The 144,179-nt window shown below is 41.7% G+C and overlaps 1 protein-coding gene across 2 annotated transcripts; it reads left to right on the forward strand.

The window, feature by feature from the left end:
* Positions 1–28,158: 28,158 nt before the first annotated feature.
* phf14 (PHD finger protein 14) lies at positions 28,159–119,029 on the forward strand. 2 transcript variants are annotated; one of them, XM_079176225.1, is made up of 18 exons: positions 28,159–28,230; positions 30,570–30,680; positions 31,956–32,719; positions 33,912–34,044; positions 42,433–42,592; positions 43,408–43,519; positions 44,327–44,464; positions 45,939–46,085; positions 46,323–46,593; positions 47,515–47,621; positions 50,084–50,179; positions 60,261–60,367; positions 60,605–60,736; positions 63,633–63,783; positions 71,082–71,144; positions 72,504–72,625; positions 94,621–94,738; positions 118,161–119,029. In XM_079176225.1, coding segments are annotated over exons 1-18 (2,817 nt in total). In that variant the 5' UTR covers positions 28,159–28,229; the 3' UTR covers positions 118,245–119,029. The 2 variants fall into 2 exon arrangements, with proteins under 2 accessions (XP_079032351.1, XP_079032352.1); XM_079176226.1 differs by lacking the exons at positions 94,621–94,738; positions 118,161–119,029 and adding an exon at positions 74,510–77,210.
* The last annotated feature ends 25,150 nt before the right edge of the window (positions 119,030–144,179 follow it).

Here is a 144,179-nt window from a genome sequence, read left to right on the forward strand (position 1 = left end):
GCTATATGGTGTCAACTGTATTTAGTGCCAAGTGATAGCAATCATAAAGTATAATAGGCCATGAATTAGTCATAAGCTCACATGATGCAATACATCTTGTCAGCATCTGGGCATGTACCCAGTGAACGTATATTAGTTGCCTTTATCACCGTAATTGAGTTCTGCAAGAGAGAGACACTTTCAAGGCATTCAAAATTATTGAATAGTCATTTGTCTTGCTGCAAAAGTGTTTTCCCTGTGATGCTGACAAGGTAATCTTCTACTAGGTGCTCTGAAAGCAAGTGGAGCAGCCTCAAAAGCGGGGTGTTTTTTTCCAACTCTGACGCTACCCATAATCCTCGCTGCCTGCTCCTCTCACATCATTTTGGCAGTGCGTCACCTGGAGACTGATGGTCCTGACAACGTCACCTGTCCTCATCTGTAACACTAATGTCCCTGTCAGGTGATGCCAACAGAAAACATAAATCAGCCCTTCTGCCGGGCAACTAATGGGACAACTCCTAATGTATGTATATCCCCCCTCAGATTCATTCTGTATGCTGGGAACATATGCTAATCATGCCTCGGTGTCTGTGAGGCATGAGTCTTCAAAGTCAGCCACAAATCTAAAATTAAGATATTTTCGAGTATTCTTTTTTCTTTTCTTTTTGCATTTTATATTTAAAGAGGATTCTGGGTGCCGAAGCTGCTCTCACACTCAAACATATAGTATAATGTAGCTGTTAAGTTCCCTGTATCTTTGGAATGAGCAGAGAAAAGAGGGCGATACGCTATGTTGTCCCCAGACAATATCTTCATTCCTGTGAATGTCATACATAATGATCATGCTATCATCTTTTGAAAATTCACATTTTATCCTTTTGACACAAAATATGTACTTTCATAACTTCCTGTTTCCTGCAAACCACCAGAAAAGAAAATCATTTGCAGCAGTTAGTGCAATTTTACTATGATGTTAAATGTAAACCTTTTCAATGTAAGTATAATAAAGCCACAAGCACCAATCATCATTTCCATTATTACTGTGTCAGGAATATCCTACGTTCTCAAATAAAAGCTGTTTTTAAATAATAGCTGGTTGCTAGCAAAAATAAATGAAGGCATGTCTCTAATAAAGGCTGCATTAAAGCATTGTGGAGGGCTAGACCTGCCTTCTATAGCTCACATTGTGAGTCTGTGTGTGGATCATCATGGTAAACGTGGTGCTGGAGAGAAGAGGATCTGAGTACGTTGCCAGGTGTCTATATTTCTGTCTGTCCGTCTGTGGACCGATTTGTTTTCTGCAATGACATCACGATTGAGCAACATGCAGTCACGAAACTTCACAGATGTGGAGGTGAGATCAAGCTGAATTTGGAGTTTTAGGATACTTTAGGATTTAAGTGTAGTCTGAGCCTTTTTGTCTTAGTTTTCCTGGTCTACTTTTGCTTCAGTCTGATGTTGTGTCCGATACATACTGCTGGTCACACGCATGGAATGTTACTGTCAATTAAACTACACAAATAGAAAGCCAAATGTTTTTCGTATGTTAATACTTATTATTTGTTTCCTCCGATCTTTCTGGAGCTGTCCCGCCATCACTCACAATACATTTCTCTCATGTTGTAGTTATTCAAGTTTACTGCCAATATTTCTAAGATGAACGAACTAATATATCATATGCCTTGCATAGATAGGGTATAAGTGTCTTTTGTTTTGTTTTCCCCAATCAGTAACATTTTTGCAGCGTACTCTCTGCTGTCTAGGTGCACATTCCCTGCCCTGCTTTAAAGTGACAGCCATGCCTGATGTATATCTATGGCCTGCTGAGGATAGCCCTTGCATTTGCAGTATTATGAACTTGGTGTCTGTGTCCACATTCCTAGGAAAATGTGCAAGCGGTGACAGTTAAAGGAGCGTTTCCATCACTCAACAATGGCAGAGATGGTAGGCGGAGCTAAGGCCACAGACCTGCTCTCTGGGGTGTGAAGCAGCCTGTGGGGTTTTTCCGGTCTCTGCTAGTGTTGCGAGTAAGCGGTTACTATGCACACGCTTACAAAGAAAAGAGCTACAGATGATGAAACTTCAAAAATCGCAGGTGCCAACTGACCGTCGTCACAGAAATGGTAAATTAACTTGTACGGCACTTTTCTAGTCTCTCGACCACTCTTTTGATGTTATGGCCTATATAACCTCATTTCAAGCCAAAGCATTACATTTTACAAACAATGTCATTTTGAACGAGGTTGTCTCACATAACAGAATAAGGAAATTCCAGTATCCCTTTAGCTTTATATTTTGGCCAACACATGAGTCAAACCCAGACGCCAACCTCCAGAAGTGGTTTAAACTTGCAGTCTAATAGCCAGCAGGGGGCGACTCCTCCGGTTGCAAATAAAGACTGTTTGTAGAAGTCTATGAGAAAATGACTCTACTTCTCAATCTCTAGTTTCAAGTCTTCTTCAATACAGCATGATGTTCATTTCATGATTAATAAGGGCGTGGATATTCTTTGATTGACAGGTCGCTACCAGTCGTCCGTGTATTTTCTGTTCATGAAAGTTAGTTGTAACATTTTGGTCACCTACAAATGTCTTATTCAGGGTTTGGGTTTTGAGCAGGGTTTGTACTTAACTCCACCCTTTTGTGTCACTTCTGGTTGCAGATTGCGAATGCCGAAAAACAAGATAATGCCGAACTTTAGGCTTGACAACCTCAGTCCACACGTCAATGGGTGATGTCTTGGTGACTATGTCCACTTCTTATATAGAGTTCATGGTCAAACCATATTACAAACACAAAGATATTTTGCTGGTATTCTTCTTCACAATTCCTCATAATGTTATTCAGAACCTTGCTTACAATCCATGCAGAGCTTTCTCTGCTGTGATCTCACAGGTCACTCACTCACCTGTAAGTGCTTTGACATTTCTATTTGCCGCTTACCTCAAAAAGGGGTCTTTAACCGAATGGACTGCTTTTGATCCTCTCAGACGTCTCCACAGTAAAGTGTGACATGCAAGCATTACGGCTCCCACAGTGCTGCCTCATTTATTCACGAGGGAGTTGTTAGTCACCAAATGAGCTGAACTTCATTCGGTTAGACTTGGAAAATTCCCTCGGCTAACCCCTGCTGAGAAATTGTAAGAACTCAAAAGCAGATTGTTTAGGACATAATGTTCGTATTCAGAGACACTAGAACATCTTTGCTGAGCATGACTTCACGACAAAATGAAAGCTTGTCGACAGAAAGATCCACCCATTAAAGTTATTTTCTATGGAGGTACAGTACGTGCATAGCAATGAAAGGATGAAGACAGTTCCTGGCAATTTTTTTTCTCTAATTGGAATGAAATTAAGTGGAAGGAATTGCGAGACAATTAACTGTGCTTTTTTATCAGGGTTGCACAGTCTGAAGGAGGTTCACTGGTGGCCCGCCTGCGCTGCCAGCCACAATCTTTCCCTCTGCTTTTCACAGCCTTTGTTTATCTCATTTTTCAATTAACCTCCACGATTTAACTCCCTTCATAAAGCCGGGTGCATGTTTGCTCCAAAGAACAAATAAAATGGTCTCTTTCTCCCTCCCTCTCTCTCTCTCCCTCCCACACGCTATCTTTTCTTTTTTCCGTTCCTCTATCCCTCTGACTCCCCTCTCTCTTTGGCTGCGGTGTTCTTTCAGCCCAGGATGCTGAGCTTCACAGCGCCTTGCAGGGTTTTAGAAGGCATGAGGCTGTATGTGTCAGATTAAAGAGGGAAAATCTGTGGCGTGCAGGGAGAGCTTTGTAGATATGGCAATTTGGTGATAACTTCCTCCTCCCCGCACCCTTTCCCTCCCACCTCCTCCCCACCACCCTCCTACCCCGTGCCTTCCATTTGGAAGAGACCACTGGCGGGCGGGGAGGGGGAGGAGGGAGGGCCGCTGCAGCTGCTGCTGGAAAGCTCGGACAATCTTTTTTCCCAGATCTGGTCTGCCCTGCCAGTTATCAGAGGGATTGGAAGACATGTTTATTCCATTCCGACCGTTTCCGTCTTTGCTTTCTAACGCCGATGATCTTGTAGTTTAAATTTTAATTAAAAACTCACCGTAGACAATCTGTTCACGGAACATGGTTTAGAGCTAATTTAGTAACGTCTTGCCTTCCACACCTGAGAAATTAGTTGATCCCTTTAATTGAGCATATTGATTTAAAACGCTGCAGAAATGTGGACCCTAACCCGAGAGAGTAGACTCCAACATTGGTTAAAAGTAAGAGACTGAACCCCAAGACACATGTATGCTACTCCGTGATTAATCATTACTAATGAGAGAGGAGGCCCAGGAAATACACAGCAAATCAAAATGAATTAATTGCCTGCAGAACATAGAGTAGAAGAGTAATTGCATTACTTGTTTTCCGTGTCACAGGGGTGCCGTTGCCTTTCACTATCAAAGGCCAGTTTGAGAATCAAATACAGTAGCATCTTGAGACTGCTCTGCTTCTGACAAGGCTGATTGAATGAATGTATTACCCAGAGCCCAAGGAAATGCACATTGTTTGCCAAAGTCCCCCCTTTCTTCCCCTCCACTGTAGGGAGAATACTTATCAGTGCCGCAGTTCCATGGTTATGGATGATCCGGGCGCGACACAGCATAGGTTGTCCCACCTCGAGGAGCCGGAGCGCTGCTTATTTCAGCAGAAAGCTTCAGTGGAGAGCAGGCGTTTAGCAAGCATAAGCACAGGACATGGTGAATGTGATGTCAACAGAGGGCCTCTAATGGATCAATCTGACCCTCCCAGATAAATCTGGGGTTTTATGATCTTGAACAGTGTACTGGTTCTGCTTCCACTCAGCAAATCAGAGATTCTGGGGGAAATTGCTTCAAGAATATGACTGACTAAACCTTAGTGTGTTATGATATGGACAATCAATCACTCTCAACATGTTATTCATCTCGCTTTCTTTTAATAAATATTCTGCAACGTTTTCCCCCAAAATGTCTGTAATATCTTAAATATATATCATATTGATGAAAATCCTGTGTTCAGTCTGGTGGGTTCAGTCTCCAGTGTGGCAGCAGAGCAGGTTCAGCCCTCAGTACAAAAGTAAAACGGCCATGTGAAGTGTTTTCTTTTTCAAATATGGAAAATATAATCACATCTGCTTCCTGTGTGTTGACATTAAAAGTGACACTACGGTTGGTTTCATGTCTCTGTCAATATTTTCTCTCCATTCCGTTATAAATACACAATCTATAAAATTGTTTATTGTATATTATTGATTCAAAATATAGTAAAAGACAGATGTACTAATTTTCCAAAATTGAGGAGATGTTCACTGAAATCAAATGTCTTCCTCTTGAACTCAAAGCCTGATTTTAGGCCTCTTCTCGAAAACTGTAACCCATACTAAAGAGACTATAATTCTGTAACTACAAGGTCTATTTTAAAAATGTTGATGGTTTAATAACACTAGGGATTGTGAAATTTTACGAGATGAGTAAATATTGTGTATATGTTCCTGGTTAATAGTAGCTGAAGACAGAACACAGCAAACAGGGGAAATTCCCAGGTTCGCCTGAAGAAAAAGCACTGTCATTTTTTTAATGAGGCCCTGGCTAGCCTAGAAACATTCCCAATTCATAGCAAACACGGTGCAGGTGCCTCACAAAAAGATTCGGTGGAAATAAAGTGAAGCAAACCCCAGTTATGGAAGTTTATGTTCGAAAAAACACGCCAAATTCTCATTTTCGAACCAGGAGTTGCAGCTGTTCCATTGTACTTTTATATACTATTTAACTATATATTTCACTATATTTCACTTTGTTTATCACTCATATTGTACAATCTATCATAACAGAGCTGTTTGGCATCATTTTGAGCCATTTTGACCTCACTGGGGGTCATCATATCTCTCCTCCATGCAATTTCCTCGTCTCTGTCTGTGTGTATGGAGCCCTTGATAAGCCTATGGTGGGCGGATCTTAGCATGTGACCAGTCGTTCAAACCGGGTGGTTATTTCAAACACACCCGTATGTTCCATGAAGTGATTGACAGAATTTTCAGCCACTAAAACTGCAAAACCGTGCCGCTCAACCCCCCCAAGCCCCAAGCCCCAAGTCCCTATATGATTCGCCGGCCAGCAGATTGACCACCATTTTGGCTCAGATGAACGGAAAATCAACCTTTATAGGTTCCGGACACTCACAGTGAGCTAAAGAACACATCTCTCATATGGATTTATTTCGGATTTCTCAGTTTTCGCCCTGAAAACCTTCTTCAATGTATGATGCAGTTCTAATCTTGGCAGTGTTGGCGTTGTGCTTTGTGGTGGCTTCTTCGATGTAACTTTTGAAAGCTTTGACGGAGAGAAATTTGGATGTTATCGCTGGAAACTGTGTTGAATTCTCATGCTTCTTGGTGTGTTATTTGTCCGGGGGGGATGCAATGGCCGCATTTCGGAAGCATTTTCCGAGTTCTTAGATCGCCGGTGGCAGCGTAAAATACATGATATTGTGGCGGATCTTCTTAGTTCGTTAGTATAATAGTTTATAATGGTGTTTGCAGTGTGTTCTTTTATTTATTTATGAACTTTGATTTCTACGACGCTCTCTTCGATTAAATGTCTCGCTCTGAACCCCAAATGGGGCTCGCTTGGGTCCAAGCATTTGAATGACGGGTAATAATAGATTATGACAGATTTTTTGTAACGCTGTAAAAAAGGCTTTCCCTCGAGAAAGCCTCACACTAGTCTGTGCTCAGTTCTCATGAGAGGATGTAGTTCTGCACTGAGGCTTGTCAGCCATGTTGAAGGTACAGCGTCTGTGCACATATTGCTACTTTGTTTTTTGGGTGAACTGGCAGAAAAGAGAAAACGACCCATATTTTCATTTTGTCCTTGCTGCTGCCAGGAGACTTTTTACGCAAGAAGTAGAGCAGCCGGTTACAACAAGAAAGATCATAGGCTTTAAAATAAAGGGCTTTGCCTCTTGGGACCATGAATATGCAAAATGTATATGAATCTGCACACTGTATTATGAGATTGACCATTTTTCCCGATGGGAGCACGAGGGGAAAACTTAAGTATGTTCCAACATCGAATTAAAGCTCTGAGGAACATGATTGTATGTAAATAGGATTAGTCTTCTGGGGACCATTAAGATCCACAATTCATTTTATAGCCAATATATCCTCTGTATTTTTTCTGGGAATTTGGGGGTTTTAGCAATCTTGAATGCTGTAAAATAATGTCAAGGCAATCCATAAACGATAACGGTTGAGATATTTCAGTCAGGAGAACAGTGGTGGCCTGACCCGCTAACAGAGCGACAACATGTGGAGAGGGACTAAACATTAATGGTGGGAAATAAAGTGGTTAAGCAACATTTACAGTAAAGAGGTTTTCTGAAAAGTCTATGCAATATTGTAGCACTTATAGGGAAATAGAGAGCTCTGAGACTTCAGTTGTAGTTTAGGTAGTTTGGTTGAATTTATAAGCAGTTTTTGATTTTCAGAGTATTTCCCTGAAAAATCCTAAAAGATATCTTCTTCTGGACCAAAGTGATGGACGGATCGATGGAAAAGACCTCATGTGTTTTAGGCCTGGGGCATTAGCAGGGTTACAAAAATATAGAAGACGAGAACAGTAAATAATTACCAACCTCATTTTGGTATATTTAGTATCATTAACGTAATCAAATATACAACATGAAAGACGATGGGGTGTCTGGTCTTAAATGTTTCAGCTTACTTGCTCTGCATCTAAACAGGAACAGCTAACATCACATTAGAGCTGAAGTTGCCGTGTAACAACGACTGGTTAAGTGTACCAGTGTTGGCCTTTCCACTCTGTTCACACCAATTCTGTTCACGCAAAACCAGAGGAGAAAAAAAAAAGCAGCGAGAGAATAATTACCACTCAGACATAATCCGTTTTCTCTGATCTCCCCCGATTTTGGTTTAATATATATATATAACAAGAAAGAATTATTCAAATAAAACTGCTCAGTGGAAGTCTGATCTGTACCTGCAGGCGTTTGGAGGGAGGAAAGGGAGGAGAGACGAGGGAGATAAATTGGAGGAAAGTATTGAAATGGCCTCCAAGGTTTCTCTCCCTAATATTTTCCCTCTCACTCTCTTCCCGCTCAGCTCTCTCTCTCAGCCTTTCTGTTTCCCATATGTTGGTGGACATTTTAGCGACTTTAGCTTGTATCCGAGCTAAGCTTGGTAATTGACTCTGGGCTGTTTGGGTTGATCTCCTAAATCAGACAGTGGAGCAGAGACCTTCAGCCCGCCGAGCTCACACTCCGGCTTTGAAGTAATAACTGATGGGGCTGATAGTCGGTCAGCGTGGGTTAGCATTCATTTGTGGGAGCATCAGACCAACATCAACATGGGTCAGGACTCGGGCATGTCAACAGAGATAAGTAGCTGCTGCTAAACATGCAGGTATGTGTATTATATGAGGAGTCTGCTCTGAAAGGGATACGTGCTAGTTTATTGTGTTACCACTAACATATACGCCCTAGAAGAAATATGCAATCTAACCCATTCCTTATGTATCCTAGTCAAAGATCTATATAATCCCTGCATGAGCACGCTAAAAAAGCGTTCATTAAACTCTCTCATTTATTGGTTGAACTGAACGTATCCCTTTGCAACTAATGAGCGTAGCAACGCGTTGTGTTTTCTGGCACCTGGCATGCCGGCATTGCTCGTGCAACGAAAGGAGCGAAGACATCTCTATTCCATCCTTACCTCCAAAGTCTCAAAAGTCAACTTGCTGGGCGAGCGGTTGGGAGCACTTGGTGGAGGATCGAGGATGCATGTCATGGCCCCTGTATCCCACGCGAGATTGTGGCTCAAATCACAACCGGATGATGACTTTTAGAAAGTTCTAAAAAGAACATAAGGACAACTCCTCGACCGGACAATGCCGTGGTAGCAACCTGTCAATCACTGTGTAGCCCCGCCTTAAAGCATCCCCTGCTTTATGGTCTGTTTGACTCTAAATGGACCATCATTTACTAAATGAACATCATGCTGTATTGAAGAAGACTTGAAACTAGAGATTGAGACCATAAACTCATGTTTACAATGTTTACTGAGGTAATAAATCAAGAGAGAAGTAAAGTCATTTTCTCATAGACTTATACAACCAGAGGAGCTGCTGGCCGTTATTGTATGGCAGGTTCAAGGCACTTCTGCATTGGTTTACCTTTTGATAACTGCAGATTGCAGCCTGGTATAAACCAACAGTACCATATGCACACATTGCTGCTGCACTGTTCTCTTCAAAGCTATATACAGTCTAAGTTAAAAACAGCACTCTGATGAACCTGGTGGAATGTTGCTGCTGCTGCTGCTGGGTGCATGATGAGGATGCTGGCAGTCAGGTACAGTACAGTGATGGTACAGCTGGAGAGTCCTGCATAATCCCTCAGAATGAAAAGCCATGCCACTGGCAGCTCATTTTGCTTCTGTGGTATCAGTTTGTGCTGCAGCCTAAATCAAAAACTGTCCTTCCAAAGCTGCTTATACAGGTTAAGCAAGTGACAACACATCCAGACCTGGCCAGGATCTAGCTAACGGCATGTGAATGCTACAATCTTTTACATATTTGTATGTTATTTAACCAAAAAGTAACAACAAAGTATCTGACAGGTAAGCTGGTGAGCAGGTCTCAACCTTCTGCATTCTTTTAGTAGTTTGTGGGGAGAGTGGTGCATTGTTTATGTAATATCACTTGAGATTATCTCCATGTTTCATTATGGAATGAGTTTTTCACACCTGTATCTATCTTTTAACTTCAACACTCCCAGTGGTAGTAATCATGGTAGAAAGCATTGTATTCAGCTTTGAATAAAGGAATTTGTCTTTTGTAATAGAGAGGGGGGCCCATGTCTGGATTTAATCAGAGGCTGTTTTTCTTTTGGGGGGGGTGTCTCTGGTGTAGTGGAGGTCTGTAACTGTGATTGGCAGAAGGACATGAATGCAGGTGTATTCGTAAAATCTGTCTCTCAGCCTTTATCAGATGTGCAGGAACACAGGTCAGTCATTCTGTTGTTCGTTTCATGAATAGTTCATGAAACTAAGCATTTCCCTTGAAAGAAAATGGAAAAGAAATGGGAAAAACCAATCTAAACCCATATAATTATTTATTGATTGTTAATGTAGTAGTGTATGCTTGCCTTCAGACACATTTCACCTTTCTTCATGTTCGGCTGACCTGCCTTTAAGAGTGTCCAGGTTACACTTGCAATTAACTGGAAATGATGAACTGAAGTTTAATTGTTTGTTTTCCCAATTACATACATACACAGTTCATTCCAGGAAATCGTATTTTTATTATGTATTCTATATGTACTGAGGCCCAACCTGCAGCACTATTCCAATGCATTGCATCACAATAAACTGTGATGAAACTACAGATAGTTTGAGTGATTTTTGTATCATGAGCCTTTGTTTTCTCTTCCAAATAGATTGTGGGTGGACCAACCTAGAGGCTTGCCAAAGTTATCGGCGGGACACCTGTCTGTTCCTCTGACCGCTTGTGTTTCTTGTCCCGTCACACCTTCGCTCTTCAAAGACGTGTTGGGATATAGAAAGCACAGCTGCAGCTGATAAAAGTCATCCTGGATAGGATTGATTGAGGGAAGCTAATGAGCAGGCATTAACAATAGTCCGTATTGTTTGGCAGTGCTTGTTAAACTGGCACTTGTTAATGAAATCTTCCCATTGTTGGTTTCATTAGCTGCAGCTTTAATCATGGACACATTTTTTTTTCCCCCACACCACCATCTCAACTGTATCTCAACCCCAGATAACTGTTCATTCAGCGTGCTAATTACACTGGTTATTAATAACACTGCCAGCCACCATCTCGAGCTGTCGCACAAGTGGCAACCATGAGAATTATTCCTGTCACCACTTTTCACAGTGTATGACATGAACGTAGTACAATGGTGCTCTCATGTGTCACATCACCTGGGAAGGTGGAGACTGTCATGTGACTATTGAAGGATGTGGATGGAAAGATGTAATTCACTAAAGTAATTGCTGCGATTTTAGAAGAAATACAACGAAAACAGAAGGGAGTATGTTGCTTCCCGGGCGTTAGTCAGTGCTGAGAAACCAGGGAATGAAATTCTTTTGCAAGAGCTGTCTAGCGGTCAACAAATAAAGAGAGAAAACAAAGCTGAGGCTCAGGCTACATCCACACTACTACAACACTTACACATAAAGGTTTACTAGATTATGGGTCCATAAATGTGGTCCACACATGTCTCTCACTCGTTCCATCTCGGATTCGTTGTTGTCTGTCCTCACTCGTAGCTCTGCTGGTGGCTTAACTATCGTTCCTACTGGAGAGCAATTACTGCTTTTGTTCCTTTACATTTTATCTGCGGAAAAAATAAGCATTAATAAGAAAAAGAAAGTCCTCTGTTTTGTGTCCGTCCTCCTCAAAACCGCTAACCGTGACTTCAAACGGCCGCTCCGTAGGTCTGATAACGCCGCTGGACACGCCGCTCGCTAATCGCTCCAATAACAGCTGCTTCCTCCATAATAATGCAGACTTTAACTAAACAACAGCTGCTAGTAAAGACAACAAGGCCAGCAACGCCTGTAATCAGTTAATCATGTTAAATTAACCTGGTAGTCGATCGGTAATCAATGTTGTTGTTTATGATTTCCGTGAAACGGTCACGTGATAGGAGTGTGACGAATCAGGGAAGGACACGTCGTGACTGCTAAGAACCAATCAAGTAGTGAACACGGGTGTGGGCGTCATCGTTTCTAAACGTATCTGTTTTCGCCCGTCCACACGAACCCAGAGTTTTTAAACGTATCCGTCCTCGGGAGCGTTTTCAAACTCCTCTGCTTTCGGTGCTCGAAAATGCTGGCGTAGTGTGGACGCTCAGCTGGATTGTGGGCGAGTGATCAGCAGGACCAGGCACCAAGACCACTTCCACCTCTTCCATGTCAGAAGTGGCTCAATTGTCTGTCTCAGTGGCGGGCCGTGCATTTTATACCTGGCCTTCTGTGCTGTCCTCCTACACTTGAGCCATCTCCTAATAAGCTCATTATGACGCCACAGCTACGGTTATTATTTGTTTCTAGGGGTGTAATAATACACATATTCGTATTAAACCGTTAGGTACGAGGCTTACGAACCGAACAATATGTTTGAATAATACTAGTGCATTTGGAAAATGCAGAAGCAGTAAAGCCCAAACCAGCCCCATTTGGGGTTCGCTCGGTTCAGAGCGAACGCATTTAGATAGTCCTGATGGGCAGGTGGCACCTTGCATGGTGGCCCCGGCCATCAGTGTATGAATGGGTGTGAATGGGTGAACAAGACAGCAAGTTGTGGAGTATGAACAGTACAGAGATCTGATCGCTCTGAAGTCACATACTGTAGGCAGTGTAAGGGACCTAAAAAGACTTGTTGACAGAAATATGAATGTTACCTTGTGCATGAGAGAAGCTATCAAGGCCACAGATCACAGGGAGAATGACTTGGTATGGAATTGTCCGTTTGCATGTGTTTGCATGTTATTACAGTAGGAGTTTGCTTTTTATTTGCTCTGGCTTACATCAGCCTTTGTGTCTGCAGTTAGTTTTACTGCCCTCTGCAGGGCATCTGTGCAGGGCACCACACACACACACACACACACACACACACACACACACACACACACACACACAACCAACATGTACCCTTTGCCCTTTTTGCAGTGTACATGCACATCCTCTGCAGGGTATTTGCAGTTGGATGACAGATTAAATACTTTCAATCACCTGCATTAATATTTGGTGACACACTGCCTATGCTCTATGCTCTTACTGGCATGGATTAATAAACCAATCAACACAAGAAGCATTCCCGTTAACTTCACTCACAATACAAGAAAACACTTTTCCTCTCTTAGATAGTCTCGTTTAAAGTTCTTCACAGAGCCATGACAATTAATCACACAATGCAACATAACGCACCCTGCATGGTGTTTCTTGGGCCTCTAAATGGGGTAAATAACCTCAGCACTCACCGAGGAGGGAGACATTTCGTCAAACAAATATGATCAAAACAAAACTAATGACGTGTAAATTGTTTATGATGTATTCTGAAACGAGCGAGCCCGGCGCGCTGTCTGGGAGTAATCATAGCCACGAGAAAGACATAATCAGGAGGAAATGAATATGAACATAGCTGGAGCGCACTTTGACACTCGCCGCGGTGTGTTGGAGTGGTCTTAAGGTGTGTGATGCAAATGTGTGCTCTCCTGGCAGCGGCAAAACATGTGGAGAGAAAATGACTGACACAGATATGGAAAGTGTTCCTCCATTTCATAAAAGAGCAATCACAATGCTGAGTGAAGTGTTATTTGTAAGAGAGGGGAGCTCTATTGAATTTCCTCAACTGGCTGCTATCGAACAGTGATTCACTAAATGAACTCAGAGGGCATCATTACACTACATTTCAATTAGCCAAGAACGGCAGCTACAAATGTGTACATTATAGTTACAGGCATGCGTGAAACAACTACTATATATCAAATGCATAATAATGTGTTTATTAAAGGAGCAATATATACGACATTCAGAACATTATTATGGGAACAAACAACTTGTGTTATGTAAAGATATTATGCAGTCGTATTAACTTGAGAATGAAGTTGCTCTCTTTCTGTGTGTGTTGTAATCCGAGCTTCTCTGTTCTTTGTTCTGGTAGCCAGGCCGGCTGCGCGTGCACGTGAGTGCACGTGAGTGCATGTGAGTCCTTCCATTTGAAACTGTTGGCCCTCCCCGTTTCTTGTCCCGTTGGCTAACTAATTGCTGCCGCTCTGCAATGCACACTTCCTGGGTCAGGCATGTGCGGGGGAGCAGTGCTCAAACGGCAGCGCTCATACGGGCGGTTACCGCTGATAAAGCCACCGTGGGTCGGGGCGGCTTCTTTGCATGAGCCAGGTCGCCCTGGTGAGTGTCAGCTATCCCCCATTAACACGGTTAGCTCTGTCAGCACTGTTGTCGATTTTAACGCTGTTAGCACCGTAAGATAGGCAATCACGGCCTCGACTCTGAATTTAATTTATAGCTCCTTTAAACAATAATACATATTATATAATAATATACATATAACGATAATAAAAGGTAAATTATTGCCTGACTTCTTAATAAAAAAAATGCTTTGCTGCCCCAAGTACTCTGGGATATTTGTTGCTACCACCAGTAAATAGGGATCAACCAGGACTGACATCTCAAGGATTGCCACATTAAAAGTATCCACTGCTTTTCATCTAAAACCACTTTCACTAACTAGATCAATATACATAGTTGAATGTTGCGTGGTTGATTCCCAGTAGATGGCTCTGTCCACATGAATGCTGTTTCACCAAGTTCCTTAACATACTGTACTGTAAATGCTGAGAAGAAGATAAGAAGGGACAAAGATACTGTAGATCACGATAATCCAATATCGTATATGTCAGCTATTTCCTTCTTCGGGAACTTTTCAAGGCCCAATACATCAGCCGCACTTAACTACTCCCCTGCCCAACCTGCCCAAACATCAACCATGATTTAACATTAGCTCCATCCAACCTGCATCAACATCATCTCTGCTATTTGTGTCAAATAATGCATCAATAATCACTCGTGACTGCAGTTTAATTATAAGACTAAACACAAGTCTTATAATCTTTATGAACCCATAGTGAAAGCATACATATACAACACAAAAATCTTGTCACCAAAAGGTACATTGCAGACCGATAGCCATCGTTCTCACACATAATGCACGCATATGTGCACTTACACAGACACACACAGATGAAAGCGAGCCCTTTGCAATAAAGTGCCAAAACGTCTGAATGGCCACAATGAAAGGGAGCACTCCTACTTTTAAAACATCTTCCTCCTGGTTAGAGCGTGAAGGTTTAGGGCTCCAACAATGTCCAGTGACATCGATGTCAAGTGGCTGAGTCTTTCTTGTGTTATTGTAGAGCAGCGCTCTTTTATCCCTGTACATTTTATTTTATTTTTTCTTTCCCTCTAAACCTTGATAGCCCCTTTTACGCGGTCGATCCCGGGGCTTGAGTGCTGGTAAGCCTGTGCATTAAATCGGTGGTGGACTTGGTCACTAGTGGTAGTGGTCAAGGCCATAGCCAGGAGTCCACAACAACCAAGTGCAACCTGACCCCGAGGAAGGTTTGACCAGTAACCAAAAATAGTCAGTACATTTTCCAAAATGTACTGTAATTTTTTATATCATTTTAAACATTAAGATATATTTGTGTAAATTCCAAACCTTCCCCACAGTGCCAGGAATATGTGGGCCTAAAACAAGCATTTTAACTCAAAAGAATTATCAAATTGTATTTTGGATGCAATTGTAGGATGTAGAATGTAGAAGCAGAGGTCGCCGGGGCCCCTTGCAAACAATTTAACAGAGTTGTATTGCTTGGCTTAAAGTAAGTACGTAAACTACGTTGAATGTGTTAACATATCCTAAAGTAACTTCACATTAACAGCGCTTTGGGACATGATTGAAGAACCTGTGTTTTTTGACCCATCTCCACTCTTTATACTACGTCACTAGCTCTGTTTGGAAGCATTTTTTTCTGTCCCGTAGTGAGGCACAATCCAGCACACGATATGCTTTCATTGTCTTCTTGTCATTGCCTGCCTATCTTTACAAGGTAAAGAATCGCACTGTGTTGCTAAGCAGTTCTCAGAAAAAAACATTTACTCCAACCCAACATCTTTCTATTAAATGATATTTGTAGGATGAACCTGTTTCCTTTTTCAGCACTGTACTATGAACATCCTCCTTATTTCACAGGAAATATATCACGTGCAGCGTTGCCAGGAGTTAATTTACCATAGCACAGATATCCCGCACTGCTCTACCTGTTTTGATATCGATGTAAATGGATGTGTTTGAGGGCTTGAGGAAACATGATTTCTCCATACAATCTCTGGGTGTAACAGATGGATTTTCCCCTCCAGGAGCTGAATGAAGAAAAAGAACATTCAATATGTAATTACCTTCCATAGACATCGTCACGGTGTTGTCAGGAATTCAATATGCACCCATGACACTGGCGCTGTATCGCAAAGGAAATAAATGTTTGTTTGGCTTTGTGGAGGAGGGGCATGGGCCGCCTCGGCTGTTCATCATGAGAAGCAGCTCCAACCCCCGTCTGATCCTGAGAGATGTCTCACCATGCCAAAGAGTTCCTGTCAGAAAACACCACACACACAGACACACACATACCTACCAGCTACGTCTATGTAGTCTTTGTAATGGTTGTGTGAGACTCCACCGCAATATGTTTTTTGACTGCAAGGGGTGCAATTTATTTTCCTCTCAGGCGATGGAGGTGGTTGGGAGTGAGGCTAACTCTGGTCAGAGCTGATAAGCTGCTGCTCACACACACGGCCTGCTGGAGGGAGCAGATTTACCAGGAAGACAATGTCCACGAGGTCAGACGCACACATGCACAAAAACACACGCACATACACACTCATTTGTATATTTATACTTGTGAGGACATTAGCTATACATTTCTACCACAACCCCGAACCTTTCCTTTAAATAGAATAGGAGAACTTGGAGGAACATGAGTGAGTGAAGGAAACAGAAGAGATCTTAATATTATCAAACTGGGATGAATTACAGATGAAGCCCAGTTATTTAGATTTTCTCCTTTTTTGAATTGTATTATTATTATTTTACATCCGTACAACTTTGAAATAGCAGTTTGGAACCGATGAGGTAAAACAAATGATTCAGGAAAATGATTGAAAGAAATACAGATGTAAATAAGCATTTGGCCAAACTTTCTTTTGAGAAAATGTAGTTTTGATTCTATTAGTTGGGGAAATGTAGAAGGTTATGCCCCTTAAGGCCTTTACAAACCAGGGGCATGATGAATAAACAACACGCATACGAATATTTAGCATCAAAACTATTCATAACGGCTAGTTGCAGCACTTTTTAAATAAAAAGAAACTGTTTGGAAACGAGCAAGCACTTTCAAAAAATACTTGGCAGGGGATTGGATGAACCATCTGTTAATCAAACTCCTAACAAAGTGATTTGGGAAAAGAGCGAAAGAGAAGAGCTGTGGACAAAATGACCAGAATGCATCTCTCTCCAACCAGACTGTACGGACCCAGTATAGGTGAAATGCTGCCCCCTATATCTTGGAGCAGTTGGCCAGATCCTACACATTGCATCTTTAAGGTAGAGGAAAGAGGAAAGACGCAGAACCTCACATATATAATGTAGAAAAACATAACACTCAAATATTTAATATATTTTATTAGCCTTAAAATAATAATACATTGAGTGGAAGAGGTGGATATTAATTTACATTTGTGATAAATAATTTTCATTCTGCGGTAGTTGGGACCGGTCATGTGATGCAGAGAAGACGTATAGCTTCAGTATACTTCAGTGTGAGCTGTCTACTGGTAATTGCACACCTTATCGTTACTTTGGCAAGCAGTATGTACATACTGATTGAGTATGTAGTGTGCAGTATATTAGTACGCGATTTCCAACACAACCTATGTAACTTTTACTGACTAGTGGCTACTGTGGCCCCCAAGCGGCCAAAAGTTCAAAAGGTACGGAGTCTCACCTTACAGACTCAAAACAGGTGCTAGCCTTGCTCTGTCAAAAAAAAGATTTAAGACTATATTGTCTTTATTGTCATACTTTATTTTGTCATTTGGATTGTCTCTACTGTGCTATTATTATTCTGTCCACACATCTATTGCATGTCTGTTAGTCCAGAAAGAAGAATCCCTCCTCAGTTGCTCTTCCTGAGGTTTCTTCCATTTTTCCCTGTTAAGGATTGTTTTTCGGGAGTTATTATTTATCTGAATCGAGTGACAGAGGGTGTTGTATGCTGTACAGATTGTAAAGCCCCTTGAGAAAAATGTGTGATTTGTGATATTGGTGTGATGACTCGCATGAACTCTAGTTCATTTCACTTCCTGTTTTATTTTAGTATTCACGTACCCATGCTTCCTAGCTTGCATTACTTCCTGCCTTTGTTTAGTTTCCCGCCTGTTTTGTTCCTCACCTGTTTCATCAGACCTCCCAGTACTCCAGCTGTTCACTGTCCATGAGCCAGATTGTCTCAGTTCTTTCACTCGACTAGCTCTCCAGCTCTCCAGACTGTTTCTTTGTTTGACTTTTGTTTATGCCTTTTTTGTATGCAGCGTGACAATTCCGCTTACTGCCTGTTTTGCCTTTTGTGAACCTAAGTTCAGTAAACTTTTTGGATTTTTGCACTTCACTCCATTCTCATGTGACCCTTGCATTTCAGTTGCCTGATCATTGGGCTGTACAAATAAAATGTACTTGACATCTGACAAGGGACAGCAGATGGAAATTAACTTAAATCTAAATCTGAAAAAAGGCTCCTCTTGCAAATATAAAAAAAGGCATTAGAGTGAGCCTATTTGCTAACCAGTGGCTAATGTGGCCACAAGTTGCAATTACGGTAATGAAGTGTAACAATAGCACAAGTTGAGTGGAGTCAATATTGTCTGCCAAATGACTCAGTTACACAAATAGCATTAGCAAACTTTTGATAGATATTTCAAGCATTAGTAAGTTTGAGATACTGGTTACATCACAACAAGTAAAGCTTTAAAACCTCTGAATTAACTGAATTGTGTTTTGTTTCTTATGAGTTCATCTTTTCAATTTGGAAGAATGTGTTAATCATGTTTCTTTCAAAAGTCACATAGTCTCACTTTAAATGTGTGTGTGCGATATGAACATGCATACACACTCCTACATGTGGTTAAAACCTGGTACCAAACCACAATAAAGAACATAAAGTGCTCTCTGAAGGGCATAGAATGGGCTGCGTGAGGAAAGCCTACTGATGGCCCGGGTGCACCAGTATCCCTTTCAGACTGTGAGTGTGGTGTGTGGAATCTTTAATAACACTCTTTAATTTCACAGCTAGTGTGATTCATATCGGAGATTATTGGTTGTGATTAAGGATAGTCGCACTTACGGGGCTTCCTTTTGTGCTATGTATTCACATGTTGTATCTTGTTTGAATTTGTTTTTCAAGATAAAATTGACCCATTTCATAGAAGTCATACATTCAGGATTAATAAAGATTTGGTAAAGGATGAGTCCGGGTCATCCAGGTTCTATATGCATACCAACAGTAGGTGGTTATTATCCCCCCTGTTTGCAATATGATCAAAATGCATCCCCCTTGTTAACCTGCATCCCCCCCTCTCCATGCCCCAGTAGCAGAGAGAGTGCACATGGTTGTTTAATTGAATATCTTAGTCTAATCCACCTGACATTGATCCTTTATCTGACTGAGGTTTGTGCAAGTTAGAAGCCTCCACCAAATCGCCTTTTGCCCACACCTAACCAAACCTTAACGGTGCTAAAGACTATAGATCTAACATGCACTTAAAGGTCACGTGAGGCCATTCTCTGATCATGTGGACGTTACTCCACTATATCTTTACATAGCAAACAGTCGTGTGCTGCTATATTAATGCCCTGATTTTCGAATTTATCCCTTTTGATGAATACACAGCTGTAAAATAGTGGTGTCCCTAAAAGTACAAGGAACTTGCGTCACCTCCTGAGCAGTGTCCAAATGAAATTCCAGGAATTCTATGAATAGTTGAGACAAAAGAAAAACCTGTCAATAACAGATACATGTTGTGTTTTTACGTTACTGCAGTGGAAAAGTTCTATCGGCTGGTGGAGTGTGTACTGGTGGAGAGTATATGTGGTAAGGACATTAGTGGGTGTGACATTGAAAAATACCTTCTGATAGGATGGACAAAGCCTTCTACAGATGAGATGCAAAGTAATGTATTTGTTGTTGCTTTTTACAGTTTGAGACGGCTGTCAAGACCTCATTTAATTCCATTTGCTTGCACACTAACATACAACATGTGCATGCATATCGCTCCTGTGACATGATAAATGATAAATGGACTGTACTTGTATATCTCTTTTCTGGTCTTCCGACCACTCAAAGTATTTAACACTACATGTCATCATTCACCGTTTCACAGCCATTCATACACTGATGGCAGGGGCTACCATGTAAGGAGCCACCTGTCCATCAGGACTATCTAGTCATTCATACCCATTCATACACCGCAGGAGCAGCCTACGGGAGCAATTTGGGGTTAAGTGTCTTGCCCAAGGACACATCGACCTGGACTAGCGGAGTCGGGGAATGGACTAGCGGACCCGGGGATTATCATGAGCATGGAGGTGATTAACAATTCCGATGAAGTAGTGAGTGATGATGATGACCTTACATGGCATATGAGCTCCATCACCAGAGCTCAACCCTCCCAAAGTCATAATTATTCAGTTCTGCTGCTTGTTTGTTTACTTGAGGAGGCCCGGAAAGAGCGGCGTTACGATAAGGGAGAAAAACTACAGCTCACAGTGCACAGTCAGGAGCAGAGGCACGTCTATAAAGTGAAAGAAGCACTGCACTGTCGGAATATGACAGCCAATCCATCAGGGAAATGGAGGCTGTGTCTAAAACGCCAAGGAGAGAGTGCCTGGAAGTTTTATAAATAGTTACGCCTTTTAAAGGAAATTGGAAGTTGTCAGACACATGCCATCTGCATTTGTTTGAGAATATCTCCAATAGAGGCACTCTTTAAACATGACTGAAGCATCATAACATATAAAGTGGCAGAGCTGAAAGCCTATATGGGAACGATTGGATCTCCCGCTGCACTGAGAGCGGCCTATTCATGGCTCAGTAACACAACGTCAAGGGCTAATGAATAGACTTTCCATGACATCTATTAACCTTGCTTATACTTATGCTGTGTATGTGTTTTTGTGACTGAGTGTGTGTGTGTTACTGTGTTTTGTGAACATCTAACTTTATGAGGACAGCTGACGAAAATCCTTCTTCTTGGAAGGGTACCAGTTAACCTCGTGGCTGAACACGAGGTCTGTAGGTCTTTCACATAGTTTGTAGAGTCTAATGAGCCTTTTCAAGAGCTCCCTGGGACTGGGGATGATACATGGTAAATGGTAAATGGACTTTCTAGTCTTCCGACCACTCAAAGCGCATTCACACATTCACACCCATTCATATGCTGATGGCAGGGGCTACCATGCAAGGTGCCACCTCTATCTACCCACTCATACCCATTCATAGCAATTTGGGGTTGAGTGTCTTGTCCAAGTCCACCGACATGGACTAGCAAAGCAGGGGATCAAACCGCAGATCCTCTAATTGAAGGACGACACTGCTCTACCACTGAGCCACAGTCGATAAGCAGATGAAACTTAAACATGACATCTGGAAAGACTCCAGACACCAACTGACAATTGTGATACAAGCACAAAAAGCTTCCACATCTTGATTGAGTTTCCTAATGCCTAAGTGGCCAGCTAATTGTATTCCATGTGCCAAACGTAGCACTAACGATAACACTGAGGCAGAAATATCTGCTCATGGACACCCCATTCATCAATGGCAGGTTGATCTGTGTGTCTCCACTTTCTCAAAAGGTAAAACAAAACCTCAGCCACATTTGCGATCTCCTCAAAAGTAACCTCTCTCTCCCTAAGAGGGCTCAGAGTGGGGTCCTGTTTCTGCTCCGTGATGTCTCAACACTGGCAACTGATCCACACCATTTGGCAAAAATCGTGTCTGTGAAGTTAACTGGGGGACGGTCCTCCAATCTAGACACTTCTACAGTCTGTGCTTCTGCTTCCACATCATCCTCAGCATTAGTAGTGGGATCTGTAAGGGCTTTAGTCTGAGAACAGGTGACTACACAGACTGGGAAGGCTTCAGGATATTCCTCCTCCAAGACGTTGGTCTCTACAACCTCACTTTCTGTGAGATTACAAGCAGTTTAGCGACTTCTGCTCTTGGTGTCTCCCCTCTCTGTAGGGCTGGACAACTAGTTTACATTTGACTGGGTCTACTAAAGTAATCACAGACAATGTCTCCTGGGAAAGGAGAAGGCTTGTGTTGTCACCTACCATTCTGGGAGTTCATAGGTTCACCGCCATATGCTTATCACTGTGGTGTTTGTCCATACCCCCTGTCTTTTTAACCTGCTGGGTTTTTTTCAGGAGTCTTTATGACTCAGGTCTAAAGCAGCATAAGCTTCTAGGGCCTTCACTGTTAGGAAACCCTGTATGAGGCTCACCCACTCCTCTTGACACCAGTATCGCTACACAGCAATCTTCTCTACATTTCAAAGAATAACTCAAACTGCTCAGGATCAAACATTGGCACCAAAAAAGACGTTTCTCGCTGTTCCTGATGCCAGTGATCGAAAGCAACCTTAGATTTTCAAACTTAAGTTCCATTTTCTCGTGCTCCGTCTATTTCTCTCATTCCTGTCACTCATGTCAGGATTACAGCTAACCAATATACTCTGCATGAAGTTTGGCTTTTTAGTATCCTCAGGGGTCTCTGACTCCAAATCCCTCACCAGTTTCCATAATATGTTTTTTTAATCTTTTTAAATTTAGCTTGGAACACACACAAAAATGGCGATAATGCAAGGTACAAACCTACCAAATAATAACAACAATGAGGACTCCGAGAGATCGACCGTCAGTTAGCCGATAGTTGTATTACGTTGAATTCAGCCAAGAAAAACCCACCGGGGGTCCGATTCCTTGGGACTGCCTCGACTCCCTGCTGGATCAGGAAAAATGTCTAATGCTACCTTAACACGGTTTTACCAGCCGGCTGTGACTCCCGGCCCTGGGGTTTGTGCTGGCTCAATTTAGAATTGCTACAGCTAACTGCTAACTGAAGGTCTGTCTACCGGAGCCGCTGCCCACTCTCCTTCCATCACAGTGGGCTCCTGGTGGTGGAAAGGATAAAACAAAAATAGTATTTTTCTTTTTTCTGCCACTATGGATTTAATCCAATAACAAACTATCAAAACATACAGTGACTCACTATCACTCCTGGAGGCAGGACAGGCCGGGGCTAGCTTGTTAGCATGCTCAGCTCAGTAGATATCTCTGCAATACAATACACTGATGTCTTTGACAAAAACACTGTAGCCTCTTCACATTCTGTTGATAATGTTTGCTCATTTTTTGAATGTTTCAAACTAAAATATTGACCAGATTTAACATATTGCACCCTTTAACATCATATTTAGTATGAACAGTATGTTAGTGTGAGATTTTGAACACAGCCCAGTCTTGTTTTAATCTAGGCAAAAAATCCCCCAAAAAGAGTCCCAGCTAACTTTAAGATTCTAACATTTTCAAGTCAATGATCCTACAATCACTTGAACTAATGCTAATTGTCCTATCCATTGGAATCCTCGTCCACAAGGACCCCTGAAGGCCCCTGACGGAGCCATAGCAACCATGATCAACCACTGTATTAAATAGAAACAAATAAAAACATTTATTTTTATGTTCATCAAATTGCATGAACAGATTTATTTTACTGAAAGCTAGAAAATGACACTTCTTTAAATAATTTGTTCAGCACGCCTCAGAAGTAATTGCGTACCAGTCAACATTTTTATTGCAACACATCAGCAGGCACTGTCAGCCGGTATAGTAATACGATTCACTTTCTCCAGATCTAGAATGGAATGTAAAGGCAGTCTCGTGAAAGATAGATGAAGAATATTGTGTCACATGAAATACACCATATGAATGGATAGATATTCCAATTTAAATGCAAACTCTTGAAGTGGAGGGAGGCTGTACGTGTAGATCAATACAGACATTTTGGTACATTTCACCGAAGGATTCATAAATAACATCCAATGCAATTACTCCTCTTCAAATGAGGTTTTAAACCTTACTTGTCATGGTGCGTCCTTATAGTAATGTTTTTATTTCCTAAACCATGTGTTATTCTTGCTCTCGATGTAATTGCTTCTGTCCTCTGGCTCATCAAGCTGACTGATATCTGTGGTAGGGCACTTTCTCAGCTCTCTGCACTGAGCCTGCACAGCCTTTCCTACCGCTCCTCTAAAGTTGCAACCATCTAGTTTTATCGTCTGCCGTATTTCATTCTACCCCTCGGCATAATGGGTTGAGGGTAATTTTCAATGTGTACAGTATGTTTGTGCACCTCATTTGTCTTGTTTAAATGACTCAAGCCTCTCTGTGCTTTCAAATCACAATATACAAAGGATATGATTTTTCAATTCATACCCCTAAAGACCTCATTAAAACATTATCATATTGGCACATCTTCAACTCCTGCACAACTCCACCAGTCTGTTATTTCTAAAGCAGTGCGTGTACAGCTTCATGGACACTGTTTCCTTTTGATATTTTATTACCACCAATGAAACTATCATCCATTTGACAGGATTTCAGTTCCTCAAAAATGGTATTGTTTGGCTTGTCCGTCCAAGTACAAAGTCACTAGGGCTGAAGAGAGCATGCACTGCTTTTCTCCCAGAAATGGCATTTATATGCAAACAAACTTGATGCAAATACATATTTGCTGTCTGTGTTGTGTTCACTGGACAAAAATGTTATCAGACTAGTTAGGGTTTTGAGAGTACAGCACATAATATATAAAGAGGTGTACAAAGAGCAAGATTCTGACACTGCAGTCTGGGGTTCACATACTGTGTTCCACCTGTGGTGAGGTTCAGGCTTCCAACACATTTTGGTAGGTTTGGGGGAAATTATTGGTAGGTTAAAGTTTGGAAAATGTTTTGGTTTTGATCAATATTGAAAACAGATTTGTCCAATTACTAAAAACACAATAAGAGCTGACTGTATGTTTTTTTCGCTCGCATATTCAAGTGTCCAGACCACATTGACTTATAACTCACAGGCTGTGCAGTGAAGTGAAAGCAGCACACTATGGCAACAGCAGTTGCTTCAGTCCTCCACCAGTATCTACAGAGGATGCATTCAGGCGCAGTTTTGACTGTAGGTTACGTGAGTTTTGGCAGCACTCTGAGTCTAAGGCACAACTACTGTAGTTACACACGTAAAACAGAAGAAAATTGAGAGGAAGCCTAAAGATGTGTCGGCTCTCCTCAGGGCAGTTTGGTGGCGTTTGGTCTGGCAAGTCTGGCTGGTTGGTCGGCCGTGGGCGGTGATCGTCTCAAAGACCACTGCACTTAATCCTCACGCTACCTTTTCAGATGTTGATGAATGTATTCTGTCATATGCCATTGGTGTTCCAGTAATAAACATAAAAAAATCAAATCAAGACAATAAGCTGCAGCAGAATTCATAGGAGCTATCGGCCGCAGCATGTACATGGCTGCTGTTATTGACACAGAGCCTGAACAAATATTTATAAAGAGAAAAAACTGTGCTGCATCTTTAACATGCAATTATCGATATTCATATTCGCTCAGCCATGCCCTTCTCTCTCAAAATTGATGGCTCCATCGTCACCCCCTACACCCAGGTCCGCAACCTCGGTATCATCCTCCACCCCACCCTCTCTTTCCTACCCCACGCCAACCACATCACCAAAACTGCCTTCTTTCACCTCAGGAACATCGCACGCCTCCGGCCCTCCATGTCCTCTGCCACCACCGAAATTCTCATCCATGCCCTCATAACCTCCAGACTCGACTACTGCAACAGCACCTCTGGCTCTCCCAACAAAATCCTCAATAAACTCCAATATGTTCAGAACTCTGCCGCTAGACTGCTCACCTCCACCCGCCGCTATGAGCACATCACCCCGGTCCTTCGCAACCTCCACTGGCTCCCGGTCAAATACAGAATAGACTTTAAAATATTACTCACCAACTAGAAAGCCCTAAACAAGCTGGCCCCTCCCTACCTTTCAGACCTCCTCCCCCTCCACGCCCCAACCCGTTACCTCAGGTCCGCCGGTGCAAACGCTCTGAAGACCATCAGGACCAAGCACCGGACCTGGGGTGACAGGGCCTTCTCAGCTGCTGCACCACCCCCCCCTCTGGAACGCTCTCCCCATCCACATCCGTGAGGCTCCCTCCCTATCATCATTCAAACAAACCCTCAAAACCCACCTCTTCAAACTTGCCTTCACCTGCTAACCCCTGCACCCTGCCCTCCACTACATGACCCATTCCGCACAGCTTCTCCAGTTTTATTTTTTACCAAAATGTTCTGTTTGTTTGCTTTGTTTGCTCCTCTCTCTTTTTTTCTTTTTCTTTTTTGTTTGCTCTGTTTGTCTCTGCGCTATGTAAAGCGTCTTTGGGTATTTAGAAAAGCGCTATATAAAATGAAAGTATTATTATTATTATTATATTCTAACTCAGTTCAATGCTTGGCCAAGTGGAGGTCAGAAACATATCTTGTGGAATTCAATGTGTCATCTGACCTAATATTTAGGACTTTACTTTACAGCTCTATATCCATTTGTATACTCAGGAATTATATAAACTGGGATCTACTTGGTAAAACACTGTAATTCAGTGAGTGGAATTTTGTTAAAGTTACACCTGGCCTCACTAACATTATCACATTGACCAACGTAATATCAGACACATCACTTGTCTCCTTCCCTCCAACATCTGGCTGCATCACAGGTTCTATGTTGATCAAATCAGTGCAGGAGAGAAAATGATGAAAATGATGATAGTGATGATGACAATGATGGCCACTGTGATATCCCCAAAGTGTTTTGATACAAGCTGATAAAAAACGACCTCTTTCCAGCACAATGCAGAGCCATTTGTCATCAGGCAAGGACAGTTGTAATCATCCCTTTTGCTTTCCTACACCATCAGTCTTCCCCTTTCCATGTATCAGGATCAATCTAAGCTCATTTATTTTAATCGTCTCTTATTTGCTAAACTGGCAAAGTCAGTGAAGGACAATAGAAACAAAGCTCATTTTTGAAAATGAGCCAAAGTAGAGTTTTTTTATGCAAAAGCATCCTTTGAAAGGAAATGTTCAGTTTCTTCATGAATCCCAAAGAAAGTCTGAATACAGTGAGAGCATGACTTTTCACAAGAAAAAAAAATGTTTTCAAGAAGGAAAAATAGAAATTTAAATAAGGAAAATTAAACGGTAATTTTCAGCACTCAGGCAAATCCAATTCAGGCAATTTGAGTACAAAGCTGTTCCAAACATTTAAACAGAATGAAAAGGTCTGTTGTGTTCTAATAACTGTTATACAACTGCAACAATAACAATACACAATATTTTCATATTTATATATTTTGTAACAGATGTTATAATATAAAATCTAAATAAATGTAGATAAATTTATATAAATAAATATATACCCCCATCCTCAAAACACCAAGTGAGGGACTATCTTTTGGAATAATGCAGTTCAATCCTTCCAGGAGACTTTTACACACTTTGGAAAACTATGACAAGGAAAACTAAACCTTTTCTGGAGGCTCCAGGTGGAATAACACCTTACTGAGACACTTACAGTGTAACTTCACGCCCAAGTCTGAGCCTAACTCTATCCACTGCTTATTTGCACACAAAAAAGAAATAAAAAAGAAAAGAGAGGATGTGAGTGAAGTAGGAAGCATTGATATAATTTTTTTCTAATATGAATTTCATAATGTAGATTACTCCTAAACGGTCAACTGCAGGTTCAGGGCTGATTTACAGTAGATAACACAACAGTAGAAAATGGCAATATTAACACTAGAATTGTGTTTCATCAAAGTACAGTTATATTATTCAACTCAAAAAACATATTTTTGTGTGCGGTACCTTAATAGAGTTTCCCTTTAATTGATCACTGGTTGTGTTTTACTGTCCACCATAACGTTAACAAACATGAAAGAGATGTTCTTATAATGTCTACAGTTTTTTGGGGGCCAAAATGTCTTGGTTCTTTTTGTCATTGTTTTTAATAGGTTTCTTTGGAATGCTTTATAATTTGTCTTAATTTGAGGTGATGCTTAGAAATCTGCAATAATGTGAGTCTCAGCAGCTGGCAACACTGTTCTGTATTCAGCTCCCAGTCTTCCACAGTAATGACGGCTGTCTTTGTACATGCTTATGCTGTACATACGTGCTTCCAAAAATAGAATGTGTATATATTCCAATGCAGCATTTGATTTATCAAATTATGTAAACTCAGTTATTAAATAATGTGATTGTTATTTATTTACTCCTCATTCTTGTTTATTAATTTCTCTGTAATGTAACCATCCTCCTCATCTTTCCCATATGTGTCCCCATGGCAACATCCTCCAGCCGTGGCTACGTCACTGCTGCTGTGTGTTCCATTGTCCACACAACATGCTGCTAACAGGAGACCTGCCTTGTTCCTTGTAGTAAATACGAACTACAAAGTGAGTGCTGCTTTCCACCTTGTCATTTCCCTCGAACATTCAGCACGGGTTTTGTTCAGTTTGATTTGCCAGCGCTCCGATTTATCAACGTTATGTGTTGCCTTCAACTCCCAATTATCAGCTAGTCGGCTAAGCTAGCCCAGCTGTGCTTTGTGACTAGCACTAGGTGTTGCTAATAATGCTAATGCTAATATTGTGCCGTTTGGCACTTTTCTCGGTCTTTTATTGTTCGGCTAACCGGAATATTCAATGCTTTTTGCATACTTGTATCTGTGTGAAGCCGACGGGAGTGGTTTGCATAACAATGCCGTAATTTGACGCGAATGACCACAGCTAGCCTAGCCACATTTAGCTACGTTGCTTGTCAGACGAGGACGTGGGGTGGTGATACAACTTGCGATAAATGTGTCACTGAAGTTGTTTGGCGGAATTGCTGTGCACGCACTAACCTGTTGGGCGAAAAATAATCTGTGTGATTCACTATCGGCTCTAATAGCACGACTTTCCCGCAGCGGTCTGCAGCTTTTTTGGTAGTGGTGCTCTTTGTTTGCTAACGCTTTGCTAACGGCTAACGCCGTGTGCACGTGAGGTTCATGAATCTCATATTTGTCCGAATTTCAGCGCCAGAGTTGTCTATAATTAAAGCTGTTGTGCTAATTCCGATTCAACTTGCGTGCCGCGTATCTGTGTTCACTGCTGTATTTAGTCACCGTGGTCCGTTTACAGTTTAGCAAAATGTAAACAAACATCTGTCGTGGGGCCTTATCCTCCAATAAGGAACACAACCAGAACCCCTCACATGGAACCATGGCTGATCCAAACAGAGCTCCTCTGTGCAGTTCAGCTGACCTGCTTCCTGGACGGGCAGAACAGCTGCACGTGTTGCTATAAAGACAACCATATAGGTGGCGTTTTATCCAACATGGAACTAAGTATAGTGCTGCTCAAGTTGCTATTTTGTTTTTCAAAGAGCTTTTGGAGTTTATTGTAATGGTAAACCTAAAGACGAAGACAATTAGAGTGCCACTCTTTTTTTGCTGTCATACATGGATTCTTAGTAGTTGGTGTGCCGCTGCTGTTCCATTGACATATTAGAAACAATCAAGTATTTCACTCATGCTCCACTGGCACATACTGCTTCTTACTGATATTTATTAGGATACTGCTCTCACCGCCTTGTACTGATGATGTGTCTCTCTTGTTTTAGCGTGTGCAGCTTTGACACATGTTGTGCTGCTGCTCGTGTTCTGTCCTACACGTTTCCCATGCTGGTAGGGATTGTTGATGGAGCAAACAATGTCGAGGAAGTTGGAGAAAGACTAATGAGATAATGCAAGGGCTCTTACACACTTTTAAGAGTGGTTGCCAGGCTGGCACCCAGGCATCAGCTTTTAGTTGCTGAAACTGAAAATGTGTTTTTTTTAGTCACCTTCAATAAAACCGTGTATTTCTCGCATGCGTCCACAATGAATTAATAATCAAAAAACTGAGAAAAGTCTTGATGAATTGATGTAAATAGAGGCAGCGTTTTACAACATCAAAACTATATAAAAACATTTGTTTTCAAACTGTCACACTATATTCTCAAACTGTTCAGTATATCCAAGTCTCATTTATCCAGTGGCATGCTCACTACTTCCCAAACACATGCATCTTCACTAACACCGTACTATATGAAACACGTCGCCGGGGCAAGGAGCTCACCTGTGCAAGAGTGAGACTGTAAAAATATTTAAATATCACTAATCTAACTAAGATTACAACTCTTTTATTTTGGGGTGCACATGTTGCTGTCCCTATTTTTTGTATGTTCAAAAACCAAAGGCCAAGAAGGCAAAAAAAAAGTAACCTGTCCGTCATCGCTCTGTGTTACAAAGTACAACGGGGATTATAATTAAAGCACGATACAGCCTGATGGGACATATTTCTAGAGTTGTGGGGTGCCATCAGTGGGTGGAATCCAACGTGCGTTTCAAAAATGAATCTAAGAATAAATGACAAAGTTTTGAAATGATTTACATCTAAATGGATCATCACAAAACATGCTGGCCAACTTCAGCACTAATGCTTTTAGTTATATTTGGACCGATCCGATTTTGATAAGGCTCTGTATATATATATTTATAGAGGACAGAACTGATATTCCTTTGATTAATCTCACTTTGATGGTGTTTTTATATTATCATTCATTTGGTGCTGTATCTCCTCATGTGTGGGAGTAATCATCTTTAGGCAACACTTTAATAACAGGTTTCATGTGGTTGCGATTGCTCCAATTACCTGCTCACTCAAACTGGTTTTCCTTGTGTTTCCTCCTCTGCCGCTGTCCTTCTTTTTAGTGGACCGCAGCTTAAAGCGCCGGCAGGTGAAGCCCCTCGCTGCCTCCCTCTTAGATGTCTTGGATTATGACAGCTCGGACGACAGTGACTTTGAAGTGGGAGATGCTTCAGGTAAGCACAGTCTTTTTCATAATTAAAGAGCTAAATAAGAATAATTGAAAAGGGTAGCATTTGTTACAAGCCTACTGAAGCTTCCATGATTATATATATATATATATACATACACACACTACCGTTCAAAAGTTTGGGGTCACTTAGAAATGTCCTTATTTCTCAAAGAAAAGCACTGTTTCTTTCAATGAAGATAACATTAAATTAATCAGAAATACACTCTATACATTATTAATGTGGTTAATGACTATTCTAGGTGGAAACATCTGGTTTTTAATGAAATATCTACATCGGTGTATAGAGGCCCATTTCCAGCAACTATCACTCCAGTGTTCTAATCGCCTTAGAAGACTAACTGATGATTAGAAAACCCTTGAAAACAGTTATGCTGGTGAGAGAAGCTATAAAACTGGCCTTCCTTTGAGCTAGTTGAGTATCTGGAGCATCACATTTGTGGGTTCGATTATACTCTCAACATGGCCAGAAAAAGAGAACTTTCATGTGAAACTCGCCAGTCTATTCTTGTTCTTAGAAATGAAGCTATTCCATGCGAGAAATTGCGAAGAAACTGAAAATTGACACGAAATTGTCTGGGTGACCCCAAACTTTTGAACGGTAGTGTGTGTATATATATATATATATACACACACACACTCACCGGACACTTTATTAGGCACACCTGTTCAATTGCTTGTTAACACAAATAGATAATCAGCCAATCACATGGCAGCAACTCAATGCATTTAGGCATCTAGACGAGGTGAAGACGACTTGCTGAAGATTAAAGCGAGCATCAGAATCGGGAAGTGACTCTGAACGTGACATGGTTGTTGGTGCCAGACGGGCTGGTCTGAGTATTTCACAAACTGCTGATCTACTGGGATTTTCACACACAACCATCTCTAGGGTTTACAGAGAGCGGTCCGAAAAAGAGAAAATATCCAGTGAACGGCAGTTGTGTGGACGAAAATGCCTTGTTGATGTCAGAGGTCAGAGGTAACAAATGGCCATCACGATTTGACCTCTTCAAATGAAGTGACCTCTTCAAATGTCTTGTGATGTCCGACCCTCAGTCCAAAACCTAAAGATATTCATTTAACTATAATATGAGAACAGGAATGGCTGCTAGTTCTCACTAATGAGGAACCAGAGAATGTTCTGAGAGCAAAGGGAAGAGAGGAGGAAAATGTTCTGATTTTGCTGCTTCAAAATGAAAGCCTCCCTTGTCATTGTTCACTCTTTTGATTCTGTTGTCATTGTTTTGTGTTCTGACAGGATCGGACGGCACGGGCAACAACAGTGAAGAGGAAGGGTCCAAAGCGAGCGCTGCGGGTTCAGGAAGCGACTCGGACAACGACGCTGGTTCTGCAGATGATGCCATAGATGAAGAGGAGGCCAAAGACCTTGCTGCTGAGGACAACCTAACAGAAGACGAAGAGAAGACCAAACAGCAGGCATCGTCGGACAGCTCCACCAAAGACACCCCTGCTGTCACCCCACCCAAAGGCCGACGCAAGAGCAAGAAGACGTCAGAGCCCGAGCCCGCTGCAGGGGCTGGCACTGAATCTACCTCCACGTCCGGGTCTGCCAGCGCCAACACAGAGGAGTCTCAGGCCGAGCCCAAGAAATGGAATTTCCGCAGGAACCGCCCCCAGCTGGACTTCACCACGATGGAGGAACTGAACGAGATGGATGACTACGACAGCGAGGACGACAACGACTGGAGGCCCTCGGCAGGGAAGAAGAAAGGCAAAGCAGCTGCTCAGAAAGGAGGCACTGAGGAGGAGGACGGGGGCAGCGCTAGTGAGGACGACGAGGATGACGATAACGACGAAGACGAGGACGACGGCGAGGACGACGACGATGAAGACGACGAGAAGGAGGACGGTGATGACAACAACAACACTACCAACAACACCAACAACACTAGCAGTGACAGTGACAAAGATGGGAAGAAACCCAAGAAGAAGACTAAGAGCACCAACGCTTTTGATGAAGAGCTGACTAACGACAGCATGTCCCAGGGAAAGGGCAACGAGGTGACAAATTATTATGGATTTTATTGTCAATTTTCAAATGATATCTTATACTATTGCACTGTTTATTGTACTCACCTAGCCACACTCGTTGTATGTGTAACGCACTTGGCAATAAGATAAACAGTTTCTGAATTACGTAACAAATTAGTTGCAGACAGTAATCAAATCATATTATTTTAAAGAATTTGAATTAACGTCACAAGTAAATTGGCTATTCTATCGTGTCATGTCAGGAGGTTTTTGGGATTCCACACCATAAATAGAACATTTGAGGAAAAGCTGAGGCTGTTTTTTGACTTTGTAAAATGCAACTGCCTTATTATACTATCTGTAGAATTAGATTCTAGAATTGTCTTATTATTGGCCGAAATGTATTGGAAAAGTATTATTATTATTCAGTGTATTGAAAGACGTAATCATTTTCATGCATGTTTTTGTCTCAAAATATTTTGGCGTTGAGCTTTTCAAAAATAAAAAATTGAAAGAGAGAAAGTGGATTTAATTTAATGGTCCAATTAAATTTAATCTGATGAATCACTTTTCTCAAATTGAGGATGTTGTTGATTTTGAGGGTTATGTCATAAAATCTGACAACAGCTTTATTAAAAAAACCTCCATGGAGGCTTTGAATGCGGAAACAGACTTTCGGTACATCCCTAAGAATTTAGTTGGAAAGTGTTTGTAGTTGCTAAATTATAGTTGTTGCATGTTGTAGTTGTTAAGGTAAGATAGTGTGATTTAAGTCATAATTGTGTTATGTACACATGGTTGTGGACAAGTTCTTGTGAACCCGACTTTGTGCTCGGAGTCAAAAGGCTGAGTGAGAGTGCTGCTACACCACTGAGCTACGGAGCATTGAAGCAAATGCAGTCCTCCGCCTCATGCTGGCTATGTGACCACTGCAGGAGTTAGGTATTTGGCCTGCACATTGGCTACTCTCTTTGTATGGTACTCCATAATACCAAACAACAATATGAGTCACTAAGTCACCATATAATCCAATGAGAGCTTTAGATGGTATCAGCGTGATTCCAGGAGAATCTTTGCATCTGTTGTAATCGACTTAGCACAGTGTCCATGAGCATTGTATAAGAGATTTACTAACAGTCAGTTGCTGGATCTATGGTCAGATCAGAGGAGGAGGGGACGTGGATAAGTGGCTTTACTGTGTCTCTGTTTCCTGATCCCCCAGGATGCCTTGCTGGACCGGTCCCAAACCTGGAGCACGCAGCACATCCTCATCTGCTGCGTCTGTCTGGGAGACAACAGCGAGGACGCAGATGAGATCATCCAGTGTGACAACTGTGGGGTGACTGTGCACGAAGGTAGGCTGCTGACTTTTGACCAATATAGTGTCGAGGTATCTGTCCCGATCAATGACTCTGTGGGTCATCTCTTTTGGATTGGTGCTGTCCCAGACATCCATAGTGAAAGCTGACCATGCGAGGTGGATCAATGTGACACCATTCATTTTCAATTACTTCATTTATTACTTTATTTCCCCTTGTTGTACTAATCGAAAAGCACAAGTCAAAGTAAGGCAGACTGAGAAGAGCAGCTGCTTTTAATTTGGACAGCAAATGTTTATAGTACATATTCCCTACTCTAGCTCCGTGACTTCAGATTCAGCTCATACATGTTTAGGGGCTCGCCCTATTTCACAGTGGAGCATGTAAAACACCAGTGAGAGTGAGCCTTGCCATAGAAAACAACATGGACATGTTAGTGTTTGTTACCCGTTGCACTGCACCTTGCATCACAATCATCCATATTGTCCAGAGCAAACGTACGCACTTCTGTTGACTCCCCATTCATTGGTTTTCCCGCTGACATAGTTTAAATAATAAAAGCTAATATGATTTTATCAAAAAGCTCATTTCATACGAAGTGGCAGCTGAAAGTGCTTTACAAATGTAATGATAAAGGAACACGGTAATATTGAGCACTGAATACAGACTTTCATTGGGTTAAATATCAGCCCACGTTCACATGTCTGTAATCTCATCTCACATAAAATACACAACGTCACACTAACTCACAGCTTGCACACAGTCCACCATCACTGTGACCGGCTGAGCTGTATCAGGGTTCAGCCGTGAAGCAGCGAACACCTTTGCGAGCAGGACTTGTTGGATTATCTCAGACAGTCTAACTCACTCTTATGACATGCACGCACACATGCACGCACACATGCACGCACACGCACAGGCGCTGGTGGGAGGGAACCGGCCTAATCACCAATTCTCCATAGGCAGACAGGAGATATTAGGAGCAGGTCTTAACTTTATCTTGTTCGTTCGGTTGCTTGATATTTTCTTCCTCTGAGACACGTTTAATCTCCCTGAAAAAGACACAGAAGGGAGACTAAGTGGTTTGCAGCAGAGGCTTGAGAGCGAGGAGGCCGTGGCAGCACTCCTATCTCCCTATCCAAGGACATGAATGGTCTGGGGCAGTAAAATATGGAACTTTATTCTGGCAATCCGTTTTTGAGTTCATGTGTATGCGTGCCAGCAGTGGATAGATCTATTGTTTAACTCAGTAGCTCAGCTGTTTTTTGTCAAGACATATGATCTTATCCTTGAGATTTACAGCACAGAATCTAGCAACTTAGCGATCTGCCGATTACTCTGGACATTTTACGAGAGAAGATGTTCATCCATGACGCTCAATATCTGTAGAGCGTTTTCTTTTATCTCTAACGTTGGATGGCTGTGTGTCAAGCTTTCACAAATGTTTCCCCTCTCCATCTGTTCCGTGCAAAACAGACTATATTAGGTGCATATATTTAATGTTACGTTATCAGGATCCCTATTAGCATTGGGTTTAAATCTGAAATATTGCCAAATAGGCACTTTTTCTTTTCGCTTTGACACCAAACTTTCCACCATGGTCTAGTCGGTCAACTGTCCTTCCCCTCGTGATGTGATGAGTGAAGTCTGTCTCCTGCTACTCTGTGCTGTGCGGAGCAGATATTCACTACAGTTTTTTTACTTGATGAACGTGCGAGCTGATACGTGAAAATGAACTAAATTGGTAATTTCTATAAATAAATGTAAATGATGGTGGGCAAAGTAATTTAACCTGTGTATGCCATAACACTGGTAACACCGAATACCGTGGTAAGCCTACTACTGGTGGAGTCACCCAAGGAAACGTTTCTGATGGGGGTAAGAGTACTTATAGAATAGGTTACAAGTGGTGGAAAACAGAGAACAAGACAAAGTAGATTTAAGGAGGGTTCTGTTTACTCACCATCACTATAAACTATTCATTGTGTAGTACTGATAATGCTCTCTTAGGGTAACTAATGACTTACTCATGAACGTCAGTGGTGGTATGGGCTCTGTTTTACTACATGTATGTGAAAATAGGACTCCATCAACTCATGAAAATTGTATCAAAACCACAATATGTCTAGGAGGCGCAAAATATGGCCAACACATAGTATTCTTTGTGTGTTTCAGATCCCTGCACAATATGCAATCACACCATAATCATGTTTTTTCAATGAAAATGAGAATATGATGTAAAAATGTTCATTCTCTCCAATATCGCAAATCATATCTTTCAAAATCGCTAGTCCTAGAAAATAGACAAGTCTGTTTCTAAAGGAAATCATCTTTATTTATGGTTAAAATGTTGTTTGGATTACTTCAAGGGTAACTTTTGGGCCCTATTTTATTTTTGCTGTGTATGCCTCCACTGGGCAATAGTAATGTATTCACTGCAATCGGATAGTCTGTAGAGTAAATAAGTAATGGATCTGGAATTGTTCAAATAATCCTGACCTACTTGTAAGTATCAGCTTTATTTTGTAGCTGGAGATGAAGGTGTGCTCATAACAGGTTAGCTCATTTCTAGAGGTCACAAAGTACTTTGTTGAAGGTTAAGACAAGGTCAAACAAGGAAGGACTTTCAGGCAGTGATGAGAGACGAACTGTCGGTATCCTGAGCTCATACGAGCCGGTCTTGCTGCTCGACTTCCCTGCTTCTCTTTGTTCTTGCGCCGCACCACTGTCCAGACACCATCACTGCCTCTCAGACGAGAAGAGAGGCTGACATGAAAGGTAGGCGCACACGGACAGGGTGAGAGATCAAAAGCTGGAATGAGCCGAAGTCCACAAAGCGAGCGTCTACACAGAGCACATAGAGGAGTCCTGTTCCTGCCAGCCTGCCTTTTGATTCTCACTCTTTCACAGTCATACAGGCGGACATCATTACCATACCAGAAGATCTCCCTTTTCTTTTACTGTAAATGCCAAAGCAGGCCCTTTCGTCACATATTCATGTGTTAAGCTTCTGGTTTTCTTTTTATTCGGTAGTCTGAACATCCAGAACCTTTATTTTGTCATTTAAGGACATTTCTCTTATCTATGATAGGTTACTGTAGAAGAGGTAAATGTTAATAATACATCACCATCAAGCTGTCTTCCTTTTCTGATCCAGTGAAAGTGATGTTGACTTTTATACTCGTATGGAAGTTCAATGTACTGTAAATATAGTTATTGCCACAAATGTCACCTTATTTGTTTAGTTTAATACTGAGAAAAAGTAGGTTGGATGTCCTATATTTTTGTCATTGTCAACAAATCCCATGGAAAAATGCAAAGCAACAACGTGATGGTCTGTCTCTTAATACTCTCTGACTTCCCTAACAGATGGATAGTTTCCTTTAGCAAAGAGGAATGACGTATATCAGGCGTTGTATACACAGACAATACTTTTCTGCAAAAATATAGAATATCCTTAGCCTTATGGGGATGCTATAAATGACACCAACTACACAAATTATTTTGAATATACTTGAATTGTCTCTTTGGCGCTGAGGGATAAAATACTCCAACTTAACTGAATATGATTTTGAGATGATATATTTTCATGAGGGTTGTTGACGATTCAAAAAGTAAAACATGTTATCATTTACATGGAAACTAATTTTTAACAAATATATTTTTTCATCAACCTTTTGTAATATTTTACTATGACAACGATTGGTGAAAATAAGAAATTTTGACAAATCAATATATCTTGCCAAAATAATTAGTACATGCTCAAATATCCCAATGGCTGCTTTTTACATAGTGCTCATGACATTTTTACACAGCTTGATTCATAGAAATGAACTTCCATGGTCATTTAGTACAAAAATAAATGCCGATTATTGCTGTAGTGACAACCATGTCAGTGGGTTCATGATGTGTTTTTGCAGCTCACCAGAAAGAGAGTGGACGCAGCTCTGGAGACGGATGGCTGGCTAGTTAACTAGGTAGTTAACTAGGTAACTAGCCTGTCCTTCCCTAGAGGGACGGGAAGTGAGGTGGAGTGGCCACAAGCCCACTGTTTGGCTCATTGTTTTGTAACCAGTGTAGCATGACAGAATTAGCAAGCTGGCTAACTAGCCAGCTGTCGACTAGTTAGCTAGCTAGCTTGTTCTTTGCACAATACTTGCTACACTGGTTACAGAAAATGAGCCGAACAAAGTTGTCACTTATCAGGTGATAGCAATGTGCTTTCCCACTCTGTGACAAGTGTGTGGAAGTATTAATTTGTTACATTTTACTCATGAGCTTAAGAAACAGTTTTAACAATCACATTTTTTCTTTAAAACCGCATAACCTCTTTTACTCCACCTCTGTTCAACGTAGACCCATTTTTGGATAATAGGGATAGTTAGGGGGAGATAGCACGCCAGCACTATTTGCCACATAGAAGTGGTGCACATCATCTGGAAACAAGAAATCATTGCATTTATCTGTGATTGGATGGCGAAGACTTCTGCTCTGGAACCTGCCCAGAAACCCTTTTATTGTCAATATAACTAGGAAAACAATACATCCTCTGACTGCCCTATAGGTCTCCAGTTTATGGTTTATCATCCCACATAAATACAATTGGGCTCATTGGATCAGCTTTCCAGTCGTACCCAATTAATGCAATTCCAAGACCACAGTATGCAGAAAACTTTTTTAAGAATAGGTTAAAATAACACATTTATAGTGCTAGATATGCTTGTTTTTTGCCCCAAACTGCATTGGATTAGAATGTAAAGGTCATATCTGTAATGGGAAGACCTATTAGTGCCCATAGAACCCATTTTCATTCCCATATCTTGAGGTGAGGGTCAAGGGACGCCTGTGAATTTGTCCATGTCAGTTTTTCCCTTGGAACTTTGGAGCGTTATTTAGCCTCCTTCCTGACAAGCTAGCATGGCATGGTTGGTACCAATGAATTCCTTTTCGTTTAATATGCTAACAGTACCTTTCCTCTAGCTCTAACAATGAGCCTGCTACAACCTCTGCATGACAGTAAAGGCGGCCTACGTTGGTGTTGTTGCCTCCAGAGCAGCTTCAGTGCTCCTCATAGACTCCTAGAGGGAGAATGGGGGAGGATAAAAAAGATATTCCCTCATTTAGTGTTTTGATGATGGTGGTGGTGGAGAGTTCTGTTAAACATTTTGCACCAAAATGTCCCCTCGGTTGGTAGGGAACTGGTGACGATGAAGGTTGTATCATAGGAAGCACATCATTTCAGTGACGATTGTGCCCTGTAAGGAAACATCTGCATTCACTATCTTTCTCCACTCATTCATTCACTTTCTCTTGATTGGTAACTCATTTTGCCATGTGCTGTCCGAATAGCATTTGGCGTTTTCATTTATGTGAGGTCCTTGTCCTTATTACATCCCATGGAAAAACAACCCATGGGAAGGTGCCGACATTGCGTTTACTCTGCCTTTATACTCATTCTCACTGCTGGATGCATCCACACCATGGTGGCTTTTGTCGAAGGCAAGCAAACAGTTCTTTCTATTAAATCTCAATACAGTTTCTTGGTTCTTGGTTCAGTCAACTCTACCTTACCCCCTTTTTTTTCCTGCCAAGCTCGTCATTCCTGACAAGGATAATCTTTCCTTCAGGGATTATGAAGATATCCTGTAGTCATCACTTTTTGTCAGCTTAGCTCATATTAGCCAGCAACCCGTGGCTTAACGGTCTGAGCTTTGTATCTCAGTTCAAAAGGAACACCGAAGATTTGTGCCACGGTTCAGCCATAAGTCGGTTAAACCAGCATGGTGGTCGTTCACAACCCCCAGTTCCACGGTTCAAAGCCCAATCAGTAAGGATGAAGCACCCAACTGTTGCCAAAGTTACTCCAGTAATACCTCTTCCTTTAAGAAAATAAACGTTGAGTGGAGATATATTGGACCTAGCAGGATTTAGCCTTCAGTCCTTGCCGCCTGCTGTGCAGGAAAATGGAGGAAGAAAAATAGGCAGTAGTTACGTTCACATCTTGGGTAGTTAGATTCTAAGTAGTTTGCCCGTTTTGAAGGTCAGGACAAATTCCAGCTGTGACTTAATTGCACCAATCAGAAGCTTGACTGGTGTATCCTGCTTCTGAGTTTAAAAACACACTGGCATGTAAAAACTTAAGATATACCCCACCAGCCTCTGAAGAGCAGAATTCAAAATTAGTGATTCAACGTGACACACAGCAAAGGTCTCGCAATCAGAAAAGGACATGGACCCACCAAACAAAGTGTAGAGCTGAATAAACAACTCCATCCGCCCCAGTGTTTGCTTTCGATGGGCGCCCGACTCCCCAGTGTGGCACACAGTGACGGGCATGCAGAACATTGAGCTTTTGATTTGTGAGTCTTTCCCATTGCTCAAAAAGCCCGAAGGCTGGTTGACTGAATTAGGAGTTAGAGTGTTATCTCCCCAGCGGAGGCAGAGTACTGATTGCTGCCCTCATTGGTAGTGAAGAGCACGTCTGCCTGGTGTAATAGCTGCCATAGAAACCACATCAGCCAAGTAATTGTTTAGGCAACCTCAGAAAATTAAGAGGACGACATTAAAATTCGTTCGCTTGCCTTCTTCATGCTTCTCTGGGGCACTTTTTATATCAAATGTTCAATTTGTGGTGCTGCAGTGTCCGAGTAGATTGACAGCTTTGAAACCAGAGCAAACCAGGTCTAGTTTGTACTTTATGTCTTCTACTTCGTTCCCAGAGTGGTACAATAGCAAACTACAGGGATACATGTACTATACAATGCAGTCAACAATATTGACACTGTTGTACAGTGTCCAATAATTTGAATCAATTGACGACAGGACATACAGTATAGCTAAATTAGCTACATTTTGTAGCAGCTGGCTAAGAAAAGATCTCAGAGCAGCAAACGGCAACAGCATTCCTTTTGTACTTTTGGTTTTCAACACAAAGGTGGAGGCAAATGATTGTCCAACAGAGACTATTTCTACCTTCCATTGCTTTGTGTTGTCAGTGAAGGGCAAATCTAACCTATGGCAGAGCAAGAGGCAGGTCCATGTTATCTCTTTCCATTTAGGTTTGATGATTGATGGATTATGCCATTCAATTGACGAATGACAACACTCGACAACGCAGAGGGTTTCTTGAATGTTTATCTTCCAGACAGAGGAAACCTGCAGTTGAACAGTAATAGTTTCTTGCTGTGACAAATAATCTTCTTGCTACATGCAAATTGTAATAAACAAAATGACATGTTTTTTGTACTTTCTCCAATATTTCTTGCACTTACATATTTATTATTTGAATTCCAGTTTATTACCACCTAGCTCTTATTTTTGTAGGTTGGTCATCATTTCTGGTTATTACTTTGTTCTCACCATTTGAATTGCTGCGAGCTAAGATATAGAATGTGGCCACATTGTTAAAATGAACTCTGTTTATGTTTTTTCCATGTCAGTCAGACGGGTGCAGAGGTTGTAAAGGTTTATAGCCTTACGGTTATGTTATTTGGAAGACACAACGAATGTTGACAGTTAAATGATTACTCATGTTTATTCACTTTTTAGACCCACTAACTATTTTATCTTTGCCCTACTTTCCTTTCTGTCATTGTGCACCCTTTATTGTAGCATGAGGGGTTATTACCAACAACTCAGGTGCACTCATTGTCCGTTTTACCTCAGAATAAAGTGGTTTTCATATTCTAGATAAACCCTTAGCTTGTCTACAACCCTCCTTCCCTGTACAACTTCATTTTACCATATCATTACGTTCACAAATCTCAGCAATGAACCTGGTGAGCAGAATGATGTCAAAAGCCATACAAAATGGCCAAATACCAAATATATGACAATCAGGGGTCCTGGGTTGTGCACGGTACTTCTAAAACAGACAAGGCCTATAATATAATATAATATGATATATATATATATATATAATCTTTTGAGCTATTTTCAACCATTGTAATTTGTGTACTTTGATGTGTTAATGTCATTTAATTTGTAGCTTAAAAAACAGGTTTAATTGGGCAGTTACTCTTTAATATATAAACTTGTCTACTCATCCAGTGAAAACAGTTGTTTAATGTCTTCTGTTCTATCCAGTCTAAGAAAATAACCCTTATGTTGTCATAGTGATGATCAGACTTCCCTCTATTTGGGACAATAAAGCGCTGCAGGAACCAAGTATGTTTGTCGGCCAACCTGGAACTTAGCATCGCACTGGTTTCCTCAACAAAAAGCCAGTGGGATTTTTCCATTGAATTTTGGATTATTGCAGAAAATAATCTCTGTGGAAAACAAACATTTTTGATAATCTTCACAAATGAACACCACTTTTCCAATGAACAGTCAGCTCATAGGCCCGTATTTCCTCTGCTTCTTGGTGAATGTAATAGCAATATAATCGATAATGCCATACCGGCCATCCTTTTCTGTTTCCAGGATGTTACGGTGTGGACGGCGAGAGCGACTCGATTATGAGCTCTGCCTCAGAGAACTCAACAGAGCCTTGGTTCTGTGACGCCTGCAAGAACGGAGTGACTCCGAGCTGTGAGCTGTGCCCCAACCAGGACGGCATCTTCAAAGAGACGGATGCTGGGAGGTGGGATACAATAACACATTGACCCGGTGGTCAGTTGCCATTTACGAGAGGCAGCGAGTGGAACATGTTCAGAAACAAATAATGCCCAATGACCTCCGCTGGTTGAAATGCTGAAGGCAATATGTGTACAATCTAAATTGTACATACAGTATATTCAGCATTGGAGAGAAAGGGAAGTTGGATTAAGGAGGCGAGAGAGAGAACTGGCAGAGGAACGAGAGAAGAGGATGGAGGGAAGAGAAGAGATAGAGAATGAAGAGGAGTGAGAGAAAAGAGTGTGTTATGTGAAGCGTGGAGACTTCAGCCACGTTATCGCTGATAGTGCTCCTCAGCTAGGCTGCACCCGAATTTACTACTTCACTAGAGCATGAAAAACACAGCAAATTAAACTGTGAAGCGGTTGCTTGCTAGAGATGGATATCTTTATATTGGACTCCGGATTCTCTTCCCTAAAGTCCGCATTTGAAATTCTGTCACACCAAACCACGGCTAGAGTCTGGGGCTCCATAAATCTATGAATCCATTTCTTTTTGAAGTGTCTGAGCAACTCATTGCAGCCATTTTCATGATGTGAAGTTTGTTATTGTCTGCGGTAATCCTCTATGCTAAATGCAAAAATAACCACAGCCATAGATTTTAATCAATTTGATGGCGTTGCTTGAAATCACTGACCAGAAATCAATACATTTTAAATGTCACCTTTTTCAAACTAGGGCAGGGCAAGGTTTTAAAGCTAATGTGTTGTAGTTTTTTTCTCTTGATCTACAACAAACCAGTTCATCAACCTGCTTGGTTTTCTTCCTCTTCATTCTTAGATGGGTGCATGTGGTCTGTGCACTTTACGTTCCCGGCGTAGCATTTGGAGACATCGATAAACTACGACCAGTGACGCTCACTGAGATGAATTACTCAAAATATGGGGCCAAGGCAAGTACTCTTTTTACACATTTATGCAGGTGGGATTATAAATTCATGTTCATGTCACATGTTTCACATCCTGCAGGGGCCACCGTTTCTATATTCTATTTGATTAGTGTGTCATGAATGTACATCAAACTTTCAAAGTTACTAGTTCATTTGAGATACTAAGTCATTATTCTGAGATACTAAGTCATTATTCTGAGATACTAAGTCATTATTCTGAGATACTAAGTCATTATTCTGAGATACTAAGTCATTATTCTGAGATACTAAGTCATTATTCTGAGATACTAAGTCATTATTCTCAGAAAGTGTATCATTATAATGACTTACAGGATCCATTTCTTTTCATCACATTGACAGAAATTGGCTTCCATACTCAGGTGAAGCGGAAGTGCTAAAAACACTTCAAATCACTAAACGCAGTTGAACTCTTGTTTGAAGAATGAGATGAAGTTGAACTGTCAGGTGAAGAGTAAAAGATGAAAGCAGTTGAAATGTCAGTTTATCTCTAAGCAATGAAAACTGTCATTTTGCCCTTGAAATGTCGGTTGAAGTGGAAGTGCTGGAGATAGTTGTTTGCATTTCAAGTGTCAAAAATAGTTGGAAGTGAAATCAAAAGCAGCTAAAATGGGATTCAGCCATCATTGATTTCATTCATTTCCACCTGTCCAGTCAAAATGTCTTCTGTGGAAAAGGCCAATAGATAAACGTAGTAACAGTAAAGCAACATATGTGGTGATGGGCTAAAAGAAACCAGTGTTCGTTGCAGCTACAACTTGACGTCTCCCTGTTGTATTCTGTTGCATTCAGGAGTGCAGTTTCTGTGAGGACGCCCGCTTCGCCCGGACCGGTGTGTGCATCAGCTGTGATGCAGGAATGTGTCGATCCTATTTCCATGTCACCTGTGCACAGAGGGAAGGGCTCCTGTCTGAGGCCGCAGCAGAGGAGGTGAGGACTTTTCTAAAGAGTGAAGAAACTAATTCTACATTCCAGATAACATGCTCTAGGCAACTGTTTAAATGACAAACCAGATTGAAGCAATATTCAAAGAGTTATGGTTTTATGATGTAGGCAAAAAACACCAAACACAACTAAAGACCAGCCCAGTGAGTCTTGTCCCTGAGCTTATGTGTCCTTATCACATGGGACGGTCAAAGTTAGGTACTTTAATTACCATATTTACAATTGACTTTCAGGTTGACAACACTAGAAAGATGTTATTTGTCCTTGTATAATCAATGAAGCACAGAGACAGTGAGCACATTTAGACTAAGACCTGGTATTTCTGCACAGTTGCAGATCAAGATCTGGCTACACTGATGTTATTAGTATTATACTATTTGTAGAATTAGATTCCAGTCGTGGATGCATAGGATTGTTTTCTTCTTGTGTGATCTGAACTTATCCAATCATTTCTTTTTTCCTTTTTATCTAACAGAAACTTTTGCCTCAATCCATGTTTGTTGGCATTTAGCCTTTCAAAAACATTTTCACTGTGGCCAACAAACAGTTTATATAACCGCAATAGAAGCTTTGAATGTAAAGAGATGACATTCTGTTCAGCCCTAAAGTGTGAGTTTATCAGTTGTGATATTGATTCATGGATTTTAGCTGCAAACAGGAAAAAGCTAACAGAAGCATTTTGAGTTCCAGCAGTTTCATTGATAATCAAGACTCTCTATATAGAGAATACATATAGAGAGTATATATTGGGGTTGTCTGTCCATACTTCCGTCCGTCTGTCCGTGCCGCTCTCATGAACAGGATAACTAAGAAACGCCTTGAGGGAGTTTCAATACATCGGGCACAAACATCTACTTCAACCGAAGGAGGAAGTGATTAGAATTTGGAGGTCAACGCTCACTCTGACCTCACAAAACACATTTTTAGCCATAACTCAATGATTCGTATGCTAATTATGACAATTTCACACAGATGTCTAATAGGATAAGTTGATGACGTGATGATATTTTGGACAGACGTAAACTGCCACTTGACTGGTTGGCGGAGGCATATAACTGTGAGCCGGTAATTCTAGTTTTAATAAAGTATTTCAACATGAACTGGGTTTTAACACTCTCTGTCCATTTTGCTGAGCAGTTCATGTAAGCACCAGACATCGTCTATTTCTGCACAATAAGCATCCAGAAAAGTGCCGACCCGCTGCAAACCACTTAATCCATTCAATCGCACTAAAAGGCTTCTATCAACACGCTGATGTCATCCACAGCAACTAGTTAGGGTTAAATGGTTCCAGAAGGCCAGCAGCTAGAAAAAACGCTTCTGCTTTTCCTTTGTGTGTGAGGAACGAAGGGGCCTGGGTTTTAAAATGTCAGTGTAGTAAAAGCTGTAAACAACAAAGTTCCCATTCTTTACCTATTATTACGACTGTTAATGCATGCGTGTGTTTCTGCTTCCTCAGGATATTGCCGATCCGTTTTTTGCGTACTGCAAACAGCACGCTGACCGCTTTGACAGGAAGTGGAAAAGGAAGAATTATCTGGCCTTACAGTCGTACTGCAAAGTCTCTCTGCAGGAGAGAGAGAAACAGCTCACTCCGGAAGCCCAGGTGATGTTCATTCATTCATGTCAGAAGAACTTTTAAACATCTGCATGTGTGTTTGTACCTCTATTTAAACGTGCTCATATGACTCAACAAGGAGAAAAAGATGAGGTGAATAGGACGTTTACTTCCTCAGTGGTGAGGTAAAGACTAGGTCTGGATTATGGTTAGGGTTAGGGCTGGAATATTATGAGTTTAGCGGCACATACAGTTGTGTGTAAAGATGTGTGTATCCTACCGCAGGCCCGCATCACTACCCGCCTGCAGCAGTACAGGGCAAAAGCAGAGCTGTCCAGGAACACCCGGCCTCAGGCGTGGGTGCCCCGGGAGAAGCTGCCGCGACCCCTGACCTCTAGTGCCTCGGCCATCAGGAAGCTGATGAGGAAAGCTGAGCTGATGGGCATCAGCACCGACATTTTCCCCGTGGACACGTCCGATGCTAGCGCCAGCTTGGATGGACGCAGGAAGCACAAGCAGCCCGCCCTCACAGCAGACTTCGTCAACTACTACCTGGGTGAGGAAACTCGTATTCTGCTCCAGTCACTGCGAGGGTGTTGTGTAAAAAAATGACTAATAACACTAGTGGAGAGTATTTCCAGATACTAATTATCTGATATGACTTTTAGAGTCACTTGAGAAGCTTTAACCATTTCCCTGCCATTCTTTCTTCACCAATGACTCTGGTGAAAGGTTTTGTAGGAGGGCTGCATGATGTATTGCTTCGACATTGGGATGTGCGCAAGCACAGTAGTCAAATCGCCTGTATTCAAGAAGCCGCAGCGACACTAGCAGCACAACAACATCCTTTTCTTTTCCTCCTCCGTTCTCCTTCAGAGCTGCCCGAGGAAGAGCTTAAAACGTGATGCTTATCTGTAAGCTCGCTGACAGTCCCTCTTATGGCTGTCCCGTGCTCCGTGCACTTGAATTTATGGATATGCATTTAGAGCATCAATTACATTTCAAAGTAAGAAACTTCTAATCGTTTTATAATCTCTTATTTTTTGATCTAAAGTGCAAAATGAAGTTCGGTGTCACGATTGTAATTTGATCAAAGCTGAAGGGGTTTTGTATTTACCTCCATACTATATATATAAAAGGTGGTTGAAGGGATAGTTTGGATGTTTTGAAGGGAGGTTGTGTCAGGTACTTGTACATAGTCAGTGTATTACTGACAATAGGCAGCGGTCGGCACACCTCCAGTTTGGATAAACGGGCAGGACTAGTGCGTTTCTCGAAATTGGGGGCGTCCCGTCTACTGTAGGTAATACAAAAAAATCCCCAAATAAATGATTGTGATGCCAGATGTGTGAGATGCCACGCCAGTAACCTTGAGAGCATACTCCATTAGCCTGCAGCAGAGGGCCTATCTGCCATCAGTTTTCCTGTATATATAGATTGTGATCGTGCTATTGATTTTTGTCCCATTGATATTCAGAGCGGAACATGCGAATGATCCAGATCCAGGACAACATCTCTGAACAGAAGAACTTAAAAGACAAGCTGGAGAGTGAGCAAGAAAAACTGCACGTGGAGTACAACAAGGTGAGCAACACCACCCAATCCCCAGAGCATGGTCATTTCAACTCACTTCATATTGCACTAAAAATAGGTTATTTATATTTGTTTACATTGTTTACCAGTAATAATTGTCGAAAGTCAAATCTGATTAAAAGACATAATATAATGCAAAAATTCATGGTGAAAATAGAATTCCAGCAAGAATCTACAGCCATGCCAGCAGTTCTTGTGTTGATGTTGAGGTTTAGCAGGTATACTGTTCACCATCTTAGTGTGTTAGCATGCTAACACTTGCTAATTAGTACTAAATTTGGTATTTGGTCATAAAACATAGTATTGGCCAAATTCAAATGTTGACCTGATGATAGTGCTGGAGGATTATTTAGGGGATCGCTAAAGTTGTGACATCCTGAGGGGAACACATATGTCTCTACCAAATTGACTCTTTGCTAAGCCCCGCCCCTTCACTGCGACTTCTTCAAGCTGTTGGAGCTGCCATGGAGCTGTGGGCTCCATCACCTGCCTGCATCAATAGTATCTGCATTAAGCGATGCACAGCACAACTGTCATTGCCAGTTTCAGGCCGACGCAGTTGTCAGTGTCTCGCTCAGCACCCAAATGTACTTGCGGCCATCTATGCGGCCATCGTTGGTCTTAAAAGGAGGTGTGGTCAGGCTCATTGTTGGCAAACAAATACCTGATCGAAGGTCAATGGTGCAGTATTTTGCTGCTTTTTTGGCATTATTCGTATACAAAGATGCACCTAAAGAAACTAGTTAAACACGTTCGTAAATGCTTCATGCACTTTAGACCATTCACCATCGGTTGTTTAAACTGGGCCCTGAGTCTTTAACAGTGTTGTTACCTGTAGTTCTGCTGGTCTCTGCAGTGCAACAGCGTCAGCATCAGCAGTGCTGCTCTATGTGTTCAGTTGAAAGTGCAATATTAAGTGAGAGAATGTGTCAAATAGAACACAATCAATTTGTGAATTTCCAGCGGCATTTGGTAATTTTTTTATCTCATATATTAAGTAGGTGGCCATCTTACCTCGGTTTCTTATGAACGAGGCTTAGCTTAGCTTGTGCAAGTATCACCACATCAGATATGGCCTCAGTATGCTGCGTTCTCTCATCGCCCCTCAAAGATGTGACCTCTGAAGAGGCTGCCGCTCCATCTGTCAACATGAGGAAGGGAACACAGCAGCGAAGTAAAAGTCACAAGAGTTAATGTTGCGTTCAGTCGTCTGCCGTGCGTGTTAAGCGTTATTAATGGAGTGTGTGTTGCTAATTGCACTGCCTGAGTTGCTCTTACATGACTGTGGCCTTGGAGAGAATGCCAGTGGAGGAACGTCATTACAAGTCTGGCTTTGACTGATATGTAGTGGTACAGCCCAGTACAAGGTTGACTTTGTGACACAAGGCTCAACTCTTTCAGATCATTTTCATTAAACTGTTACGTTGACTGTCAAATGTGTTTAAAGGTTCACCTGCAACATAAATGGTGCAACTGTGCACATTCTAACATGTATAAGGCTACTGTTCTACCCAGACGGCAACCTCCGGGTCTGCTAAGTGAAGCCAATATAGAAGTGTCTTGAACCTGCATTCTCTCTAATGTCCACCAGGGGGCGACTCCTCTGTTTGTATAGAAGTCTATGAGAAAATGACTCTACTTCTCTCTTGATTTATTCCCTCAGTAAACATTGTAAACATGAGTTTATGGTCTCAATCTCTAGTTTCAAGTCTTCTTCAATACAGCATGATGTTCTTTAGTAAATTATGGTCCATTTAGACTCAAACAGACCATAAAGCTGGGTATGCTTTAGGGCGTGGCTACACAGTGATTGACAGGTCACTGCTGCTACCAGAGCCCTATAAGGCGTCAATCCAAGATGACGACGGCGAAATCGCAGAATTCGAGGATTCAAAACATCAGTCCACAAACCAATGGGTGACGTCCCCATGACTACGTCCCCTTCTTATACACAGTCTATGGTTCTACCCCTGTTGCTGTGAGCCAGTTGATTGCACTACGGAGTAGCCTAATATCAGATAGGCTTTTGATTGTTTTCCAGATGAAAGAGAACCTCATTTAAAATCACACTGACATTTCTTCTAGTTACGGGTAAAAGTATACAGAAATGATGGTAGGTGTTTGGTACAGTGGCTTGATTCATTGAGAACAGACAATAGTGCAAGTCTCAAAGATCTACTGTTCGCATATTCTTACTGAATATCTGATGTTGTCGACTGGAAACTCTGGTTAACTGTTTTTATTATTAAAGGTAAGGAACATTTCAAACACTAAATGCACCAGGTCACAATAGGCTATAAAACTGAAATGAAATGTCATAGCATATGAGATATACAGTTTGCCTACATATATGCGGTTTGACTTTATATTTAATGCTCTGTTTTCATATGCTTAATAAAATGTGAGTGTGTGATTGTGTGGGGCCTCACCTTGTCTTCTCTCCCCTCCTGCAGCTCTGCGAGTCCCTGAAGGAGCTGCTCAATGTGAACGGAGAGCTGCGGAGTGAAGGCCAGGCCATGTGGACTCTGCTGGGGGGCATCCTGGGCCAGGTACCACCACCATCACTGCCTCTTCACACACCATCCCACACTTCTTCTGTCCTGTTCTCCACACACATATTAGCTGTTGAGAAAGTTTACTGAGCACTAGCAATGGTGGTGAGTTAATCATATTGGGACTAGCAACCCGCATGGCCAACAGTGGTGTGACACTGCAGTCTGTAATAACCCTGCTTTTTATACAAATCCGTTCACTTTGCACTAACTGATTGACCTGTCATTTGCCATGAAGTCAGACCTGACTGTGGGGAAGTAAAAGCCGTCTCCCGCTTCTCGTTCCTATGGTAACCAATTGCAAAGATGTGCCACTATGGCTGATGGGTTTTTTAATGAATGTGAACTGCAATCTACAAAAATAGACTGAGAGCTTTTGGGGGGGGGGGGGGGCTACAACTTGAGTTTACCCACAGCGTTCCTGTGACTCCTGCAGCATTCAGGTGTATATGATGATAACACAGCACTCCTTTCTTTGAACTAAATCTTTTATTTCACACTTCATGGCACACAAATATGGAGTGATGTGTTGTTGAGAAATGTATCGCATACACTGCCGTTTGGGGTCACTTAGAAATGTCGTTGTTTTCCCTGAAAACATACATGAAATGAGTTTAAAGAGGAAGAAATGTCATTGACAAATTTAGAAATAATGATTTTTAATTGAAATAATACTTTCATCAAAGAATCCTCCATTTGCAGCAGTTACATCCTTGCAGACCTGTTGAATTCTAGCTGTCAATTTGTTAAAGTGATGTGAAGAGATTTCTCCCCATGCCTCCTGAAGCACCTTCCACAAGTCGGATTGGCTTGATGGGCTTCTTGCCATCTTCTTGTGTCCCATTCGGTCGAGCTGCTCCCACAACAACTCAATTGGGCTGAGATCCGCTGACTGTGCTGCTCCATGATAGACAGACTACTAGCTGACTGCTTCTTTACTAAATAGTTCTTACATAGTTTGGAGCTGTGCTTTGGCTCATTGTCCTGTTGTAGGAGGAAATTGGTTCTTTGTTTCTGGCCATTTTGAGCCTGCAATGGAACCCACAACTGCTGATGCTCTAAATACTCAACTAGTCCAAAGAAGGCCAGATTTAAGGGTTTTCTGATGATCTGTTATTCTCTTGAAATGATCAACTTGCATTAGCAAACACAGCTTGTCATTGGACGACAGGACGAATGGTTGCTGAGAATGGGCCTCTGTACGCCTATGTAGCTATTTCATTAAAAAACAACTTTTTACAGCTACAGTAGTTATTTACAACACTAACAATGTCTACACAATATTTCTGATCAATTTGATGTTATTTTAATGGACAAAATATGTGCTTTTCTTTCAAAAACAAGGGAATTTCTAAGTGACCACAAACTTTTGAACGGCAGTGTATATCTTCCAGCCAAGTGAAGTAGATCGCATGAACGGTTACAGACAGACAGACCACTAATCTTCTAGAAGGATGTGAAATCAGAGTGTAATTATTGACTCTGTGTTTCACATTTAACATTTAGAAAACTTCATCTAATCGTGCAACTTAAAAACAAAAACCTCTCTTTCTAAGGTCTTTTATGAGGTCTGGACAGTTTCAGGAGAAGAAAACCATGGATCATGACTTTGTTATTGTGACTTCCTTTGTCTCATCTCAATCTCAAATGACTTTGCGAAAGATGCAGCTCAGAGGAGTACAACAGGCACCGGGGAGAGGAGAGGGAAGGGCTAGTTCCTCAGCTTCAGTGTATGTATTTGAAATAAATGAAATCCCCCACCGAGAGAGGTAAAAGGTCATTGTAATACAAGAGTTTGAGATCCCTGTTCTAAGTTAAACATTTGTTTTCAAAAAGCATTACTATAAAACACCAGGACTGAAGGAAAATGTCCATATATACATTAGGATTATTTCACCATATTGTCTCACAGCTCCCTCACAGTGGTCAGTTCATGATTTACGTACAGCTTACAATAGTATCTATGTAGTACCACGCAGTCTGCCCAGCCTCTATAAAGATCCAATGAATTTAGTCACAGTGGGAATTTCCCATACTTTTTATACAAACCAATTAACCAAGTGAAAACCAGCTTAAAACTGCTATAAAAAGACTGTCGTCCCTGCTGATCTTTTACTTCGGGTCCCCGTTGCAGAGGGCAGTCTGACGGCAAAGTAAAGCTGTGAAAAAATTCTAAATAGAGCGTACACTTCAAGTGATATAGATCTTTTAAGGTGTCTTGTCGTTTGTGATTCAGATAATTTCAGTCGTTTAGACATGTATTTGTCCTCACATTGTTTGTTTTGGTTTTCCTCAATGACAGGTACAGTTTGATAGACACATTCCTCAGCTTTATTGTGCTTACAGAAAGCGTAACCCAGTGAGACTGCAGTTACTGCTATTGGTTACTCCGAGATTTGGGCCCACATTTCACCTCCCTTGCAATTGCCATGTTCACCTATATGGATGCGTCGGCGCTGCTACAGGTAGCTCCATTCTTAGCTCTGTTATCAATGTCTGTTATTTTTGACCACTCATTTGCTGCCTGTCCCCCACATGTTAGCCCATTCTCCAACATGGATTCCTCGTAATGTTCCCCCAGCCAAAAAGACTCACAAGAGCTGCCTGGCAACATTGTACTTCAGTGAGTGCAGATCTAGCCAAGGTGATCAAAGTCAGATCAGCAGAGTCAAAGTTCAACATCTGCATTGACAGGTGTCAATGCAGACTGTGCTGTACCAATGCAAGCCATGTGTACATCAACAACACAGCCATGTCCTTTCCAGCAAGTCACTCTTCAACATCACATATCTAAGCTGCTTTTAATGCAAAACAGGTTGACCCAGCCAACCACCCCACAGACACAGTCCCTTGAACTGATGCCCCACTCATAAAACCCAAAACCAATATTACCTTTAATTGTTCATGATTATTTAAATTATTATTGGAACCCATATAATAACACTTTCTAAAATGATCAATGTCATAAAAACAAAAACAGGATTGTTATTCCTATTTCCACTTTTATTTGAATGCAAGTACAAATTTGCTATTTTTAGAGTTCCCCCTACATTTTTCAAATGAGACTTTCTGGGTCAAATTTGACAGGATCAGCAACAAACTCATTATTCAGCAACAACAACCACCATGCATATAGTAACGTAGTGGATCAGATGACTGTTCATGTAGGCAAAGACTTTACCAGCTGAAACTGTCGAAACTCCAACTCTACCAACCTATGGTGCTACTTAATCACTCGCTCACTCACACACAGAGACTTTGATGTTCATAGGGTCTTCCGCTTTGCATCGGTCCAGCCAGGAATAATACATGACGTGGATGATACCTATAGCTTTATATGCATTTTTGGTTGTCCATAACATTTTTTAGGCAGTATTTTCTAGTTAGTGTCTTGACCTCTATAATCAGAGGAAGTTGTTAACTCTGACCCTTTTAACTAAAACTATTATTCATTATTTCCACTTTGGTGCCTGATACTCCTTCTGGGTTTTTATGTATATAAGTACCAGCTAAAGCCATAAAAAGCCTTATTAAAAGTATGGTCGTTGAGAGTATGAGCCGTGTGGATAAATGGTCGAATAATGCTAATGCGGTGGCGAGGCAGCAGAATGGACAGGAACTAGAAGGAGACTGGCAGTGAATCTGCAACGACCACCATAAATCACCTAATTATGAACACGTACGATTTAAGTAGCTACATCAGTCACAGCACTGCATGCTTTTGTGTCATCTATCTGACACATTTTCATCTCCTATTTGTCATCCTGCCTGTGCATTTGCAGAAATTATTGATGTCCCTGACCAGGACTCTCATCCCTCTTTCAGTTCACAGTCAGAGCTTTTGTTCCTGATGCTCCTGGCAACTTCACAAGAGAACACTCATAAGACATTTTCCACCAGCCACTTTAAAATGCCACGAGGGACAAACAGCTACTGGGCAGCAGATATTATAACAGGGATAAGTGTTACAGTGTAGTGCAGTTTAGTGTCCATAAACAGAAAAATAATTGCCAACTTGACCTGCAAGCAGATATGCATGGTCTATTAGCATCTGGCGCAATTCAGCACTGAAGATGCTTTTAATTAAATTTCAATTCAATTTATTTGTATAGCCCAATATCACAAATTCTCCTCGGAGGGCTTTACAATCTGTACACAAACGACATCCTCTGTCCCGGGATCCTCAAATCGGAACAGGAAAAACTCCCCCAAAAAAAGACCTCAGAGAGAGCAACAGAGGAGGATCCTCTATCAGGATGGACAGAAGTGTGATAGATGTCATGTGTACAGAATGAACAACATAATAAAGACCATATGAGAGAAGTGATGCATAGAATGACAGTAGTAACAACAGTAGTAGTACTAATAATAGCAGAATAATAATAGAAAAATGAAGACAACTAATAATAACATTAGCAGTGGATATAATATAATGATAATAAAAGCATTAATGGTATCAGTAATAGTAATGTGACTATAATAATGGTAGTAGCAGTGGGTGTCAGCAGGACCATGGCGGGAGGAAGGACCAGGGTCCAGGTATTACCCTGATCCATGGAAACCTGTGAGGAGAGAAAGCACAAAGACTCTGAGGAAAAGGCAAAATTAGTAATGAGCATTAATGGAACATGAATTCATACAGAAGGAGAAGAGGAGAGAAGAGCTCAGTGTATCCTAGGAAGTCCCCCAGCAGTATCAATCTATAGCAGCTTATCTAGGGGCTGGTCCAAGGCAAGCCTGACCCAGCCCTAACTGTAAACCTGAGCCAGTCCTAACTGTAAACGTGAGCCAGCCCTAACTGTAAACCTGAGCCAGCCCTAACTGTAAACGTGAGCCAGTCCTAACTGTAAACGTGAGCCAGTCCTAACTGTAAACATGAGCCAGCTCTAACTATAAACCTGAGCCAGTCCTAACTGTAAACGTGAGCCAGCTCTAACTATAAACATGAGCCAGTCCTAACTGTAAACATGAGCCAACCCTAACTGTAAACATGAGCCAACCCTAACTATCAACCTGAGCCAGCCCTAACTGTAAACCTGAGCCAGCCCTAACTGTAAACATGAGCCAGCCCTAACTGTAAACCTGAGCCAGCCCTAACTGTAAACCTGAGCCAGCCCTAACTGTAAACATGAGCCAGCCCTAACTGTAAACCTGAGCCAGCCCTAACTGTAAACCTGAGCCAGCCCTAACTGTAAACCTGAGCCAGCCCTAACTGTAAACATGAGCCAGCCCTAACTGTAAACATGAGCCAACCCTAACTATCAACCTGAGCCAGTCCTAACTGTAAACCTGAGCCAGCCCTAACTGTAAACCTGAGCCAGCCCTAACTGTAAACCTGAGCCAGCCCTAACTGTAAACCTGAGCCAGCCCTAACTGTAAACCTGAGCCAGTCCTAACTGTAAACATGAGCCAGCCCTAACTATAAACCTGAGCCAGCCCTAACTGTAAACCTGAGCCAGTCCTAACTGTACACCTGAGCCAGTCCTAACTGTAAACCTGAGCCAGTCCTAACTGTAAACCTGAGCCAGTCCTAACTGTAAACCTGAGCCAGCCCTAACTGTAAACCTGAGCCAGTCCTAACTGTAAACCTGAGCCAGTCCTAACTGTAAACGTGAGCCAGCCCTAACTGTAAACCTGAGCCAGTCCTAACTGTAAACCTGAGCCAGTCCTAACTGTAAACCTGAGCCAGTCCTAACTGTAAACCTGAGCCAGCCCTAACTATAAACCTGAGCCAGTCCTAACTGTAAACATGAGCCAGCCCTAACTATAAACCTGAGCCAGTCCTAACTGTAAACATGAGCCAGTCCTAACTGTAAACATGAGCCAGCCCTAACTATAAACCTGAGCCAGTCCTAACTGTAAACATGAGCCAGCCCTAACTGTAAACCTGAGCCAGTCCTAACTGTAAACATGAGCCAGCCCTAACTATAAACCTGAGCCAGCCCTAACTGTAAACCTGAGCCAGTCCTAACTGTACACCTGAGCCAGTCCTAACTGTAAACCTGAGCCAGTCCTAACTGTAAACCTGAGCCAGTCCTAACTGTAAACCTGAGCCAGTCCTAACTGTAAACCTGAGCCAGCCCTAACTGTAAACCTGAGCCAGTCCTAACTGTAAACCTGAGCCAGTCCTAACTGTAAACCTGAGCCAGTCCTAACTGTAAACCTGAGCCAGCCCTAACTGTAAACCTGAGCCAGCTCTAACTATAAACCTGAGCCAGTCCTAACTGTAAACCTGAGCCAGTCCTAACTGTAAACCTGAGCCAGCCCTAACTATAAACCTGAGCCAGCCCTAACTGTAAACCTGAGCCAGTCCTAACTGTAAACCTGAGCCAGCCCTAACTATAAGAGTTATCAAATTTAGAAAGTCTAAAATCTACTCTTAATTGTGGTGAGTGTGTCTGCCCCCCGGACTGAAACTGGAAGCTGGTTCCACAGGGCACTGACGGTGACCAAGAGGCCCAGACTGTCACTGACTCAGGCTAAAATAGTGGATTTGTCTGCTTGTACAGGCCAACACTTTTTCCCGTAGTGCCCACTACCACTATTTTTACCAGCATTGAACCTTTGGAGGCCTTGGTCTTGGAGTGCATAGCTGCACTAAAACAATTCTCAATAAATCATTTTACACTGGTGTCACGAGAGCTGAAGTGTCTATTAGTTTAGGTAGCGCACTCTGCTATAAGCTTGAAACCAAAAAGGCCAAATAAAGAGAGAGAATGAAACAAGTTCATTTTCAGGTTCACTGATGCTGTAGAAAAGAAACTCCTGAACCAAACACAGCACGATGTACCAGAACAGTTATTATCTCCAAACTACAATAATATATTATAGTGTGCGGAATGAAATGTGATTTATGAAACAATATGAACAGGAATTACACAAAAGTCACAAGCACAGTATTGCATGAAATTAAATGAATTTGCTGAGTGTTAGCAAAAGATAATGTTTTCATTATAACTAACCAGAAATATGGTGGATCATTAAAATAATCTAATCTAATCGTTCTCAGCTAACAGACAGAATAATGCACAGTTCAGTTGACATCAGAATTGAATGTTTTGCAAAAAAAAAAAACTCACCGGGTGCAGGTAACGATTATTTTTAATGTTGAATCATCTGCTTAATTTGTCATCTTACGAAACCTAAATATGTTCAATTTATTATTATGTATTATTTATAATGACAGAAAACAGGGAAAAGCAGCAAACTCTCGTAGTTTAAAAAACTGAAATTAGCAAAACAGAATGATGTTAGTTGGAGACTTGAAAGGTTGCAAATGTGCGCTTAATGTCACGGCAGCTAGGACTGGGCAGTATGTCGATGTTATGTCAAAATGATAGTATGAGACTAGATATCCTCTTAGATTTTAGCTATCGTAATATTATAATATGGCTTCAGTGCTGTCCTGGTTTTAAAGGCTGTGTTAAAGTAAAGTGAACTGATTTCTCTTTACTCACTAAGTCATTATATCCGCATTACCGATGATTATTTATCAACAATCTCACCTGACAATATAGTCCCGATATTGATATTGAGTTATTTGGTGGAAAATGTTTTCTCTGTGTCGTCCAGCACTAACAGCAGCACTGTAGACGGACTTCCTTTACTGGTTGTTGAACGTATCTCGGGCAAAGGTGGAGGCTCAACAAAGGGGGTTTACTGAGCACAAACATCATGATTGAGGAATTGAGTCAGCTGGCTGTTGGTCGCTGAGAGTAAGTTTGACATTTTTGAGAGTGGCTTCCATTATTGTGAAGGATGTTCTAACCAGGGATGCAGCGATTTGTCTTTTTCAGTTCCAATAGCTGGGCTTTTGGTAAACCTGTGTTTAATTGATGAGCTGTACGCCTCACTGTGTGGAAGAGACTGGGATCAATCTGTAATGTGTTGGGCAACATCAGGCTTGACCTAAACATTGCTTTCCTAACTTTGTAGAACCAAATTTAACAAACGTATACATAGATATCACCTAAAGATCATTTTTTTATCAATTGATATAAAGATCTTTTTTTTTTGCTTAATCTAACGACTAATTGATCGATTATTCTATACATTGTTTTTAAAATTCCAGAATAATATCAAAATGGATGTACCTAAAATTAATATAAAAATCGTGTCTGATTAATATTTCAATGTTATTCAATCATCTTTTCTGAAAAACGATAGAATGATAAACCCTCGATCAATAGTCAATCGATCAATAATACCAACCCCAAAATTCCAAATGATTGCTGTGACACAGATGAATTTAATCGCTGTCATAGCAACCCTTAGCTTACTTTTAATATTTTTACTGAAGTACTTGACTTGAAAGTTAAAATGTTTGTGATGTGGATGAATGTCATCACTGGAGTGATCTGCAGTGAAGATCATCACTGGCATGTATGTTTGGGTCATTGTAAAAGAAAAAAGTTCAAACTGTTTACAAATTGGATCAACAGCCTGACTGCTGTTTGTGATTTTACTGTCTTTAATATTGAATCTGCTCAGCAACAGAACGTGTTCCAGTGTGCTCCTGCTCTGTAATGTTTCCAGTCTTTCCTGAGGACACAGCGGACACAGCCTAAAGCCTGTCTGTGTGCTTTATAATCTGGACCTTTTTAAACGTCTCCATCTGTCTGATAAAGCCTGTTAACAATGTTGAAACTGCTCCATATCAGCAGTAGAGACACTGCCTCGTGGTCGGACGTGGACAAACTGCAGTCCAGGTTGAGGAGATAGCCCCGGCAGCCCCTTGTGCTTTGGTCACCCTGCCCCCCCATCTATCAGGCCTCCCTGCGGGGAAGCTCCCTCGGCGCTGCAGGCAGAGCGAGCGCGCCCAGATTAGAGCTTCCTCGGGGGAAACCTTGTCTGTTTAGTGACAAACTCGGTCCCTACGAGATAAGTTTTCTAATTAACCTGCGTGGCAGCAATGCACCTGAGATCCAGGGGAGAATAAACCGTCTGTCTGCTGCTGCTTTTCACCTGCCTCATACAAGAGGTTCCCTTCGTTCTCCTCACTACTCTGCTGTGAGGGAACTTTCACAGCTCTGCTTTGGCGAGCACTTTATTTCTACAGTCTAAACTCTCAGCCAACACAAAGCAGGTGATCAATAAAGTGTCACTTGTCAGTAATACAACTGTGACCAGACTACAATTTAACTTTTCATTCTAAGTAGAATGGTATAATCTGCAACTAGGCTGCACATTAGATGATAAACAGATTTCTCATCAACAACATGAACTCTTCCTAAAACTGATTGGACAAACAGACCCTTACTTGGCGAGTATGTAACCATTATTATTAATTTATTTAGAAACCTTATTTAGAAACCATAAACCCGTCATTTTGTCAAAAAACTGCTTAAGTGACAGAATTTAACATTATATTAAATTTAGGAAGCCATCCAGTTTTGGAATAATAAGGAAAACATTTGATATTAATCGATTAAATCTCAATCTCAGGGTTGCTACAGAGTACTTGTAATGGTGTACAGTGACTGCATGTGCCTTTTAAGTAAATGATGAGAATAAGTCTTCCACCACTTAGTATCTGTGGCTGCTCCTTATGCCAAGTGCACGCAGGTGATGGAAGTGTTGCACACTTGGACACAAGAAGGGACTTCCAGGCGTGCGTAAGTTTGAAAGAACGTCTCTGAAAGCACAGAAATACAAACGTAGCCACATACTGCAGGCTGTTTGGTCTACTGAATAAGTATCATTCCACTTTAATCTAACTTCATTCACGCTGGCGACATTCTGCACAGCCACACAGCTGTCCTGCTCACAGGCTACAGGTGGTTACTATACTGGCTTTCTTGTCCCCCGACACGTTATTACATTCAACTCGCAAAACTTCAATACAAACATTGAGTTTATTTGTATTCCTCATTATCACCTTTTCTAACTTTATTCTGAAAGATCCACCAACTTCAGTGTTTTTCTCCACAAAGTAGCAGTCTGTGTGTAAACAGCGTGTTCTGTGGGTTACCCAGAGGAAAGGGGACGGGTAAAGCTAGGGACAGGGTCTCTGTTTTGGGAAGACATGTTGCTGCTCATAGCTGTAACATGAAAACACTTGTGCATCTTCTTTTGGCAGAAACTGAACACCCCAGCTGTTCTGAAAGCCCCAAAAGAGAGGAAGCCCAGCAAGAAGGAGGGAGGATCCCCGGGGAAATCATCCAGCCTGCCAGCAATCCTCTACAGGTGAACACACTGTCCTGAGAGACGCTAAGCAACACATAGGAAGGATTAAAGATGAAGGTTAAATGATCAAGTAAACATAGGGAAACCAGGGTGCTTTTGTTTTAAATATCTTATCAATATATAAATACCTTTATATAAGGCTGCTCAGTCACACAGTTTCTCAAACACTACTTTTTTCTGCTAAATAAGCAGTAACCAGCCTTTTCCCCACACATCGTTTCACATGTTTTTCTGCAGTTGTGGCATCTGTAAGAAGAACCAGGACCAGCATCTGCTGGTGCTGTGTGACACCTGCAAGCTCTACTACCACCTAGGCTGCCTGGAGCCACCACTCACACGCATGCCCAAGAAGACCAAGAACAGCTACTGGTGAGAGACACGAGGGGGTTAGGGAGCCGTACACGGGACGGACACATCCTGAACGTTAGGGACCTGAAAACCATGGAGACTGAATTACTGTCAGTGGCTGAGAAGTTCCATGTGTTACATGTGTATTGTTTGGATCACTGTCAGCTTGAAGAACCAGGCACACACCCGGGTTGATGGAGAGCCTTTAGTGAAGGTCACACAGTTCAAGCTGCTGCTCCGTCAGTCCTCACCTCCGCTGGCTGCAGAGCTTCCACTGTACATGCCGCTGTGCTTCATGACACGGTTCAACATGGTGGTGAACGATGGTGCAGGGAATGTGAGAGGAACCACTGTAGGGACCACTGTATGTGGGCAGTTTTTTGTGCACATATGAGGCTGCAACACATTAAAGTACAATAATATGGAATAAGATGCATTATCTTTGTGATTATGAATTATCTGAACAAGTTCACACGTAGGCCACGTCATACAAAAACTCACAGGTCTAATCTAGAGATGCACCAATTGCAATGTTCTCTGCCAATTATGATTTGTGATTTTTTTTTAAACATCTGGCCAATTAAGAAGTTTGCCAAATCTGATATTTTTGCTCTGAACCATATATTGACAAAACTCCAGACGAACTTCTTTCACCACAATCCCCAATAATAACTTCAACCATACTGAAGTCACAGTATATCTAAATGTTATTCTTTCATCTTTACTTGTTATTAGCATAAAACAAATATATAACCGTATTTTAATTAAATATTTGCTTTGATTAAAAAAAAATATTTTCATTAGTAGCTTTCTGTTCTGTATTATAAGCTGCTTAGAGCTAGTGTTGTAGTGTGTTTAACTCTATCCATTTTATATTGCTGTGAAAACATCTCCTTCATTTGATCACATAGCGTTATAATTCACCCTCGCCCAATATTATGTTTTACTGACCAGTTTAGTCTATGTATCATCTGTTAAGCTCTGTTAGGGAGACAGAGCCGGTCACTGTTATTAATCCAGCAGCCTGCATGGGAATGAATAACATTGTAATGTGTGTGGTAAAGTGAGTTGTTCCTAATGTTTTTAATGTTGTTCCTCCAGCACTTATTGTGGACTTTCAGTTGTGACAAATTGCGAGTTGAAGAACTTCCACACAGACAACGTGTGTGCGTGTGTGCGTGTGTGCGTGTGTGCGTGTGTGCGCGTGTGCGCGTGTGCGCGTGTGCGCGTGTGCGCGTGTGCGCGTGTGCGCGTGTGCGCGTGTGCGTGTGTGCGTGTGTGTGTGCGTGCGTGCGTGCGTGCGTGCGCAGATTGTCTCTGGTGCTGTGTGCCGTCGGTAAATAGTCAGGCACATCATAAGAACTTTGTAATTGGCCTGTTTTTCTGAATGAACCAGATTATTATCTCAGAATTCTGAAGTTGGTCATCTTGTTTTACCTTAATGAATGCGTTACTAATGGGCCAACATCAAGTATCATTTCACAGCCACACATCGATCTACTCCACTACTCACTAACACAAACCAAATTGCTTTACTACATCGTACCAGCAGGATATTAGGATATTGTATTGTTATAGTTCAAGAAACATCTCTACTTTTGATAACCCTAACATCATAAAACATTGTCTTTGTGTAACTATGAGCAGGGGAGTGCTTTACATATTCATTCTCAACACATTGGGATGTTCACTCCTCTTAGTTGTGACATTTGAGGGCAGTCGGTGGCAGCGGGATTATCAGATGACGGATGCTGAGATGGTGGAAATGTCAGTCTCCTCTCTCAGCTGCTGCACTTCCTTATCTAGACAGGAGATTTAGTGCATCTCTTTCCCCACATCAGATAGCGCTGAGATATTCTGTTGTTAGTGAAGTACTTCTTCCTCTGTCGGTGAGAAAGAGACAACCTCTCTGCTGAATTATCAAAATGAGGCAATGCAGCTGGTGTTACCATACAGGACGTGTTTGTGTTTGTCTGTGACATTTAGCGTTCATTTGACTGAAAATAAGAAAGCATTTTAATGATATGAGTCATAACTAATTTCACTACAGGCTACTGTGCTCTTCTGTACAACAAACAGAGGAGGCGCCTTGTTTCGGGGGAAGTGTATCCATTCCTAACGCTGACTGGCTGCAGTAAATATCAGTATTATCTCATGGGGTTGTGTATTGGCAAGGACATCTGATAAGGTTAGTGTGTAGACTTTAGCAGAGGCTGCACCAGGCCCTGCTGCTGAGGACGTTTCCCTCCATTTCTCTTAGCTTTGTGGGTGAAATACTGAGTGTGGTACTTCTCAGAAATGTCCATGTGTGAGATCCATCATCAGCACCACAACACACGCCACTCACACACTACTTCAGGCTGTTTACGTTGACTGAGTGTCCAGTGTATGATGTGCCCCTGGAATGCATGTTTTTATGCTTTATTATTTAGTACAGACATGGACGTAAACTGCAACCTGAAAAACTTGAAAACATTGTGGAAACATTATTAACTTGAACTTGAGTTCCTGGTTCAGCTCGTTGGACGAGTTCCACTAGATACCATTATGACCATTATATTTTCAGCAACTTTTTTTAAATAATGAAGTCCCAAATAACAACAGCATCAACACAACAAACTACACATGATGTCTCAACAGCTTTCTGCTGCTAACAGTGGTGTTCGAGGAAAGGTCAGAGGGTCACCTAAGTCATCAGGGTCTGAGCCGAATTCGATTCACGTCCACCCACTGTGGGTCAAGATATTTCAGTCTGCACCAAGAACATATTTGCATATCCATCTTCTTTCTTTCTCTCAGCTCTTTCCCTCTTTTGGTGAGAAGAAGCTGTTTGTTTGTGTTTTACAGTAAAGATTTGTGTGTGTGATAACACAAATCAATACAGTTCAGTGAGAGGAGTTCTCTTCCTTCTCCTCAGGCAATGCTCCGAGTGTGACCAGGCCAGCAGCGACGAGGCCGACATCGCTATGGAGACACTACCAGACGGCACCAAGAGGTCCAGGAGGCAGATCAAAGGCCCGATCAAGTTCATCCCTCAGGAGATGTCGCCAGAGCCCAAGAAACATCAAGTGAGAGGCACACCGGGAATTTCAAATGTGATCGGTAGTAATTAAGAGGGCGGCCGATTGATCGATCTGCATTGATTACAAATAATTACCTTGAGCTCTCGTTGGCCTCACGCTGTCCTTAATGTTATCAGGACGTTGCAGACGGTGATAGTGATGTTCCCATGAGGATATTCATCTGTAACTTTTGTTCCAGAATACGTCAGTGGAAACAGACGTGGATTTGTTCTTGTTTGAACCGAGGCAGAATGAATCCACTCGAACTGACAAAAACTATGTTGTCACTTCATTTGATTACAAGAGCAGAAAGGCAAGGGCCTGATGGGAAATAATTGAAACAAATGTTTAAAATCATTCTGTGCTGTCACACGTTCAACACTTAATAAAGCACTTTAAAACTTCTTGGTTTTTAAGGTGTTTTAAAAGTATAGAAAAAAGAAATACGAGGAAGAAACTCAACAAGCCTCCACAAAATGACAGCACTGAGTGATGTGGAGTGTTTTATGAAAACTAAAGTCTTATGATTTGTTCACTTAACAGTCATTAAGATCAAATCTCTACAAGATTGAGCACAAATACACTTAAATGTTAGTCCAAACTTCACAAGAAACTCTCTGTCACTCACAAAGGGGGGGGGGGGGGGCTGTTTTTTGTCTTCAGATTTACGTCAAACGTCTCCAGCGCTGTAAAACATGCAAATTCAAATTCTACTGTTTCACACACACACACACACACTGATATTAACTGCCATCAGCACGGCATAAGTCCTCGCGCACCAATTCAGCGACAGACTCTTGTACAGGCAGCTGCGAGCGAGATACACAGTGAATTGCAAAGAATGGCTGCTGTGTGTATAGAGCTAAGCAGTGAGCGGACAGAGCACATGGACTGCCGTATGACGCCACTATGCGTCAGTGCGTCCGCCATATTGGAGTGGGCAAGATCCGCTGGTGAACAAATGCTAAATGTATGAAGCAGCCTTCTCTATAAGTGAACTGTAACTCGCCTCATTGAATATGATAGGCGTACTGATTACTTATTGGAAATAAATCCAGTTGGTCAGTTCTATGCCAAAACATGAAGCTGAATAACCAGAACTCGCTCTGGGAGGCTCTGATCTATGAAGAGGAGACATCAAGTGTAAATGACTGACAATTTAAGCTTACGTGAACATTTCAAAAAGTGTAGATTTCTACATCTATTACATTGTTATAAAGCTGCATGGATGCTCGTTTTCTTTATCTCCGCCAGTAGGATCATGCGATCGGCCGCGTATGTGCTGGCGTCCATGCGTCTCTGAGTGAGTGTGCACCTCGATGTCTGTTCGTGGCTAATCTCGGGTTCTTCTGCCGTAAACTGCTTAATATTTTGGGTGGCCAGTTACGGCTGCATGCTCTAGGACCCCGTTTGGTTGCAGTGACTCACCCTTTCTCAAACACCTTCTTATTGCCTGTTTGATACTGCCATTGACCGGCTGAGTGCATCGTTGAACCCCAGCCGGCGACTCTGCACCTAATTGCTGCCCCTATTTGTTGGGAGCAAGTGTCCAGGAATCACACACCATCACCCATCTTGATGATTTTTTTCCCAACATGCCTTCAAGATTTGGCCAAACCCCCAAATGAAGTCTTCATAAAACACGATGATGATGAGGCAACTGATAAATAATGGATATTATTCCAGTAACACCCAAGATTAATGTTCAAATGATAAGCACACTTGTTTCATGTTACCTTCTAGCTGTTTTTCACGACGGCTTTTTTCTTCTGGCCATAAAAACAGCGACGGTATGTGGACTGTGTCAGCGTGTGGTGTAGCATTTGATGTCAGCAGTGAGAGGAACAGGAGCCTCCCTCCATCCCTCACTGGATCCCACTTATCTATACCGACCATGCTCTCTGATCCTGCGATACAGAGCAGCTTCCCCGCTCCCTCAAGAAACACACCAGATTGATATCTGACAGCTCGGTGGTGGTGGGGGGGGGGGGCGCGGTTGTCTTTCCCTTCCCTTTGTGTTTTTCCACTGTCAATGTGTGACCCAGTGCCTCTCACTTGGGACTTGAGGGAACTTTCCTCTTGTGACCGCGGTCGCTCACAGCAGAGTCGATTCCACCGAAAGCCGCTCCCGACTTCAGTCTCCGTTACAAATATAGGAACGAACAAAGGAAGCGCCTCAGCCACTCCTCCACTCTCTGCACTCTATCTGTCTTAGAGGGGAAAACAGCGGAGTGTGTTGGAGCACAGTGGCAGTCTGGGTTAATGTGTTCCTCTGTTCAGGTTTGGAAACCCCGGGCCCAGACATGTGCCGAGGACCCTGCTGGAGCTCTCGGGGATTAAGCAGCTTTCTGATTTATTTCCCTCGCAGCCACGGCCGCTCGGGCGAGGCACTTCAGTGCAGCATTTATCTTCAAATGCAAGGCGCGCAATGGCAGACGCTAAAAGGGCCCCGCTTTGCATTTTTAATGCTTTTACCAGGGCGCCCGAGCACTGGCACTACTCTAAAGCCACGTTTGTATATATCAGGACTGGCTAATCAACCTCCCGCTGGCCTCCGAGGCTGGTGTGTGTGTGTGTGTGTGTGTGTGTGTGTGTGTGTGTGTGTGTGTGTGTGTGTGTGTGTGTGTGCGTGTGCGTGTGTGTGCGTGCGTGCGTGCGTGCGTGCGTGTGTGTGCACACGTGTGTTGGGGAGTTTTCAGGTCAGGAAAGAGTGGCGTGTGCACACATTTACTTTTGGCCAAAAGAGCGAACGTGGCCCGGCGCCACCTTGATGGAGCGGAGGGTCTTGTGGCTGTTATTCATGGCCTGTAGTAAAACCTTTAAAGTCAACCTGTGAGCTCCATTTGATTCAGCATGTGTGTAATGTCGCAGCTGTAAAATGAATGCTCCATGATTCGACACAGCTCTGCTAAAGATAGACTACCTGGAACACTCCTATCCAGATTGAGCTTCATGCAAGGACGAGTCATTAGCACACATTTGTTCTTCGCTGTAAAAGAAACGCAGCCAGGGTTTTGTCCGACTCGTGGATCCAATTTTAAGACATTTCTCACTGTCAGCAGCTTTCAGTCCCCCGCCCCTGATGCTCTAATTAAGGGAAGGTGTTTTTGAGAGATAGTCAGTTGAAGCACAAGTAGATCACTCCGAAAATGAAAGAACTTTGAACAGCAGAACACGCTTGGTAACGCTGTCTCTGAGGTTGGAATAACACACAGTAAAGACACCCGAAGGTTGTGTTAACACTGACCTTGTGTGCAGACCAGTGTTACCCAGTAACAAGTAGTGTGAGGGATGACTATTTCATATTTACAATTACATTACAGTTATTAATCCAAGTCCTGTTACGTTACTGTGCTACCAGCACGCTGTTAGCTGTTTATATTCCGATGACGGTACATGGCAGCATGTGAAGGTGAATGTGGCCTCAGCAGACGGCCACTCGCCTGCATTCAGGCATGTGTGACTGTTCCCTACGCAGAGGAGAGGCAACCTTTCAACTGTGGAAGTATTGTCCTTATTTTGAGTTTGTCTCAGTCAAGGATGCAAAGAACATTACATTGTCTGTTGTATACTTTACTTTACTGTTACTATATTACTTTAAAAGTAATATACCAAGTAAAATGTAAAGTAATACTACTTTACTTAAAGAAGTAATAAGTAAAACGTTTCCAGACTGGTTGGTTGCCACATAAGTTTTGACAGAGAATGATTTCTAAGTGCTTTAGATTTGTTCATGATTAACACATCTTTCACTTTGGCTAATTTCCAAGGTGTGTGTGCGTGCGTCTGTCCGTCCGTCCGTCCTTCCTTCCTTCCTTCCTTCCTTCCTTCCTTCCTTCCTTCCTTCCTTCCTTCCTTCGCATATCTCTGGAACAGTTCATGTGATCCACTTCCCACTTGGCGGGTGTACTGCTGGGGACTGAAGGACGTGCAGTGTTGAAGTCGATGTTCAATTTCAGTCAACTTTGAGTGAAGAAGCGAGCGCTGTGTAGCAGCACGAGCAGTTCGCCCGCAGCGAACCGGCTGCTGTTCACTTTTGTTGCTGGATGTAAGAACGTTACAACCGAACACTTCTTCACTTCTCTGGAGTCAACAAACGCTGCAGTTTGTATCATTTACAAATCATCAGCTTCTTTTACAGTTTTGACTGCATCAGTGTTTCACCCAGGGTTCTGTGTGACATGGTAGGTGGGCCTTGGACTCTCTAGGGCAGGGGGATTCAATTACATTTCCAAAAGGTCCAGATTGATAAAATCTCCTCGTGCACATCAATTATATTTTAACAATTATTATTCTCAGTTTCCAAATGTAACTGGATGGATTATAAATAATACATAGAAATACATAAATAAATGTTCTTCTCATTTCAAGGAAAATAATGTCTGGATTAAAGAATAACTTACATAACAGAAAGCTTTTGAAAAACGTGCATCTTAAAATAAATAATTCATTTTAGAAAAATCTATTTCACTGATTTGTCCTGCAGCTTTAAACTCAGTTCATTCAGGGTGAAGTGATGTCAATCAAAAAAGCCACAATATTATATTTGTCTCATCTTCTAATAAGATAAACTAGTGAGCATGGACTTTGTCTGGTTATTAAACCACTTGTTTCAGCTCTATTCTCTCTGTTAACATCAATGCTGGGCAGTGATTTAAAGTGTTAGGATTCTGATCATATTGGGCTCTTAGCTTTATTTTCTGTGAATTCATTTCAGATGTGAGTGGGTACGTTTCACCTAAACGAGTCTGTCCATTCTTAATGAAAGACTGGTCTCTCAGAACACTTCTCTCTTTTTGGAGATCGTCTTGTGAGATGACATCACCGGCTCATGTAACAATGTCCCTGCTCAGCCCCGTGTGTCACGGTGTGTGAACACCTCACTCGAGTCAGGAAACTTGTCAGAATACTCATATTTGATTGGCTGAGCTGCATCACGTGATGTGTTAATTACAACGCATTGGTCGGTGTGTTTCCTGCACCGCTGAACAAGTAACAAGCTGTAAATGCTGGAATAGATCCGCCGGTTAAAATAGAAGCGCTCCTTCAAAATGTAATAATTCTCAGTTATCTATCGGTTTTAGGTCCTGGGTCCGGATACACCTGCATCTGGGTCCGGATCCGGACCGCGGCCCGCCAATTGGTGACCCCTGCTCTAGGGGTCGTGGCCCCCTGGAAGACAAATTAGTACATTTCAAAGTAGAAATGCATCAATCTGGTGCACTTTGAGAGAGAAATGAAGAGGATAGAACTATGTAAACAAGTTGTGCTCTAGCAGGTAACAAAGTATTTAGGCTGCTCAAGGACTGCACTAAAGTACAATTTTGAGGTGCTTGTACCTTACTTGACGGTATCTCTGGCCATAGAGTCCCTCTCCATTGTTGGTATAAATCTACTGTGAAATCATATGAAATATTATAACCTCATAATCATCCTTGTTGATTATGGGGTGACCTTTGGTGGCGTTATTAGCCTTCCACTGCAGTGGGTCAATGTGTACAGTAGGTATTTGAGCCAAAACGAGGCCCAAATGGAAATACGTTTGAAGAAGTTAAGGTCTTCTTCTACTCAAGCACTAGACTGTTGCGTGTTCACAACTTCAGATGTTCTTTTTAAACAGAGAGCACTGGTGAAACACCAGCTCCTGCAGAGAGTAGTGCATTATGGGTCATTTGTAGCCGCATTTAAAAAAAAATATTTGCTATGCTAATTAAGATCAAGGTGTCAGGGGTTGTTTTCACCGTGCCATTTAGAATTATTTCATTCTGTCAAAAAACCTTCCACTGTAATTACATGTTCTTAAAAAATAAGATGCTCTGCGTTCATTTGATCTAATGGTAATTAAGGGGAAGTTTAAAGAGGAATTCAGGGTTCCAGAGGCTAACTGGAGGTGGCAATAAAATGCTCCTCCTAATAGGACATGATTTACTGCTGCCTGCTACCAGCGCAGTGCTAACATTAAAAGCTCCAATATGAACATATGCCATTAATCAGTTGTAAATTATAAGAATTAAGTTAATATATCTAGTAACTACCACTGCCTATGCTCTGTTAATTTCTCTAATCCTGTGTGAAATGATTCATGCTTGTTAAAGACGCACTGATGTACTTAATTAAAAGATTGATTTTGCCTGGGACTTATAAACTGCCTGCCGTTTTAATTTCCTCACCTGAGCAGAGCCTGAGATTAGCCGTGCTGTGTGGCTGAGCGTTCTTTCCTTCTTTTTTTTTTACTGCTGAACCAGCTGCTGAACTGCACCTTGCTCTCCTCGGCCTTATAAATGACTTTACAGACACTACTTTAATGCAGAAATAACTAAATAATCTTTTGTTTGGTGGTGCAGTAGCAGGAGAAATGGCGAAGGTCCGCGGGAGCCAATTGGCAGCGTTCTTGCAGTTAGCATTCTTAACGATAAGTGCCCCATCTGGCGAGCGGTGGCGAGCCAAAGGCGACAGATGGGATTGTTTTCACAATCTGTTTAAATATGTTGTCGATTTTTCTTCCTCTTTTAAACCCTCCCCAGCAGCTCCCAACGCTCACTTGCTAGCAAACAAGAAGGGGACGTTTGATTTTTGATTTCCTTTCATGCTCTGTTCAGTCTCCTGCGTGGACAAAACACACTTCAGACCCGTGTAGGAGACGGGAGTGTTGTTACGTCCGTCCAGCACCGTTTAGCTTCCACAGACGGAATGTGATTGGTGCTCCAGCATGTTCAGCAGTCAGCATGACGAGCTGTGGAAGAGGTTACGTATTGCTGCGAGCCGGGCTTCATGTGATGGAATGAAGAGATCAGTGCTTAGGGCATAGAGAGGGCTGGATTCCATTCATCTTTTCTGTTAATTGATTGGAATGAGTGCCACTATACAAAGACGTAGGTTTGGATATTCATTACTAAAAAGCAGCATTCAGAGTCCCAGTGAAACAGACGTTTGAGCGTCTCTTGCTTCGGTACTGTGACGTATTCCCAAGTGAAAATGAATATTCAAGTGATTTAAATCAAACCCTTTGCTTTTGATTGGACTGATACAAAGTTGGTGGACTTGGCTCCACACCTCACTCACACACACGCACGCGCGTGCGATTGGAAATAGGATTGGATTTTAATATTGTTTTGTATACTATGTGAACAATATGACCAGGAATGTGATCTAAAAGGGTTAAAATAGCATTTTACATTTCATCTGGAGAGTAACGGTAACTAACCACGCACGAGCCGTCAGATTCTGATTCAGATGTGAAAATGAAAACGTGTAAATGTCACTTAACGTTGTGAGTCTTTGAGTTGAATGTTTGTGTTTTGCAGAGAACCAGAGGGCAGAAGAGGAAGAGGGTTCCCATGGGTGAAGACAGAGAAGATAAACTCGAGGTTTGTCCTCGCCTACATCTTAATGACCTAGTCAAGTTCTTCATGAACTACTTTGCTTTTTTGACTGGATTGAATGGATTTCAGACTATTTCAATCAGTCAGAAGAACAGTCTTATTTTCCTTGATTCATTTATTTATCATGTAACAAAAATCACATATAATAGGAAATACCTCCAAATGTAAAAGTTCTGACTTCCAGTTGCTTTCTCTTTATAGCCAGCAGCTGCTGTTAGATTCATGGGGAAAGGAAGCAACTTCTTGAACTCATTATGACTCTTAACAAAGCAAATGTTTGGTATATTAACTTGATAAATATTTAAAATACTTTGTGAATTGAAGTCGATTGATTCACTGTTAGCTAACTGTGTCACTATGGGAAGAAATAGTTCAACATGTTGTAATTGAATGATTTACAAGAGGGACAGATGTTTTTGTGTTGGCTCTGGGTTTGGATCCAGGAGGTGTTCATGTTACCTCAGTTTGGGTTCCAGGGGAAGTTTTGCACTGGAACTATTTCTTGACAAGCAACAACCTAGCACAGTGACTGTGCATTTTCCTGAAGTATTGTCACCACAGTGAAGTTGCCAGGTTTGGTACCAACTTGTCCGCACAGAGACCAAAGCCAAAACCTGTGCTCCTCGACTGCATCGGGGCAACATATGCTGTAGCTAGAGAAGAACTGGGTGGATGGATACACTGTCATTCGTCCGGAAATAGATCCAACCAGAGTTGGGTTGATTTTCCTTAAACGTGAACTGGCATTTGTCATTATGACACGTTCTGGCAAAGTAAAAAGTAGCATAGATCAGCCCAACCCTAGTTCTGACACATATCTCAAGCTAAAACCACAAACGGATGTATTGACAGTTCTGCTTGTGTCGAGCTTAAACACACGAGATACAAGGTGTTGATTTGACCTTTAGAGGTGTTGGTGTATTTTTAGAATAGTGCACAGAAAACATGCAAATTGTTTCCCTCTGCTCCCGGTCTTAATGCTAAGCTAGGCTACCCGCGTCCTGACTCCGGCGCTGTACTTAACCCAGAGACATGATTGATGTCACTCTTCTCGTCTTTCTCAAAAAACAACAAAAGTGTCCACAGAAGTTCTATAAACAAAACGTACACCATCAAAAGCATGTGAGTGATGTTATAATCACACACAACAATGTTACACATTAGTTGAGAACGGTCCACTGTGAAGAATCCACACCCTAACAGTCACTTTCATGAATTGTGTTCGTGAAATGAAGCTCTGGCGTTTTCCCCGTCTCTCCACATTCCTTTTTCTTTTTTTTTTACATCCCGACCACCAACAAGTGCCCAAACAGCCCTGGATTCTAATAAGCCGTGTTTCCATAGGAACCACTACCACGGGAACGCCGACAACGGCAATCTGCAATGCAGAAGAAACCCAAAGCTGACGACACGAGGACCGAGTGCACAACCTGCAGAGGACCGGGCGACAACGAAAACCTCGTGAGGTGAGAGAGAGTGTGTAGATCAGAGAGGAAGCTGGGGGGGGGGGGGGGGGGGGGGGGGGGGGAGGGGGTCTCGTGAGGCGGCCATATCCTCCTGATGATTAAAGTTCAGTCTTCATTAGGCTGTGGCCGCCTGGGCTCTGCAGAATGAGGGGGCTGCGGGTATCTCATCCATAGGCCCCCTGTATTGACCTGCCACATACATTTGCACAGTTCATTAAGGCGTAATGAATAGCACAATTTATTCTGCTCCTTTCTTGGGATTTCAGGTGTCAGGCATCTAATGAGCAGGTTTTTTTCCTTTGACATTGGAATTCTGTGAGAATGCATATTAAAAAAAAATAGATCACAGCAGACACCTCGTCAGAACATTGTCATGTGATGAATGGCCTTCATGTATTTCATCACTGGTATTGTAGTATAGTATATAATAACTTGAACTAGTTCATGGCTTTTGAATTGTTCTGTTAAAACATAACTCGTAGTGGCAGGAAGCTTTTATTTGATTCCGGCTTGTGTTAAAAAGGCATTTTTTTCTTTTTGAACATGTTTTATAATTTTGATTCATCTTCTTCAATTGTGATCTCCTCCTGCTTTCATTTTCTGTTGACACAAACGAAACTCTTCCTCCATGTTCACCTGTTGTCTTCATGAATTCAAGTGATGTACATTCTGCAGCACTAATTCCATCACAACATCAACAGTGTTGCATCACTCGCCACTATTGTGCTAGTTTGATTGTTTTATAGAAATACACTTTACAATCACTTCCACTGCACTTTGTAATCGCTGTTAAACTTTGGTCAATTCCAGCATCTGAAAGAACCTAATCCCTCTAGAGTTTAAGTAATTAGTCAATCAGAAGAGCATTACTTGCCACTCTTTTGGTAGTTGTATCATCATTTATATTATTTTTTAAGCAAAATGACAAACATTTTGTGAAGACGTTACTTTTGGCTCTGGAGAAATGTTCTCTATTTACTGACATTTTATAATCCAAACCAATTGATGAGAATAATGAGTTCAATACCATTTAAGGAAAGAAACCCAGGCAAAAGTATTGTTTTCTGTTCTCTTTTTTTCAGATTAGTGGAAAGAAAACCTCCAAAATACACATTTAGGTGTTTATTTCACTACTTTGTCTATTTGTGTCTGTACAGTTCCCCATATCATGGTGATATCTACTAGTTAGATTTTACACTATTCTATATCCGTCTTTAAAATAAATGTAATTTTACAATACATTGGCCAGAAATCTCCACTTCAGTAGCACTTCCATACAGTGAGCTTTCCAGTATTATGTACCGGTATATCTATATTCTGAAGGTTTGTTCACATATCATTCATATTCTGATTTACACAACAACTTATAAACAGTGATGCAAAGAGATATTCAAAACTCCCTCTGTCAAAACCTTGATTCTAACATTTCAACAAAATGAAACAAGAATTTTGAACCTGGCTTCATCCAATGTTGACATTTATGTTCTGGAAATGTATGCAAATTAGCACTTAGACTTTCAGATCGCCAAAAATAATCGTCATAACCAAGAGGTCATTTCACCACCCACCATACCCACAGTATTTTACCAGTATTTGTCAGCAACTCGCCTTAATTTGTCCGTGCATGCTCATTATTTGAGACCCTTAGAAACTGGCTTTTATTCAAGAATTTGTTTTCTTTTGCACTGCTTCATAAACAGTATGTGTAGACCGAACCCAACAAGAAAAAGCCAATGTAGAGTCAAATCCGCACAATCCATGTAGTGACATCTTGTACTGAATGGCAAGAGCAGTGTCATGGAGATAGATGAAAAAAGTTGTACGTGTTGCGGGTCGGGGTGTGAGGTGTGCTGCCCTGACTCTTTCTATCTTTGCATTGCACAGGTTGTGAGAGCCGGGGCAGCCAGCTCACCTCCCATAAAAACTCGGGACCGATGACCGTTGGCTTAGAGACAGAGAGAGGCAAATTGAAGCATTTGAAGAATGGCGCTCGAGTCAGACTGAAGATTGAGATCGTCACATCGCCCCGCAGCCACCTCTGATCCAAACTGGACCAACAACTGTCCAACGGAAATTGAGCGGGACTGTCTGAATCCATAACATGGAGTCAGTCATTTTTGGTTAATGTTGGACTCTTAACTGCTTTTACACACTACGAGTAACTTGGTTGATTCTTTTTGTGACCGTTTGTGGCTCAAGTTGCATCTATGCAATTTTCTGCATCTACGAAGTTTTGACCAAGTAAGAAAAAGTTATGTTTTTTATACAATTCATGTATTAAACCATTCTGGCAAATAACCACAACACCTCTCTTGTGCTAGTTAGGTAGCATTAAAAACAAAAATAAGTAAAAAAATGACTGATTAGTTTGACTTGGAGCCAGCTGATGGTCGGACTGCTCCCAATTTAATTTGTAAGACATTGAGTCATTGGTATCTTTACTTAATTACTTCCTTAATGTGATGCATTTCCTCTAGAAATAAGATGTTGGACATTGAGGGATATATCAACTATGAAGAGGAAATCAGTTTGATTTGATACACTCTTAGAAATAATGGTTCCAAAAGGGTTCTTCCTGAAGAGCTGCGGTTCTACCCACAACCATTGGCTTCTGAAGAACCCTTTTTTGATAAGTGTTTTTCATGGGTTCTTTGTAAGACTAAAGGTACTATTACTTTTTGGAAATACATAATTCAAGGATTATTGAAATGATGGGTGTTTTAAAGATTATTCCTACCACACACCCTAAAATACCATCGCTGTGGGTAGCTCTGCACCACGTCAGTCCCTGCTGGTTAGGATTCTTATGAAGTATCCTGGGTGGGATCTACATGGAACCCTTGGAATATAGAAGTGCTTTATGTAGAACCCTCTTCGTCGGTTCTTGTACACCCTTGGAAGGTGGAAAGGTTCTGGATAGAACCTCTGGAGAGGGTTCTGGGTGGAGCCATTACTCCATAGAAGGGTTTGTGAAAAGTACTACCTTCATGAAAGGTTCTACTCTGTTTTTCTTTTGGGACAAGCCAACAAACCCTATATAGTTCTAGTTGGCACCTTTATTTCTAAGAGTGTAAGGCGGGCAGAAAGGCAGGACTTTTTGTTTTTACAGTATACCCAATAATGAACCACGGAGACCACTGAAGATGCACTGTTTTCCACCAAGAAGCTACTTTCTAAAAAAGCTAATTTCATGAGATCTTAAAGATTGTGTTCAAATCTGGAGGTAGAGAGCAATACGTTTGTCCAAAGCTGACGCGCTTCTTGATTGCTCACATGGCAGCTGAGCTCCCCTCTTGGGAGACATGAGTGGAGGACTCTTGGCTTGGTGGCCATGTCGCTCACAGTGCGAAAGATCAAAGAGCTATAAAAGGCAGAAAAGCTGCTGCCTTCAGTTGATTTGTGCATCTTCTGACTTCGCACGCTATCACAAATAATTCCTCTCTTTGCCTCTAGGTGCTCACCTGCATCCAACGTGTGTGTGTGTGTGTGAATTATTTCAGATCTCTACACTTTTGACCACTCAGTACCACTTCTCATCAGTACCGATCAGTATTATTGATTGAAGTCATCACGCATTTCAGTGTGAATTTGGTTAACGGACGCACTTGAACCCAGGCTCTCCCAGACTTGAATGTTGTGTTGTGTTTTCTATGTCCATAGAGGACTCGAAGTATTAAGAAAAGTCAGTGTTGTGAATAGAAAAGCCAACTGTTTCTGGTTAATGAATGCTACTATATAGCATCTGTAGTTGAAACAAACTAGTTTAGTTAGTGGTAATAGCACTTAAATATTAGTCCAAATGTCTTTATTGTCTTTAGGCATTTAGGTCTTCCTCTGTCTCCATATCTTGAACCGACACGTCCTCAGAAAGAAGCCCAGCTTTGTCTCCATGTCCCTGGCGGCCCACAGTCCATGCCGTCAAAACAACAGCTGCTTGCTGCTCTGTCAGGGCTCATGACAAGTGTCACGCTCTGCCCTCATATGTCACTCTGCTGCCCGTTCAGGGCTCTATATGCATGCTTTTGGGAGCAGTCAAACCCATGCAGTTTACTGCTTTTTGCTTCTCTGGAGTTTGTCCAGACCCAAATCCACACCGGGTCCGTCTTTAGAGACGAGACCTCGGTGCAGAACGACTTGCTGTCTCCTGACCAGTCCTTTCCCATCACTCATGCTCAGTCGGTCTCAAAGTCAGTTCTACAATGCATGGCTGTATCTATTTATCCAGATCTATACAGTAATTTAAAATAAAAAATAAGTGATGTGGTCTTGTTGAATTTGAATGCCAGGTAGCTACGTAAGTGTGACAATGTACAGTATTTATTGAAGAGGCCAATCATACATTTTTGTGCCTACATACTTGATTATATTACATAAGCTTGTGTTGTGAAGAGTGAACTCTGATTTGTGATGTAGTCTTGAAGCGACTACCGTGTGTTCTTTTGATGGCCAGACATTCGTTCACATTTGTTTCCACCCAAGCTTTTAGGGGAATATTTCTGATTCATTGTGTGCTGTATTGTGATACTGTCTGAAGTAAGAATGTGAATGTTGCTGCTGTTGTGTATGTGAAGTGTCTCAGCCTCTGGCCTACAGCTCTTTAAAATTAAGCGAAGCTTTAATAAACTCTTGACTTTTTCACCTTATTGCCGCAGTGATAAATGAGTGTCAGCCAGCTAATTAATTGTTCTAAAGGTGCGGCGGCGGCAGTCCGTTTGTGCGTGTAATGCCCTCTGTCATCTGTGATTTATCACCTGGGAAGTGGCCTTCTTGTTGGCGGGGGGGCTCGAAGACAGAATCTTGCTGCTCAGCTCACATACAATACACTCTAGAACCGAGTATACAAGCTGCCGATTGGAAATACTTTGACATTTACATCTAAGCATAAACATACAGAAAAGTCCAAGTTCTCATGTCTGAAAAAGACCCAAGACCATTACTGAGCATGGAACTCTAAAGCTGTCAAACAATAGAGAACCAAAGAAGCGTTGGTCATGGGGCTGGACTGGTCAGTCTATTCAATCTGTTTAAAACCAGTATTTCTGCATAGATAGCAAATAAAGATGAGGCTACACCAGGGGTAGGCAATCCTGGTGGCACATGGTAGCTTGACCAATGGCACACGAGCAATAAGTGTGCAAGAGATGGAAGACCCGCCCATACCCTGCCTCTGACTGGCCAGTGCTTGCTGCCTTCTTCGCAGAATTTGTTGAAGTTACTGCTAATGTACAAGATTGGTGGAAGACTGTTCGGGTTAATGATTTCAACTGATGTGGATGTTTTCATAACAATAGCAGCCTTCTTGTATAATGCTCTCAGATCTAATTACAATGTCCTAATTATGGGAGATTCTTTTTAAAATATATATATATATATATATATATATATATAATGTTGCTGTGCCTTTGCCTATGGAAGGAATAAAATAACACCTGTAGGATGTTTAAATATTGATGTGTCATAATTAAAGTTAGCGTTAACCTTAAAGGCACATTGTGTAGGAATTGGGGCCGTCTAGCGGTATGGTTGCAGATTGCAACCAAATGAAAACCCCTCTGCTCACTCCTCCCTTTTCAAGACGCCGGTAACGAGTGCAAAGCCGTGGTAACGCTGTTCACCTCGCTAGCAGGCCATCCTCACCATAATAACACCACTTTATTAGTAACGGAAGCCACGTTCAAGTACTGTAACAATGCGAAAGGCCTCTCTCTAGAGCCAGTGTTTGTTCTGTAGGTTCAGGTCTGCTGTAGAAACATGGTGGTGCAACACGCACTCCCATTGTATATATGAAGGGCTCATTCTAAGCTAACAAAAACACTACGATACTTAGTTCAGATGATTATACACTAATGACACCATAGTTATGCATATTATATTACATTTCTGCTAATAGATCCCTAAATGCTTCACGCTGTACCTTTAATGCTGATATAGATAGATAGATAGATACTTCATTCATCCCGCAAGGGGACATTTGTTAAATAGCCAGTTAGCTGGTTAACAAGAAAATATAAAAAGGGCACTTCGTATGAAAAATGTTGCGGACCGCTAGTCTACACTAATATTGTAAGTATTTAGCGATATGTAAAATGATTACATTCTGGTGGTGGCTGCGTAGGATTGTGTCCGGCTCATGATCAAACATTTCCAATAACTCCAGAGCGTTGTGAAATCCAAAAGTCAATGTTTATTGAAATGTAACTTAATATTCTGCTCTAATTCTTATTTGTTGGTGTTTAGACTCAAAAACAACATTTTCACTGCACACAAGAAGGCACCCACCAGTCTGACAGCACCATCAATTACATTTATGAAACCACAATAACAACAATCTATTTGGGCTACAACACTTTTATTGAAGATTACTCAAGTCGTTACCAAAAAATCAAATCATATGTATGTGCATTTGCTTGCCGCTTGGCCTCCATCACTACGTCATCACTTTCATACCAACGACTGAAGAACGATGTCACAGAAATTGCCTGTTTAAAAGCACTCAAAGTTGATTTAGTAAGACTAACTCATTTAATCAGATAAATCATTTTATTCAAATTGAGGATTTAGTTTGAGGATGTTTTAAAATGATTTTGAGGGCGATGACATCAAATATGACGGCAGACATTGAAAGCTTTATTTGAAAACCTCTCTAGAAGCTTTGAATGTAAAAAGCAGACATTCGATACAGCCCTAAAAGATTTAATCATGAATGCTATTTCATGTAGATCACATCAGATTTGAACCACTCTGATGATTTTTCATGAAATGATTAAAGTAAACAACGGGCCATTGAAGAGACAACAAAAGGGTTCATCGCCTCAGGACCATGAATGGAGTAGAGTTCAGTAGATTTCGTGTCAGTTTGTCATTCATGAGATATCTGTGTCTAAAGTTGACATCTTGGCCTGATTGGTGCTCGACAAAAGTGTCATTCAGTGTCCGAAATGTAAATGGTTCATCCTCTGGAGTGCACGGCTGTGATCAGTCAATTTCATGTAAGTCTGACACTTTGATGTTGATCAGAGCCAATGGAGCTCTGAGGCCAATACTGACATTTGTATTTGAGAGTTAAAAACCAGAACAACAATGAATTGGTAGAAATAATTGATAGCTAAAGGAGGTCACTGGAAACATCATATTCCATGGCAGTAGTTGAGTTAAGGCTCATTACTGACCTGAAATGGTATCTGACAAAACATTCTTAGCACAGGGTCCACTTACTGGACATGTTCTGCAGCCGTCAGTGGATCTTTTCTTTTTGTCAAATTGCCAATAGTGAGAAATGTTGCTGTTGGTCAGTTTTTGACAGACGAAAGAGCCGATACTGGATGTGCAGCCTAGTGAACAAAGTTTAACCCTACATGTAAGGTGTGCACATGCAAATAATTAAACAAATCTAACTATGGCAAGAATCCAACTCAACAAAGTAACAAAGATCAGACTTTATCAAATCACCATCATAAAATATAGACACAAACACATTGATCGCTCAGGTGATCTGCATGAGTCGGCCTAATCACAGCAGAGCTGAACCACGCTGTCTGATGCTGGGCCACAAGGAACTAGAAACATCATGTTAAACAAGCATATATATATATAATGTAGCATCAAATCAATAGTATCATCCAGGAGAAACTATGAGTAAAATAGTAACATACAAAGTAAAACAGATACATTAAATATAGTAAATAAAAAATGTATTATAGAATAATAATATTCTCCCAAAAGGAAAACATTTTATTTTAGGAATACAGGCACGCATAGTTCAGCTCAGCCCTTGTTCTTTAAACAATGGTGGCAGAAGACAGAAAGAGAGACATTTTGGTTTGTGGCATCTCTGTGAGACGGAACCATCTCACCGTGGTGAACTGCACACCCGCCCCGATCCCTCATCCCCCCACCCTGGGGTCCTCAGGGACCCAGCAGCAACCGGCAAACCGGAGACCGGCTCGGCTACAGCTGGCTTCTGTTTGGGATGAGACCGGGGCCAGGAGGCGAGGGGAGGGGAGGGGCAAAGATAGACAAAGCTAGCGTGGGGAGGGGGGGGGGGTTCTGGAAGGCAGTAACCTTTCCGATGATGAGTGCGTTTCCCATTACTGCTCTGACACCGGATCCGGGGAGATGATTTAATGGCGGCATTTTGTTTTTGCTGACTTCACCCTTTCCCCCCCTATTAAAACAGAAAACACCAGAGCTGGGACTGGGGCTGTGTGGGAAGTGTGGCCAAGCAGCTAAAATCTATTACTCCCCAGCTTCTTCCCCCGTCTCTTTATCCCACTGATTCCGCCACAGTGTGGGTCCGCTCCAATGCTTCCTGAGGTACACGCTCTCCCCTCTCCTCCTCCTTTCTGTCTTATGCTCTTTTAACTGCACTGGGTTGCCTCCTACCCCCTTTTTTAATCATTACATACTGAACATGAGCCACAAAGCCCTGTGGGTGCCTTATATCTTAATTGATAACCTCGTCATACACTTGTTTTAATGGAGTTGCTGTGGGCCACAAGCTGTTTGTATCTCTAGTGGAATTTCCGTAGCGAGGTACCCTTAAAGAAGACTAAGTCTCTCACCGGGTCAGACGTTACATGGCTCAGGTTTGTCCCATAGAGGTGAGAGCTCAGACCTGCCGCTGAATTCGACTCTTCTCCAGGGTTGTACCCAGCTCACTGGGGCCCCCTGCTGGAATTGGAAAGAAACATGCCTTCAGTCCCATACAAAGCAGGTGGAGTTGTAGAGACCAGTCCCAGCTGTGAATGAGTTGTGTCCAGATGAGCTAATAAAGCCAGCCGCTCTGACTTGGCTTTCACCATAGGTGCAACTTCAGCAGTCCATTCATTTCTTCGCCCCTCTTGTAAAACAATGGCTCTTTTCTAATGCTGTAGTGACCCAACAGTAAATCAAAAAAAGTAGGAGGCTCACAGAGTCCAATAATCCACTCCTTTCTATGGAAAGACACCGGCGGCACACTTTGTCATGGATGAGAGTCAATGGCTGAGTGCTTTGTGTCATATTGATTTCTGTCACGTGGCCCCTCTCAAGGTAATTGCATTGCCCACTCATGATAAATTCATTGCCTTGTTTCAGCCACTTGGGCTCAGGCGCCAGGGCTGCTGGAGAGAAAATACCTTTTTTAGGCCACAAACCCACCGTCAATACATGGACCCATGACTGGGTACAAAGCAGGTGGGAAGTAACAACCATCAATAACCCTGCAGCTTCTGTTTCTCATCATTAAGGGTATTTAGCTCAGCGCTCAGTTTGTGGGTTTTTTCCCATGGTTTTAAGCAGCCTGCTTTGGTTTTGAAGGACAGGAGAACATGGGAGCTGATGCCTTTCTCCATCTCTGCTCCTCAAGGGGTTCAGACACAGAAGCTAATCAGGACAGACAAAATGATCGAAACTCGTAACGACATTACTCGTCACTCACATTCAACTGAAACACTAACACTTAAAGCAAGACTGTGTCACTTTTAACAGAGGACATTCTTTATCTTACAAATCAAAACTCAAAAGAACTGTCTGAATGTAAAGTACATTACACCGTTGACCATCCATCCAGCACTTTGGCTTTAGCATGCTGACCTTGTTACTTGGTCTGGTATGGCCAGTAGCTTGTTTGCTAATGTTAGCTTACTTTATGCAGATGCTGTATAACAGACACCACAGAAAGGGTTTGCTGACTTGTGTATCGCTACCATTATCTTGTAATTGTCACACACGCACACAGTGAAATGGGTGGGTCTGGGCTAAGGTTAGTGTTGCCTTTGCAACGGTGTAATTGCTTTGAGACGACACAGTATGCTTGTGCTGATCAACTGGCAGTAAGAATTCCACTTTGCAAAAGATGAACATAGATACAGTTTAGAAATGAGCTTACAAACGGACTAAATGTATACGGTTCTGTGATGTCATGTCTTGGTCTCGATGAACTAAATATCAACTGATTTGAATAGATAAGAGACATTTATGCAGAAGTCCTTCTAACTACTCCTTCAACATGGTTCACTTAGCTTGAATTATCTCACTACATTCCCAAGTCCAAAAAAGTCCCTTTTAGGCACATCATTTCTATTCCATCCAACTGACTCATTTAATATTGTGGCACCAGTGTCCTCATCAGTGCGATTTCATTTAGTTTTGGTGATACGTCACAGAATATTTCTGCAGCGCCTGTGAATGTATCGGGGGGGGGGGGGGGGGGGGGGCTCTCTGCGGATCCTCAGGCGATGGCGCTTCCTCTTTATGACAGCGATGTGACAGGGATTTTGAAGAGGTGGATGAGATCAAATGAAGCCAGCTCAGATTTGTGGGCCCTAAGCCCCGCTTGGTGAGGACATGTGATGCCGGAGGGGAGGGGGGGGGATCTCAGAACTTCACACAGAGATTAAATACCAGATGAAAGTGGACACGAATCGCCAACTGAGAGCAACATGTGTAGCAGACAAAAGCAATCAATCATGTCCCCCCCACCACTTCACCTCCAATAAGATTACATCAATCAATAACCTCTCTTATGAGTGATTGGATTTTGTCTGCCTCCAAAGTGGGAGGGGGAAGGGGGGGGCTGCTCAATTTTCCCAATGATTAAAGCAGGGCCAAATTGCTTTGATAACATCAAGGACCTTGCTGTGGCGGGGTGTGTAAGGGCAGTGTTGGGAGCAGATAGGATGGTGGTAGCAGGTGACTCAGACAGTGAACAGACTGAGAACAACACTTGCTAAATTACGTAGATCAGCCAGTGAGAGTCCAAACTCACCAGCCTCCAAGAGCCTAATGCTGCTAAAATTTGACTTTTATGGATCAAGCAGCAGCCAAAGGTATCGGTTTCCTCAAGGTAGTTCATCAGCCCAACACTGGCCAAAAGCACAGAAACCAGCGATGGTCTGTGTTATCACCTATTGTTTCTAAATGTTTTAATGATTGACATTTTGGTTGCCCCGTTAGTTACTAACCCTTTGTTCCATTTACCTCGGAAGTCGTAAATTGAAGCTAGGAATGAAGTCAAACCCTAAATGACTTAGTCAGAAAAAGTTAACATTACCATTTCCTGCCAGGGTAGCCATTGTTAACAGATTTAGTGAGACACATATAAGTCAGAGGTGCCAATTACTAAGGTATTACCAAAGCTTCTGTTTATGTATGGAGCAGCTATCTTGGATTTTGAGGTCAGGGTTGGTGAGGTTCTTTAGACTGGCTGCGTTCCAATGAAGTTTCCGGCTGGGAACTGGGAAATTCCAAAATTCAAATGGAACGTACCATAAAGCCAGAAACTGATGGGCTTCAAAATGAACTTTTCTTTAAGCCATAAAGCAGCTATAATGACTACTTTTATAGCAGTGTATTGTCAATGCAGAACAATGGGGAAACTGTTAAGCGATCGCTCATAGTGATGACCTTTCAGAGAAGGATCACCTGAATCTGCAGCTTCACTGCACTTTTCAGTGCTTTAGATTGAGTTTCAGCTCATTATTTAGCTGTCCAGCCCACAACTTTACTGTTCTGGGTCACTTTCACTGCTCTCAAAGCTTTAACAACCAACTGTTCACTACAACAGACGGACACAGTTGAGACTAGTTGGTGAACATAGTGGTGAATTAAGCAGCTGAAGAGCCAGGTGGTTGAGACCAAAAACAGAGCAAGAAAGTGAATACTTGACTTACAGGTGGTCAGGAACACTGCAAACTAGGCAGGTGTAATCAGTAGAGTTCAGACTTTGATCTCTGCCCAGTGTGTTTGCAATGACCACTACTGTGTTGTGTGATTCAGTGAATACAACCCACTATTAGCTAACTCCCCTTCTAGACACCAAAAGGCTGTAAAGCGTCGGAAAACACACTTCATTCACACTCAAAAACAAAATGTAACTTATCAAGCTGTTGATTGATGATGGCTGAGTGCTGCAGCAGGTTGCGAGGATAGCCGTGGACAGACACTGAGGTGCACATTCACTCCCACATGTGGCCGATCCTCCTGGCAGAGATAAAAAGGAATGCTAATGTTGGATGTGCAAATAATCAAATGTTTGTAAACTAGTTTGCAGTATCAACCTAAAAGGTAATGATGTGTTGTGAAGGAATGCTAATGTTAGCCTGTCCACCACTCCAGACTGGAAATATCGCAACATCCATGGTATGGCTTGCCATGAAAATGTGCACACACAGTCACCACAGGAGGAAGACAAATGACTTTGGTAATGCTCTACCGCCACCAGCCAGAAATAACTCAACATATTTTCAGACAATGCAAATAGGACCCTTTGAAAAAGATTCTATAGGCAAAATCCTCAACAAAAGTATTGCTCAACACTGACAATCTCATACACTGTCAGTCGTTTGCATTCATTAGAATTTTAATTGAGTACAAGTAACCAACGGTGTGTGAGATTTATGGTTCAGTCTGAATAGATTTCTTTAAAATCAGAGGTTTCAGAGGCGTAACCTTCAGTGTCAGGCCATAGGCACTTAATTTACAGTGTGGCTCTAACCTCTTTCCCGAACAAACATAAATCTGACAAAAAATGTGTATTGCCAATAAAGATATTGTTGTCAGGCAATTTTTTTGTATATGAGCCCCTGTCAGGTGAGACAAAATTTACACTACACCCAGCTGGCAGATCAAAGTTGCCAGACAGAACAGCTGACTTGAATACCTACGTTGAGTGATGGGATGATTGGAATATTTTCTTTTTTGCTGGCCGTTTCTCCCAGCCGGCAACCTCCGGTTCTGCTAAGTGAAGCCAATGTAGAAGTGTCTTAAACCTGCATTCTCTCTAATGTCCACCAGGGGGCGACTCCTCTGGTTGTATAGAAGTCTATGAGAAAATGACTCTACTTCTCTCTTGATTTATTACCTCAGTAAACATTGTAAACATGAGTTTATGGTCTCAATCTCTAGTTTCAAGTCTTCTTCAATACAGCATGATGTTCATTTAGTAAATGATGGTCCATTGAGAAAACCCTAAAGCAGAGTAGGCTTTAGGGCTTACTGTGATTGACAGGTTGCTGTATAACAGAGCTGTATACGGTGTCTCTACGTCACTCAACATTCCAAATATGGTAACTTCTGTTCATTGGTTGCAAAAAAACAACATGGCGACACCAGTAATCCAAGATGGCGACGGTGAAATCGCCAAACTCGAGGCTTCATAATGGCAGTCCACAAACTAATGGGTGACGTCACTATGACTACGTCCACTACACAGTCTATGGTTTCTCTCTGCTTGTGGTCATTTAGCTACGCTAAGCTAAACATGTCATGTGTCCACTTATGTTTAAAACATACAGATGACAATAGAACAATGGTTGATGGCGAACGACAAAATGTTGGAATGTTCCTTATACTGCTCTTTACTGCTTTGTCCCCTTTTACACCAGACATACCATCAACTAGTATTAGCTGGTATGACACAGCTAATGCTATCATAGCTTCATTTATTCTGGGCTGTACCTTTCCCTTCACTCAAGGTCGGCACTGTCAAGATATTTTGCTATTGGTCAACAGCTGAAAGTACATGAAAACATAACATGAAAGCTCCTTGTGCATTTCCATTGAGTCCGGGAGCAATTCTTATGACCGCATTAGCATGTATTCCTGTCAGAGACTGCTTTCTGTGTGTCAGCAGGCACTTACAGCAGTGGACTCGGGGTTGTGTTAGTCAGCTCTCAATGTGAATGTGTGGAACTCTCTGAATGGGAAGCTCAATTTGGCTAATTTTATCCCACCTTTCACGGATAAATGAAGATTAAAAACCACATTATCCCCTCCAAAAACCTGCATCTGCATCAGTGAACAGTGCTTTAATTCAAAGATCTTCCCCATGATACACAACAAACATTAAACAAGGGTTCGTTAAGGTAAAGTAATTAGGGAAGCATGCGTGCAGCCGCCACAGTCTCGCCAAATAAAAAGAGCCCTCCTGTGAGTTTGGAAGGTCTTCAAGAGTCTCCAGCAGCGAAACTGAAGAGTTTGCTGCTTCCTTTTTTCGCCTTGGTTGGAGATTCATGTAAAATCAATTGGGCGGTTTGTGTGCAACAATAGGAGTGTGGTCATTAGTGGAGCGCACACATTTTGGTCATTTGTCTTCTATTCACTAGGTGGCCGGAGAGCCCTTAAAATTCCCATCTTTTCCTAGGCAGATATGCCTGCTCAGCCCATCCAACGTTCTTTTTTTCGTGTGTGTGTGTCAGTGTGAGCGTGTGAGAGAGATACACCTGCCTCTGCACATTTGTGCTAATGTGCAGCAGCTTTTAGCTTATGCTCCTACAACTCATAAGATGCCAATTATCTACGCCAATTAAATTTCAACTCTGATTTTAGTAAATCCACCGAACACTCCAGGTAGATATTATTGGACCTATTCACAGCTTTCTGTTTTATCCCAGTGCCAGAGGGCTTCCTTCCATAACTTTGTTTATTAGAGTTTGGCTTGTCCCAGTTTAAATGAAGGTCCACACCATGTTCTGTTGGTTACTAAAAGGAAAATTCGAGTTTATTACCACTTGGGTTTTATTTTTGTGCTTTTTGCCATCCTTCCTTGTGATAAGCCCACCCAGTTCATCGCTGACATCAGGGTTCACGTTTGTCTAATACATCACTGACTAGTTTTGTATATAATATACAGCGTATCCCCTTGTGACAGCTTTGGGCACTGCTTCTATTTTCGGAAATCATATGGATATGAGCAGGTGCACATTGGTTGGCTCTAAGTCTGTTGTTATCATTTAAGTAAAAAAAATTGTGTTAGAAATAATTTGATATGCTGCAAATAGCGTTAAATGTTAATTTATAATTAATTTAGACTACCAGGTGCAGAGCACTGTGGCCAATTTGGTTAATATAGAGAAAATGTGCAGTTGTTTTTTTACCAATCGATAGGTTGAAGAGTAACATTTTAGAATTAAAGTACATTGTCTTTGGTTGACTAGACTCCAGCCTTAGTATTACCAGCTGATATTAGCCTTTTTAACACAATCAGTCCAGGTGGGTGATGTCACTCCTACATTCCTGTTAAAGAGGCCATGTGGAGTTTACTGGTATACAAACATAAATTATGTTAACATTCAGTGTACTACAGTTGTGCCGGTGTGTATACATTTTCAATATTTTGATGTTACGCCATAACACCAGACCGGTAAACTGAATTTTACCACTAGGTGTCGCACTTAAAAACAGCAGCGGCTTGTCACTAAAATGAGAATTGCTGGTCCACCTTAAAGGTCAGCTCACCTTAAGTGAGCCTGGGCCCAAGTTGTCGCTAGCTTCGGTGCTAGCATCCCTTCACTTTAATCAGCAGATAGCAAGCAATACACAGGAACTGGACTTGGATCTCGAGGAGTCATAGCATTTATTCACCGACAGCCTGAGCTGTGCACACGCTGTCTTCATACTCACCGTGAGTCAAATGTTCGCGCCCCGCACACCACCACCCACTAACTAATGTTATGTGCTGCCGAGCTCACAATACACTGGCTGGTGGAAACCTTCTGGAAACCCGTCTTGTCACTCCAAAACAACATGTGAGCTTTCTATTAGAGAAACACGATGTCCTCTTGGGCCTTTCATCATGATTACTTTTACTTTTGGTACTTTTTAGTATATCGTGACGTTAATAGGCTACTTTTGTACTTTTACTTAGTTATATAGTTGAATCAAAGTATTTTTGCATCGCAGTATTCCTACTTTTGCTCATTTAAAAGATCTGAATACTTCTTCCACCACTGCTGATTTTCAATTTAACTATATAACATGATAACATTCCAAACTCACCAAACATGTGCAAAGCCGTTTTTTTTAAGTATTTTAATGCAGCACACCCATTCTAATTAGCTTGTGTCATCTTCCTTCCTGCCTTTGCTGGTGCATTGCAGCATATCTTGGCATGTGACTGTCACCTATTGATCAGTGGAATGGTGTCACATCATCGATAGAACTGTGTATCGTGTCACCTGCATGCGTGCATGTCCTCGTGAATAAGATCCACAAACCAGCGACCACCTCCTGGTGCTACTTAATGCGTAAAACTTCACAGGGCACCTTTAACTTCCTACATGTGTAGCAGACTGGAGCTCTAACACTCTTATGATTGGCCCGTCTTTGATGTGCTGCAGCTATCAGAGCAGATAGTTTTGGTCTAATTTGCCCTGTTTTGAAAAATTCACCAGCAACCCCAGAAACAATGTGGCTGTTCCTGTGGACTATCCACAGAACACACTGTGAACAGTTACTAAAGGAACTACTTCTTCAGGAGGATGTAGTTGTTTTTAAGAGAAAAAGATTCTCACAAATCCCAGTATTTCATTTATAAATGCATTGACATCCATTGTTTGTCATCACATTGTGGGAGATTTATATGCTCGAAAAAAAGCATAAAAAAGTACCACCAGAGGTTTCCCTTTAGTAAAAGACAATTTTATTTCCTAAATTTAAATTGGTTACTATCAGACAAGGCAGTGATCAGTATCTTCAGAAAATAACTAAAACTGCATCCACAGAATACCTCTTTTGACTGAAGGTCTTATAAAATCACTTGTTACATTATTAAATTCATTTACGAGAATTTCATTAGAGAATTTGAATGTCAGAAATCTGCTGTTGGTTTGCTCACAAATACGATTCTCATAGATACAGATGTAACATGAAATGAACAAAGTGAATACAGAGTGACCTGCTGACTCCTTCATGTTCAGACTGGACGTGTTCTCAGCTCTTCCTGTGGAACATCGGCCTCAGTCAAAGCCTGAGGCACACTTTCCATTCACCATATTGAACATGCCTGTAGAGCCATCAGATCCGACGGCATCAAACTGCCTAATTCCTTTCAGCGCACACGTCCAACACAAAGCTGGCTTCGCTGGTGAGGGCTAGTAATTGATATCCAAACACTGGCTGCCATAAATCACGCACAAGACAGCCTCTTGGACAGAGTGTATAATATGATTTCATGATGCTCATCCTTAAACCACAGCATGAAAAGACAGAACATCCCAACAGAATGAAACAGAATCAGTGTGGAGGAGCGCTGAGCGCTCGCTGATTCAATAATTCCTGTTCTTTTTATTGACTGAGGCAAGGAGAGCAGATCAGCAGCTTCCTGAACATCGTGCGTGTGTGCGTGCGTGCGTGCGTGCGTGCGTGCGTGCGTGCGTATGTGCGTGCGTGCGTGCGCATCCTTAAAACATTATATTTTCAGATCCATGTGCAAAATATTCAATTTGTTAACCACAGAAACATCACTCAGTACATTTTGGATTCTGGATTTAGTAATGCATTATCCTACCTAAAATCGTAATATATGCATCTTTACTACAAAGTAAACTGTTCAATACTAGCGCTGTTTATGGAGAATATTATCTGTAAACAAAAAAAGGTCTCCATACTGCTCCAACCGCCTCTAGCTAAAGGTTAGGGTAAGCTTTAAAATAAAATAACGTGCAAGATGGTTTGTCACACACAACCATCTTAGAAGCCGCTATTGGAAACTGATTGGATAAGGGCGGGCACAAAATACTTGGCAGGGAATTAGATGAACCATCTGTTGATCAAACTCTTGCCAAAGCCAGTCGTGAGAAGAGAGAAAACCTCTTTACCATTGTGAAAAACCTTTAGTGCCGTAATTTGCTCTTCTTTCAATGTAGAAATACTCTCCAGTTTTGACATAACTGATGCTTTTGCAGCATCTCCGCTAACCTCTTCAGGATCCGCCATTGTTGCTTTGAACCATCAGGCGCCTCTCCATGTTGTCTCGCACACACCTAAGCCACTCCGTAGCTGCCATTTGCTCCTCACTGGAAGCTGATCGGTCTGGACACAAAGTCAGTACTCGAAGCCTGAGTAGATGGATTTTTGTTTGATCTCTTTAACTCGAAATTCCAGAGTGATCTCGTGTGGGGGGGGGGACTGTGGCTCAGTGGTAGAGCGGGTCGTCCTTTGGTCAATTAAGATTGACGGTTCAATCCCAGCTCTGTCCATGTCGATGTGTCCTTGGGCAAGACACTTAACCCTCAAATTGCTTCTGTAGGCTGTGTCTGAGGTGTATGAATGGTTAGATAGTTCTGATGGGCAGGTGGCACCTTGCATGGTAGCCCCTGCCATCAGTGTATGAATGGGTTTGAAGCTCTTTGAGTGTTTGGAAAACTAGAAAAGCACTCTACAAGTACAAGTCCATTTACCTTTTACCATTTACTGTTATATCGCAAGATAATATGATAGCATGAGCAAAAGTCAGTTGTATTGCTTGGTTTGTTCTTATTGTCATCCTTAATTCACCGAAATTGAAACAACTGCAGGGAAACAATCCAGAATTGCAAAATACAAATGTTTCCAATTTGGTGTGGATAGGCTCATATAGATGAGTTTGCGTTTTAAAATTGATTTATTCACACAATTTACTCGCTTTTGGACTGAAAAGGCCTTTAGGCTGCTAGGCCACCAGGACACCTTCATATCATTTATGGTGAACCCTTCTGCAGAACAAGTACATTACCGTCTTTTTTTTATTAACTCTATTTCCACGAATCTCATTTATGGTCAGCAGAGCTAGTAAAACACCTAACAGCAAGAAACAGCTAAGGGAAGTCAATACTGCATTGACATTAAAAGCATGGATGCATCCGCGCAAGGAGAGATTGACCTGTGACTGCAGCACAAAGAGAGCAGACTTTTCTTTTAATCATTTATGAGGCTGACTGCCCTTCAACGAGTTCCCCCCCCTGCCTGGTAGACACACATACACACTCACACTCCACAATTAGAGCCAATTATGTCCTAATCAATGAAGGAGATTCACATTCTCCAATGAAAATCTGATAACAGCTTAACAGCCAGGGAGGTCAACCTGAACCCTCTCTATTCGTCTCCATTACTGGGCAAAGAGGGACAGCGTGAGGGGTTTAAAGACAGGGACAGAAACACAAGAGGACAATAACGACAGGTGTATCTGCAGGGTTCAGAGAGACTTTTTAAGACCTTAGTTATCTTCAGGGTAGAGTTTAAGATCAATTTCTAACCTGTAAAACTACAAATGAGCAATGTACCAAGAACACCGCGGGATATCTATGAATGAAATATCAATCTCAAGTCCCATTCGGACAGGATAGAGAGTAGAGGGGGGGGGGGGGTGAACTGTGGTTCTCTGTAAATGTAAAGCATCCTTCCAAATGATAACAAAACCAAAAGTAAGTAGCATTACCATGTCAGTAGCTGACATTACTGAACGGCACATTTGATGAGCTTTTACCAGGTCTTGCTCTCCCAATGGCTTTCTTTTTTTTCCATCGTTGTATAGATCCTTTTAAAGTTTGTAAAATACAATGATGGATGCAATAGCTCTCAAGCTATGCAAGGGGATTACATACAAAAGATCACAAATTGACTTTCCAGATCTGTGTGCTATTAGTGAGTAGTAGAATATATTAGCATAGATGAGCCAGATATGTATGTGTATATATATATGTGTATATATATATATATATATATATATATGTATATATATATATATATATATGTATATATATATATATATATATATATATATATGTATATATATATATATGTATATATATATATATATATATATATATATATATATATATATGTATATATATATATGTATATATATATATATGTATATATATATATATATATATGTATATATATATATGTATATATATATATATATATATATATATATATATATATATGTATATATATATATATATATATATATACGAGGCTTACGAACCGAACAATACGTTTGAATGATACTAGCGCGTTTGGAAAATGCAGAAGGTTAAATTGTGGGAAGTATAATGTTTTCTCGGTGGAGCTACTGTGCTCAACCTGGCAACCCACCCAAAGTAACAGACAACGTGCTGTCTGACACGCCCACCACGGAAGAACAACACTGTACTCTCGTGAGACACGTGTATTCTGGGAGGCTATGCTAAACTAGCTTAGCAGGAAAACTTACAGAACCACACACGCTACAAACTCTCCCTGCAGCGTTTAGCTGTTTCCTACTGATTCAAACAGGGCTAAAGCAATCACCACACAATCCCCATTTCTCCAGACCATAATTCTTGCTTTGTAAAAGAAAACAGATACATGAATACGTGCATCACGGGATGCTTCATCATTAACGGACAATGCATATAGTCAAAATCAATGTAATTAACATAATGACAAGAAGAAACTCACAGGAAGCAGTCACATATGAACACAAAGCATGACAAATCATGGCTGTCAGCCAGGAAAACCGTTCGTACAAATCCTTTTCCTGGCTGGGTCAGAGCTGCTAGCTGTGGCGTTGACCGACCCTTTCTTACGATGTCCAGCTTGTCTGGAAATGTCCTTCTCCAGAAAGGTGTTGCCAGTAACTCCCAAATCCGTTTCTCCTTCAGCCATTGAGTGTTAAAAAAACAAAGCTACACCAAGCAAAACGCTAAAATGTCATGTCAATGTCATAACTTCTTACATATCTTTCAACTTGAATTCTTACTGCTACTAAGTTCTGCTAGCTTTCAGTTTCACAACAGTGAAAGAATACGCCCAACATGTCAAACTAAAGATCTGATTGGTTGAAGACTATGACAATCAACAATATTGTCCCCATTCACTTAAACTGCACATGGATTCACTGGTGAGTCTGCAGGCCTGGGGCCTCTCTTCTTACCTAGAGACACAGAGGTGAAATCTGATTGGATAAAAGCTCTACTTAAAACAAGCTGCACTGGAAGCAGAGCAACTGAGGAACACAGTAGCTGTGCAATGAGAAAATAAGATAATGGGTAAAAATAATTTGAATACATGTAGTGTGTTTATGAAAAATTATTAAATTATAAAATAGCTATAACTTAGGCCAGCAGAGAAGGCTTTGCTGGCCTAAGAAACCTGCCATGACTATAGCACTTCTCACAAAAACGATTTACTGTAGTGGTATAGAATCTCAACATCTATTGGATGGATTGCCATAAACTTTGGTTCAGTCGTTCACATTTCTCTCAGGATGAACTATCACTGAGTTTTCATCTAGCGCCATCATCGGGTCAAAATTGGGTGCAATGCCTGTGTTCATCTACCCAGAGTCAGTTTGGTACCATCCTTGCTGTGCAGATACATCTGCTCATTGAATTATGAGCAGATAAGATATTGTTTGTCAAGAGATAGTTCGATGCATAACTCCTGCTAAAACCATGCTAAAATGCACACGAGCTTTAGAGATGTTGGTAGGTGTACTTTTGATCTTGCGACAGCTATTTCCAGTCTTTAAACTAGGCTAGCCAAGGAGAGCATATAAGCATGTTTCCAAAAATGTGAAACTATTCCTTTTAATATGCTTTTTAGATGACATATCTTTGATAGAAATGATTTTACTACAGACAGTGTGTGACAGAAGAGGAGGGAGTATCCGGCTGCTGATTGGTTCTGCTGTGAACACACAGATCTTTGATTGATTTGTTCACTTTGCTGATCAATTTGTACGATTGGCTGCTTGCGGGGTTGCTCCAGTGTGTGATTGGTTAAACAGTTCCACACTCATACTTATATTATGTGAGTAACATCAAATAGTTTCACCCATTAAAAAATATGAATAGCATCGTTTTGGACTTATCTCACTGTGCTTTTAACATTCAGTGAATGAGGGATTTTATAAATCAACTCATTTTCTGCAGGCATATTTTCTCTCAAGTTTTTCAGTGTGTCCTGTGTGTAGTCTGACCGTTGTTACTTCACCTGAGGACACAGACTCAGTTCAGCTTGAGGAGACCTGACCGTCATACATCTGACACCAACTAGGCCTGTATTTATGAACCATTGGACAGTCAATGGCTGTGTAAGGTCAAGGGACTGGAGTGATTAGAGGGACGTTGGAACGCATTAACAAAGTCTCATGACTGACAACTAGCTGCCTTGTCATCATCCATCATAGCTCCCTGAGCTGGCCTCATCATTGTAGGAAGACGGGGGCTTTATTTATGCGAGGCGTAACACGTGCCCTCCCTGTCCAGGTGTGACGAGTGCCGGCTCTGCTATCACTTCGGGTGTCTGGACCCCCCGCTGAAGAAATCCCCCAAGCAGACGGGATACGGCTGGATCTGCCAGGAGTGTGACACATCCTCCTCCAAGGTGAGTGTGCACTGCATGTGTCTGTGTGTCAGAAAGCCACTGAGGGGATGGGGGAATAACTTGGCTGAATTAGCTACTGAACTATAGCTGCAAATACAGACAAAGCATGCATAGCTCCTTTTTTATTATCTGAACTAACTGAATTAGAATAAATATTGGATTTTATTTCAATATACCTGTGGTGGTTTCACAGACATTTTGCCCTCGTCTGTTGGTATGTCTGTTGTTCTTTTCATCGAGATATCGTAACAGTCACAAATTGGCAATATCTCCGACTCTAAATTACAACTGTGAGACTGACATAAAGGTTTTGTCTGTCTCCGTTGCTCATACAGTCTGAATGATGACCTGATCAAGGCATTGCAAGCTGTAGAGGAATGTACCAATTGCTGAAGTCATGCCTGTTTTTTTTCCATCACTGAAACTGGACTCACGAAAGAGAGACAGCTAATGCTTGTTAGATTATGTCCTTTTTGTAATGCAGGACTAACACAGCACCGAGCTGAGGAGCAACTCAGCAGGTGTTGAAATAGCACACACAAAAATCAAATGCCAGTGGGAATCAGTGCTAATTTTAGCAAGCAAGGCCGACTAGCTTCCATTTTCTGAGGGGAATACAAACTATCAGCACGATGGCTTCTAATGGTCACTGAAACTAGATACAGTGGGTAAGTCAGACGGTACTGATTGAGCACATTTACAATTTAAAGGAGGCACACTTTCAATTCAAACAAACCAAATTGTGAGAACAGAATTTATTTGTAAACATTGTTCACAGTGCAGCACTTGTTAAAGGTACTATGTGAAGCAATTTATGTGTTAATGGATTTGTACTGCCGATGTGTGAAAGGATTGTAACATAACTTAAAAAGAGACGTTCTCCGACTTTCTCGGTTGCATATAACGACTTGAGGACTGATTTATGTCTTTGAGCAGTTTTGCCTCAAAATCGTATGTCTTTCATGCGTGCTCTGGAGTGCCTTGCTTCTCTTCAGCTCCCGTACAGCGCCAATAGTGTGCAGCAAACGTAGCAAAATACTGTTTAAAGTGGAGAACGACGCCCAATTCCTCCAAACTCCAGGGGCTGATCTGGCTGGTACTTACTTTATGAGCTAATGTCAGGAAGCAACCAACGCCAGATCTATGCGTCGTGTACAAAATACTAATAACCTGAGAGGATATGTTAGTTGGCAAGCTTGCCAAATGACTTACTTGATCCATGATAATAATTTAATAATAATTGTAATTAATAACTAGCCTGATGTTCCTATAGTAAATTATGGTCCATTTAGAGTCAAATAGACCCTAAAGCGGAGTATGCTTTAGGGCGGGCTTACTGTGATTGACAGGTCGTTGCTGCTACCAGAGCTGTATTCGGTGTCTGTATGTCACTCTGCATTACAAATATGGTAGATTTCATTCATTCATTGGCTGCGAAAAAAAAATGTCAATGGCCGTAATCCAAGAGTGTGTTGGCGAAATTGCTGAACCCGAGGCTTTAAATCAGCAGTTCACAAAACAATGTGGGATGTTAGGATGACTACGTCCATTTCTTATATACAGTCTATGGATACAACGTGGGGGCAGCCAACTAGATAAATTCCATAGTACCTTTAAAGGTACCACTTTTGATGCCTTTAAGCGATGTTTGATGAGCAGGTCCTTGTCTTGTTTTTAATGGTATGATTAACTAGCACCTGTACAGGGATGCACATGTTGATGTGATACATGTTCCTACGGGTGGTTTGATCCCTTTCCACTCATTGACAGTTGGTGAAAGTAACAAAAAAACTATGGAGCAATGTGGCAGCAAAAGGCAAAAAATAAATATGTGGATGTGAACAATGCAGGTTTCAAGATATCCCCAAACTGACTTTCTAAATCTTTTATTAGGAGGGGAATCATTGTAACACATTGTCACATGTTAGACCTCAAGGATGTATATTTGTTCACAGGAATACTCCACAGGGTACCTTTAAGTTATGATTTTGAAAATTGGTCATTGTAAGAATACATTCCGTCTGACTTCCCCAAATATTTGTTGGAGGCCCAAAGCTAAAACTGTAGGCTATATTTGCCCATTAATGCAAAGCTATTTTCACTTTAAAATAAATAAATACAATACAGTACAGTGGCTCTCCATCTCAACAATAGATCCTCAACAGCAGAATAACATTTTCATGAATTTCTTTCATATAAAATTTTTTTTTTTCATTTAGTTCTTTGCTTGTTTTTATTCAATCATTTGCAATTAAGACAGCTCTTTACCCTCGCAAGACTACTGGAGGGGGATTTTGCTGCCTCTCAACCTAATTGATAAATGTGTACTCATTTCTATCCATCTAGAAACTTGTAATCTGTCCTGTTAGGCCCCATCTTTGTGGAATATGAGGGCTGATTGATGCTGGCGCACGAGAAATGAATTATAAAGCGCTATAGTGGAGATGCTTCATCACAGGAATAGAACATTGTCCAGAGAACCAGAAGGTTAAAGCTCTCTTTAAATGTTAAGTGTCCCCATGTAAAATTCTATTAAAATCAAATTTGTTTTGAAATGCACTACTAGTATTTCCTTAGTGCCATATACGGTTTGTTTTGACATTCTGTGTTGTATATACACACAAACCATACACACTTGATGGTCTGATCTGTGCTCTTTGGCATAACTGAGTCATAGTTGTCATATGAATGAAGAACACATGAAGAGAAGCTGAATAAGAGGATCAGTATCAGATGTGAACATCTGTCCTCTTATATCCAAAAAGGGATTTAGGGTTACTTCCAGCCCATTGGGATTCCACTCTAACTTCTAATGAAGCTCAGCACATTTCCTTTGCCCCGCATTTTCAGGCATGTTGACGAACTTGTATCCTTAGTTAGTTAGTTTCAGTTCGATTTTTGTCATAACATGGAATCCAATCAATTCAGTCGTTAAATTATATTTAGTTAGAAATATATATATATATACTTTTTTACTATCATCGGATTCTGGTTCCAGTCAATATTGTTTCTTACATTTCTTTTTTCCAACAGATCAAGTTATTGTGTCCTCAACACAAACAAAGCCAGTGGTAAATCATTGACATTGCTGCTATGATAAGACATGAAAACTAAAATGAACACTCTGATTTCATAGCCCCCCCACACTGATCCAACCCAAAAAGCAAAATACGAGCAGTACCAATTTTAACAGGATTGTCTCGTTTTTCTCCCACAAACTTTACCGGAATAAAATTAAAGATGCAATAATTACAAACCAATTCTACACACAGTGGCGTTAATAGTATCATATTCACAAAGGATACAGTGGAATTAAAGACTCTGCTTGTTTTTAAACCATAGAGACTGCATTGTTGAATAAACACCACCGTAAAATGTTATTGTTTGTTCTTTTTTTAACTGGTTTAACCTCTGAGGAGCATGAATGTGATGTCACGTCAGTTTAAATTTCAACAGATTCTTTTCATTTTATAAGGGGAAATTGAGTCGAAAGTGAGTCACCTAAAACATTAAGATTCATCATTTGTTTAATGGAAACAACTATTTTCATGGAAATTTGACCAAAAGTTTCAATCTTGTTTACAAAATTCTGAGTTTGATACCAAAGTAAACCCTCAAAATAGAAAGGGTACTTCCTCGTGGGATCATGAATAGCCACAGCAAATGTCATGGCCTGTTCAGGCTGTTAGTTTTGGAGATACCTTATAATACACCAACGTGGTCAAGGTGAGAAAATTTGACCTCACTGATGGATCAAAGTATTGGATCAACAAATCAACCAACCAATCCTTACGTTCTGGCAGTGGCGGGCCGTCAAAGCCTGCAAGGCCTTCTCTGCTGACCTAAACAGAATCACAAAGTTATAGCTATTTTATAATTTAAATACACTACATGTATTATAATTTATACAAATATTTTTCCCATTATCTTATTTTCTCATTGCACAGCTACTGTCTTCCTCAGTTGCTCTGCTTCCAGTGCAGCTTGTTTTAAGTAGAGCTTTTATCCAATCAGATTTCACCTCTGTGTCTCTAGGTAAGAAGAGAGGCCCCAGGCCTGCAGACTCACCAGTGCCTCCATGTGCAGTTTAAGTTGAATGGGGACGATATTGTTGATTGTCATAGTCATCAACCAATCAGATCTTTAGTTTGACATGTTGGGCGTATTCTTTGACGTGTCAGAGCCTGCTAGCTGGCCTAGCCATACGTGATTGGTCAGTGGGCTTGCGTGACATGTTGGGCGGTGACAATCCCAATATCTGCTGCCTCTGTGGAGCGGACATTTTCAGCCTCAAACGCATTAAAACCTATTCAAGAAATACATCTGGGGAGGCTAGACTGTCTTCACTGGCATCCATGAATCAAAAAGGACTTCTTACTGGAACTAAAACACACGGATGTACTGAACAACCGTGAGACTAAACTCTTTGTTAACAAAGAATGGAGGACTTTTTAAATAGTGAACAGCAGCTCTGGTAAGTGAACTGCTTTTGTTTTTACATCTGCAGTAGCTTTAATAATTAATGCTATAATAATTAATGCTTGTTTATATACTGTTATTTGTACAACTTGTTTTTATGAAGATTTTTGTTTGGTTTAATATGTGATAGGAACCATTGTTACGTCCAATGTTGCTCTGGGGACATATTTAGCCGGTGCCAGTGTTGGCAACTTGGCGACTTTCTCGATAAATCTGGCGACTTTCCAAACCCTCATGGTGAAAGCTACTAGCGACAAATCTAGTGACTTGTTCTGGTGTTGTTGGAGACTTTTCTGGTGTTTTGACATTAAAGCACGTACGTTCGTGAACGAGCAGCGGGTTCAGCCGTGAGCCCCTCCGCCGCCCCCCACAGAAGCCTCGCGCAGCAGTCCCAGCTGCAGTCAGAGCAGAGAGGAGACGCACTCTATTTATAGGTGTTGGCTTCATTTTGACACAAAACAAATAATAACCGTAGCTGTGTTTCAGCTGCAGGACAGCAGTGAAGGCCCAGGTATAAAATGCACGGCCCGCCACTGTGTTCTGGTTACACTGCAAATAACTCACTTCAGTAGAAGCCCATACAATTGACCATTTCAAGAATCTATTTCCTGTTTTGATGACAGCTTTAACCAGCTCCAGCTGCTTGTTGACCTTTGATGTGAATTTGCAAAGCCATCAGAACTTGTGTTCAGAAATGGAAGAATTAATTATTCTTCAACCTGCTTCGTACAATTATACACTGCCAAACTGCAAATTACAGCATCAGCGGTAATTGTGTTCAATATTAATTTAATTACTGTGTTGTTTGCATCTTCAAAAACTTCCGGTGCTCAGTGCTGGAAAATGTCATTCAACTGAACTAGGGATGACTGACAGACTGAGTGACTTTAGTGCCACAGCTTTCCCTCGCGTCGTGTCACCATATAAAAATGATCCCTTTGAGTGAAAGAGGAAAGGGCATCTCTAGTGATGAATCGGCATCAGCAGATTCCCTGAACAAAGATCGAAAAAGTTTGATTTGTGCATCCCTAAACTTAAGGTTAATGTGACAAAACTAAAGCTAAAAACTAGATCTATACGAAATCAACAAAAAACTTTTGTCATTGCCTTCCAAAATGATATCAGGGCTTTCTGATCTGGACCAGATAGCATTGTCCATCAGATGCCTTCCAGAACGATCCCTATGCCTGTTACAAGCCCTCAATATATGAGAGTTTTCTGATCTATAGAATTCAAATCCCCATTTCAAATGAAACCTATTCTAGACTGTATTTTCCTCTTTTATTGTTGATTTTACCCACATATTATACTTTTATGCTGCAGACTTTTAGCAGTAAAGACAAATAGTGAGTATTAAGCGGGTCTCTGTGGCTCTCTCTCCGCCTCTCTCTGGCACTCTCTGTGTCATCTTCCTCGTTCTGCCACCTCTTAGACTTTCGTTTCTCATTCCCTCTGGAGTATCTTGTCCCTATGAAGTTGCTGCCGTCCTCCTCCCCCTCCCTCCTACTTGTTAACATCAAATGAGAGAACCTCTTGCCTTCAGCTCTCTCTGCCCCAGAGCAGGTCGACATTTCACTTGTGACAGGAGAATAACGTTTGCTGTGTTGACGTGACAAATTAGTGTGAACGTTTTTTCTCTCCATTTCTTGAGCAAACAAAGATCACATGTGTTCAATAACTGTAAGCCTGTTCAAAGCCTTGGTTATTCCAATGTGTTTATATTCTACATTGGAAATATATGTAAGGGATCAATGGTTTCCGATTCTGAAGGATCTTAAATATTCGCTTTGAGTTCTTCCGGCACATTGAAGAGGCATATTTAAGCAACAAATGGGTGAAAGAAGCCAACACGTGTACGCCTTTTCTAATGTTGCAGGATCTACATTTTGAGAGGCAGTGAAGAATGTGACATTTTTGAGAGAGCATGGTGTACAGACCTTTTTAAGGCACAAGGTGCTCAGAGTGTCTCAGTAATAGCAAGTGTAGGGAGATAATTGACTCCACTAAGGGCATCTAAAAAGCACTCTGAGATGAGAGCTGTATTTAAGGAAAGTTTTATTATCTGCTTTTAAATGCCAAGTCATGCACCGTTTTTGCCTATGGGGGGGAGAATGTTTTTTTTAAATGCCAGCATTAAGTGCACAGTATTACCTGATCATTGCAACTGAGATATAGCTACTGGCAGAGATAGCGTATGGTCAACCCCTCTGCCTGGCAGTCTGCTACAAAGAATTGTACAGGATGTGATTTGAGCTCCCCGCAGACACTGCTCTTATCTGAGAGGAAAACGTATGACATCTGAAGGAAGAGGTATGCAGGAAGAGGCACAACATATCCCTCAGTATGTGATGCAGAGCACAGTTTTGGTTAAATGAAAGCCAACCTGTTTCTGTATTGCACTAAAGATTCAAGAGATTTGCTAGTAGGTATATAAGTATAACATGGACAGCTTACCTCTCTATTTGTATTGGTAGAGTTATAAACATTAAGGTCCGAGTCATACCAAGTGTCATCCATCCACATCATCCATACTATTAAAACATGTTCACACCGGCCTTGTTTAGTCCGGTTGAATCGAACCCTGGAGCGTTTGTTCCTTGGTGCGATTTGTTTGGGTTAGTGTGAGTACAGGACACATTCTGCAGCTGTTCTAACTCTGGAGTGGTTCATTTCAGGTGTGAACACCATTGTCATTTCATTGGTTTAAAAAAAACAAAAAAAATACTAATTAGCTAGCCAGTGCACCATGTGGTGCCTCCACCTCATTCCCTGCCGCAATGAGACCAATTTGCTGGTAGAAGAGCAGTCGAAGGCTCTGTAGTCTCCTAGCGGCAGGGAGTGACAGGCAAACCGTTTAGACCAAGTGCTGGCACTGGCAACCCACCCACTGTTCGGCTCACTTTCTGGAACCAGTGTAGTGTGGCGGAATTAGGAAGCTAGTTAGCTAACTAGCCAGTCACCTTATTGAGTAAAATGTACAACTTAATTCTTCATCCACACACTATTGTCCAAGGGGAGGTAAGCACATTGCCATAGCTAGATGAGTGACAACGTTTTTTGGCTCATTTTCTGTATGATTAGTTTAGCATGAAAGCATGGTGGCTAATTAGCCAGCTGCTAAATGACTCAAATTTAGCAAATTTGCTTTGTCCACACAGTCCTGTCACAGCTTGGGAAAGCACATCGCATGAGTTGAGGCAACTGTTGAGTCATATGAGGAGCTGTATGACCAATCGAATGACATTTCCACCACCTGACATTTGTTTACAATTTATAGACCGTTTCACTTTTGCCTTTGTGAACACAAACTGAACCAGTTGGAAAATTGACACAATGTATCATCCTCACATTGGTTTGATTCTGGAACCGGACCTTTAGGTGTGAAACGCGCCAAGAGTCTACAGCCATGCTAGCTGCTCTGTGAGGCGCTTCTTAGGCTCAGCTAAAGTCAGCATGCTAACATATTCTGATACCAAGTGGGTATAATGTCTACCATGTTCTCCATTTCAGTTTAGCGTGTTAGTATACTAATATTAGATTTTTAGCTCCAAACACAACATACAGCTGAGGCTGATGGCAATGCCATTCGTTTGTGATTGCAGTGGGTATTTGGGCAAGGTCAACCATATTGGACAAATTGAGACTTTGACCTGATGGTGTCTTGAGAAAAGATCATCAAAGTTATTACAATTCATCCTGAGAGGAACATGAATGTCTCTACCAAATACCATGACAATCAAACAGACATTTCATGGTGATGCTCGAGGAAAAGTCTGTGGATCACCAAAGTTATTTGGCTTCATTGTCTGAGAACCATGATTAAATGTACCAAATGTTTCTGCCAATTCATTGAGTAGATGTTGACATAATATGCAAACTGCCTTGTACTGCTCAAGGAAAAGTCAGAGGATCACCAAAGTCAGTGCATCCTATGGGAACCATATGTCTGTCCAAAAGTGTGTGTCAAACAATCCAGTAGATGGTTCACTGATTAAGTAAAAGCTTTGACAGGCTGGTGGCACTGGTGAGTATGCCACAATCAGGGGTACTGAAAATAGAATTGCTTTGGTATGGGTACTAAAATGTAGGTATTGTATCGGTATGGTATTGAAAATCATAAGCAAAATGCAAAATAATAATAATTAATCAGAATGTTGGAAATAATGTCAGGCTAGAATTATTGGGTGTTGGTACAGATAGTGCCACCTTGTGGCCATTTATAAACTGTTATGATCTTTGGATCTGGATCTAATGATCACCAGAATCCAGCCACAAGAAAGCATGCTTAAAGCTGTTTCAAATGTCTTTGTCTTGGCGGCAATTTGCAATTAAGCAGTTGATCAAACTGGCATTTCACCATTTTCATGCTAGCTTCCGGGAGTCACACCTCCGAGCTCATCGCAATTTTTGTGACAATTTCTTCTGTAACTGTTTTTCATGGATGGAGCTCCGTAGCCAGCCAGCTATAGGAAGATGACATTGCCGTTCTGAATCTGGTTACAGAAAGCCAGTGATCAATGATCACAACACCAAGGCTGTTTGAATCATTGGACAAATCCCAGGTTTGGTCAGTGCATCAAAGTAATAAAACCGTGTTATTAAAATCTGGCACATCCCAAACACATTGCCACGCAGTGTTGACACATATTCGGGATTTTCGTGTTATTTGTATTTTGTCTGTGTGATCAAAACCAAACACAAATGTACAACAAAGTTAATACTATACTACTATATTTCCTGCTTAATTAAGAAAACAAACTCTAAGACACAAGTGCTCTTTGATTTCTGTTATTCTCTTCTCCGGGACTCTGTGAAATCCTGATGAATAACAAAATGTCTTCTTGCTGATGATTTGTCCCGATGATGTGCTCGTATTGTTGAGATGTTTGTACAGCAGTAGTAATTACAGAGGAGCTGCTGGTTGACAGTGTTGCAGGCAAATGCAGGAGCTGAGCGTTGGTGCCATTGCATACGTTGTTTCTGCTGTGCGGAGGGGCAATAAAAGGCTTTATTAGACAGGCTTGAGTTCATTATAGACGCTGTGTTTCTCTCGGCCTGCTCGGCTTAGATAAACCCCGCTCTGACCAAGGCCACATCCCTCCCGCTGTCGCTGCAGGCCTTTGCTGAATTGATTTCAGTAGTAAAGTGACAGTGTCGCCTTAATATACGGATGGCCTTTAATTTAAGCCTGTTACCGTGCCAAGGGGCGCTTGTTTAAGGCTTTATTTACACCCTTGCAGCGCCGCCTGGCATGCTGGGCTCCACGCTGAATCACACCAGAAGATTTGGATAAAAGGTTTGAAATGCCAAAAGCTCTTAAAGTTGCCCAGGCAGTGTTTAAAGTACTCAACTGTGAACTTGTGTGGGATGCACTACTTTAGCTGCACTCAGACTTGTTGTCATCAAAAGGATTGCAACTGTTGGAATTACTGTCCGTAAAAGTTTCATTTTCCTCCCTTCCTCCACAGCCACAGGCCCACTCCTACACAGCAATCAGTTTGTATTTGAAGTTCTTTTACGACCTCGGAGTATATTCAGCCCTCCATATGTGTACATGGCAGTTATGTGTTTAAGGATAGTCTTTGCCTATTTTCACTACTGGGTGTTTATGAAGCAAATAGACCGTAAGTGTTTGTCTTTTTTGATGGTTTTTTAGCAGCTGATGTTCGTTTCTATGTCATTCCCAATTCAGAGGAAGATTACCTTTACATGCTGCGCCATCAATCAGAAGCTCTATCGCTTGACCTGTGAAAGACTGTAATTAAGTTAGCCTAATTAACTTAATGAAGTGGCACGCTTGGCTGCCTTTACTATATTGAGTAAATTGAAAGGAAAATAGGCATCATTACTCATCAGATGTTATGGTATTTAGAGTGAAGCAGAGGGAACACTTTTTTTTACCAACTCCTCAGCCAGTGGGTGTCTTATCTTAGTGCAAAAATCTAACCTTTAGCCTGCTTTTATTTTCTCAATGAGGCATTTTTCATTAGTATTCTGATTGGTTTAATCAGTATCATTGGTGCTTTTATGGAATGGAGACAAAACCCGGAGAGCGATCTGAATTTGTTGCTCTCTACATTCTCTTATCTGTATTCAAGTGTGATCTTAATGCCGTAAGGACCGCGCGATCAATAAGCCCGACAGTCGGGGCTTTTACTCAGGCGTATGAAGTGCTTAAAGCATGAGAACCTCATCAATGACGGTTGTCTTTTAGTCATGGCCAAAGTTTAACCACAGTTTAATGTGATTTAAAGGCAAGCCGGGGGCAGCTAAACTAGCCTGCAGGGAGCACGGGACACGGTCAAGGGTGGCCGTGCGGGACGGCGAAGACGAAGAGAAAATCAATGGCTAGGAGTCACCTCAATCACTTTAACTAGGCGCTACAGATGCCTGTGCCCCTCTCAGGGGCCAATTTGCGGAGTAAACAGGAGTGTGTGATTGCTGCCGTGGTCCCCAGCGGCCCCGGCTGTCCATTTCTCTGAACCTGGCTCATTCTAACAACCCTCTTAGCGGTGAGCATACATGAGGCCACTTTTCGGACCCCCTCAGTATTTCATGGCCATAAACAGTGTAACAGTCAGTTTTTCTTTATCGCCCTTCGTTAAGATAGCATTCCAACAAGTCCCTGACTCCTGCTGCGTGGGCAGAAAGCATTCTATATCCTCCATTACATATTCAAAATAAACTTTAGTTTAACATCTTTTTGTGAACACGCCACAGTTGAACAAAGGGGTAAGTTGTGGCCTGAAGTTGTGTTAAGTAATGAGCGTAGCACTAATAGACATAAGACTAGAAAGATACTGTTATATGTTGATGCTTTCCTTGTTTAAATGCATTCATCTGAATGAGACCAATTTGCTTTTCCTTACAAATGATCTCGGGCCGGACAGACACTGGCTTGTAGAGAGCATATTAACCAGACAACAGAAGTTTTGTCTCGGCCTGCTGTAAACCTTCTCACGGAACTAACGTTAATTAATCTACAGCTGGTAAAATCTGCCGTCTGCAATGTTTGTCACATTAACCATCAAAAGTGACAGTCAGCGGCTAAATCGGCTAACAATGACGAAATGAAAATGAGTATTCTGTACATTGTAAATTGCTCTTTGTTAATAATAAAGACACAGAAGAGACTAAGTATTTGTCAGGGATTTGTTAAAGTTGGAGCTTAAATAACGTATGCTGGTATTTTACCGAATCTGACCCCCCCCCCCCCCCCCCCCCCCCCCCCCCCCGGTGTCGATGCAGAAGGTGTGAAGGGGTTCAGGTTTATGAAGGGCTTTATATGTGATGAGAAGAATCTTGAACTTTCATGACTAATCCAGTGTTTCCCATCAATCAACTGAAGTCAAATGTCACGAAAGCACATTTTGAGAAGTCTCTTGTTGTATCACGCTAAAGAGAGATTGATTTAGAATGAAAATGTAATCACTCATAAATAAAAAAAATACAACTTAACTAAATTTAAAATATATAAATGTAAAATAGTTTATAGTTAAAGGAATAGTTCAACATTTTGTAACGTATGCTAATTAGCTTTTTGTATGACAGTAAGACAATGTTATCAGTTCCATGTTTGTGCATCAAATACAGTAGAGTCAGGACAGGGTTAGCCTAGCTTAGCTTAAACATCATCTGTGGTTTTAGGTTTTAGATGTTTTCTTTGTGGGAAGCCGGTGAGGGATCATGTTCTTGTTCCTGGACGTTGTGATCGGGGGGAACAGTGTTAACGTCTATTCACCCTAGAAAACTTCAAAAATGCATCAAGCCCACCAATTGAAATGTACTTGTCCATCCATCCATCCATTTTCCTCCGCTTATCCGGGGTCGGGTCGCGGTGGCAGCAGGCCAAGCAGGCTGACCCAGATGTACTTGTGTCACATCTAATGATGTTTCACAGGTATGGACACAAACGCAGGTTGAATTAATTTAATGTTTCATGATGGATGTATAATTCTACAGAGCGTGTGGTGGTACAGCACAGGGGAGTCACTAGCGTTTTGCCTATATAGTGTTGTGCACAAGTCATTGATATTTATGTATGTATAGTGAAGTTTTTGGGGGAACCCGCATCATATATTCAGTGTAGAACTCATTGAGCCCTATAAAGTACTTAGTCTGAAGTCTCGTACTCTTTGGTTCCATTATACAAAACATATTTTTATGTTGTGTGTTCCCAGTGTTGTTCAGAGATAAAGCAGAGATACACAACCACTTATCCCACAGTGCCCGAGCACTCAGACCTATTTATGATCCTCTGCTTTATTCTAAAGGCTTCAAATTGGAAACAGAGAAAAAGCAGCTCTCTGTTTCCCGACCGTATATCCTCTTCCGGGAGATTCTGTAGTTCTCTGACGAAGCGATAAAAAAGAAAAACCTGCTTGTGAATTTTTACCTCTGATCAAATTAGGCGTCGCCTGGTACGTCTTCCTTGGTATCGGTCATGCCTCACTAAAATGGAAATACCTTTCTTGGAGAGAGAGAGAGAAAAAAGGGACATTAAAGAATGCCCTTTGTAATAAATGAAACGGGAATTGCAAATATGCACAGTCATGAAATTTAATTGTGCTCTCTGGTGACTGGTTTGTGGGTGCTGAGGAGCGTGGGTGCAGGAGGAGCGCTGGGGGCAGAGGTGGTTAAATGTAGCGCGTAACGCACTGCCTGAACAGGCTAATGAAGCCGCTGTTTATGACCCACTGCAATTGTGTCATCTCTTGAATGGCAACAAGATGCCAGTGCACACACAGAGAGGCACTCAAACACATACATGGAGCTGCTCACACACACACACACACACAACGTGGTGTTGTCTTCGGTAGAATGTATTAATATGTTAATGTTTTTTGGGGGGCTGAGAAGAGGCCACATACCTACAGTACAATGTAACATTCTAACAGTATACCACCTTAGAGTCCGTTGGAACGACTTTATAATGTCAATGAAAAGAGACGCAGAAATCCAAGCATAATAAAAATACAATGTAAATACAATGAGACATGAAGCAACTGTTTGTGCCATTATAGCTGATAAAACTAGGGAGCAGACTTATGTACATGGCCAATAATAAAAATATACATTAGACAGTGTTATGGAGCCAAATCCAGGTCAATACTTTGAATTTGAAAATATAAAATCTGAAAGTGAAAAATATAAGACCTCAAATATAAAAATATGTATTCACAAAAATTCCAGAACTGAATCAAAATGATATTCAACCCAAAAAAACTTTCAGGTTAAAATGTTTTCAAATGATGAAAACTATTGACCTGGATTTGGCTCCATACATTGTGAAATAAACTACGGAAGCATGTTAATTAACTCATGTTAATTGGCATGATTTGAGAGGAACTTATAAAAATATAAAAACTAATTCACAAAGTATTCCCCCAGTTACAGATGTAATTAGAAGGATTGGTTTTCAAACACGACTTGAATGCATTATTGTATATCTCTTAAACTACATAATGACGACATGGACAGTAGATCAGTCTGTTTTAACTTGGCATTTTGAAATATGAATCCAGTTTGTACTGTTTACACGACTGAGATGTAAATACATGATGTGTTTGGTATTGAGCTTTAAGAAAAAATGTAAACATGATCAGTAAATCAGTCAGGCAATAGTCTGTCAATAGTTTCACAGTTTTACTTTTATTATTGCTGTTATCAAACGTCATAGCACACATCTGAAGAAGAAAACTGAGCAGCATAAACTGTAGGAGGTTTAAATAATCATGTATTCAGGAATATCTCAATATATAAACAACAAATGTAAACATTGCTACAGTGAATACAAATAAAGTCCAATAAAACTAAAATAAGAAAATAACTTTTTGTAATAAAGAGTTGAGTTATAATAAATTATCACATTACTTTAGAATATTTTGCTTATATAAGTTTTATTATTTTATTTCCTAATCATTTTTTACAATTTGGAATTCCATATTTCTGTATTTTTTGAAAAACATGAGATGATCTCAAAGAATACCCCCAAAAAGTACTTTATTATTGTGACATGGAGCAGACATGACTAAGTGAACCTTGAGTCCAGATCATTTTTGTCAGATTACTGTTTCACAGGCCAAGAAAGAACGTTGACGCTGTGGCCTGTTATTGTTAGTTAATCACTGCTTGAGTGTGTACCAGTCGTTGTTGTTGAGGTTATATTCTCACAATGATCATTTAAGCCCATCTTAATCTTTTTTGAGCTTTTCAAATAATATATGTCATTAAACAGACTTTTTAAACAAACTAGCGTTTAATTAGTTTTGCAACATGACAAATGTTAAATCCAACTCTGATTATTTTAGACAAAGGTTAAACTAGTGTAACTGAATTCATATTAAAAGCTTGACGGTTGTGCTTTCCCACAAAAACGCACAGAAATGTGCGGTTATCTGGGCTGCTGAACATTCATCTCACTGTGTGAGGGATAGTGAATCCATCAAAGGTGAGAGGACACCATGAAGCAGAGCCTCTTCTGCATTGTGCAGCATTAGACACACTCATAAATAAATACGATGTAAGCAGAAAACAAGATAAGAAAATCAGTCCCTCTAATTAACTGCTAATTCGTTTGAGGACTGCAGAAGTTTGATAAAGAAAGGCAAAGCTTATTAAAGGACATGCTGTGTGGTACATTATGATTCCTTTAAAAATGTAATCCACGTTTATGAGCTTGATTGCATAGGGTTTGTGGTGCGCATATCTGTGTGTGTTATTGTTGATGGTGCGAGCAGCGGGGGATGTGAGGCTGAGCAATGTGAACGCCGGACTGCTCTTCATCGCCCCTACGGCTGAGTCTGAGCGGTCCTCCTCCTCTCCCCACATCACATGACAGAGACGACGCTCTGCTCCTGCCCTTTAAAACGCCACCCCCGACTCAAATGAAAAATGTGGCATTTCATTATCATATATGTATATGTTATTGCCAGAGGGCCTGCCAGTCTATGGAAAGCGAGCGGTGAAACCCCCCCCCCTCCCCTTCTCCTCTCCCTTGTTTCCCCAGAGGGAATGGATGGAGATATCCCACAATGCTAGAGCCCATCAGCTCCTGCAGGTCCATCGGAGGGGGAGGGGGGGCTTCTGCCTCTTCACTTCACACAAAGCAAACGTCTCGAGCAGGGGCCGCTGATGCAAAACGTAGCTCCGTACCTCAAACTCTGTAGTCCACCGTTCCCTCTGTCCCATTTCTCTGGATCAGTGGAGGAGCAGTGCTTTAAAACGGGCCACAAATATTCAAACCGCAGATAATATTAGGGATGCAATGATAGATGTAGCTATGTTATTGTCTAAAAACAGGATCTTTGATGTGTCATTGATGTAATGGATATGATGCAGTTTGACACATCACAAGGAGGGATTGTAAACCAACACCGTATTGTTCATTATCTTAGTATTAACCGTATTATCAATCCAGTAATTACAGAGTATTTTTAGTTGTCAAAGCTGCTCCAACCAATGTGTAGATCCGTCAAGTGAAAGGAAAATGTAAATGTAAAGAGGAGATGCTTCATAAATGCACATTGATTTAACAACATATTTCACCATAAGAATTAGACATTTATACATATTTTCGTAAGTGGAAAATTCTGTCTTTATTCCCTATATATGTTCATAGATTTATAAACTTGCCATTTTGCCATGGAAAATTAATTTGAACGATTTTAGCACAAGGGTAACATGTAACACATGGGTAACACATAAGATGTGACATTTTTTTATAAAGCAATGTTTTTATCTTGATAATGAATCAAATGACTGTGTGTAATGTGAAAGGGACGCTCATCCTGACAAACCCAGCGTATAGCTCTGCACTTCCTTTCCACACTACAGGACCTCTGAGCATCTTTTCAGCTCATTGTTTGGTTTTTTCAGCTTGCAGTATTTACTGTAGTGTTTAGTCTCACAGCTCTCATCACCTTTGTGTCCATCGGCAGCAGGCCACAGCTTTTTCTCAGGAGTCTTGGTGGAGACCCAAACAGCTAAAATAGAAAGAAAATTGGACTGTATCAGGGGTGGGCAGTTATTTTTCCTTGGGGGGCCACATGAGAAATTGATAAGGCTGACATGGCCCGTCAAAAAACAGTCAAAGTGAAAGCGTAGTCAGAAGTGTGCTGTAGAGGGCTATGCTAATAATAGCATAGTCGGAAGTGTGCTGTAGGGGGCTATGCTAATACTATCATAGTCAGAAGTGTGCTGTAGGGGGCTATGCTAATAATAGCATAGTCAGAAGTGTGCTGTAGGGGGCTATGCTAATACTATCATAGTCAGAAGTGTGCTGTAGGGGGCTATGCTAATAATAGCATAGTCAGAAGTGTGCTGTAGGGGGCTATGCTAATAATAGCATAGTCGGAAGTGTGCTGTAGAGGGCTATGCTAATAATAGCATAGTCGGAAGTGTGCTGTAGAGGGCTATGCTAATATAGTGCACACTGGTAATGTACGTAGATGTCTTTGGGTTAATAGCTAGCTAACACAGCGATGCAATTCTACTGTTGGCCACTCTTTCTGAATTGCCATGTGATGGAATTGTGGGCTGATTATACATTTTTTTGTCAGGGTCCAAAGCTTAAAGTTGTACAGTATGTCCCGGATACGGTTTGCAACAATAGTAGCAGCAACAGTAGAAGAAGAACTACGTAAACAACATGGATGTACAGCATTGAGTGAATAAAGTTACATTGTAATGTTAGAGGTACACCAATAAACACAGCACTAACCCCTGTCCGAATAAACAATATGACTGTTTTTGTGAGATTTTATTTAACAACAGCAGGACTCCAAATGAATACTAAAGTTGCTGTGCGTCTGTTGGATGTGCAAATAGGGATTAATTTGCTGACACAATTTCCCACATTTATCAGGCGATACGTCACAATGCGTTGTGGTTACAGCTTTTTCTGATGCCCCAACGTGGCCACGAAGTCGGGGAATGCAGCTTTAAATAATGCTCCCGCTCTCAAAGAGGTTTAGCTCATCTTTTAATTGCGTCACAGATATTTCAGTTACAGATTAATAACGCTATGACACATGTAATGACACAGTATGTGCTCCCCAAACAACTCTTAAGATACACCCAGGTAACGCGTGCTTTTCAAATATGAAGCTCGTCCTCTCCATCTCCCTGACACTTTAAATTGCAGGCTGCACAGGCCATTTCTGTAGACTCACTCCATAAGCCTGACTAAAAGGGCAGATGAATGAGGAGTGGGCCCTAACGGAAGGCAATCTTAAACTGTAGTATCACTCCCAGCACAGCATTTCACTGAGATTCAAAGAAACACGAAAAACTGATGAAGATTTGGGGCTGTGTCTCTCCCCGCTTCTGCCATCCCCTTCAGACTGGGTGGGGGGGGGGGGGGGGGGCAGACAGACAGCAGGATAATACCAGCAACAGTGCTGCGCCAACACCCTCAGGCAGACACAGGTGTGACGGGTGGCTGAGGGGTTAGAGCGGGGAGGATAAAGAGCACATGAGAAATCCTGAGAAGGCTCTGAGTGTCCAGGGGGACCAGTGTCACCCGGCTCCCCAGGGACACACACTAAATCAGTGCGGTAGGCATGGGGAGGTACATCTCTGGCTTTATGAGATAGTTAGCATGCGCTGGCCCCTCCCCTCTCTTGTTTCCCATTTAAGAGCTGACTGGCCCCCCCGATAACGGATGGCGCCACAGGTAATTGGAAAATTGGCAGGCATGTCAGGGAGATTTGGTGGATGGCATGGGTCTATACGACGGCGGGGTTCATGAGGTGTCACCCCACAGCTAGATTTATATCAGCCCCATGGACTGGCACCAGAAAGTATCCGGAGTTCAGGAAAAAGTAGCACATTTTTCTTCAGGTTGTGACTGCATATCAAGACGGCTCCAGAGGCACGGACAAGGTTCCTGTTAGTAAAGAGATAATATATGAGCCGTCCTTTGCATTAACCCTAAACTAAATTTACTGTTTCTACACATGCCTTAACAACTGCTGCAAGTAGCTCCACACATCCTACACTCTGATTTATTTGCAGCTCATTTTCATCTTCTGTGACAATTTAAATTCCAATCTGCATCATCAAACGATGGTTTACATGATAGAATCCCAGACGTATTTCTTTACTAAAGACTCGCCAGGAATTGTCATTTCACCGGTCAAGAATATCCAGTGAATTCCATCCACAGTGCAGGAAAGGGGAAGATGTAAGGGCTGTGAAATGTTTTTACCGTTTTAAACAGTCTCCCTGAATTTTAACAATTTATGTTCAAGTGCTTGTGGATTAGGTTTGGGCAATATGTTCACATTTTCCAACTGGCCACCATCAGCCCAACTAACCGGCGATTGCCAATATATTTATGCAGATGTGTGCGCAGTAAAGCTAAAAATAAATATTGTTAAATTATAACATTATCATGTGTTCAAATGTAATTTTGTAAAATGTAGTTTGTTTTTAAAAACTTGAACAAACACGGCAGGAAATGTTTTCACAGCAATATAAAATAGATATTAAAGAGTTGTTACCTGTTCAACTTCCTAAATAGAAATATTGCGATTAATCATCGTGAAAGCTGTGAAACTGTGATATACCTTCTGACAATAACTGTGATATAAAAGTTTTCATATAATGACATTTTGGAAGTGAGGGTAAGGCAATAACGTCAGTTGTCAATCTACATTGTCCACATCCATAATATTAACAGGTGTCAGATAAGAGCAAATACTACACTATACATAGTACTACTATACATAGTGCAGGTGTAAACAAACAAAAGCATGATTCTAACTCAAACACGCTGTCAGTCTTCTCGTTGCCTCGCCAAGATTGGCTGAATTTAATTCTTTCTTTGACTGTAGTTAAGAATGATGAAGAGCAAAACATGGTCATAAAGACTCCATTACTGACACGTGTTGTGAAAATGAAATGAACTGGGACATAAGGAAGTGTACAATTTCAGGCTTGGTTTACATTCTTCCGGGGTTCTACAGCTTTTGAATCGGTTGCTAGAATGTTTTGACAGACCTTCATGGTTCCCAGACGTACAGACCTACCGACTTTGGTGATCGTCTGACATTTCCTCTAGCGCCACCATGAGGTTAGCGCTAAAAAGCATATGTCCTTTTTAATATGTTTTTGTATCTTTGTCATGTCAAAGTGCATCGCTGTGGTCTTACAGTAATTTGTGTTTCAATTAGCAAAGACAAGACTTTTTTCTGCTCAGCGGGCCGGCCGGCAATCGCTAATGATCCTTACCTGCATGATGCATCCAACTAATTTGATGCAGACATTTATGTTCCCCTCGGGATGGACTGTGCTACCTTTTCATGGGTAATGACTTTGCATCCAGTGACGGCATGAGGTTTTTTGTCCCATACTTTTTTGACAGCGAATGTTAGCATGCTAAAAAGAAGAGGGTGAACATGGTAAACACTAAACCTGCTAAAACATCAGCACGTTAGCTTCGTCATGCTGATGTTAGCATTTATCTCAAAGAACCACTGTGGCTAAGTACAGCCTCACAGAGCCATGGAGCTATTGTTATAAAGTTGCAAAGATAATTTTCTAGGTTTAATTACAACCCAAAGAATCTTTAGACCAAATGCTTGAGAAAGTCTTTGCCCAAGAGTCTAATGATGTTAAATGAGTCTGCCAGTGAAATTCCCCCTCACAAGTTATTGTTAAAAGATGAATTCTGCTTTTTAATTAGCGAGCACACAGTCGGGACACGCTGCAGTATTAAAAACTGCTTCCCTGGTGATTGGCCTTGAGGGACAACAATCGCATACGGCATGGTTCCTTTTTTTATAAAGTACTTTTGAATTACCAACATTTACTGTAGGCCTGGACCAGGTTGTGTCAGGATGAGTCTATCGGGAAAAGTTTACAATATTTAAGAAATATTTAAGTTTATGTGAGCACACAAAGAATCCATACGGGAGTGAATCCATTCATGATTGACAGAAAATTAGAACCTAACAGCTAGCTGGAGGAACGTGGATTCATGAGGCGTCGTGGGCTGCAGGTCCTAACCTGGTGATCACACATTCTGGAGTGTAGATGTGTTTATTAACCTCTGGAGGGGGGATAATTGTATCTGTCAAAGTCGTTTAATCACCGCTGCAGCTCTCACCACTGTCACTTTCACTTTGTCTGTTTTACTAAATCAGCTGGCTCCTTGCTTGGCCCACTACGACTCCTGCTCTCCTTGTGTCACTTGCCTTTTTATTGGCTGTAAAACCCGCGTTTACATTTGGGAACTATTTTGTTATATGAAAAAAAAAAAATACAGAGGAATAACGATAAAACACTGGTTTCAACTTCAGAAAGACACAGTTGAAGGTGGGCAACACAACATCAGTCAAATACAGTCGCCATCAGACTGATTCTGATGAAAATGAATCAGAAGCTGCATCTTAATACTATGATCCAGTGTTTTTAAAACAGTAGATATATACAGTACGTAAAACATCTATCAGGGCAGAACAATAAGGATTACCCTCAATTGTGAAACAGAAGCTAGATAGAAGATGGTAAGGACAGGTCTTTATAGCCATAATAACTTTTATTGAAAATCAACTACTTAACATTTATACAACTTGTTCCATTCCATTTAAGCTGTGCACTCTGAGCTAATGCTCAAGTTTCTTATGATGCTTTTATTATTTGTATTTGACCAAAACCTAAAGCTAAGGTTGGTCATATTTTTCAAGAACTTTTTTTCCCCACATCAACGCCGGGGAGCTGGTTCGCGACGACGCTTATAGTATTCCTTGCGTGCTTAAAAAGTAACAATTGTGATTACAGTGTGCAGGTTGATTTTGCGAGTGCAACTGAAAGTGGGAAACTGATAAAAACCTAGTCTCCTTTATGCAAGTCAGATGTGCTACATACCCACCACTCTCCTACCTGACCTTCTACCTCACTACATAAATAATTAATTGGCACTGAAAGTTGGCCCTGGATGTACATTCTGAGGTGGGGTATTGGCTCTTCGCAAATTGCCTGCCATCTTGAACATAGACCGGCTAATCACAGTAAAGCATCGTACAGCTCCAACCAGGGTCCGACAACTCTGCTCCACAGACTCTCATGCAACTGTTTCAGATTTTCTTAATTTTTAGGCTGGTTTAGTGGATTTGGAGCTAGTCATGGTTAAACGTTGAGTAATAGTGATACTTGTTACCCGAAGATGTTGAAAGGAGATATGCGTTTTTTAGATAGATGATTGTAACTGTGAATAAAGACCTACCTGGTTTTAAAGGAACAAGGTTGTTCCTTCATTTCATTGTCTTCTGTCTGGATCTCCAGGTGATGGTTCACTTTTACACTGATCTGTAGCTTTAGCTTCTATCTTGAACTTTCGAACCTGTTTTCTCTGCTAAATCATTTTAACACCTGGATATGTCCTTCAAACACATATAGTAGACCTTCTATCTGCTTCTCTCTGAAATTGAGTTTTCATTTTTCCAAAAATGAGATATTCATTCATGGAGTACAGTGACAGTGTGGGCTCCACACTAGACAGACTTTACTACTCTCATTATATGAATAATTTCTGTCTCGTGCATTGAATGTGTTGTAACTCTGTGATGTTGTTCATTCTGTACACATGACATCTATCACACGTCTATCCATCTTGATAGAGGGAGTCGCTGTTGCTCTCTCTGAGGCCTCTTCCTCTTTTCTCCCCGTTAAAGATGTTTTTGGGGGAGTTCTTCCTGTTCTGATGTGAGGGTTCCGGGACAGAGGATGTCGCATGTGTACAGATTGTAAAGCCCTCTGAGGAAAATTTGTGATTTGTGATTTTGGGCAATACAAAATACATTGAATTGAATCGACAGCTTGACAGGGTAGCAGAGGGGGGCGGGGCTTAGCGAAGGGTCAATAGGTTCTTTGCAGTGGCGTGACACATTGGCGTGCTTTCCAGATGGAGGCCAGGTAACTGAAGGCAGGTTCAATACTGCAGCAATAATGCCTATGGTTTGCACTGTTTACGGCTGTTCCAACCGATCAAATCTGGGAAAATACAAGAGCTACATTCAAGTCCCGAAAATAGTTGTACACAAAGGTGAGAAGTTAAAAAAACTCACAGAGAAGTAGCGACAGACAGATCAAAAACCTCCATCTAAAGTCTGGAGGAGCAGAGTAATGTAAGTAACTACATAGCTAGCTAAAACTGACTATAAACACAGACCATGGAGGTGATATTGCCAGATACATCTGTGATATTATCACACTGTGGTTTAGTTCGCTGTCTCCCAGCAGCTAACTAGCTAGCTAGCTAAAACTGCAAAACACTAGCTCCAGAACAAACAACCAACGGTTGACAATGTCACAGATGTCGCTGGCTGTTTCCAGCAATATCACCACCATGGTCTGTGCTTTTTGGGTTTGTCATTGTTTTTATGGAAGTTAGCGTTGCACTGGTTCCTTCGACAAAATGTTTTGGGATAAACCAACTACACCACATGAATTCACTTCATCGCCACTAAGCTAAAGGCGAACTAATGATCAGCATGATGACATTTAGTCATCTCTCATTTAGCCACTTGTTTGCATTCATCTTTTTTAGGACACATAAAAGTTTTAAAATTCAACAGATGGGTATTTACTAGTGTATATTACGTAGAGAAAAACGTTAGAATCTCTTCAGCTTGTGTTAACCACGGACCATATCTAACCAAAAGTCCATCAACTTTGACACCAGGAAACCAGAAGTGCCATAATGCTGACTCAATGCCGGGCTTTATGACGCATTCCTGCAGCACTCTATTTGGACGGGATAGCTGGGGACAGCGGGCTCAGCAATACATCCATACGTCTCTGCAGTCTGTAGTACAGACCTGAGTCAGACAGCATACTTGTTTTAATACCTTGGTCATAGAGCAATGGAGGGTCAGTTTAATTCTTTCTTTCTGTTCATTGCTGTTACGTAACGGTTTGTCGTGTCCTGTGCTTCTAGGAGGAAGAGGAGGAGGAGGAGGAGCAGCTGGAGGAAGATGATGCTGTTAAAGAGGAAACAGCTGAGCAGGAGATTCCAAACTGAACCCGAGCGAGCGGATACGAACACACCACTGCTCTGTGGTTTCACCTCCAGTCTTTGCATTTCCGTTCAGACTATAGCACACGTAACTTTCTACTAGCCTCCCAAAGTTTCTAGACAGCCAGCAGTTAGCTTCCACTCCACATAGTTTAGCAAGCAGAGGTGTATTTTAGAAAACACTATTTAAAATTGTGAAATCTTTAGATTCAAGGAAAGAGTTTGTACTTTTTATGAACGAGGCTGGACAGACGGACAGACATCTCTCAGATTTCAGACATCTTCGTGAAGCAGTACATGAAAGCATCCAGCCACAGGGGCACACACCACTGCGCTCCTTCTACGGCAGAGACGTGTGTCCGGCTGTCGGCACCCAGCCAGCTGACGTGTTTTTGACACTCTATTTTCATACACTAATGATGATCAGACAGTGTGTCCACACAGAGTATCCTCAGTGTCCTGTTTACAAGATGAAGCGAGCAGAGTGGGGTCCACAAAACACATCTTGTCCCCTGCCGAGCACGCTGACGTCAGCAGTGAAGCGTCCTTTCACCGTCTTCGCAAGCATTTCACTCGACATTTGACTGGAGGATTTTATTTTTATATTTCTTGCATATCTTCTTTCTTCCCCCATTTAAAATATCGACTTATTTTCTCACTCATTTACAGTTATGTGAAGTATTGAGTCTGGTTTTTGTGTAAAAAGAAACGTTTTTTAATCTTTGATTGACAGTATCTTTAAGTGCTACATACCAATCTATTTTGTCATTGGATTTGCAATAAAATCGTCCATGTTTGATTGTTGATTGTATTTCCATCCTTTGTAAAGTCTTAGGTTCTTTTCTTCTACTGGTTCTCTAGTTCTCTGAGCTGCTAGTAGTCTGTGGTCCAGACTGGGCCTGGGAATCATCGCACACATCACACACAGAAAATGAACTGAAGCCACAGATGTGTTCACAGCCTAATCATTTTCAAATCAACTACCACCTGTAATTTGATATTAAATGTGGCACATTTAACCCCAAATGAGGAGTGAAGTGATGATGACATTTAGTGTTCATTAGCTAACCAATCATTAGATTTGACCAGAGACTACTGTCAGGCCAAAGCACTGTCAGACACTCAAAGTGAATCCCTTATAGTGCCAATAAATCTGAACTGCGAAAGTGTGTTGCTTCTCTATCACTGATACGCAATGCACATGAAATGTTTGAAATCTATTGATCAAGGTGGAATGGTTATAAAATGTACAAATATATTTATAAAACAGGACTTTAATCACTCTGATGCGTGCCAATGATTGTAATCCAGAGCACATGTGTCTATAGCCTCTTTCACACAGCCTGTTCAAGGGGGGGCTGTTGCGCATCACGCCTCGCTGTTCTGTATAAAAGATACAGAAATGGAACAGGAGGGCAGGGGGTGCATTGTTACTCCACCGCTAAGCCAGGCCAGCAGTGGAGGTAGTCCCAGAGCCGAATTGATGTTCATGTAAAAGGGACAGCTGGTACAGCAGGTTCACACTAGGCGGCAACTTTCTGTTTAGAGTTCCCTGGTTGCATAGAAGTCTATGAGAAAATGACTCTACTTCTCTCTTGATTTATTACCTCTGTAAACATTGTAAACATGAGTTTATGGTCTCAATCTCTAGTTTCAAGTCTTCTGCAATACAGCATGATGTTCATTTAGTAAATGATGGTCCATTTAGAGTCAAACAGACCATAAAGCAGAGTATGCTTTAGGGCGGGGCTACGTTGAGATTGACAGGGTGCTACCACATCGTTGTCTGGTCTGGGGGTTGTTCCTGTTTTCCTCTTGGAACTTTAACCATTTCACATTGAGTTTTCAATTCATGAAAGTTAATTGAAAACGTTTTGGTCTCCTAAAAATGTCTTATTCAGTGTTTAGTTTGTACTTTGCTCCACCCTCTAGTGTCACTTCTTCACTTCTTATAAAGGGTCTATGGACTGCATTCACATGCATTCCTCATGCAAAGGTCCGAAACATCACAGTAATGTCTTAACTTGCGCTATGATTTATTCCCTTATATATTGAAGTAGCCAACAGTTAACAATTAATTAAATAATATCTCAACAATATTTTCAAATTGAACTGGATGAATTATAAATAATACATACTATAATCTCCTCCGCGAATCGCCACCTTAACGTGGTGGAGGAGTTTGAGTGGCTCAGTGATCCTGAAAGCTATGTTGTCCGGGGCAGTAGCCCCTGGTAGGGTCTCCCAAGGCAAACAGGTCTCAGGGGAGAGCACAGACTAAGAGCGGTTCAATATAACCCCGATGATAAGCAGCCCACGGTCTTGAGCCACCTCGCCCGGATCAGGGAAACCGGGGCACCCTCCCGGAGCCAGACCCAGGAGGGGAGCTCGTCGGCGAGCGTCTGGTGGCCGGGCCTTCGCCCATGGGGCCCGGTCGGGCTCAGTCCAAAGAAACAACTTGGAGCAGCCACCCTGTGGACCCACCACCCGCAGGGACAAGCATCGGGGTCGGGTGCAATGCAGACCGGGCGGCGGGTCAGGCCGGAGGCCTGGGCGAGCCGATCGCCGGCAGCATAGACTAGCTCTAGGGACGTGGAACGTCTCCTCGCTAGCGGGGAAAGAGCCGGAGCTGGTGCAGGAGGTGGAGCGATACCAGCTAGATATAGTTGGTCTCACCTCCACACACAGCACTGGCTCTGGAACCAAGCTCCTGGAGAAGGGTTGGACTTTGTCCTTTTCCGGAGTTGCCCAAGGTGAGAGGCGCCGGGCGGGAGTGGGGATACTCACGAGCCCCCGGCTGAGCGCCGCTGTGTTGGAGATTTCCCCGGAGAACGAGAGGGTCGCCTCCATGCGCCTACGGGTTGCGGGGAGCAAGGCTCTGACTGTGGTTTGTGCTTATGCACCAAACAGCAGTTCAGAGTATCCGGCCTTCTTGGAGTCGGTGGGAGGGGTCCTGGAAAGGGCGCCGCCTGCTGACTCCATAGTTCTCCTGGGGGACTTCATCGCTCACGTGGGCAATGACGGAGAAACCTGGCGGGGGGTGATTGGGAGGAACGGCTTGCCCGATCTGAACCCGAGTGGTGTTTCGTTATTGGACTTCTGTGCTAGCCATGGTTTGGCCATAACGAACACCATGTTCGAACATAAGGTGGCTCATAAGTGTACCTGGTACCAGAACACCTTAGGCCGGAGATCAATGATCGACTTTGTAATCGTATCATCTGATCTGCGGCCGTATGTCTTGGACACTCGGGTGAAGAGAGGAGCAGAGCTGTCAACTGATCACCATCTGGTGGTGAGTTGGATCAGATGGCAGGGGAACCGGTTGGAAAGACCCGACAAGCCCAAACGTGTAGTGAGGGTAAAATGGGAACGTCTGGCAGAGGACCCTGTCCGGGAGGTCTTCAACTCCCACATCCGGAAGAACTTCTCACACATCCCGAGGGAGGTTGGGGACATGGAATCCGAATGGACCATGTTCAAAGCCTCTATTGTGGACGCGGCCGCTAGGAGCTGTGGCCAGAAGGACATCGGTGCCTGTCGTGGCGGCAACCCGAGAACCCGATGGTGGACACCGGAGGTGAGGGAAGCCGTCAAGCTGAAGGAGACCTTCAGGGCCTGGCTGGCCTAGAGGTCTCCTGAAGCAGCTGAGAGGTACCGGCAGGCCAGAAGGGCTGCTGCTGCGGTGGTCGCAGATGCTAAAACTCGGGCATGGGAGGAGTTCGGGGAGGTTTCGGTTGGCCTCAAGGAGGTTCTGGCAAACCATCCGACGGCTCAGGAAGGGAAAGCAGGACCTACCCCAGGCTGTTCTCAGCGGGGGGGGGGGGGGACTGTTGACCCGGACGGGGGACATCGTCGGGCGGTGGAAAGAGCACTTTGAGGAACTCCTAAACCCGACCAACAGGAGGCAGCGCCTGAAGACCTGGGGGGGGGGGCTCACCCATATCCCTGGCAGAGGTCGCTAAGGTAGTCAAAAAGCTGCTTGGTGGCAAGGCGCCGGGGGTGGATGAGATCCGCCCTGAGATGCTGAAGGCACTGGACACTGTTGGGCTGTCTTGGCTGACACGCCTCTTGAGTGTCGCATGGGGGTCGGGATCAGTGCCCATGGACTGGCAGACCGGGGTGGTGGTTCCCATTTTCAAAAAGGGGGACCGGAGAGTGTGCTCGAATTATCGGGGTATCACACTACTCAGCCTCCCGGGGAAAGCTTATGCCAGGGTGCTGGAAAGGAGGCTCCGACCATTTGTTGAACCTCGGATTCAAGAGGAGCAGTGCGGATTCCGTCCTGGCCGTGGAACAGTGGACCAGCTCTTTGTGTTTTGTGGACTTGGAGAAGGCCTTCGACCGGGTCCCTCGGGGGTTCTTGTGGGGGTCCGCATTCTCGGCAATAAGTCAGACACGTTCCCGGTGGGTGTTGGCCTCCGCCAGGGCTGCCCTTTGTCACCGGTCCTGTTTGTGACTTTTATGGACAGGATTTCTAGGCGTAGCCGGGCGGTGGAGAACGTCAGGTTCGGGGGTCTCGGGATCACCTCTCTGCTGTTTGCAGATGATGTGGTCCTGTTGGCCTCCTCGGATCGTGACCTCCATTATTCACGGGGGCGGTTTGCAGCAGAGTGTGAAGCGGCGGGGATGAGAGTTAGCACCTCAAAATCTGAGGCCATGGTGCTCTGCCGAAAGCTGGTGGATTGCTCCCTCAAGCGAAGGAGTTTAAGTATCTCGGGGTCTTGTTCACGAGTGAGGGTAAGATGGAGCGGGAGATCGACAGGCGGATCGGTGCGGCTGCAGCAGTAAAGCAGGCGCTGCACCAGACCGTCTTGGTGAAGAGAGAGCTGAGCCGGAAGGCGAAGCTCTAATTTACTGGTCGGTCTACGTTCCTACCCTCACCTATGGTCACGAACTCTGGGTCGTGCATGAAAGGACAAGGTCGTGGGTACAAGCGGCCGAAATGAGTTTCCTCCGTAGGGTGGCCGGGCTCAGCCTTAGAGATAGGGTAAGGAGCTCGGACATCAGGAGGGACCTTGGAGTCGAGCCGCTACTCCTTTGCGTCGAAAGGAGTCAGCTGAGGTGGTTCGGGTATCTAATTAGGATGCCTCCTGGATGCCTCCCACTGGAAGTTTTCCGGGCACGTCCAATTGGGAGGAGACCCCGGGGAAGACCCAGAACACGCTGGAGGGAATATATCTCCCAGCTGGCCTGGGAACGCCTCGGGATCCCCCAGTATGAGCTGGAAAATGTTGTGGGCGAGAGGGAAGTCTGGGTCAGCCTGCTTGGCCTGCTGCCACCGCGACCCGACCCCGGACAAGCAGAGGAAAATGGATGGATGGACATACTATAATAATAGATACATTATCTCTCATTTCAAGTAAAATAAGGACTTGATTAAAAAAAGACAAAGCTTTTAATAAAATGTGCATCTTAAAATAAAGTACTTAATTTTCGAAGAATGAACTGAACTGAATGACCCTGCAGCTTTAAATTCAGGTCATTCAGGTGTGAAGTGATGTCACTCAAAAAATCCACGATTTCATATTCTTCTCATCTTCTAAAAAGAGAAAATTGTGTGCAAAGACTCTATCTGTGGTTATTGAAACCACTTCTATTCCTTTCTGTTAACATAATTTTTGGAAAGTTAAAAATATTGTGTTAGGATTCTGATCATTTTGGGCTCTTAGGTTAATTTCTTTCTGCCTTTATTTGAGATATGAGTGGGTACGTTTGCTCAACAGAGTTGAGCTTTGTCTCGTAGCAGCGCTTCACATTACCACTTTTAATAATCGCCACGCTCTCTGAACACATGAGACACACTGGTTTTAAACTGCACGTGGGAAGAATGAACCTGTAGAGTCTGTCCATTCTTGGTTCAAGCTCTGGTCTCCTTGTTCACATTTCTCTTCATGGAGACCGTCATGTGAAATAACTTCTGACCCACGTTCTCCCCGACAGTCTCTCTCCCCGTCTCTGTGCCTTCAGTGTGTTTATCTCACTCGAGTCGAGGGTGATGCTTATCGAAATACACATATTTGATTGGCTGAGTATCATTACGTGAGATGATTTACAACGCATGTAATTAGTCGATCTGTACAACGGTGTCCGGATCCGGATCCAGACCGCGGTCCGTCTATTAGTGACCCCTGTACTAAACGCTGTTGTTGCTTCTGTAATGCAGCTATCATGCTGTTTTGTTCAGTGTCAAAAAGCAAAGCCAACGTAATGGCAGATTTTATTCACAGCAGTATTGTCGAATCTGTGTAAAAGGGGCTTGTTTCACCCCCCACCTTAGAAATATGTATAGCCCCAATTACATCCTGTGCAGTTATTCTATTCATTAAAAAGAACTGCATTTACTGTTGGATAGTTCCATCAGCTCAGCTCACAATGTGACACCTAAGGCAGAAAAATGATTTTTTTCTAAACTGATAGATTTTCTGTCAGCGTCAATCAACCCATGAAATGAAGGCGGGCACAATGACTATTATGTCCCAAGTGGTTCTGTCTCTGCTCTACCTTTGTGCAGCGGGTTTGAGGGTCATAACGTGGAGCTAACTTTCTTTGTTTTATTATCGTCTTTTTTAGAGGGGCATTGCAGTGAGCCTGAAGCACTATCGACAAGATGATCAATCTGGGACGGACTAAAGTTAGTACAGGAGTCCTCTGTTATATTGAGACATGGTATTAAATTAAATACAGATGGATTCACTTATTTAAATTTAGCTACAGCAGTGAGACGTCTAGTGTAGAAACTTTTACCTAATGACGTACACTCCATTGGCGTAGTAGGAATTCAAAAGTTATTAGATAATGGTCCAATAAAAGAGGGTTCTGTGGAAAGACCATTAAATCTTCTATTTTAATGCCATAAGCCAGAACCAGGTCGAGGTTGTGGTTAAAACAGTGAGTGGGTTTCTGTACACTCTGACAGAAGCCACTCGAATCTAATGAGATAAACGCAGTACTGAGGCTATCATTAACATCCACATGCATATTAAAGTCACCTACAATAATTACTTTATCTGTTTTAAGGACTAAACTCGATAAAGACTGATATAATTGCCTTTAGTATTTTTTTCCAAAGACTAGGAACCAGGCTTTTAAATTAGTTATAATTTAGTTTAGGTTAAGGGTTTATTAATAGCAACCCTGTCTCCTAAAAATTACATCCCCGCCACCTACGAGCAATGTTGCCAACTTAGCGACTTTCTCGCTGAATCTGGCGACTTTCCAACTCCCCTTGGCAACTTTTTTTGTCAAAAGCTACTAGCGACAAATCTAGCGACTTTTTCTGGTGTTTTGGAGACTCTGACGTGAAAGCACGAATCATCCTGCAGTTACTGTCCTCAACGAGCAGCAGGTGCTACCGTGAGCCCCTCCGCCGTCCCAAAGCACTCAGTCTCACAGTCGCCCCTCGCGCAGCAGTCCCAGCTGCAGAAAGAGGAGACCCACACTCTCTGCGTCCAGATTGCAAATGATTCGCGCATGCGCAAAGCCGCCGCTTTCCCGCCCTGGTTTACAGTGCTCATTACGATTATACAAATTAGGCAATGACGTCATTTAGCGACTTCTAGCGACTTTTAGGACAGCCAATAGCTACTTTCCTGACTGAAGAGTTGGCAACACTGCCCATAAGTTGTTGCCCCGCGGCCTGTTCCGAGGGCTGACGGACCTGACGACGGGGTGCCTCGTGGCGGGGCCAACGGGTGAGCACCCGCCACTCGGAGCCATAAAACCTAGTCCCGGATTTTACCCGGGGGAAGTTCTGGAGGTATTTTGGCCGGGTGATGTGCCTCGTTGCTGGGGAGGAATGAGCCGAGAGTGGCGTGTGTTGTTGAGGTATATTTTATTTATTTTTATCCATCTAACCCTAACCCTGTCCTATCCCTAACTTCCACCAGGAAGCCACGTCCCTACCCAAACCTAACCCTTAAGACAGTCACGGTCACTCCCGGATTTTACCCTTTGTGGAGGTATTGTAGCCACGTAATGTTCCTCGTTGCTCGGCCCGGATGAGCGCGTTTCTGACGGAGACAGGCGGCGTGTTGCTGTAGTATTCTGACCGCGTTATCGGCCTCAATGCTCGGCTTCAAATCAGTGCGAAGGAGAGGAGGTGGTGGAGAGGGAAAAAAGGTTAAAATGTTGATTAGAAACGTACTTTTGTAATACGTCAAACACAAACGTAATGAGGAGAGAGGAAAGAAAATACATTTCTAGTCGAACGTAATTGAGAATGCATTCTAGTTTTGGGGGAACGTAATTTTTAGGAGACAGGGTTGATTAATAGACTTGAGTCAAAGATGGCTGCTACTCCATCTCCTCAGCCGGTGCCTCAAGGAATGTGAGTATTATATTGACTGGGGAGTGGATTCATTTTGTCTAACAGTGAGGAAGTATAGTATTGAAACATGGTACAGGATGCAAAGAAAAAACTTGAAGATTTAGAGACTGCTATGTGAACAGCTCTCTAATAAATGGTATAAAGTCAGACAGTACTGTATAATGTTTCATGACATTATTCAGTCTCAAAGTGTTTTCACGGGGAGGAAGGGTTTCCCCGTTTAATGCTGTGGAATTAAACGCTTCCAGCCTTCCATTCACACAGATCACACAGTGGTACTGTAAAGGTCCATGCTGAGCAGCGAGGGAGGAATATGTGTGTGTGAGGGGGAGTCCTGCATATCTCTGCACCCTCACACTGTCCTCCCCTCCAGTGTGTTTCTCAGATCTTCATATTCCATCAGCAGTCAGACGCGGGACGTCAACGCTCTCGCATTCTGACATTAAGGCATCGAGGGGTGTAATTCCAATTTGTTTCAAAGGAACTATTAATTTGCCCATTTCAAGGCCAGGCAGGAGGGAAGCCCTGTAAGTCCGCCCAACCGTGAAAGACATTATCGGGAGGTCTCCGATTTTTGGTGAAGAGACGTGTAGAATTGATGACGGGAGGCGTCGGTGCCTGCAGACGTTTGAGCCGGGCTCCCCGCGGTCGGGCTCCCAGCATGCCATCTGAGAGCGATGTCATTAGGCGTATGATAACAGCGATGGGCACATTAATGACAGAGTGGCCCGCTCTGCCACCCGGTGCCCCGCCAATCTTCCATTTACACCGGCAGCATACTAAACAGCTCCTGATGATGAGAATAATACACAGAGGCGGGAACGGTGCTTAGCAGCCAGCTCGCGCAGCAACAGAAGAAACGCTGCTCTCTTTGTTGTGCCTTGGCATCCATGTTACATTCTCACCATCACACAACACACAATGTGTCATGATGCTGATGATGCCAGTGTAGTGCAACACACATCTGGCCGTCACAATCACAGCAGTTGTACAGATTCTGTAGTATTTCACTTACTGGAATTCTCACATGCTTTGGTTTGTAGCATGTTATCCATTGTTTGCTGCTAGGTGGAGCCCGAGTATACGGCGAGAGCGGCAATCCACATCCAAAGCCTATATTATATAATATAATATGGTCCTCATTCTTCAACAACACTGCAAACTAAAACGGTCTAGCTTGTAAGCTATAGTTTGTTTACATCGTACACCAGCCTGCCCACTTCTAATGTATCCTCCTCAACACACATTTATATTCCTTTAAATCTACTGTTGGTAACTTAATACTAACTAACTAATACAAATACAGTTTTGTGATACTTCCTCAAACTGTCACTATATCCTAACAGTAATACATGACACAGATACACTGTGAAATAAATCAGGTTCCTCTGCCTCCTTTTAATGTTCCCAACGGTATTTAGAAGATCCCGCCGTGCCGAAGTAAAACAACCAATCAGAGGCGAGGAGTCTCTAACCGGCAATCAGCTTGTGAATTCCGATCAAACTATGTTTTCAGAAACGTATTTTGGCATACTGTTGAGCTGTAAAACACCCAAATACATGAAGCCCTTTGATTCTATTGACTACATATAGCCCTTTAATAAACATTACTAGCAATGCTAGTCGTGTCAGGGAAGCCTTTTATGGAAATTGATTAAACACCAAATATCTTTAATTTGAATTTGAACTTGACTTTTATCTTTAAATATGTAATATATAATATATATATATATGAAAAAACAACTCTGTGTCCGTCTTTGGCTTCAAAACCCTGTCAGTCCCACTTTCATTAGACGTTAAGCAGATTGGTGGACTTAATGTTGGACTAGAGGAGATGAAAACAAGCTCAGAAACCAGCAGTGAGGGGTTTGAGGCTGATGTGGACCCCCGTCTACTCAGGAGCCAATCAGGAGGTCTATTTTTAGAGGTTATGAGCGAAGCACAGTTTGGGCAGCAGATGGTATTTGAGAGGGAGTGGGGTGCAATTTACAGTAAACAGATTTTTTATCCTTGGCAGGTCATGGAGAGAGCTACAACGGTATGGCGATTTAATAAGAGTACTCAAACAAACTCGGACAGGACAAGACTTAAGTGAGACAGAGTAACCTCAGCGTGACTCTGACACAAGCCCTGAAGCCACCGACTTGTTTGCTCTTGCAAATTGTGTATATTTAGATGCACAAGGTGGATTGAAAAACTCGACAGCGTGTTGTGTTTTCAAAGTGCAGATACAAGGAATACAATCTTCAAACAGACAGGAAATATAATTACCAGACATGTATTTGTTCAGAATAAAAAATAATCCATGTCTTTACGAGTTAAAAAAAAGCCTTTACCTGGAGGGATGTGAGGCATTAAATGTACCCATGACAGAAAAGGGCTTTTAGATGATATAATAATGTACCATCTGAAGGCTACAACATAATGCTGTGCTGGCATTGAGTGCACTGTAATTAATGGCCAAGGTATAAACAGTTATTTTCAAATGGTGGCTTTAAAGCAACATCATGAGACTGTAAAGTATGAGTCACTGTACTTCAATAAAAACGATGAAAAAATCCTATTTGAAACAGTGTTGATAAAGTCGTATCATTATAGCATCAGATGTGTTTGCAGCAAGTCTCAAGTCAAACCTAAAGTAGTTCAAGACAAGTCTCAAGTCAAGTTTAATATTGTGACCAATATTGAGTATTCTGAAAAGCTCTCTATAAATAAAATGTATTATTATTAGTATTATTAAAACATTTTAAGACAAGTCTCAAGTAAAGTTAATTAAAAATACTTCAAGACAGGTCCCAAGTCAAGTCTATTATAATTCAAAACAAATTTCAAGTTTCAAGTCTATATCTTTGAGTTTTTGAAAAGACCTCAAGGATATATATATAACCTTGAGTTATATATAAGATATATATAACTCAAGGCCTTTGGATTGTCTATACAGAAATTGTATTATGTTGGTTATTCTCACAACATCGATTGCCTGTCTGTCCAGGGAGAGGGATCCCTCCTCCATTGCGCTTCCATTTATTGGGGGAATTTAGTTCTACTCTGAATTGAGGGTCTAAGGACAGAGGGTATTGTGTGCTGTACAGATTGTAAAGCACCTTGAGACAAATTTGTGAAATGGGAAATTGGGCTAAATAAATAAACTTGACTTGAATTGATAATGAATATACAGTATATCACTTCATAGAGACTAATTATTTTACATGCATTGTAATTGGAAGTAGCTGTTTTTACTATGTGTTACAACTATACTCACGTGATTTGCTACATTTACAAAAAATTACGTTCCATCAACATGGGATCAATTTAATGTTAACTGTAGTCCACATAACTACGTCATTAGCTTAATTAATTTAACGTTACGTTGAGGCTACAAAACTATGTCAATAGGCCAAACAACTTAACATTAGCTTTCGGCTACGAAACTACATTTTTAGTTCAAACAACTTATCGTTAAGTTCAGGCTACAAAAGTATGTCATTAGGTCAAACAACTTATCGTTAAGTTCAGGCTAAAAAACTGCGTCATTAGGTCAAACAAAACTACGTCATTAGGTCAAACAACTTAACATTATGTTTAAGCTACAAAACTACGTCATTAGGTCAAACAACTTAACGTTATGTTTAGGCTACAAAACTACGTTCTCAGGTTTAACAACTTAAAAGTTGTATTTAGGCTTCAAAACTATGTCGTTAGATTGAACTATTTAATGTTAGGTTCAGACAACAAAACTACTAAAATCACGGTTTGGGTTCAAATAATTTAATAGGAACTACAAATGCAGCCAAGATAATTGAAAATAACCGAATTGATAAATAACTTGACTTTAACAGGTCGTGGTCATTTTACTTATGTCTGTGAGATCAGGCTGGCAGATCTAAAGCAGTTGCTCCACCTCCGTCATTGCAGCAGAGTGACGGGTTGATATCTAACCGCACGGCCAGTCCCTCCTAACCAATTTATCAGTTTAACTCTACTATACAGGTTAACGAACAGCAGTGACGTGTTTGGACAACATACATGTAAGGCGACGTAAGTGATGTGAATGTCCTTGAGGGACTGAAAAGAATGGCATGAGCCGGTCTGCAGCGCTCAGCAGCGGTGTCCTCTGAGGTAGGTGTCTTATAAGACAGAGGGAAACTGTGCAGCTGACCCCCAACCACAAGCCTCTGCCTTACCGCACACACTCAACTACACATTCATCAGTCAGATACACTGAGGGTGTGTTTGTGCATGTGTGCAGTTTACTGCTGATACGTGCTCTTCAGATGGTGATTTTACAGCCAGGATTAAACATGTTTCATTGAAAATAGGAATGGGGCCGAACACATCAGAATAACCAGTGTTTTTCCCATAAAATAAAACAGAAAAAGAGGAGACATTCACTCGCAGCAACAGATAACGTGAGCAGTATTCTCCATCATCTTATCCACTCCTCTATAGGGTCTTTTACTGGTTGAGGTATTTTGGAGGTACTGTATATGAGCTGATAATTTCTGAAAGGGACACAATTCTCGGTTAAGGCTCACTGGTGGGTGATGTCTGTATGAATTACACCTTCCATAAAGCTGTAATAGGAAGGACAATCAGCAGCTTGTATCTGTGCAGCCTTGCAGGGTATTTACCTTTTTATGTGGGTGTAAATTTGACATGTGCCAAGGACAAGCCTCTTCCCAGGTGTCTTTCCTTTTTGTGCCGACTCAGAGGGCCACAATATAGTAGAAGCTCATAACCACACTAAAGAAAAAACTCACAAATATCTGGTTATGTCTGGGTCGTACATGATCAAATTTATCAAAATGAAATGATCGTTTCAGATCACATCTGAAGCGGAATATGCTATAACTTGAATTGGTAAAACCTAAACATGAACATACAAAGATATTTTTTATTCCACCAACGAATCCATCTAGGTAAAAGTAAAATGTTATTAAACACGCAAAGGAAGGAGAGTTTTTACATATGCAAGGGTTACATAATTAAATGAATGGGATTCTCTTCGAGCCATTAAATTCAACTAGCAGCTGTACAGTGTAAAAGAAAATTGACAGAGTGAATGTATTATAAGTATGAAGCTGTCTGCCTAAGAGCTCTGATTGCTGCTTGTTGGATCTGCCATAAAAGCTGCGGGTTCATGAACAGACTGAATTATGGGTTGTTGGTCTGATGAAAGAAAGAAAGACCAGAGGCGGGTGAACATTTCTGGGTCGTATCCAACACTTGGTGGACACACACATGGACAGGGAGATTCAGTTTTTGAAACTTGGATTACATTTCTGGAAAATGTCCTTGAGCTCATTTCCATGTTTTTATGGACCCTTTCTCCCAGAGAGGATCTGTCAATCATTCACAGACTGAAGCAGAGAGCAGGCACATCTTTAATGAAGTGTACATAATTCCCACAACACCTATCTCTATGTTGAGTGCCAGTAACAGCATGTATATATATATATATAAAATAGCCTGCAATACAGACATATGTACAGAATATGGGGTTAATACGGAATATGGCTTACGTTCTACATCATTATGAAATCAAAATGAATCCACTTCTACAAAGGTTTGAAGCTCAAAATGTCTGTCATTCCTGTTATATAAAAATACAGTTGACACCAAATTGTTCCTTCAAATCCAGGTTATAAAAATGTCATATAACGTAGCACAGATACACATATTTACAACACAAAGTACAGTGGAATGTGCAATGACACATGCCATTTAAAAAAGGGTGTCCAAGGCACATAACTTAGAGTTCTTTTTTTTTTTAAATCATCAGAGATGTATATATCATTTCATGCTGATAACTACTTTAAAAGCATGTCATGGTGTTTCCTTTGTTGTTGGTTGTTTTTCTGCTACTGCTTTCCATTCATCACAGCATGTCCACTTGGTCAGCACTGGCTTTAGCGGGCACTTCTGACTCAGAAACCCTGGTCTTCTTGATGTTTCTTGAAGGCAAGAACTTCAAGCAGCGGTACAGTGAAGTCGGGTTCACTGATAGAAAGCTGGTGAGGGATCATCGCTGCACCTGTGACTCCTGCTGGTTGGATCCCCTCCTGCTCAGAGGGGATTGGTGTCGGAGGTTAGCAATAACTTGTTTTAGCAGAGGTGGCAAACATGTCGGTCGGCAACGTGTTCAGGTGACAGCAAAGTGTTTGGAAATTTGAAAAAACTAAACAATGAGCCAAGAGTATTTATGAACGAGGTATTCAAGCATTACAAACAGTAATTTGACATACAAATAATTGTATTACAAATACATTTTCATAATCTGTCAACTTGTTTGTAGAGCCACAGTAAATATGTGTGAATCTCCCATAGAGGCAAAGTGAAGCCAATGTGGAAGTGCTTTAAATCTTGCATTCTTTTGAATGGCCAGCAGGGGCAACTCCTGGCTCTACTTCTCTCTTGATTTATTACCTCAGTAAACATTGTAAACATGAGTTTATGGTCTCAATCTCTAGTTTCAAGTCTTCCTCAATAAAGTATGAGCTCATCTGGTTGAAAGAAGAAAAAAAAAGATGGTGATGGACAAAATTTCATACTCCAGGGCCCAATCCCAGTGTCCCCCCTAAAGCCTTAAACCCTGAACCCTCAGGGACTTTTCTGACGTCACCTGGTAAATGGTGTGAGAGATTGTAAGGCTTTAAATCATGTAAATACGAATGGGACAGCACTTTTGCTGCGACATATCACGTCACCATGACAACGTCATATCACATTATGTACAATTGTGGGTATTAAATATGTTTTACTCCCTGATCTGTCTTCCAAGCTGTTGCCTCACAAGATGGCAATAACATTTATAAATGACATTGAAAAGCCCTTACTGCCTCAAAACCTATAGTTTTTCAACAGGAAAGGCAAATAGACATAACATTCTCCTTCAGGAGAACATGGCTGAATATAAAACGTTCATGTTCAACATTCACTCCACTCATATGAACAGATAAATGGTCATCTAACATTGTCGTTATCTTATAATTAGCCAACTGGATTGCTCTATTTACAACTAAGGTGACGCCGTGGCATGCACCGTCTCAGGACCTCTAGTTAGTGACTTGCTAGCTGGAAGGCTAGCTACATACTTATCCTCCATAACGTGTAACGTTACGTGCCAGCAAACTAAGAAACACACTGACGGGCAGTGGAGGCCCGTCAGCAGTCATTCTTTCTAGTCCGGGTCCGCACGCCCTTTCAACTTAGGTCGGAGTTTTCCATGACGTAAGTGCACTTCCATATCAGTTCCTGAGCGAAACGTTTGTCCCATATTGATGACGTATGAAGCGAGCTTTTCCTTTGTCCCACATTGATGAAATATTGAAAGCAGTATTTCTCTCGATTTCACTTATTTCACGGATCAGATCACGATCTCTGATCACGACGTCTTCCTAAAACCACCACTGTCCGAAGCATTATTTTTTGCAAACAATTAGCAGATTCGCCTGGCTAAAGAGGCTTAATGAAAAAAATACACCTGGTGTGATGGTTCACGGTTTTGACTGTCTCCGTGCATTGGTATTGATAACTAATCAACGCCAACGGCTCAGTGATTATTTGGACACTCGCTGACAATAGTGGCATTTATTTGTCGCCGTTTGGTCTGTTTATTTTCTCATTCATTTGCAGCCACACTTGTAACTGCTTCATTGTGGTTTTCAGTGTGTCACCAGCTTACATCAAGTAAAGTCTCTTGTGTTACACATTATCTGATCATAAGTGTGTGTTTGTGTGTGTGTGTGTGTGTGTGTGTGTGTGTGTGTGTGTGTGTGTGGTGTGTGTGTGGTGTGTGTGGAGGCAGAGAGGCTGCTGTTAAAAGCTCCTTCAAATAAATGTGCGGAAACACAGTATACATTAGAAGACACATCACAGACACACAACTGTGTTCCGTGTCCTTACGCTCTACAGAACCCACTTATGTATATGCACGCTAGCACACACACAGACAGCAGCCAGAGCAATAAAGCAGCAGAGTTTGTCATTAAAGTCGAGCTGGAAAAGGTCATCCAAACAACTTCATCACATGGAGGAGATGTTATCTCAGGAATTATCCCCACCAATTAAAAACGCATTAAACAGAATAAGAATGCACTCAAATCTTCTGGTAAATGTCATCGTGAAATCAAATCTTACTTTGCTGCTGATGTGACTCGTAGGCGACGTGCACAGAGCTCACTGTGAAAGTCTGGTTTTCATGGGTTAAAAACATTCGACCCTAAGTGCTCGATCAAAGAGTTGGTTTTCATAGCTATGTCCGAAATCACACAGTACTCACTATGTAGCGAGTTTGCCATTTTGTAGTTTGTATAGTGGGACTCAAAGTATTCCACAATAAAACATGAAAAGAAGTACAACTGCTGTTCAATATATACCATCATGCATTGCGCTGAAGGAAAAATGGCGGACAAGAACAAACTCACAAGAACCAGTCACATATAATTATATGACAACAAAGCATGACAAATCAATCCAGCAACACTGCGGCGCTAAAACACATATTCCACCGCACACTGGATATGTGTTCACACAGTAGTAACGCTACTGCAGATGTAAAAACACAAAAGCTGTTCACTTACCAAAGATGCTGTTCACTTAAAGACGCGGTTGTACAGAACATCAGTGCGGTTCAGTTCCAGCCAGAGGTCCTCCTGTGAATGTGTTCGTTGAGTTTTAGATCCACTCGGTTCTCAGCAAATGTTTTCAAAAGCACCGTAGCTTGCAATTGTCCTGCCATGCTATGGTAATGTTTTGCTGCCTTGATTAGCCACCTCAGGTTAGCGTAGCATAGCTCCAAACACCAAGACAGTCAGTTGCAAATAAAATGCATTCTTAGCCATAAAATGTGCAACGCTTCTCCGATACTGTCAGACAGAAATACCGTTCGTACAAATCTTTTTCCTGGCTGGGTCAGGGCTGCTAGCTGTGGGGTTGGCTGACTCTTTCTTACGATGTCTAGCTTTTCTGGAAATGTCCTTGAGAAATCCGTTTGTCCTCCTTCAGCCATTGAGTGTTAAAAAAACAAAGCTAGGTAAAAAAAAAAATAATCTACACCAAGCAAAATGCTAAAAATGTCATGTCAATGTCATAACTTCTTACATATCGTTCAACTTGAACTGTTACTACTAATACTAACTTCTGCAAGCTGCTTCAGCGTCACAACAGTCACGCTAGCCCACTGACCAATCACAGCGCACGTTATTGCTGAGCCACCCGCACGTTAATGCTGACGTACTTGTAGGCTACCTAGAATAACCTGACATGTCAAAGAATACGCCCAACATGTCAAACTAAAGAGCTGATTGGTTAAACACTATGACAATCAACAATATCGTCCCCATATACTTTAATCAGCAAAGACTATCCAGCAGGCCTCTGGCCTCTCTTCTTCCCTAGAGACACAGAGGTGAAATCTGATTGGATAAAAGCTCAACTTAAAGCAAGCTGCGCTGAAAGCAGCGCAACTGAGGAATTGCAGCTGTGCAATGAGATAATAAGCAAAAAATATTTATAATACATGTAGTGTATTTATGCAAAATAATTAGATTATATAATAGCTATAACTTTGTGATTCTATCGAGGCCAGCAAAGAAGGCTTGCTGGCCCTGACGGCGGACCACTGCTGCAAACTGTCATTAGCGGTGGAGTTTCTCCTAGTGAGTATTTGGTGGGTATTTCAGCAAGCCAAGGTGTTTTTTGTTTGAAAACGGAGACCTTAGCTAGAAAGCTAATACAGGTTACTTCAAAGTCTGTCCCAATCCCAATCTTCACACTTCCGGACTCACAGACTTTAATGCGCGTTCCTGCAAAGTCTGTGATGGTTTAGGACTATCCCACAGTCAAATCTTTTAGACATTTTGAGCCCTTTATGCACCCTTTCCGTGAGTCCGCATTTCTGCAGACTTTGCCCAGGTGAATTACCCACAATTCATAGCAATGTGACGTTAAACACGGGGTTACCAGCAGAAACTGGAGATGTAAGAAAAAAAAAGACACAAAGAGGACGGCACATGAGTGTTCAGCTTGGCATATTAAATTTACACAGAAACATTTGGGATTAAAGTTGGTACATAAAAACACATGAATGCAAGAGGAATGCAAGCAGAAATATTTTTTGGATCTTTTGAATACGTTAAAAGGAATGTGTTATTTATATGTAACTCTTGAAATCAAACATAGTTGCCCTGAACGATCCCTCTGTTCAGAGGTTGGGGGGCAGTGTTAAAAATCAACAGATACTAGAAAATGCCCTCTGAAGTGCAGCACTCTTCCACCGCTGCAGATAAAGCAGCTCGTAGAATAAAAGGAAGCTGAGGAGTCTATAATAATCTTCCAGAGGCAAAGCCCGGATCTCCAGCTCTGCACATATTTAAAGGTCACCGGTGGGTTTTACAAGTGGAGGTTAGGGCATTCCTACATTTTCCATGAATTGGCTGATCCATCACTAAAGGCTTGTTTATGAGCGGTTCGCCCCTCTCTGTGCTCCTTTCCAAACCACAGTGCTCATTTCAGCCGCCATAAAGTACGGCAATTGCTCTGGTTCATCGCTGAATTTGTGGAACGCTGACGGTTCCCACCATGCTGCCGTTTTGATGGCTGATACACGTGCATCCGCTAGCCATTATTGTATTAACTGATTAGCAGAGACTGTCGTATTAGTCTGATAGAGGTCTTACTGTGGGCTGCATTCACATCAAATCAGGCTTTGCGGTGAAAATGCCAGTCCTTCCATTCATTTGAATGTGGCCTGTGGTGAAAATTTGAAAAACAATCAAATTTTGGCGAAACACAACCCAACGTCATGCTGCGGGGGCCATTCACGGAACTGGCAATCGATTTTACAACCGGCTTTACAACCCAGCCATCGTTAATAGTCATGCGGTTGCTCTGTGTTAATGGGCCATTAAGTGCCGCTCTCACACCGCCGCACAACCCTGCGCTAATCACTGCGATGCCTGATTTGGTGTGAATGCAGCCCTTGCACTGTCCTACTGCCTTGAACACAATTCTATTACTGTGAAGTTTTCACTGAGCTGATGCATCTCCTGAGAGCATTAAGGCGATCCTGTGTCATGGCGTTTCTTAGGAAGGTCTTGATCCTCTCGGATTCAGCTGTTGTCATGGGTGTGGTGATGAGGATCTTGAGAAGCCTGACAGTCTCTGTGAAGGTGCTCTGAAGGTTGTTCTCCGTGAAAAACTGGTACATAGGCACTGCACCACTGCAAGCCTTGAACTCACTGTTCTCATATATGAGGGACAGTTCTGTTTTGAGCTTGGCCCTGTTCAGCATGGGGTAAGCCTCCACTGTGCTTTCAAGCTCTGTATCAGCGAACAACTCTTCTTGCAACAGTGTTGCGCTGATGAGGTGCTGGGTGAAGGAGAACCGCTCCTTGGCATGCATCAGGATGGTATCACATACCAGTAAAAGATACATCATCAGCTTAAATTTGCAATAAAACTATTTTGGTGAAAGTGATTCTGATTGAACACATACCTGTGTCCAAGTCAAGTATATGACTACTAAGGTTTTAACACCATTATTCCTAATTGCACATTACAGTATGTTTACTTCTCCTGATCTTTAACTCTTTATTGGTTTCCCCAACGAAACAATGTCTACAGGGGATTGGTTAGATTCTGGCAAATGTTCACTGAATATGAGATGGATTGCTTTGAAAATACTTCTAAATATTATAACATACCACATAATCAGTTTTATAGATACTTGCAAATAATAAGTTATTTAAAAAGTAAACAGAAAAAGGACATACAGATTATTCATCCTCTTTTGAAATATGTCATGGACAATTACAATGGAAAATTCAAAAATACAATGTGTGTAAAATCTTACAAAGAACTTTAGATGATGTGAAATTATAACTACATCATCAAAATGTATCAGAAGGTCAGTTACCAGCTTGTCCTCCCCTTTTCAAGGAGATGGACGACTATGTAACTGAATATTTTACTACTTCCTGTAATTAGCGTGTACGCCTGTGTGTGAGTGTATAAAGTCTGTATAAAGTCCAGCCTCCATCGTTCTCCTGCTCCTAGCCTCCTCCGCCCTCTATTGGCCAGCTGCCACTGCAAACTAGTTATGTGTCTGCTATTAAATTAAGTTAATCTCTCTAATATTAGTCCCTTCTGCTTCTGTTTTATTTATATAGTTGTAACATAGTCTAACATTATGAAATACAAATTGTGATTTAAGATTATTTAAGATACTGAGAGCTTTTTATTCAACAAATGACATTTTAACATAATTAGTCTGTTTGTGTGGCCCATAGAGTTCAGTTCTTACACAAAATATTTTTTTGGGGGAAGGTTGTGTTGGGAACAAAAAGGAGCGTATTTGAGTTATCAGCATATACAGTACGAAAACAATTATTGACATCAATAGAATTATTTATTCTTTATTAGATTATTAACAATAACGGGGCACCACCCTGCTAACAGGGACTGACAACCAAACTATAAACTAAGTCTCATAATTAGTATTTACTCACAATGTCAATAGTCAAAGTACTATTTCACATTCAGAGTGAAAGTGAAGGTTTGAGTTCGAGCACAGACCACATATCCAGCTATAATCACAATACATGCACAAAGTAATCACAGACAGCTGCTCTTTAAAGTATAACAGTTTATTGGGTTCTAACGATCTAGTCAACTAATATCTAAAACTAACAACAAATACTATACATCTATGAGCACGCTATCTAAAATCAACAAACTGTGTGTGTGTGTGTGTGTGTGCATGCATGTAGTGTGTGTGTGTGTGGGAGAAGCGAGAGCACAGCTCAGACAACGTACGATGTCGCGAGACTCTAAAATGGCGAATATAAAGGTATTGTTATCTACACGTGTCTGAAGCAGTTAGCTCACCTCGGAGCTACATTAGCTTAACGCTATATGTGTGTGTGGGTCAGTAAAAGAAGAAAGAAAGCAAACAAAATAAAAAAAATCCTCCAAAAACAAAATAAGGTCATCCCCCCCGTGGAGTACAAAAGATTGCTCTCTCATCTCCAGAAACACGACTGACGATCTTTGGCCCAGCCACCGTTCTGGTATAATACTGATGAGAAACAACTTCCACCTCCGCTAGCGGTGAACCATCTCAACCCGATTGCAGCAGTATGAAATACACAGCATTAAGGATCTCAGTCGTAAATCTCGGCGATTATTGAGCATACACCACGTTATAAAAATGACTCAGTAACTTAAGCAACACAAACAAGAGAATAAACACAATGACCTAAATCTAGCCCAGACACTCAGCCTATGAGATGATTTCGTGGTCTGATCGGTCGGTCCTTTGAGTGGGAAAATGCACTCGGATGCCAGGCTCCAAGCATTGCGCAATAAATTATCTCTGTGGCAGAGAATTTCTTCAGCTCGTTAAGGGAATTCTCCGTCATTGTAACTGGTATGAATCAACTTGATTAGAAAGAGAAGTTGTCCTCTTCCTCTGAAGAATCCATTTCTTCACATCTGCAGGAAAATTGTCCACTTCTCCTTTTCTCAGGAAGCGAAACAAAAACAAAACAGTCTCTATTCGTCCAACAAATGTAAAACTGTTTACATATGGTTTCTTCTAAAAACAGCAACATTGTGTTCGTGCTTCCTTTCCCTGACGGAGGTCAGGGGTATAAGCACTGTTTCAGGGGTGCTCAGGAGTTTTGTAGTTTGGTGGCTGAGCCAAAGGGGTCTCTGGGCCTTGACCAATGGGAGGCCAGTATTGCGTTTGGGTGAAGATTTCACAAGTGAGTGTGAAATCCTTTCTGGTGGGGGTTTGGATGCTCTCTACTCAAACCAGGCTGAGCCTTGCCTGCAGGCCCCACTTAGATTCCTTTGTTTAAAGCACATGGTGAGAAGCACATGGCCCCAACAGTTGTAACATTTTCTCATTTGTTGGTACAACTCAGACTTCTTGTAGCCACGATCTGGCTAACCTTACAGCTAACAGCTAAAACATTAGCACTTACAACTTGGATGAAATATAAAGCTATATAGAAACATATTAAACTTGATGTAAGTTTGATGAATTTAACTTTTGTTTGTTTTTGCTCGCTCTTGTTTGGAGTCGCTTTAAGTTTTTGTTTATTTCTCTTTTGATGACCAGTAAAAATTCTTATTTTCTAAACTTCACCTGGTCTTCAGTGTCGGTCTCTGCTCATGAGTCTTAGCCCAGCCCTGAACCGTGACAGTACGACCATGACGGACTCAGCAGAGGACAGCTCCGTGTGTTGCGTTCTCCAGACGCAAGGAAAGAGACTGTACGACCACGAACAGCTGCTCTCCGGGTTGGCCAACAGGGTCCACACATACACACTTTCACACACACACTTTCACCTAGAGTCTGTTTCCGTACTTTAACACTGTAGATACAAGCCCGTTCAAGATATTACCAGTGAAGGTCTCTCTAACTTAGATGCATCAAGCATGAATCACAATGGTGATTTTTTTTCATTTTATGTTATTTCCTCATTAAATTCCCTTCTGAGGATTTCTACATTTTTCTCCAACCAACAGTTTATCTCTATAATCAAACTCCTAATAATCACAGTGTGGTAACAAGCATTCATTTGCATTTTTTTTTGCTTCTCGTTTCTTCTCAAAAATCAATTAAAATTGGCTTTACATTTAGATGGAAACCCACCTAGTGACTATAATAATGATATCCATTTGAAATGGTTAACTACTTATTAAATAGTTTACTGATAGATAAGGTGATTCATTAAATTCATATGTAAGTGATGCTATTCAACGTATTGGAAACAAATACTTAAACGGCTATAAATTGTTAATTACATGTGTATAATCTTTTTGTATTTAACTTTAACCTATATTATCTTAATTCATTTGTCTCATGTTTTACTGTTTAAGAGGCAGAAACGTTTCCACATGGTTGAGTTGTAAAACGTTATCAAATATAATAAACAGTTGAGCGTGACAGTTCTTGGCATCGTAAATAGATAAGGAGTCCATATGCTAGCTGCTCCTAAGCACAGCTGCTAAATGCCAACATGTTCATCATCTTCTTATAGTTTAGCAAGAGAATTAATGAAGTGGAATGAAGGGGAAAAGCTAAATTACGTCCCAAGACAAAAATACGGCATTGTCAATTATTATTGTTTTCAGTCCTCTAGAAAACCAATGTACAGCAAACAACAGATAGACACAGTTAGAGACCATAGACTGAGAAGTGGATGTCATCGTCATGACGTCATCCGTTTGTTTGTGGACTGAGCTTTTGAAGCCTCAAGTTTGTCACCATCTTGACTTTTTTCAACCAATGAACGGGAGTGACCATATTTGGACTGCGAAGGAGTAGCGTAGAGACGCCGTATTCGGCTCTGGTAGAGACAGAGACCTGTCAATCACAGTAAGCCCGCCCTAAAGCATCCCCTGCTTTATGGTCTGTTTGACTCTAAATGGACCATCATTTAACTAAATGAACATCATGCTGTATTGAAGAAGACTTGAAACTAGAGATTGAGACCATAAACTCATGTTTACAATGTTTACTGAGGTAATAAATCAAGAGAGAAGTAGAGTCATTTTCTCATAGACTTCTATACAATCTGACTTATTTTTGTAACCAAAGGAGTCGCCCCCTGCTGGACATGGGAGAGAATGCAGGTTTAAGACACTTCTGCATTGGCTTCACTCTTCCGAACCAGAGTTTGCTGCTGACAAATATTTCTGTCAGGAGTTGGTTGAGACCAAAAAGAGAGCTAAAAGAGAGAGATTATTGGACTTACATTCATCAGTTATTGCATGTTTAAGGCTTGCAGTGGGATAGTGGAGAGGAGTAGTATTAACACTTTTGAAAAATCACATTGTAATAATTAATTGATTGCGTAGAGCAGTGTGAATGCCTTTTGTGTATTCCAATGAAACACAGCGTTGCATTCATGCGTTAATCATAAATCTATGCATGTTATTTAAGAATCTTCAAATCAATTGGTTGAAAAAAAAGAAAACCACCATCTCCTAAACATGATTGCTTCAATAATATCTAAGGTAGACGGCCTGATGCTTATTGTTGTTTCTGTGTTGTCTCACTGAGCTGACATTGAGGAAAAACAGCCATTTAAGCAGAGCACAGTGCTGAGGACAGATACCGATGCCCTGCTTGCTCCCTGTGTATAATGTTGTGAGAGGTCGTTGCTCTTCGCCTAGCATTTTTAGCACAGTTCTATCTCTCACCTCCAGCTCTGCCGGGGCGGTGATAGCACCAAGGCGAGCTGTAATTTTCCTGCGTTTTTCTCATCTTTATCTTTCTGGCTGGTTTGGCTCAGTATGAGCGGAGCGTGTCCTACACACACCCCAGAGTGTAATCTCACATTGTGTAGCAGCATCATTTAAATGAGGCCGTCCTCAGGGTCGTCACCCCACTCGCTCACTCAAACACACCCCTCCAAGGAGGGACTCTGACAAGGCTGCAACCTACACCGGCCCTCTCACAGAAACACAGCGCACACAGCCAGTGGATGGAAAGCATCTTCTGTTTCATATTCTATATGTGAGGTTTTGAGATGTTACATTCAGGGACATAGGAAAAAGCAGATCAACCCGAGGTCATGGTACATCCTGCAAACAATGTGACCTGCATAAAGTGGAACTATTTTCTGACAGATGGATTGGGATACTAAATGGAGAGAGTTGCATTGGTTGAATAAACACTTGTTAGTTTGTCTCTGAATAGGAAATTCAGAGATAATAATGCCTCTCAAAACAAACAACAACAGGAAGAAATATGCTTTTTTTAGGGACTATTTTAATCTACGTTGCGTGCTTGGTGAGTATGTAGGACGGTGTGTGTTGGATTGACTTAGAATAAACTACAGTGTGAGTGTTGATGGTGATTGGTCATTGCCCATGTCACCCAGGGCAACTGTGTGGCTACTTGATGTTGTATTTGGACAATAATGGAGCTCTAAGGCACAGAGGAAGAACAGATATCAGGCTTTGATACACACACTTGTGTATATTGTTTTTTACATGGAATTTGTTGATGATAAGAAAAATATAGACATTCACCAGACTTACACTCTAACGTTGTAGATCTGTTTATCTCTATTTTTGTCTATGAAGTCTTTACTGTTTTGTCTGTGTTCATACACTACAGTAGTTTTTCATGCACTGGTCAATTTAGAGATTTTGGTCTATTTCGCTTCCAAAACATATCTTCTTTCTTTCAGACTGGTGGAAAGAAAACCTAAAAGATATAAAGTTAGTCGTTTATTTGACTACTTTGTCTATTTGCATCTGTAGATTTCTACATAAGTCATGTAATTTGTGTGTAATTTCACAAAACATTTCTCTAAATTAGTTTTTTCTCAGACTGATCCAGAAATCTCCACCTCAGTAGCTCTTACAAACACCAAACTTTCCAGATTCATTCCTCTCTATATTCTGAAGGTTTTTACTGATGGGATTGTTCATATATCATTCATATCCTGATTCAGTCAGGAACACTCTCGTTATAGATTTTAACCATTTATTGCAACAAATGGAATACAGTTAAACTTGGCGATAATGGCTCCGCTCTTTGAATGCTCCCCGGATTAGCCAGCAGCTACTGAGCTAAGACCGGGAGCACG

This window comes from Pholis gunnellus (assembly GCF_910591455.1).
Source record: "Pholis gunnellus genome assembly, chromosome: 16".
In the NCBI taxonomy this organism is placed as follows: Eukaryota; Metazoa; Chordata; class Actinopteri; order Perciformes; family Pholidae; genus Pholis; species Pholis gunnellus.

Coding starts and splice junctions, on each gene's coding strand:
- phf14 (XM_079176225.1), top strand. Junction 44,465..45,938: donor CTGAGGCCGCAGCAGAGGAG/GTGAGGACTTTT, acceptor CTGCTTCCTCAG/GATATTGCCGATCCGTTTTT. Junction 63,784..71,081: donor CAGAGCCCAAGAAACATCAA/GTGAGAGGCACA, acceptor TGTGTTTTGCAG/AGAACCAGAGGGCAGAAGAG.